Here is a 144,179-nt window from a genome sequence, read left to right on the forward strand (position 1 = left end):
TTGGTTTTATTCATGACAGGACAGGTAGTTACAGGTTTCAAGCCCCCCCCCCCCAAACTTTGGTTTTATTCATGACAGGACAGGTAGTTACAGGTTTTGAGCTCCCCACACATTTTGGTTACATTCACGACAGGACAGGTAGTTACAGGTTTGAGCCCCCCCCCCCCCCCCCCCCCAACACACACACACACACACACACACACACACACACACTTTAGTTCAATTTATGACAGAACAGGTAGTTACAGGTTTTGAGCCCCCCCTTCCCCCACATTTGATTCCATTCATGCCCCCCTGGAGTATGCAGAACAGAACTATGGATTATCTGAGTGTTACATAGAACTGTCATTGTGTTTTAATAGCACAAGCCCAATACTGTCCATTCTTTCTCATTTTATGTACATGTGCTTTGACTATTTAACCTTTGGGAATCCATTTGTGTTTGTGGTGGGGGAATGTGTAGCGCGTGATCTAATGTCTAGACCAGCTGTCAGCCACCATTTTAGTGAGCTGTTCTTCCCATCAAACCTCATATTGAAGCAAAGGAAAATATGACACTTGTAAAATCTGTGCTCCCTGAGGGGTTTCTGGCATGGCTATGTTGGATGCAATAGGAAAAGAGTAGATAATGATTTCAAGGTACTTCCTTGGTTATTTCTGTGGCAACCTTTCTGTTTTATTCTTTTTGTAATTTTGATTGTTGCAGGGGACACCTTTCAGATATCCTTCAATCTGCCTGATTTTTAAGCACCGTCTAATCACAGTCTCTAGTAAAAGGAGACTGTCTAGACTCTAGACTGCTTACATTGCTTTTTGTAGTGGTTTCCAAACTTTGCTGTGCCCTCTTTTTGTATATAAAAATATTTTCGAGCCACCAGACACACATACACGTCTTTAGCTTCCAAACTCCAGTGCCATTTATTTTAAATACTGCAATCTATACAAAACTGCAACTTCTTATTGAACAAAACAAAATAAAGTGACAATTCACCTTTGCAGTGGAATTATTTCAAGTGACATGCGACATGTTATGTATCCGGTTTTTTATTGTATAATAGCATTTATTGTTAATCAAGAATGTGAATTGGTATTGTCTTGCTAAAACGAGCAGGAACCACCCTGAAAAAGATGTTGTCTAGATGGCAGCATATGTTGCTCCAAAATGTTTTGTACCCCTCAGTATTAATGGTACATTAACAAGTTAACCCTGCCACTGGGATTAACACACCTCCATGCCATGAGAGATGCTGTCTTTTAAACATTACAGTGGTAACAGTCAGGGTTGTCCTTATATTTTTAAAATTGAAATTGACATTGAATTTGAAAGTTGGACTTATTAGAATGTAGGTGTCTGGACAAGCAACGTATTTGACATTGAAGTAAATCCTAATGTCAAGCTGTTGCTTCTTTGAATCAGGTTAGGGTGGCTCCAGGTAAGGAGGCATTTCATTGGGATGCCTCCATGGTTGTCCGTTCTAGGCATGTCCCACTGGATAAAGACATAGAAGTCTGGACTGACATTCTCCCTCTACTGCCAACAAAACCACAACCATGGAAAATGGATTAAGATCAGATTGTTTCCTCTTTCTCCAAAAACTATTTTACAGTCACAAGTAACCCTGTATTTACTGTCAAGAATAACTGCTGCTTAGCTTTGTGGTTGACTATGTCTTGGATATAATGGATGGAAATTTGTTAATTTTCCTCTCTTTTATCTTGAGACACAATTTCCTGCTCAAACCATGGGAATTTAATTGAATATCTTGAGTTAGGCACAGTGGTGAAGCTGGCAGAGTGGGTACCACATAGCAACTTGGGCCCTAAGATCCTATGTATAATCCTGTCGTCTGGAAACTGTCACTGACGTTTCACATGTTCTTTTCAGTATCCATGTGGGTTTCCTCTGGGTACTCTGGTTTACTTTCCACCTCCCAAAACATGCAGAACAAAGACTGATTATTCACTTCCACTGAGTGTGTTAGTATGATATCATGCTATGGACTGGCAATGTCTAGGGTGTATCTCTGCCTTACACCCAATGTTTTTTGGTGGCACTGGTCACACTGTGACCCTTACCAGAATAAATCCTTTAGAAAATGATTAAATGATTGAATATGTTGATACATCTTGATTTAAATAGACCTATTTGCATAATACTGAATGAATTAAAATAATGTATTAAAATGCTAATATGTTGCTAAAATACAAAAAAAGTAATGATTATGATTGTGCAAAGATCCCGGATTTAAATTAATTACAGTATTTACATTTTTAGGGGCAATGTCTTTTGGTCTTCATTTTACCAGGAAGCTGATGCAACACATTCGTTATCAGGAGGCTGTGGGGTGTTTTGTTGACAGAGCTGTTGGATCAGGCATAGAGAGGCATCTCAGAGATGTTTAATGTGGCTGAATTATTCAGAGCTGAGCATCTTGCCCTTGACATTCCTCTCTGGTATTACATTCTAAATACACTGAGATTTCAGCAGAATCCATTCTGGAGCTTAACCACAATATCAGGCTTTTTGACCTGCTTACCACTCACGAACCCTAACAACTAGCTGTCTGCAACCTTATCAGGATAATATGTTAAATAATGGCAGAGGAGACAGGAGCACTTGCAGTTTAAATGTTTGACTTTAACTATACTATATGGCCAAAAGTATTTGGACACCTGTCCATGAACAAGCAAAAACAAGTGGTGTTAAAATAGAGTGACCGCTATGTGATCTGAGGTGGCTTCTCACAAGACTTTGGGAATTTGTGGCCATTTAATCAGAAGAAAATTAGTATGGCTGGACCCTAGATGTTTATCAAGAAAGCCTCAATTAATGTTCCAGTTCATTCCAAAGCTGTTCACTAAGCTTTTTTCATATCTTTATAGACCTTGCTTTGTGCACAGGGGCATAGTCACTTTGGTGCTGTAAAGTTGAAAGTATATAATGTAAATAATTGATTCATTACACCTATGGTGTACATGGCTTTGTAATCCAGTTTCCGGTTTATACCCTTTAACTTTAACCATAAATTAAAAGCTGTGAAAACATAAGTGGCACTGTGCATAACCGATCAAGCTTACCATTGTCATGGGTTTTGAGACATGCAAGAAAGAGCCCCTTTCCCTAGAACCAACACCCCAAAGCTGTACTGAAATCTGCTGCTAGACACGGACAAATCAGAAGCATTCAAAGCGTATTTTTGGCATGGCAGCCTCTAAGCATGTGGCACGTGATGAGTGCATGACTGTGAACAGTGCCACCTGAGTTCCAGCAGCTTGTAATTTATAGCAGACCTACACGATCAGCCATAACATTAAAACCACCTCCTTGTTTCTACACTTAATGTCCATATCAGCTCCACTTACCATATATGAGCACTTTGTAGTTCTACAATTACTGACTGTAGTCCATCTGTTTCTCTGCATGCTTCTTTAGCCCCCTTTCATGCTGTTCTTCAATGGTCAGGACTCTCCCAGGACCACTACAGAGCAGGTATTATTTTGGGTGGTGGATCATTCTCAGCACTGCAGTGACACTGACATGGTGGTGGTGTGGTAGTGTGTGTTGTGCTGGTATGAATGGATAAGACACAGCAGGGCTGCTACTGAGAAAAGTCCACCAACCAAAAATATATCCAGCTAACAGCGTCCAGTGGCCAGCATCCTGTGACCACTGATGAAGGTCTAGAAGATGACCTATTCAAACAGCAGCAATAGATAAGCGATCGTCTCTGACTTTACATCTACAAGGTGGACCAACTAGGTAGGAGTGTCTAATAGAGTGGCCAGTGAGTGGACACGGTATTTAAAAATTCCAGCAGTGCTGCTGTGTCTTATCCACTCATACCAGCACAACACACACTAACACACCACCACCGTGTCACTGCAGTGCTGAGAATGATCCACCACCTAACTAATACCTGCTCTTTGGTGGTCCTGTGGAGGTTCTGACCATTGAAGAACATGGTGAAAGCAGGCAAAAACGTATGTAGAGAAATAGATGGACTACAGTCAGTAATTGTACTACAAAGTGCTTGTATATGGTAAGTGGAGCTAATAAAATGGACAATGAGTGTAGAAACAAGGAGGTGGTTTTAATTTTATGGCTGATCAGTGTAAAAATTGTCTGTTAATTATAACATTTGTACTTAAAATAGTGGTTTAAAATCTGTGTGGGAAATACATAAAAGCTGGGATCCAGGCTGGGCCATTATAACTGCAATCAACTCTATCTTTTGTGCCACCATGTCTGCAATTTTATGTTCCATTATGATTTTCTTTTCATACTAAGTATTAAAAAAACCCTAAACTTATAACAGTATTTTAATCCTGTCTTTAATGGCTGGAATAACATGACATGCTATGATTTCAATGTAGATACCTATGTGTCCTCTTTTAATTTACATCAGAGTCAGAGTCATTATACAAAAATTATTGCTGCTAAAGCCTTTTCAGTAGGTCATCTTTCTAAGGTTACTTACAAGGGGCTTTGAGAAACGAGGACTGTAGATCAGCTCAGGACATGGCAAAGTTAGAGCCAAAACATCTGGATCCCTCATTAGACTGGATGAAAAACCCAGAAATCTCTCCAGAAAAGACTGGAGAAAGAAGGACAGAGCCACGCCACAAATGCACTAGGTGAGATTTACATTTCTGCTTAGTCTGAACCTACTATAACCTAATTTTCTCATTGTGAGCTGGAAGTGGGTTCATATGGATTCTAAATGCTTTCTTTGTACATGAGTCTGTAAACATGTGTTTAATGACTTCATGACATATCTTTATAAACTACAGCATGCAGGCGTTAAGACAACAATGTGAGGCTTGACAATTTATACTTAAACTTGATGCTAATTGGAAGGGAAGGAAACATATGGTGCTGCCATAGCTGAGTGGATCTGTCAGTCTTCTTGCTTGGTACCCTACCCTCTAATATATGCAGTTCCAAACAGCCTCAAAAGTGTGACAAAACTTGTAAACCAGCTGTGCTGAGTGATTAGTTTTTCATGTTTGCAGCACTGCACTGACATGTTAGCAGCAATGACTGTGAGTGGTAGCAAACGAAGAACTGAGTGAAGGTCACAAAGAGTGGGCATGTGACGTTAAGCATTGTCCTCTATTTTTTGTTTGCCCTTCATTCTATTGGATGCATTCCAGCTAATAAATCTCCATTCTGTCCTTGGATATGACATGCTTGCTGAAGACCAGTCACGCAGTACTATGTTTTAGTCATTTTCAATACTACCCCATGACTTATGTAGGAGCATTTTCCACTCTTGCTGGGTAGTATACTGTATGCAAATGGAGCAGTGGAGTCACAGGCGACACTATCACGTTCTAAACCAAGCTCCGAAAGGTAGGACAAGATCCAGCAAGAAACACATGTTTGTTGTGTGTGTCTAACATCAGCACGTGCTTCAGAACATCCTCTGACAATGCTCCAAAACAAAGACTGCAATTCTTCTGCATATCAGACAATATTTCACCTCTGTATTGTGTTGCTTATGGTGCTGGAGCCCTTCCAACTCCTCTGTGTACACCGCTTTGGCCAAGCTTAATGGTGGGAGGACACTGGCCATGTTCCAGAAACAGCAGTTTGCTTTTAAGGTTGTGACACATTATGCCAGCATTGAAGAACTAATGGTTACTTCTAATCGCCCACAATGCTCTCACTTGCCTCATGTCTCATGTAGTGCTTTTTACAATAGACATTGTCTCACAGCAACTTTACAGAATCCAGGACTGAAAACCAAAACCCTCTGTCGAGCAAGCCAAGGGCAAGAATGGCAAGGAAATCTCCTTTAAAATTACAAGGAAGAAACCTTGAGAGGAACCAGACGTCTTTGAAGTTAACCTTTGGTGCATGTCTTATAGAAATATACTCGCCACATCAGAAAATGGCTGTATTCTGTATTTACAGAAAAACAAAAATGAAGATTATCCGTTATCATGGCAGCATGCTGGTGCATCAGATATTGGGAATGCCTCATAGCTTCATGGTCATGTGGAGTGCCTAAGCTCTGGTTATTGTTTGTATGAGTTTTGCAGAGTGTTGATCTGCCAACTTTTATAACATTACAGCGTGTAGATTGCTTGCTCCAAAGTTAGTGATCCAAAAGTATTGTTTTCCTGAAACGCCCGATTGTGTCCAAAATTCCATCAATTTGAGAGAGTCTTATTGTTTCACCCATTTTCTACAATGCACAATTTCCACTGGCCGCAAAACAGCCTCAGGTCATAATACTAGCACTACTATGCCTGACAGTATTCACAATGTTGTTGGCTTTAAATGCTCACCCTTTGTCCTTCAAACACATTTCTGGTCTTTGAAGCAGATTTATTCCCTCTTTTTTCCATTTGACAAAAAATCTGCTCCATTACACTTTTTATATATATTTTTGTTTATGCATTTTCTCCCCTTTTACTCCCGACTTTTAGCGCATCCAATTGTCCGATTGCGTCAAGCTTCCTCTCCACTAATGCCGGCCCCAACTCTGATTGAGGAGAACGAAGCTAACCCACGTCCCCTCCGACACACGGGTAGCAGCCGTATGCCATTTGTCACCTACACTAGATGAGATCAGCTGCGGATCAGCTCTGTGTATAGAGAGACACAACCTGACCAACGCACTCCTTCTCCGCCCCTGGGCAGGCGCCATCAACCAGCCATCAGTTTTGAGAGAGTCCCTATCAGGCTTGATGCCCCACCCCTATATGAACAACAGGCCAATCGTTGTTCATGTGGCCTCCCAGCTCTGGTGCGCTAGCGTGTGTTTTTACCGCTGCGTCACCTGAGCAGCTGCTCTGTTACGCTTTTAATTCATTTGGCCATGTGCTCAGCAACAAACGTTAGTCAAGCTTTAATAGGACAATTAATAGGACAATTTTAAGCCTGTAAGCCCATTGCAATGTAAAGCTGAGATGTGTTCCAGCAGAAATACATAGAAATTGCTTGCAGAAATGTTTAAAATGCACCTCATGCCTGCGAGTGTACCCACCTGTTCGGTTATTCTCAGAGATAAAGCATATACATGATACAAACATTATACTGTTGTTTACCTTTTGTATACCATACAAAAGGTACAATGCTAATTTCTTATGAGCCCTGTGTTATTTTGTTGTTTGTTCTTATCCTCTTAGTTACTACCTTCAAACCACAATGAGACAAGAACAGATTCAAATGTTACACCACCGCCTTACATTTAACCCACTGTTCTTGATTCATCTTACCACTAAGAGTTTGACTACACACTTTTATCTGCAGAGTACTCAATCCGTCAAAATGACCAAAATGCACTTTCCTACTATCTCCAGTAGATAAGCAGAAGCAGAGAAATCTTCCACTGGCCTCTGCTGCTGACTAAGCACACTCAATCAGTGCTGACGGGCGCTGATAAGAGCTAGCAAGTGCCAACGGTACCCACACATTAAACAATTTACAAACAACAGTTGGTCATCATGATTAAATATGTGTGATGACCAACAGTTGGCTCGTGTATCGTGACCTAAGAGTTTGTGAACCTCATTCTTTATTAGCAAGAAGTAGCGGTGCGGAAATTGGTTAGGAAAGCACCACTTTCCCAGCTGTACAGAGCCGGCCTAAAAGAGGGGTTTGTTTAACTTAACATCTGTTTTTAATACTTTACAAAGATGTTTGATTTGTCTGAGTGGCATAAATTACTATTGCATGTAGCCAACCTTGGCCTTTCTAAGTCTGGGTGTAATAGTTTAAAATGAGCCTCTAATAGCCGAGGGGCAGTTAACTGCAAGGCAAAAGGGGTGGGTGTCTCCTTATACATGGTTAGAAGGCAAATTTGAAATTTGAAGTTTGAAGCACATAATTCTCTATAATGTTACTGTATGTTGTAATATAGAAGATTTTCCCTCAATACATAAAACTGCCACAAACCATAAAAGAGCCCTGATTATTATTCCTTGTCAAAACAAACCTCACAGTTGGCAGTATTGATTTGGACAGGTTGTGTTCCCTTGACAACTGTCAAACCTCGATTAGTATGCCAGATGCTAAAGCATTTTTTCCACTTTCTTAGACATAATACTTTGCCACTGCTCCAGAGTTTAATAAAAGTGTGATTTAAACCACTCCTTTTGCCACTGTATATGGTAAGACTTATTTGTAGCTACTTAGCCATGGAAACCACATTCGAATGGTTCCCACTTGCTTCCAGTGACAGTTTGGTACCTTTTAGAAAGTGTTGCATTAAGAAAAGATGAAGCACAAACAGCCGCTCAGGTGGCACAGCGGTAAAAACACACGCTGGAACCAGAGCTGGGATCTCGAATACATCATATCGAGTCTCAGCTCTGCCTGCCGGCTGGGCTTAGCAGCCACGTGAACAGCGATTGACCTGTTGTTCAGGTAGGGGTGGGATATAAAAAAAACGGATATGGACTCTCTCACAATAATGCAATTACGACCTCTGCTGGCTGATTTATGGCGCCTGCACAGAGACGGTAAAGGAGTGCTGTCAGGGTGTGTCTCTCCGTACACAGTGCTGATCCGCATTGCACTCGTCAAAGTGTAGATGACAAAATGCATATGGCCGCTGCCCACATGTCGGAGGGGGTGTGGGTTAGCTTTGTTCCCCTCAATCAGAGCGGGGATCGGCATTGGTGGAAAGGAATGGCGCAATCGGGCAATTGGACGCGCTAAAAAGGGAGAAACTGCATAAACAATAAATATATATTATATTATAGTATACTGTATATATATATATATATATATATATATATATATAATTGTAATATATAACTGTGTGCTTAAGTATTTGTGGTTCTTTATGGTCTACCACTTTGTGTTGAGATATTGATGCTCTTTTAATTCTAATAAATTTAACAAGGCGTTTGTTGAAAAAATGCTGTTTTATGACCGTGCTGTGTTAAACATTGCTTGTCTGTGTATGAAAATTGCATGGCTATATGCTTAGTTTTTAATAATTTGTACGAAATTAGTGAGACTGAAAGAAACATACACTTTAATTAAAAAAGGTGTCAATGAATTCATACTGAATAATTGCCTGCTGGCTGCCGACTGGCATTTAAATGTACACTGTGTGCTTTGCAGCTGGTTAAAGAAGCACAGTGACCATTTTGGATGGTGAAAGTCATTCTGTTCCAACGTTTTTCTGTCTTTGTAGACTTTCACATATAAATATTCTTAATATTTCATGAGTATGTAAAATGCAGCACAATGCACAATGCTGACCTGCCTGCCCAGTATGTGTTTGTGCAAAAGTGCGAAAGAGAGAGAGAGGGAGGGAGAGAGAGAGAGAGGGAGAGATGGGCAATGCGGATGAGGAAAAAACTGTTTAAAATGCAAAGCATTTACATCTGGACCAGCTTTTTCTTGCCATCTGGTCACTTTCACTGTCGCTAAGCACCCTCACTCCTTCACACACCAAAGGAGACTACAGCTCACACATAACCAGCACATGGTTAAGTGTCTAACAACAGCACAGCAGCACCAGTGAACAGCCCTTCTGGCAATTGATAGATTCAATTGGGTTCTGGTGCTGTGGGGTTCTAAGGCTTTGAAGAAGGAACTCACCTACTAATGGAGGGGATTACTTAAGGTGCTGAAATTAATGTATGTGTAGCAAGTTGATGCAAATTATGTTCTGACTAACCTTATTATTAACTAGAGACAAAAAGTACCTTCTCTAGGTGGTCTGATCGTTGGCCAAATCATCTAAATATAAACCCTAAGAGAGATAAGAGAGATAAGATAACACTTTATTGATACCGAAGGAAATTGTTAAACGTTAAGAGGAATGCCCTGATGGATATATTAAGTGATGCACAATGCTGTTTTATTTTAAATCATACCAGCATTATACCCAATACTTATTAATACTTCTTGTCTCACAGTAACAGTGGCTAGTAAATAGTTGAGACGCTACGATGATCCTGGTTATTGCCCGATTGCATCATGCTTCCTCTCCATTAATGCGGATCCTTGCTCTGATTGAGGAGAACAAAGCGAACCCATGCAACCTCTGACATGTGGGCAGCAGCCGTATGCATCTTCTCACCTGCACTAGGCGAGTGCTAATGCGGATCAGCCCTGTGTACGGAGAGACACACCCCGGTCAAGGCACTCCTTCCCCGCCCCTGTGCAGGCGTCATCAATCAGCCAGCAGAGGTCGTAGCTGCATCAGTTACGAGGAGACCCTATCCGGCTTACTACTACCCCACCCTTATATAAACAACGGGCCAATCGTTGTTCATGTGGCTGCTCAGCCTAGCCGGATGGAAGAGCTGACATTCGATACGATGTATTCAAGATCCCAGCTCTGGTGTGCTAGTGTGTGTTTTACCGCCACGCCACCTGAGCCGCCTAAAAATAATAATAGTATGAAACTAATCCATATACATAAAGTACTGTAAATTTATACATATATAATTTATAAGCAAATAAATTAAAAATACATTATTATAGGAATATAAATAATCCAATGTGATGAATAGTGATGCACATAATAGTGACTAGCATTATTTATGAAAGTTTTGGAACTGACAGCAATGACCAAACACAACAAAACAGTAATCCCTAATCCAAGTGTTCAAAATAAAAGGTTCCAGTAAAAATGTAAAGCAGAGAATGCCAATGAGGAGAGTATTTAGCAGATGCTTTTATCCAAAACGACTTACAACTGTGACAGAATACAGAAAAGCAATTAGCAGTTAAGGGATCTTATGATCACTAGTCCAGTACCACTTCTAGTATTTAGAAAGACGAGTTTGAAATACACATCTTTCCCATAACTAAATAATATGAAAACAGTAAACTTATCTTATTAATGCAACATTTACTTACTTACTTACAGTTACTTTCATCCTTTCATACAGCGATTACTTCAGATGAATCTGACAGACACCCAGATGTATAAAGTAACAGAAAAAAATAAGATTTATTAGAACAAAACATATAGGATTAAGGCACCCATGCAACTTTAATTAAGAACAAAAACAAGAAAACTAATTCTCAGTTAGTAAATTGCAATCATTTAAAATAATTTTGTCTGAATTGGATTAGGAGTGGGCGGCACAGTGGCTAAGTGGGTAGCACTGTCGCCTCACAGCAAGAAGGTCCTGGGTTTGATCCCCAGGTGTGGCGGTCCGGGTCCTTTCTGTGCAGAGTTTGCATGTTCTCCCCGTGTCTGCGTGGGTTACCTCTGGGAACTCCGGTTTCCACCCACAGTCCAAAAACATACAGTCAGGCTAATTGGAGACACTGAATTGCCCTATAGGTGAATGGGTGTGTGTATGTGTGTTGTGTGTGTCTGCCCTGCGATGGACTGGCGCCCCATCCAGGGTGTTACTGTGTGCCTTGCGCCCATTGAAAGCTGGGATAGGCTTCAGCACCCTCCCCCCGGTGACCCTATCTGCATAAGCGGTTAAGAAAGTGAGTGAGTGAGTGAGTAAGTGAATTAGAAGTCTTGTGACCAGACCTAAACCTCTGTCTGCTAATTGGTGGACCCTATTATAAATGGTCAACAGGCACCAGTGACTTCAAACCTGTAAAATTCTAAAAAAAACAAGTTAAAACATATCATGTAATAATGTCAAAATGATGACAGTCAGCAGGGCCTTACAGCCAAAAGGCATCCCAGAGTTTATTGTGTTTAAGTTCCTAAAGACTAGGCTGCGGTTATCTGGAGCTCTGGTGATGAGGGCTGTAAGTCTTTGCCTGTGGAGAGAGCCAGAGGGTAAGTGAGTGATGGAGGCTGTGAGAAAGACAGAGAGCTTGCAGAAGGAATAAAGGAAGTGGATAGTGAAGGATAAAGCCTTTAGGGAAGATGGGGATGACGTGAGGAGTTGCCTTCTGTATTGTACTTCTTTGTGCTGGGATTCTACCAGCAAAATCACTAAAATTTATTTTCATTGACAGCCGAGGGAAGTTTTCTTCTGACTGTTGCAGGCTGGGCATCTGTAGGCTCTTTATTCATCCATGGTTTTGCATGCTAGGCCTGGCACACTCATTAGTGGCACATCCTGTAAACGTCAGACTAATGGTTTTGTTCCTCATGTGGAGGCTTTTTGACAAAAATGTGCCCGCAGTCCAGAGTGTCACAAGTGTTTAGCAGCCCAATTGGTGAGATTAGCACTGGGAGAAGTGGCAAAACAGTGTACACATCAACAATCAAAAACTGATAATCAGCTGTGATCAACTGTTCATCAACACGGTGAACAAAAAAAGCAGAGAAAGAAATACACACCACACACTTTCATATTTGTGGCACTGGGGGAGCAGGCCAGATTTAGCTGAAGTGGGTGACACATCGAGAGGGCAGATAAAAGGCATGGACGTGACACACGATGCATGCCAATGCTATAGAAGCAGCAGGCAGTGAAAAACATTGGCTGAAATTTGGGATCAGCACTGACTGGCAGCTCCTGGCTTCTGAGCTCTGTTATTGCAGCATCTGCCACTGATTCTTTACTGATGCACATACACACACCAAGCTACACACATCTTTAAAATAATGAGGTTTGATTTTTCATCTCTTTGGCAGGACGAAGTACTAATTTCCATATAATCAAGACAGGAATTTTTCTATGTGTCTGGAAAATGAACATCTGCATATAGTTTGACAGTTCAATGCTCAGTTCAGTAAAAGCACATTTCAGATTCTGTAAAAGCAGAAGCTGGGCCAACCTGCCCCTGAGCTCTGTACAGGCTCTGCTGTCATGCTGCATAATGCTGTAACTGGTAACATGTCAATGCCCTGGACACATTTGGTGTCCATATGTAACAGCTTTAAATAACAAATAAAGCAAAACAGAAAACCATGCAAGTTAGTGGAGGTTGGTATTCATTTAAGCAATAGAACACGACCGAATCACAGCCGTGATGTTATTCGCGATAACACACGACCTCAAGTGTTCTATTGCTTTTATACAACAGTTTTTACAAAATAAAGAAAGAAAATAAATCAAAGAAGCCCTGAATTTCATAAAAAATATGCTTTAATATTAACAAGACCTTCCGCCAAAAAGTAGTTCCACAACGAATATAAAGTTTAACACTACAAAGCAAACATCCCAAGTTGCAAAAACTCATTTTAGGGAGGTTAGAACAACAAGAAGAAAAAGGCAAGAACCTCCGAAGGGAAAAAAGGAAATAAAAAACCTCTCAAACACACCAAAGGATTGTGGATGATAAAAGAACTCTTAGGAGCTGCTAACTGGGCTATTAAGTTTACTGTTCGCGTCACCAACACATTAATGTTCCCTACATAGTGCACTAGATTATGTATCAGATCACGGATTTATGTTCCCTACATAGTGCACTAGATTGTGTATCAGATCACGGATTTATGTTCCCTACATAGTGCACTAGATTGTGTATCAGATCGCGGATTTATGTTCCCTACATAGTGCACTAGATTGTGTATCAGATCGCGGATTTATGTTCCCTACACGGTGAGTTGGATTGTATATCAGATAACGGATTTAAAACGAGATCGGGAAAAAGTCTGTGTCGCCTGCGTGCACGTTTGTGTGCATGAAGCTTGTCGTTACTGGCAACGCGTCAGCGGAGTAATACAGTTGTGGTGTGAAAAGGCCGTGCTGTTATCACGAATATCAGCACAGTTAGAACGCTTCTCAACCAATCAGATTGTAAGGTCGGAACTAACTTGTATAAACGTTAGTAAATATGTATATGTGTGTGTGATGCTCTGTGATAGAATGTTGTTCTATCCAGGGTGTGTTCCTGCCTTGAGCCCTGTGATTTTTTGGCTTCAGATCCTGTGTGACACTGATCAGGATTATCCATCCATCCATCCATCCATCCATCCCTCCCTCTCACTCACTTTCTTAACCGCTTATCCGATTAGGGTGGGGTGGGGGGGATGCTGGATCCCAGATTTTCAATGGGTGCAAGGCACACAGAGACACCCTGGACGGGGCGCCAGTCTATTGCAGGACAGACACACATACAGACACACATTTACCTATAGGGCAATTCAGTGTCTCCAATTAACCTGACTGCATGTTTTTGGACAGTGGGAGGAAACCGGAGCTCCCGGAGGAAACCCACGCAGACACGGGGAGAACATGCAAACTCCGCACAGAAAGGACCCAGACCACCCCACCTGGGGATCGAACCCAGGACCTTCTTGCTGTGAGGCGACAGTGCTACCCACCGAGCCACCGTGCCGCCCATCCATCCATCCGTCTATCTAATTTAATTCAAATACAAATCCACGGAGTTACCCAGCCAAAAAGATGTAACCTGTTTAAATCATGCTTTTGAGTTTGGGTTCATTCATTTTATAGTTTTCATTAATTGCTTGATCAGAGTTGCCGTGTCTCTACACAGAAACCCTAGATGCAAGGCAGAAATACACTCTGGACATGGTGACAATTCATCACAGTATGACTAACTCACCCATTCACTCATTTACTCATATCTGGGGACAATATAGACAATATATTCTATTCTGACACACACTGAAGAGATGATATCAGTTCATTGTTATGCAGAGTCATGTGTAATATGAGCTTTTAACTGGTATGCTATAGATACCAGTTTATGGTGGTACATACAGTAGACCCTTGACTTACAAATTTAATTTGTTCCGAAGGGCTGTTCTAACCTATTTTTCCCATAAGAAATCATGTAAATAGAATTAATCCGTGCCAGACCTCCCAAACTACCCCCTTACCTAATCTTTTTAATGTCTTAAATGGTCTTTTTTGTTATAAATACAAGTATATATTCCCTTAATCTTAAATTATAGAATAGACATTCCTGTAATAAACAATAATAAACAATACACAGTAGTACTGTACTGTACATAAAAAACACACATCACATTTCAGTACAGTATGTGTGCTGTACCATACATCATAATACATTTCCTTCTTTTTATATAAAATGTATCTACCAGAAACAACAACTCTCATATTTCTCTATTATTTCCTTCTTTGTTTTAATAGTGTTGTATTTTGTAGGTGTAATTGCACGAAAGAATAACTTCCTTCTTCTCTCTCACTCACTGTCCCCTCTTTCTGATACACAGTGACAGCTACTGGCAGGAGTAATTATACAACAACAGATAGTGATTTTTTAATTTCTCACCACTGCACTTTCTCTGCACCTTCTTTGGGGACATTTTAATATTGAATTTTACGAAATATAAAGAAAACACCGGAAAATTTCTGTTCATAATCCGAAATTTGTTCGTACATTAAGTTGAAAAAGATCGCTCGTAACCCGAAATGTTCATATGGTAAACCGTTCGTAACTCAAGGGTCTACTGTATTATTAAACTCAATAATTAGATTAGAATAGTGTGTAGATATGTATACTGGTTGTATATCATAACACTGTGTAAGGAAAGAGAGGCTTTAGAAATTGCTACTAAAAAGGGATGTGTATGTCACTGTCTGAAGTAAATGTCCATGTCTCTTTCAGAAGCTTGCATCTGTACGCAACAATATCACATCAGCTTTATTATAGGGCTGCTTTCTTCACAATGAATGTGAATATTGGTGCAGTTCAGTGCTGCCATGCTTACTGATGCAGGCATTGTCCCTAGCTGACTGGTTTTGTAAGACCTTAGTGAATATTGAACGCACATCACAGCTCTCTGCAGACACTTCCACTTTCATGTCTTGGTTTAGAGAATGTATCCAGAGGACTACCCCTCATTGTTCTACTGCTGCAGATATTCTGCAGTGCATTCCCAAAGAGGATAAACACTGAGGCTAGATTTTATGATCGACCAGCGCCTCTGGCACATTTGAGTTATGGATGTTCATTTAAGGTCATAAAATAAAAAGTGAAAAGGCTGCATACTGTAGACTTTTCTCTTATTTACAACTGTGTTCAGTACATCCAAATCTTCTTTGGGCCATTCTTGTAGGATGGTATTGGTGTGTTTAATGACTTATGGGAGTTGGGCTTAAATTAATCTTGGCGTAGCGTTTCTCATTCTCCACTGCATGAGGTTTCTCTTCATGGGGAGACATGAGTTTAATGGTGCCTTTCTAAAGGCATTATTAGGTGCAATTTGCTCTCAGCAGTGAGTGATATTGTGGTCATGACCCCTTTTCCAGTGAAAAGGATGTTCCTCTTAGCCTGCTGGTCTTTTTAAAGCCCCATTCATTCCGTATAGCCTGGCCTGTCCTGAAACAGAAGACAAATGTTCGGTTGGTGGTGAGCAAGCAGGGAAAGCAAACACATGGGAAACTGGATACTAAGATCACAAATCTGAAACGGAACATTTCAAAAACTCTGTTTGACTGGATTTAAAAGTTTGCCATCAAACAAAAATACACGTTAGTTGTACCTTTTGCTTAAGATAATGGAAATATTTTGATTCTGCCAAGTCTGACAGATAAAAGACCTGGAATTTGGCATGGACATGTATCTGCACATCAGGTAGCTCAGCATACATACTGTTAAATAAAAGAAATCAAAGAAAGCTTAAACTGCAGATTCAAATGTAAGATTTAGACATACATGTGCCCTGGAACATAATACAATTTTAATTTGAAATTCCTTAATTCTTTAATTCTTAAGTCTTAATAATTATGCTTCCTCCACAATGCTTCACAGCTAGGAATTATATTGTCAGTGTATAAACAGCATGTATTTATTTGAAAAAGATGTTCATTGTTTCTTCATATAGTCCTTCCTTATTTTCTCAAGATCTACAGTCGAGGTATCTGAAATCTTCTGCTCCCGGAGCTCCGGTTTCCTCCCACAGTCCCAAGACATGCAAGTGAAGTGAATTGGAGATACAAAATTGTCCATGACTGTGTTTGACATTAAAGACTTGAACTGATGAATCTTGTGTAATGCGTAACTACCTGTCCTAAAGGGCGGCACGGTGGCTAAGTGGGTAGCACTATCGCCTCAAAGCAAGAAGGTCCTTGGTTCGATCCCCAGGTGGAGGGGTCTGGGTCCTTTCTGTGTGGAGTTTGCATGTTCTCCCTGTGTCCGTGTGGGTTTTCTCTGGGTGCTCTGGTTTCCTCCCACAGTCCAGAGACATGCAAATGAGGTGAATTGGATATACTAAATTGTCCATGACTGTGTTTGATATAACCTTGTGAACCAATGAACCTTGTGTAATGAGTAACTACCGTTTCTGTCATGAATGTAACCAAAGTGTAAAACATGACGTTAAAATCATAATAAACAAACAAACCTGTCCTAAATCATGTTACAAATCCTAATAAAATAAATAAAAATAAATATATGCCTTAAAAGAAGATGGTATGATATGTTAGAAATGCACAGGTGTCAAATAAATTGTACTGTACATTTGTGTCCATAAAATGTTGCTTTGGGAGATGCTGATCCAATGACTATAACAAAATCATTTGTCAGAGTAATAAGGGTTGCAATTACTTCTATCAGCAAAACATAATTGATTTACATTGAGCATGTCAGTTTGAGGGCATGTCGTCAAGCTGTGTCTGTAAAGATTAAAATCTGTTTTGTGTTCTCACATGAAAGAAAAAATATATAAAATAAGCTTTAAATGAGAAAAAATATTTAATGTGTTTGTAGTGTAAAACAGGGACATGAACAGTGACACAGTAACCAGAGCTAATTTAGCATGCAGAGTGCATTTTAAACAAAGCAAGTCAGTATCTAGCAGTCTATTGCAAGATCAGAATAGCAAGTAACAGAAATGCAGCTGCTATTTCAATGCTACTCAGAATAGCAGTCATTTTTATAGCATGGTTAGCATTGCTGAGGGAAGACTAGCACAATGCAGGCTTTTTCTACATAGCGCTGATGTGCGTGAGATTCGCAGCAACAGTTTATTGTTATTTATTATTATAAGTGTTAATGGGTTCATCTAAGAGTGATTAGCTGCCTGTGCAGAATAGCCTAAAATAGGTAAATTCTGTTTACCAACATTAGCAAGGCCTATAATAAATTATATAAACATGTGCTTTTGCTTTAATATTTTTTTACACATTATCATTAAAATCATTAGTATTTTTAAAATACAATTTTATATAAGGTTCTAAAACAGTAGTGTTGATAAATGCCAAATTATTGAATTTACTGCATCAAGAACCGTCACTCAACAATAGCTGATACTGTATATAAGCAAATTAGTATCTAGCAGTCTATTGCAAGATCAGAATAGCAAGTAACAGAAATGCAGCTGCTATTTCAATGCTACTCAGAATAGCAGTCATTTTTATAGCATGGTTAGCATTGCTGAGGGAAGACTAGCACAATGCAGGCTTTTTCTACATAGCGCTGATGTGCGTGAGATTCACGGCAACAATTTTTTATTATTTTTTATTATAAGTGTTAATGGGTTTATCATTAACATTCCAAGCATCGACCATTGTACTGAGCTTCTTCCAGTGATCCTTTCTTGGAAAAGAAACAAAAAGCAAATAAAATCTTTTTAACCGATCATTTTATGAGAAGCATTTGGGATCAAGCTGGACTTTTGCATGTGTGTCGTATTTAGATCTCTGTCCTGTTTTTTTCTGTGCTTCTTTCTCATGGTGTGGGCTTCACATTGAAAGACAGCGACTTGATTTTTGAGCATGATGCTATTTAAATCATTCAGACATATCAAAAGTGTTCATGAATAATGAAGCCAACACAGGTTGTGGAGTAAATATTTCATGGTATGTGAAAGTGAACAGCTCTTGCTTGAAGGGAGTTACAGTCTGAACAGTGAGAGATTGTGACAGCATAAGAGGAGCAAAATCACGGGAAGATGTCCTTATCCATAGCAGAGGTAATGGTAAAGCACACAACTCTGTACCATTTCCTTCTGTTCTATTCTTTTTTTGTATTTTATGTTTATGCACCCCCCCCCACACTCGATTTTCCCAATCTAGGCGTATCCAATTACCCAATTGTAATTTGCTTCTACTGCTGCAGAGTCAGGTTCATGTTGGGATCTACAGGGGTTGGACAAAATAACTGAAACACCTGTCATTTTAGTGTGGGAGGTTTCATGGCTAAATTGGACCAGTCTGGTGGCCAATCTTCATTAATTGCACATTGCACCAGTAAGAGCAGAGTGTGAAGGTTCAATTAGCAGGGTAAGAGCACAGTTTTGCTCAAAATATTGCAATGCACACAACATTATGGGTGACATACCAGAGTTCAAAAGAGGACAAATTGTTGGTGCACGTCTTGCTGGCGCATCTGTGACCAAGAAAGCAAGTCTTTGTGATGTATCAAGAGCCACGGTATCCAGGGTAATGTCAGCATACCACCAAGAAGGACAAACCACATCCAACAGGATTAACTGTGGACGCAAGAGGAAGCTGTCTGAAAGGGATGTTCGGGTGCTAACCCGGATTGTATCCAAAAAACATAAAACCACGGCTGCCCAAATCACGGCAGAATTAAATGTGCACCTCAACTCTCCTGTTTCCACCAGAACTGTCCGTCGGGAGCTCCACAGGGTCAATATACACGGCCGGGCTGCTATAGCCAAACCTTTGGTCACTCGTGCCAATGCCAAACGTCGGTTTCAATGGTGCAAGGAGCGCAAATCTTGGGCTGTGGACAATGTGAAACATGTATTGTTCTCTGATGAGTCCACCTTTACTGTTTTCCCCACATCCGGGAGAGTTACGGTGTGGAGAAGCCCCAAAGAAGCGTACCACCCAGACTGTTGCATGCCCAGAGTGAAGCATGGGGGTGGATCAGTGATGGTTTGGGCTGCCATATCATGGCATTCCCTTGGCCCAATACTTGTGCTAGATGGGCGCGTCACTGCCAAGGACTACCGAACCATTCTGGAGGACCATGTGCATCCAATGGCGGTGCCGTGTATCAGGATGACAATGCACCAATACACACAGCAAGACTGGTGAAAGATTGGTTTGATGAACATGAAAGTGAAGTTGAACATCTCCCATGGCCTGCACAGTCACCAGATCTAAATATTATTGAGCCACTTTGGGGTGTTTTGGAGAAGCGAGTCAGGAAACGTTTTCCTCCACCAGCATCACGTAGTGACCTGGCCACTATCCTGCAAGAAGAATGGCTTAAAATCCCTCTGACCACTGTGCAGGACTTGTATATGTCATTTCCAAGACGAATTGACGCTGTATTGGCCGCAAAAGGAGGCCCTACACCATACTAATAAATTATTGTGGTCTAAAACCAGGTGTTTCAGTTATTTTGTCCAACCCCTGTACTTCGCACAAGGAGAGTCACACACCGATCTCTATTATCCCACACCTCCTTGTTTCTACACTGTCAATTTTATCAGCTCCACTTACCTTATAGAAGCACTTTGTAGTTCTACAATTACTGACTGTAGTCCATCTGTTTCTCTACATACCTATTTAGCCTGCTTTACCCTGTTCTTCAATGGTCAGGACCACCACAGGACCACCACACAGCAGGTATTATTTAGGTGGTGGATCAGCACTGCAGTGACACTGACATGGTGGTGGTGTGTTAGTGTGTGTTGTGCTGGTATGAGTGGATCAGACACATCAGCGCTGCTGGAGTTTTTAAATACCGTGTCCACTCACTGTCCACTCTATTACACACTCCTACCTAGTTGGTCCACTTTGTAGATGTAAAGTCAGAGACGATAGCTCATCTATTGCTGCTGTGTGAGTTGTTCATCTTCTAGACCTTCATCAGTGGTCACAGGACGTTGCCCACGGTGCGCTGTTGGCTGGATATTTTTGGTTGGTGGACTATTCTCAGTCCTGCAGTGACAGTGAGGTGTTTAAAAACTCCATCAGCACTGCTGTGTCTGATCCACTCATACCAGCACCACACACTCTAACACACCACCACCATGTCATTGTCACTGCAGTGCTGAGAATGACCCACCACCCAAATAATACCTGCTCTGTAGTGGTCCTGGGAGAGTTCTGATTATTGAAGGACAGCATGAAAGGGGGTTAACAAAGCATGCAGAGAAACAGATGGACTACAGTCAGTTATTGTAGAACTACAAAGTGCTTCTGTATGGTAAGTGGAGCTGATAAAATGAACAGTGAGTGTAGAAACAAGGAGGTGGTTTTAATGTTATGGCTGATCAGTGTATATACATAGATATATACATACACACCTGGGTGTGTACCTGTGTGTTACCAAAGATGAATAAGTTATTTATAATACAGTGCTGCAGTCGTATGTTTTTAATGCATACGTTCAGTATATATTTTAAATATTTCCTGAACCCAAACTTGCTTTGGCAGAAATCGGTTTTCTAGCGTAAACATCTCCTCATTAAGTCTGCACCCTTAATGACATGTAGTGATATGATTGACTTAATTAAAGGGAAATTGTGTTACGCTCTTAAGTTGATTTTTCGTGTGACAGATTTGAATAATGATTATTACTGCAGTGGGATTCAGTGGCAGATAGGAGCATGTTTTGCATACTGATGACAGTCTTGCTTTCTCAGCTCTTTAGGCGAGACTATAGTGCCTTTTACACAACCAGGATCTATGACCCAATCCCATATTAGGCTGCATAATGGCAGTCTCACTGGGGCATTGATTTCCTGGATGATATAATGTATGCGGATGGAGCCAAGGTGCTCTGAGACGGTATCGGAGAAAGGAGCAAGTGGAGGGCAAGCTGCAGCTGCTAGTCAGGAGCGAGCACTGGGGGATGGGGTCGGGTCAATTCAAACAGACACTTACACATCATCCCATCAGGCTGCAAGATGAGCTGCAAGATGACATGTGTCAGATTGATGGTCTAAACCCAGATGGAAGTTATTTATTTAGGGTAAACCAAAAGAAGAACTGGCTCTGAAGAGCCACGTTTCTAAGAGTTATTAGCTGCATGTGCAGAATAGCCTAAAATAAGTAACCAATAATAGCAAGGCCTATAATATATAATATAAACATGTGCTTTAGCTTTAATATTTTTACACATTATCATTAAAATCATTAGTGTTTTTAAAATACTATTTTTTATAAGGTTCTAAAACAGCAGTGTTGATAAATGCCAAATTATTGAATTTACTTAATGGCACTGAATCAAGAACCACCATTCATTAACATCTGGTATAACCACATGGGCACAGGATTACTTTGGCAAACCTTTGACAAGCACTACAATGTACAGTTATATTCTGAAATGGATCTTTTTTGAAAGAAATGTGTCAGTTTCTTTTGGTAATTTATTTGTTGTGAGAAGGAATGACAAAATTACAAAGTGGTAAATGCTTTACCATCCCAATTTATTTGGAATGTGTTGCAGGCCTGAAATGCAGGAATGGACATACATTAACAAATTAAATTGACGTTGACTGGACAAAACATGACATAATTTGGGTTCACACTGTCTGCAATAAAATAAAAGTCCAAGTAAATGTATTTGTATTAACTTCTATTTATTTGCATTTTCCATACTGTCCCAACTTTTTCTGATTTGGGGTTGTAATATTTTTCTGTGATTTTCCAAACTAATGTAGCTGCATTTGTGTCTGTCACAGACTCTAACCTGTGCTGGGATGAACCTGTAAATTCTGCTTACTATCTTGGCCAGCTACCCAGGAAGAGCAGGGGCTCTGGTGACAGCAGTGGCAAACAGAAGCAGAGATACATCAGCGTCGCCATGGCCAGTGGTAATGAATCCCTTACCTACTCTTTCAGTTACTCCCCAATCTGTCAATGCATTGAAATTATGCACGCTGACTCAGCACAGTGCTAATGTAGTGCCAAAGCCTTTCATTATTTATTAGCTCCATTATTAGTCTCTTTAGCATTGCAGGGATATTTTATACTCTATGAAACATGGATGAAACATTGTATTGTTTAAAAAATTTTTACAATGTTTCATCAATACAAACAATACAATGTTTCATCCACTTTTTTACTTAAACACATATGTGTCAGGTTTTCTTTTAGGTTTCCATTGGAAACGAGAAATTTTTAAACAATACAATGTTTCATCCATGTTTCATAGAGTCTAGAATATCCCTGCAATGCTAAAGAGACTAATAATGGAGCTAATGATCTGGGTGATCTGTGTTAGCAGAGTGCTGTCAGTTGTCTTGAGTCAAGCTGTTCACCTCTAAGAGCTAATTGAGAAGGTATCTAGTATTTACAAAGCTATGTCTTTTTTAACCATCCTGTTCTCTGTGTTTGCCCTTTTCAGCAGCGGATGGAATTGGGGGTTTAGGTACAGAACAGACTCACCTCAATGTGCCGGTGGCAGACCCAGGTGCTTGGGCGACAGCCATGAACAACTTGGGCATTGTTCCAATGAGCCTAACCGGGCAGCAGCTAGTGTCAGGTACAGCCATTTTTTTTCATATCCATACCATCACCCTATTTAATCGTGAGAACACAGGTTGAGTTTAATGAAAAATGTCTTTGATTGACTTGGAAGTGCGATTAAGATCATTGTCTTGCCAGAAAGTCCAATTATCACCAAGGTTTAATTTTGCCTAACCTCAAAAATGTCTTGGTATTTGTAAATCCATGATTCCAGTGACATGGTCGATATTGCCAGTTCCTGCAGCACAAAAACATCCCCACGTCATCACTGACCCCCTTCCATGCTTCTATTCTTTTAGACATAGGCCTCGCCTTTCTTGTGCTTGACAAACTGTTAAGTTACTGGTCTGCAACACAAATATCCAGAAACATTTAACACATTTAAACTTCATAAGTTCTGCTTGCACAATGTATTTATACCAGTTTAATTCCACTGAAACTATTTTAATTTGGGATATAGTGTGGTGTGACCACATAGGCCTGTAATCTGAATCAAATTCAGCCCATGATGACCTTGATAATTGGCTAGTAATCTAAATTAGGTGTTTAAATAAGAAAGTATCCCGAACATAGTTCTGAGGCCCACCAGGATTGGAGTCTGGCATCTTAGATCTAACTCTTTTACCAGACACAGTCATTTCCACACTCGTTTCCCACATTGGAGATTCAAATATTCCCTGCAGCAAGCCACACAAGCATCAGCCACCCTAGCCAAATATGTGACCTTAAGAAGTAATGCTAGACATTGGATTTTATGTCAAACTGTGTTCCAGTCTGTTGAGTTTAATTTTTTTATTGAAGACCTAGTTGTTGCAGCTCTGGAAAAGGCTGCTGCCCTGGAGAGCTCTGGAGGCACACACTGCTTCATTGTCTCAGGCCTGCTAAAGCTCTCACTGGGTTCAGTTAAACATTCGGAAAGGTGTTGGTGTCTTGACAGCAGTTTTTCTTTTTTTGGCACCTACTGTGGAAACCATAACTGATGAGCGAATGGGTGGTTAACCGCTAAAGCAATCACTATAAAACATTCCAAACTTTCTTTAATCAAGATGAATCCATGATAGCTAAATGATTACTTGGGACACTCCTTGAAGCGGCGGTTCAACTGGGATATGTGTATATGTTATAGGGGTCGGTTACGTTAGACCTCATTGTTGCCAAATATTACACTGTTTTTCCAACTGCTACGTGGACATTAAGAGGCGAATCAATATTTAAAGTCAGTTTAACTTTTTTATGACTTTTCCATTAGATTTTAACTGTATTTGGTCATCTATCGGGCCAGTGATAGCTCAGTGGTTAAGGTACTGGACTAGTAAACAGAAGGTTGTCGGTTCAAGCCCCACCACCACCAAGTTGCCACTGTTGGGTCCCTGAGCAAGGCCCTTAACCCTCAATTGCTCATTGTGTAAGTCGCTTTGGATAAAAGCGTCTGCTAAATGCTTTTTAAATGAGTTTTTTCCATTTGCCCTCTTTGACTTTATCCTTCACTTCATCATGGTCCACATTGTGTTGGGTCCAGCAGGTTCCAGAAACTTGCTTACATCTAAGGGCAATGAGGAATAGCCAAAGTAAAAGGAAACCATATTACCTGTAGAAATATGGACAACTCCTCACAGACAGTGAATGGAAGTAAGGATCAAATCCAGGACCCCAGGAGCCATGAGGCTGTGTGGTACCCAATGTGTCAAATGATTCAGATTTACATTTTTGGCATTTAGCAGACACTTTTATCCAAATCGACTTACAATTATCATTGAGTACAATTCGAGCAATTAAGGGTTGAGAGCCCTGCTCAGGGGCCCAACAGTGGCTACTGTGTGGTGGTGGGGCTTGAACCAGATTACCGGTCAAGTGCCTTAACCGCTGAGCTACCACTAAAACATCAATATGTTATTTTATTCTACACTTACCCCAATCCATTTAATTGTAATAACTTTAACATATTGTGCTTAACAAATAAACCTCTGCATTTATAAAACCACTAATTATTATAAAACATTTCCTGTCTTCTGTCCTGGTTGTTATTTGCATTATGTCAATATTGCCTTATTCCACTTATTTAAAAAAACAGCATTTTGATCCACATTAAAAACTGTCTTGATTTGAAAGAAACAGAAACAGAAGAAATAAAAAAGTGGGTGCTAATTTGTGCCAAAAAGCTACTGTATGCTAAAAATGCTTAATTATTCCAAAGTGGACTTTCAGGGGGGGCTGCCATGTGGTCCATGCTTATTGTCAGGGGACAGCAAAAACCCAATCCATACACCCGCACCCCTTTCCAAGCCTCCCCATTAAGTGGACAGGGCAGGTAGCTATTGAATGATGGGGAGCTCTATAATTACATTTCTTCACATAACATGTTTAGTGCTTTAACTGCGTTTACCGTGGTGTCTTATACAAATGAAGCTTTTGCTGACTTCGTAGCACATTGGAATTGCTATTATGCATGGGGGATTTAAGCAAATTAAAATGAGATTAAAATGCATGAGCAGATACCAAGGATCATGCATATTTATGGAAAGGATATTATTTGAAAAGGCTTACATTTAAATTATATTTGAGGATTTTGCTACTGGGTGCTTTTCATTAAAGTGACTAAGATTAGCTTCTGGTGACCAGTACATATAATAAAGCAGAAAAAAAAGAAAAGTGATTCTAGCAATTTACAAGAAATTTTTTAGAGCTCAGTTGGATTTCTGTTCACATAAACATGTGCAGTTTGTCTGTGGGTACTTTATGAGTCATAAGACTGCAGCGTATTCCTGAGCAAATAAGGTTGAGTGTTGTCAGCTTATTTGTCCGAGTTTATAGTGTTGCGAATATTAAAATGAAGACTTTCCACAAGATTTTGGAATGGGTCAGAGGGAATTTGTACCCATTTTGTTACAAAAATGTGTGTGGTCAGGCAGTCTCACACAACCAGTTGGGATCTGTGCAGGCTGCTTCCTTCACACCAAGTTTGTCAAAGCTTTTTAAACCTTGCTTTGTAAACAGGATCACATTCAGGTTGAAACCATGTAATTTATTTAATAGAATTTATTTTTACACCTGTTAGCAGTGGGTGTGGCTGAAAAATGTCAATAATTAGGATTGGTGTTCACATACTTTTGTCCACACACACACATACACACACACACAAACACACACACACACATATAAATGTATGGCCAAAAGTATGTGGACACTTATCCTAATTATTGACATCAAGTTTTTCAGCCACACCCACTGCTATATTATATATGCTATTATATATGCTATTATATTATATTATATGTATGCTATTTTAAATTTACACACACATATATATATATATATATACATATATATATATATATATATATATATATATATATATATATACAGTATATATATATATACAGTGTATCACAAAAGTGAGTACACCCCTCACATTTCTGCAGATATTTAAGTATATCTTTTCATGGGACAACACTGACAAAATGACACTTTGACACAATGAAAAGTAGTCTGTGTGCAGCTTATATAACAGTGTAAATTTATTCTTCCCTCAAAATAACTCAATATACAGCCATTAATGTCTAAACCACCAGCAACAAAAGTGAGTACACCCCTTAGTGAAAGTTCCTGAAGTGTCAATATTTTGTGTGGCCACCATTATTTCCCAGAACTGCCTTAACTCTCCTGGGCATGGAGTTTACCAGAGCTTCACAGGTTGCCACTGGAATGCTTTTCCACTCCTCCATGACGACATCACGGAGCTGGCGGATATTCGAGACTTTGCGCTCTTCCACCTTCCGCTTAAGGATGCCCCAAAGATGTTCTATTGGGTTTAGGTCTGGAGACATGCTTGGCCAGTCCATCACCTTTACCCTCAGCCTCTTCAATAAAGCAGTGGTCGTCTTAGAGGTGTGTTTGGGGTCATTATCATGCTGGAACACTGCCCTGCGACCCAGTTTCCGGAGGGAGGGGATCATGCTCTGCTTCAGTATTTCACAGTACATATTGGAGTTCATGTGTCCCTCAATGAAATGTAACTCCCCAACACCTGCTGCACTCATGCAGCCCCAGACCATGGCATTCCCACCACCATGCTTGACTGTAGGCATGACACACTTATCTTTGTACTCCTCACCTGATTGCCGCCACACATGCTTGAGACCATCTGAACCAAACAAATTAATCTTGGTCTCATCAGACCATAGGACATGGTTCCAGTAATCCATGTCCTTTGTTGACATGTCTTCAGCAAACTGTTTGCGGGCTTTCTTGTGTAGAGACTTCAGAAAAGGCTTCCTTCTGGGGTGACAGCCATGCAGACCAATTTGATGTAGTGTGCGGCGTATGGTCTGAGCACTGACAGGCTGACCCCCCACCTTTTCAATCTCTGCAGCAATGCTGACAGCACTCCTGCACCTATCTATCAAAGACAGCAGTTAGATGTGACGCTGAGCACGTGCACTCAGCTTCTTTGGACGACCAACGCGAGGTCTGTTCTGAGTGGACCCTGCTCTTTTAAAACGCTGGATGATCTTGGCCACTGTGCTGCAGCTCAGTTTCAGGGTGTTGGCAATCTTCTTGTAGCCTTGGCCATCTTCATGTAGCGCAACAATTCGTCTTTTAAGATCCTCAGAGAGTTCTTTGCCATGAGGTGCCATGTTGGAACTTTCAGTGACCAGTATGAGAGAGTGTGAGAGCTGTACTATTAAATTGAACACACCTGCTCCCTATGCACACCTGAGACCTAGTAACACTAACAAATCACATGACATTTTGGAGGAAAAATGACAAGCAGTGCTCAATTTGGACATTTAGGGGTGTAGTCTCTTAGGGGTGTACTCACTTTTGTTGCCGGTGGTTTAGACATTAATGGCTGTATATTGAGTTATTTTGAGGGAAGAATAAATTTACACTGTTATATAAGCTGCACACAGACTACTTTTTATTGTGTCAAAGTGTCATTTTGTCAGTGTTGTCCCATGAAAAGATATACTTAAATATCTGCAGAAATGTGAGGGGTGTACTCACTTTTGTGATACACTGTATATATACTGTATATATATATATTAATTCTAATACTGTGCACACAATCAACTCTTATACATCATTTTCCCACTATTATTTATTTATCTTGAAATAGCAACTAAATACTTAGTAGTTACATTTAAATGAACTAAGCTTAAGGTCTAAGTCATACCTAAAGGTCACAATTTAATCCTTTGATAGTGGTGTGCAATTCTGTATGCATATACAGTGTATCACAGAAGTGAGTACACCCCTCACATTTCTGCAGATATTTAAGTATATCTTTTCATGGGACAACACTGACAAAATGACACTTTGACACAATGAAAGGTAGTCTGTGTGCAGCTTATATAAAAGTGTAAATTTATTCTTCCCTCAAAATAACTCGATATACAGCCATTAATGTCTAAACCACCGGCAACAAAAGTGAGTACACCCCTTAGTGAAAGTTCCTGAAGTGTCAATATTTTGTGTGGCCACCATTATTTCCCAGAACTGCCTTAACTCTCCTGGGCATGGAGTTTACCAGAGCTTCACTGGTTGCCACTGGAATGCTTTTCCACTCCTCCATGACGACATCACGGAGCTGGCGGATATTCGAGACTTTGCGCTCCTCCACCTTCCGCTTGAGGATGCACCAAAGATGTTCTATTGGGTTTAGGTCTGGAGACATGCTTGGCCAGTCCATCACCTTTACCCTCAGCCTCTTCAATAAAGCAGTGGTCGTCTAAGAGGTGTGTTTGGGGTCATTATCATGCTGGAACACTGCCCTGCGACCCAGTTTCCGGAGGGAGGGGATCATGCTCTGCTTCAGTATTTCACAGTACATATTGGAGTTCATGTGTCCCTCAATGAAATGTAACTCCCCAACACCTGCTGCACTCATGCAGCCCCAGACCATGGCATTCCCACCACCATGCTTGATTGTAGGCATGACACACTTATCTTTGTACTCCTCACCTGATTGCCGCCACACATGCTTGAGACCATCTGAACCAAACAAATTAATCTTGGTCTCATCAGACCATAGGACATGGTTCCAGTAATCCATGTCCTTAGTTGACATGTCTTCAGCAAACTGTTTGCGGGCTTTCTTGTGTAGAGACTTCAGAAGAGGCTTCCTTCTGGGGTGACAGCCATGCAGACCAATTTGATGTAGTGTGCGGCGTATGGTCTGAGCACTGACAGGCTGACCCCCCACCTTTTCAATCACTGCAGCAATGCTGACAGCACTCCTGCGCCTATCTTTCAAAGACAGCAGTTGGATGTGACGCTGAGCACGTGCACTCAGCTTCTTTGGACGACCAACGCGAGGTGTGTTCTGAGTGGACCCTGCTCTTTTAAAACGCTGGATGATCTTGGCCACTGTGCTGCAGCTCAGTTTCAGGGTGTTGGCAATCTTCTTGTAGCCTTGGCCATCTTCATGTAGCGCAACAATTCGTCTTTTAAGATCCTCAGAGAGTTCTTTGCCATGAGGTGCCATGTTGGAACTTTCAGTGACCAGTATGAGAGAGTGTGAGAGCTGTACTACTAAATTGAACACACCTGCTCCCTATGCACACCTGAGACCTAGTAACACTAACGAGTCACATGACTTTTTGGAGGGAAAATGACAAGCAGTGCTCAATTTGGACATTTAGGGGTGTAGTCTCTTAGGGGTGTACTCACTTTTGTTGCCGGTGGTTTAGACATTAATGGCTGTATATTGAGTTATTTTGAGGGAAGAATAAATTTACACTGTTATATAAGCTGCACACAGACTACTTTTCATTGTGTCAAAGTGTCATTTTGTCAGTGTTGTCCCATGAAAAGATATACTTAAATATCTGCAGAAATGTGAGGGGTGTACTCACTTTTGTGATACACTGTATGTGTGGCTGAACTTAAAGTGTTAACTGCTTAGTTTACATAATTGCAGCAAAACAAGTAACGTAATTGGAACTAACATATTTCAAAGTGATCAGTGCTCCTGACACCAAATAAACACGTATGGGGTGTAGCCCCATAAGTTCTTCGGGAAGTGCAAAAACAACAAAAAACCCAACATCTTCTTCATGAAAAAAACATGCAAAACTTCACCTAGACAATGACCAGAATTGAGGTTGAATTTAGGCTCCTGCAAATCTTATTGCTGTGCGGCACTGGAGCGGTAAGAAGTAAGAAGGTCCTGGGTTTGATTCCCATGTAGAGCAGTCTGGGTCCTTTCTTTGTGAAGTTTGTGTGTTTACTTTGATTGTCTATGTGGGTTTCCTCTGGGTGATCTGGTTTTCTTCCAAAGTCAGAGACATGAGGTCAGGTTAATTAAAGCTGCTTAAATTACCATAAGTGTAAATGTGTGTATGTGAATGTGTGTGTGTGTTTGATATTTTCTGTTTTTCACACAATAATTCAGACCCATTGCAACCCTGAATAGGATGAAGCAAGTGGTAAAACAGACACTGAATGAATGAATGAATAAATGAATGAATGAATGAATGAATGAATGAATGAGCGGCTCTAATGTACCAGCTGTGCCACTGTGCTGGCTCAGTTACTTAACTGGCCTCTGAGGAGTTGAGGTATTCCCATGCATGACAAAGACAATAGGGCTTTGACACTATACAGCATTTTCTTCTAATAAAAAATGACCAAAAATGGTCATGTATATATTATTGACAATCTATACCAGCCTTACGATGTATACTGAAATAACACCTCCATATGTACCCACAGACCCTGTTGTTGTCATGATTATGGAAGTACTTGTTTGTATAATGTGAATATTTATGGGCAGTGGTAGCTCAGTGGTTAAGATACTAAACTAGTAATCATATGGTTGCCGGTTCAAGCCTTACCACTACCACTGTTGGGCCCCTAAGCAAGGTCCTTGCTCAAACTGCATTCAGTTATAAGTCGCTTTGGATAAAAGCGTCTGCTGAAAATGTAAATGTTATAGTGTGTACTATTACTTTTGATCTATGTAACTTGCTACTGAAGCCCTAATTTCCTTTGGGATTAATAAAGTATCTATCTATCCATCCATCCATCCATCCATCCATCCATCCATCCATCCATTGGCCTTATCAATAATTTCCCTCGGGATAAATAAAGTGTCTGTCTGTCTGTCTGTCTGTCTGTCTGTCTGTCTGTCTATTTTGGCATTATTGTGCAGAGAAAAAAATACAGGCATTTAAACTGCAGTTTTATCTGGATGTTTGCACACATGGATGTTCTCTGCTTTGGTGGCAGCAGATTATTTGGTTGCTATTGGAATTTACTCATGACTTGCTCCAGATAATTATGTATTGCACAGATTTAATATTGCTAAAGCTCTTCTAAATATCACAGTTGAACAAGGTTTTTTTTAATAAAATTAATATGTTGTTGGCAAAAATGTCTGATAGTGGTATTTTTGGAGTCCTCTGATTGATGACATCCTACCTTTCAGATAATTACAGACAGCTGTTTCCTGTGGCGAAGATTAAAAGCTTGGCTCTAATATCAGTGGAAAAAGAAAAAAAATGGCATAACAAACCATTCCTTCATGCTTCTGGCAGCAAATGAGTAACCTTGGGCTACGGGAACGCATAGTTCTCGAATCCTTGGATGAAAAGATGATATAAAAAATAAATAAGAGCTATTTCTTCTGTGTGTGAGAAAGGGAGTTATTAGAATTTATGAATGCGCTGAAGCTCACATTTCATTATTACTAGCATATCAGGTCTAGCATCCAACATTTAATAATGTAATAAATGATTTGTAATGTTGTTAGCTGTACCCATGGTCTGCAAGACTGGCTTTTAAAGAGAGTGACATTAGCCTTAAATTCTTAACAAAATCAATGAAATTGTGCATACATTTATTATAAGAAAATCACATTTAAATCATTAATTCTGACGTAGTGATATATAGCAGGTTTCCAACCTATTCTTTAAAATAATAATAATAACAATAATGATTCTGGGTTCACTGGATGCAGTATATTTTTTCCATTAGAGTTGTTCTACTGATAATAAGGACACAAATTTTTTTTAATACATTTTGTTTATGCATTTTCTCCCCTTTTCATCCCGACTTTTTAGCGTGTCCAATTGGCCGATTGCGTCAAGCTTCCACTAATGCCGACCCCCGCTCTGATTTGACGAGATTGAAACTAATCCACGCCCCCTTCGACATGTGGGCAGCAGGCGTATGCATTTTGTCACCCACATTAGGCAAGTGCATATATGTGAATCAGCCTTGTGTACGGAGAGACACACCCTGATCCGCACTCTTTCCCCACCTCTGTGCAGGCGCCATCAATCAGCCAGCAGAGGTCGTAGTGCACCAGTTACGAGGAGTCCTTATCCGACTTTATGCAATCTTTATGAACAACCTCTTTATGAACAACAGGCCAATCGTTGTTCATGTGGCCGCTCAGCCCAGCCGGATGGCAGAGCTGAAATTCAATACGATGTATTCGAAATCCCAGCTCTGGTGCGCTGACGTTTGTTTTTACCGCTGCGTCACCGGAGCGGCAACACTACATTTAATATGTACAATTTTAAGATCACTGCCTGGTAAAAAGTTCTTTGATAGAAGATTAAAACTGATTTTTTACTGTCTTAAAGTCTTCTTTAACACACACATACAATAAAAAGTCAGATAATTCTGCTTCCTTGTGAATACAATATTTATTGTATAAATTGCCATAAATAAGCTGATTTCTTTTTGCTTATTGGCTAAAGCTGCTGCTGCCAGTGTTAGTCACATGTTGTGTTTTTACGGGACTGTTCCAGCCCAAGTACGTTTTTGCTGTTTATGATATACAGTATATATATAGCATTTACATCTTAGATTTACACATCTGTATGAAGTATGATTTAGTGTACTGGAAATGCAATGGAAAAGTAACTATTCTTTTCTTTTTTTTTTTTGCTGGTTGCGGTATTGTGCTTGTTTTACCAGCTTGATCATCCTATTAATGTGGCATACTTACCATTCTTATACTGGTTTAAATATCTTGTTCTTAAAAGTTATGTTTTACTATATATTTGTCCTTTAGATTCCATCTGCATTCGGGCCTTTGACCCTAACCTGGGCATTATTGCACCCATCAACCCCATGATGGCAGGGATCAGTCTGGTGCCTCCACCACCTGTGCAGCCTGAGCTACCTGTAATCAAAGAGATCATCCACTGCAAGAGCTGTACACTCTTCCCCCAGAACCCCAGTAAGAAGTCCTACTGTTCTGTGCCTCAACAAATGCAAAACATTTCAATCAACAAAAAGAGTAAAGTTTGTGTTTGATTCTCTGTGTGTATCCCGCAGATCTGCCACCTCCGTCCACCAGAGAGCGGCCTCCTGGCTGTAAAACAGTGTTTGTTGGTGGACTCCCGGAGAATGCAAGTGAAGAGATTATCCGAGAGGTGTTTGACCAGTGTGGTGAAATCATTGCTATCCGCAAGAGCAAGAAAAACTTCTGCCACATTCGATTTTGTGAGGAGTTCATGGTGGACAAGACCATTTATCTGTCTGGTGGGTTGATTTGTACAGCTAGGTCTGCTGCATGTGCTGGGCAGATGCATATGAAGAGTATCTGTAAAAAATGTAAAGAATTCACTTAAGGCGTATACACTCATCTGCCACTTTATTGGTTGCACATATACTGTACAGACATTCATTGGCCATTTTATGATCTGTCGCTCTTCCTTTTCTTTGTACATTTTGTCAAACCCCCCATACCCCATTCAATGTAAATATAAATATTTGTGAATATGCATTTTAGAAATGGCTTCATTCCCTTCTACCATCACATAATAACAGGCCAGTTAACTAGGTGATACTGCATCACATCAGACTTTCAGCTTTATTTAATAGTAGCCAAATGTCATAAAGTACATTTACAGCATTTGATAAACAATCAGCTTGGTTCAAAATCACAACAGCCATAATATCAGCTGCAACCCAGTCTGCATAATTCTGTACTCTATAGAACATAAAAAAAAGTATATAAGATTAGGTCTATACCAGTAAAGTCGTTGATATTCTTATAACTATAGCGGTATAGTGGTTCTCAACCAGAGGGCTGGGGCCAACTACAGGGCCTCAGTGAGCCTAGAGGAAGGGATCTCATGCATTTGATCGAGGGGAGTAAAAATCATGTGATGGGACGGGAGACCTCCTGTGATGTCATATAAATCTACTTTAAACTGCCTATAGCTTACAGTGGATCTTTGGAAAAGGACAAATATTTGATTCGCCCACCTCAAAAGTGCAAAAGTCAATGAACTGCAACTACAAATGATTCCGATTCAGTTGTAGAAGTAGATCCATTTACATTTTCGGCATTAAGCAGATGCTTTTATCCAGCGACCTACAGTACCGTGACAGTATTTTGTCTAAGCAATTGAGGGTTAAGGGCCTCGCTCAGGGGCCCAACAGTGACAACCTGGCAGTGGTGGGGCTTGAACCAACAATCGTTGGATTACTAGTCCAGTACCTTAACCGCTAAGCTACAACTGCCTACAGTTAACTGCAGATCCCAATGAAACAGACCAAGTTGAGGAAGCTTATACCACCAGTTTATCATAAGTAAACCCACTACATCGACCAAAATCAGAAAATACCAAGGTAATTACCTTCATCAAGGATTTATCGAAATTTCCATGAGAAAAAACGCAAAACCTTTTGTAATCCTCGCTGAAAGTGTAAGAATGAGATCATAACTTGTGTCAAGGGGGTCCCGGATACAGGGGAGGTCTAAGAGAATAAAGGTTAAGACCCGCTGCACTGTAGCACACGATATGTTGTATGTGATACAGCTTTTGTTTACATCATCCAAGTAAGCAGGCTGGCAATCAATGTTATTGATTCTCTTAGTGTATCTGTATAATGACTTTTGAGTTACATTCATTTTGTATTGTGATATAAGTAAAGACTGATGTGTGTTTCTTCAGGTTATCGGATGCGCATCGGTTCCAGCACTGATAAGAAGGATTCAGGTCGCATCCATGTGGACTTTGCACAGGCGAGGGATGACTTGTATGAGTGGGAATGCAAACAGAGGTTACTGGCACGAGAAGAACGGCACCGTCGCAAAATCCATGAAGATCGTTTATTACCTCCCTCGCCCCCTCCCATAATGCACTACTCAGAGCATGAGGCAGGCCTGCTGGCTGAAAAATTAAAAGGTATTTTTTTTTTCTGAATGCATAGTCTTGTTTACCATGGCTCCCTTTCATTAGAACATTTATCATCATTACTGTTACAGAGGAAAACAGCAGATGCTCCAGAGTGATTTGTGAAGTTCAGTGCAGTCTGCTTGGTCATGTCTAGTGTTCCCTTTGTATTCTAGACCTTTCTTCTGCTCTCAGATGATCCACAGGGTGATAATGTAATGATGGATAGTGTCCCTCAGTGCTCCATAGTCCAGTCCTATATATTTTCTGCATCTGCAATCTTAACCATTCCAGCTGTTATTTGTAATTTAAAACCCTGTGTTTAGTTAGCATCAGATGTGTACAGTATGAACTGGAAGACATTATACTACTAGTCTAAACACTGCTGGAAACATGAGCAAAGAGGAAATTCCAAAAGTCTGTATATAAAAGTGATATGTTGACAGTTACTAATTCATGAACAGTTGTGTTTAAAGTAAACTCTATTCTAAAATAAAAATGTACACATACACCGATCAGCCATAACATTAAAACCACCCCCTTAATTCTACACTCACTGTCCATTTTATCAGCTCCACTTACCATATAGAAGCACTTTGTAATAATAATAATAATAATAATACATTTTATTTATATAGCGCTTTTCAAGATACTCAAAGACGCTTTACATAAGACAAATAATCAAAACAAATACGTACATACACCATACAAATCATAGTACAAAATCAAAATAGTACATCAACATCAAGAATAATTAAGATAAAAACAAAGAGAGCAGCATAAGACAGTTCATTAAAAATTAGCTAAATTATGAGAGAGAACAACAAATATAGAACAATTTCTTAAAATTAGACAGAAACAGGACAGATTTACATGCAATCAGGAAACTGAAAACTTTACAAGTTTTAGGATCTAGGACTTCACATTTCTGTCGTGATCTAAGTATAAAAACTATTAAAAAGAATAGCAAAAATAAAAGCATTTATTTTGTGTTGTTACAAGTTAAATGCCACTCTGAATAGATGAGTTTTGAGAAGTGACTTGAATTTGGACAGGTCAGGACAATCTCGTAGGTGTTTGGGGAGAGCATTCCATAAAGATGGAGCAGCTATGGAAAAGGCCCTGTCACCCCAGGTCCGGTGCTTGGTCCTAGAGGGTATGGACAGTAGGTTAGCCTCAGAAGAGCGAAGGCTACGGGAGGGAATGTGCTGATGGAGCAGGTCGGTGAGGTAGGATGGGGCCTGATTATGGAGAGCTTTGTGAGTGAATAGAAGAATTTTGAATTGAATGCGTTGAGCAACGGGAAGCCAATGAAGTTTTTGTAGAACAGGTGTAATATGATCACGGGAGCGAGTATGAGTAAGGAGGCGAGCAGCTGAATTCTGGATATACTGAAGTTTTTTTAGTATTTTGTTAGATGTACCATAAAGGATGCTATTGCAATAATCAATTCTGGATGTAATAAAAGCATGAATCAAGGTTTCGGCGGCAGAAAAGGAGAGTGATGGACGTAGACGTGCTATGTTTTTTAGATGAAAGAAAGCAGTTTTGGTGATGTGATTTACATGGCGGTCAAAAGAGAGGTTGCTATCAAAAATTACACCAAGATTTCGGATGTTAGAAGACGGAGACAAAGTGTCATTATCAATGGTAATTTGAAAATTTTTTGTGGTTTTTGCCAGGGTTGTAGGACCTACGATGATCATATCTGATTTTTCACAGTTTAATTTGAGGAAATTAGCTTTCATCCACAATTTCATTTCAGTGATGCAATTTGTCAGAGTGGAGTGAAGTTCAGTATTAATGGATTTGGAGGAGATGTAAAGCTGAATATCATCAGCATAGCAGTGGAAATGTAAACCATGCCGACGTATGATGTCACCAAGGGGGAGCATATAAAGAATAAACAAAAGGGGACCTAACACTGAGCCTTGGGGAACGCCTTGGGACAGTGGAGCAATGGCAGAACTACAATTGTTGATATTAACAAACTGTTGTCTGTTTATGAGATATGACCTTAACCACAAAAGGGCAGTACCAGTGATGTTGACAGAGGATTCAAGGCGGGACAGAAGAATGGAGTGATTAATGGTGTCAAAAGCTGCAGTAAGATCAAGGAGGACGAGAATATTAATTTGTCCAGAGTCTGAGGAAAGAAGAAGGTCATTTGTGACTTTGAGGAGGGCTGACTCAGTGCTGTGCTGGGGGCGGAAACCAGACTGAAATGATTCAAATAGATTATTGGAATTTAGGTGATCTTTGAGCTGTGAGGCAACAACACGTTCCAGTATTTTCGACAGAAATGGAAGATTGGAAATGGGCCGAAAGTTACTCATAATGTTAGAGTCAAGTCCAGGTTTTTTAAGTATGGGAGTAACAGCAGCCAATTTGAGTGATTGAGGGACTGAGCCAGAACTAAGAGAGGAATTGATTATCTCTGTGATAAGTGATGAGATAACTGGAAAACAACCCTTAACAAGTTTGGATGGAGCAGGATCCAAAACACAAGTGGAGCTTCGCATCCCTGTTAAGATCTCAGATAGGTCCAAAAGAGACACAGGTGAGAACTGAGACAGAGGCTGAGTAATAAATTGAGATGAGATAGGCGGAGAAACAGAGATGACAGGGGAAACTGTCAGAAAATTGTGGATATTCTCAACTTTTGTTTGAAAAAATGAGAGGTAAGAGTTACACTTGTCAACTGTAAAGGAATTGGTAGTATTGTCAACTGGTTTGAGAAGTTTATTTATTGTGGAAAAGAGAGTCTTAGGATTTGTTGATCCAGCATGTATGAGTTCGGAATAGTAAGTGGATCGGGCTGCCGTAAGAGCGTCTTTGTAATGTTGAAGATAATCAGAATAAATCTGATAATGTACTGTTAGACCGGTTTTCTTATAAAGTCTTTCAAGCTGGCGTTTACGGGATTTCATTTGGTGAAGCTCAATTGTGTACCATGGTGCGGAATGACTAAATGAAACAAATTTGGTTCTCAAAGGAGCCAGCTCATCAAGACATGAGGCGAGTATGTCATTATAGTAATCGACAAGGTCAGATGAATTACTAGACAGTACAGGACAGACAGACATCTTTTTAACAAGAGAATCTGAGAAAGCAGAGGGAGAGATATATTGAAGATTCCTGAAGGATATTTTACGTTTAGCTCTAGTGATGGGCCTAGTGACCTCAATGTCCATGATGATTGTCAAATGATCAGAGACAGTAAGGTCATGGCTGGACGGCTGATGAACTAGGACACCAGTAGAGCAGACAAGGTCAAGAGTATGACCTTTTTTATGAGTTGGAAAATGTATATGTTGTGTGAAATTAAAACACTGTAACAATTCCAAAAATTCCCTGGCAAATTTACAGTTGTTGTCATCAATATGGATGTTAAAATCACCCATAAGCAGTACAGAGGATGAGAGGGCACTAAGCTGGGTTAAAAAATCTGAAAAATCAGAGAGAAAGGAAGCGTTTGGCTTTGGCGGACGATAAACTACAGCAGTGACCAGAGGAGTAGGCCCTGACAACTTGAAAGCCAGGTGTTCAAAAGAAAGAGCAGCAGGAAAAGACAAAGTGGTTATTTTAATATCATCCCTATAGACTGCAGCAACACCACCACCTCGCCCTTCCATACGAGGTTCATCAATATACGAGTATCCCATTGGCGTGGTCTGATTTAACGTAAAATAATCCAAGGGTTTATGCCAAGTTTCAGTGAGACAGAAAAAGTCTAGTTCACTGTCAGATATAAATTCACTGAGTACAGTACTTTTTGTGTTGAGTGAACGAACATTAAGCAATGCCATTTTCAAGTGGTATTGTTGTGTAGTTGGCTGTGAGGAACGAGGAAGAGAACGGAGATTTGCTAAGTCCACTCCGCGTTTCCCATCCCACTCCGTGGACAGCGTTGTCATGGAGACTACACCGCTACTGGTGTGCAAGGCAGCAGCGCTCTGATGACGTGTTTGCGGAGCGACAGTGCGCACGGCTGACCAGAAGGATGGAATAGCGTTACCGTTTCGAAGATAAACAAGCTTTCTCCGGGAGCCCCTGTGAATATAACGAGGCCGGCGAAGGAGTCCAAGCTGTTTGATGACTGAAATACACGATGGAGTAGTGCAGTTGTTGAACTTCCTCAGCTGGTCAACGGAATAGTTCAACATCGTGCCGATCCCAGGAAAACTCATCCACCGTTCACCACCGGCCGCAGACGCGATGTACAGTAGAAAGAACAAAAAGTATCAAAAGCACAAATAAAAGTATCAAAAGTAACATAAAAGAAATAGATCCACAAGGTGTGTAAAAAGATGAAAACGAAAAACGATAAAAATACAATAAAATACGGTAAAATACTTGTAGTTCTACAATTACTGACTGTAGTCCATCTGTTTCTCTGCATGCTTTGTTAGCCCCCTTTTATGCTGTTTTTCAATGGTCAGAACTCTCCTAGGACCACTACAGAGTAGCTATTAATTGGGTGGTGGATCATTCTCAGCACTGCAGTGACACTGACATGGTGGTGGTGTGTTAGTGTGTGTTGTGCTGGTATGAGTGTATCAGACACAGCAGCACTCCTGTAGTTTTTAAACACCTCACTGTCCCTGCTGGACTGAGAATAGTCCACCAACCAAAAATATATCCTGCCAACAGAGCCCTGTGGGCAGCGTCCTGTGACCACCGATGAAGGTCTAGAAAATGACCAACTCACACAGCAGCAATAGATGAGCGATCGTATCTGACTTTAAATCTACAAGGTGGACCAACTAGGTAGGAGTGTTTAATAGAGTGGACAGTGAGTGGACATAGTATTTAAAAACTCCAGCAGCGCTGCTGTGTCTGATCCACTCATACCAGCACAACACACACTAACACACCACCACCATGTCAGTGTCACTGCAGTGCTGAGAATCATCCACCACCTAAATAATACCTGTTCTCTGGTGGTCCTGACCATTGAAGAACAGCATGAAAGGGGGCTAAAAAGCATGCAAAGTAACAGATGGACTACAGTCAATAATTGTAGAACTACAAAGTGCTTCTATATGGTAAGTGGAGCTGATAAAATGGACAGTGAGGGTAGAAACAAGGAGGTGGTTTTAATGTTATGGCTGATCAGTGTATGTAGAATGACTTCTAATAAACATATTAAACATTTCCTGAGCTGGATTATATGGACATAAATGAGCGAAAATTAGCATTTTATTATTTACAGCAGAACAGCTATGCATATCTTGTGTGTAGTGTTGAGTTTTTTTTTTCTTAAAATACAGATGTGCCTCCATAATTTGTTATTGACAGCTTTAACTTAGATGCTTTTACTTTGCCTGAAATCCTTTTAATGGATAATGGATAATGATTGGCTTGTCTGAGGTTGGGAGTACCGGAGGGGATTCCTCATGACTGCTGCAATTATGACCTCTGCTGGGGTATTGATGGTGCCTGCACAATGAGACGGGGGATAATGGAGATCAGTGTGTGACTCTCCGTGCACGATACAGATCTCCATATGAACCCGCCTTGTGCAGGAGAAAAAGAGGTGGTTGGTTACTGGACACTTGTGCAGTAAAGAAGGTCAGCAGTAGTAAAGGAAGCGAAATGCAATCAGGTACTTGGAAATGACTAGATTGGGAGGAAAATTGGGACAAATGTATTAAAAAATAAGCGGCAGGCTATTGTTTATTCAAGACTCAAAACCATGCAAAAACCAGAAGCTTTATGTTACTTAGCTGTAGTACTAATGTTATTTTGTTTACTCTTTTACACTGTATATATCAAACCAACAGTGGATATAAGCAACTGCCTTCCCATGCCTCTGAAATATTTCAGCTGTTTCATTTAGATGATGGTGAGTCGACTGCAACCCCCACCTCATCAGCAATCTTGGCACACAGTCAAGCATTTTCTGTTCTCTCTTTTCTGTGGTGTTGGTTCCTTGCACCGTGCGCTCGTGTATGTTAACTGAGCCCAAAAAGCAGCAGACAGACTATCTTAGATACAGCTCAGTATTCTTTTTGGCACAGGAACACTCCACTTTGAAATTAAACAGTCTGGTTTGCTCAGTTGTGCAGCTTCATCTCATTTTGTGCTACAGTAATATTAACAGGAAATAAAAAATCAGGCTTCTGTTTCAATGTGAACGGCAAGCAGGAGGGTTGAGACCTTTGTGTTTAAGATGCTACACTATTAAACACCAGGGTGCACCTCTGCACTAGGCTGTTTATGGTAAAAAAAAGCCACTTCACCATACAAACACAATAGTACAAGCTCTTTTCCAGTGTAACTTACATGAACTCTGTCTGATCATTATCAGATTTTGGTAGTTTCTGGGTTATTTTGGAATTCATCCCAAACCGTGTTTTTACCTAAGTTATATGTTAAAAACCCCAAAAACATAAATGATAGTGTACCAGGTTGACATACACTGATCAGCCATAACATTAAAACCACCTCCTTGTTTCTACACTCACTGTCCATTTTATCAGCTCCACTTACCATATAGAAGCACTTTGTAGTTCTACAATCACTGACTGTAGTCCATCTATTTCTCTACATACCTTTTTAGCCTGCTTTCACCCTGTCTTCAATGGTCAGGACCCCCACCGGACCACCACAGAGCAGGTGTTATTTAGATGGTGGATGATTCTCAGCACTGCACGGACAATGACATGGTGGTGGTGTGTTAGTGTGTGTTGTGCTGGTATGAGTGGATCAGACACAGCAGCGCTACTGGAGTTTTTAAATACCGTGTCCACTCACTGTCCACTCTATTAGACACTCCTACCTAGTTGGTCCACCTTGTAGATGTAAAGTCAGAGACTTGTAGATGTAAAGTCAGAGACGCTCATCTATTGCTGCTGTTTGAGTTGTTCATCTTCTAGACCTTCATCAGTGGTCACGCTGCCCACTGGGCACTGTTGGCTTGATGTTTTTGGTTGGTAGACTATTATCAGTCCAGCAGTGACAGTGAGGTGTTTAACTCCATCATGGCTGCTGTGTCTTATCCACTCATACCAGCACAACACACACTAACACACCACCACCATGTCAGTGTCACTGCAGTGCTGAGAATGACCCACCACCCAAATAACGCCTACTCTGTAGTGGTCCTGGGAGAGTCCTGACCATTGAAGAACAGCATGAAAGAGGGCTAACAAAGCATGCAGAGAAACAGATAGACTACAGTCAGTAATTGTAGAACTACAAAGTGCTTCTATATGGTAAGTGGAGCTGATAAAATGGACAATGTGTGTAGAAACAAAGGTGGTTTTAATGTTATGGCTGTTCGGTGTATGTTGTATAATAGTATTCAGCTTTGCATGCAGAATGGCAGAATTGGCATCATCACATGGGAAGTGGTGTCTCAGCGGATAGGATACTGAGCTATTAACTGACTAAGCGCCACTAAGCACCACCTCTGAATCTTTAATCGAATGGATTAATTTCATTATATTTTTCTCAGTGTGTGATTCTGTGTGAATAAACGTAAATATGAACACATTGATTGAATTATTGCAGTTATCTAATTACATATCCCAGAACAAACCCAGTGGATTTGGTGTCTTTTGACTAGCTGTGTAATCTGCTGAAGGTGTTTTATTATTTAATTATTATTATTTTGGTGAATAAATTAAACAATTACATTAATTACTCCTTCCGCCTTATTTCTTTTTACAAAGCAGGTGCTACAATAATTAATTTATATATATATATATATACAGTATATACAGTGTATCACAAAAGTGAGTACACCCCTCACATTTCTGCAGATATTTAAGTATATCTTTTCATGGGACAACACTGACAAAATGACACTTTGACACAATGAAAAGTAGTCTGTGTGCAGCTTATATAACAGTGTAAATTTATTCTTCCCTCAAAATTTACTCAATATACAGCCATTAATGTCTAAACCACCGGCAACAAAAGTGAGTACACCCCTAAGAGACTACACCCCTAAATGTCCAAATTGAGCACTGCTTGTCATTTTCCCTCCAAAATGTCATGTGACTCGTTAGTGTTACTAGGTCTCAGGTGTGCATAGGGAGCAGGTGTGTTCAATTTAGTAGTACAGCTCTCACACTCTCTCATACTGGTCACTGAAAGTTCCAACATGGCACCTCATGGCAAAGAACTCTCTGAGGATCTTAAAAGACGAATTGTTGCGCTACATGAAGATGGCCAAGGCTACAAGAAGATTGCCAACACCCTGAAACTGAGCTGCAGCACAGTGGCCAAGATCATCCAGCGTTTTAAAAGAGCAGGGTCCACTCAGAACAGACCTCGCATTGGTCGTCCAAAGAAGCTGAGTGCACGTGCTCAGCGTCACATCCAACTGCTGTCTTTGAAAGATAGGCGCAGGAGTGCTGTCAGCATTGCTGCAGAGATTGAAAAGGTGGGGGGTCAGCCTGTCAGTGCTCAGACCATACGCCGCACACTACATCAAATTGGTCTGCATGGCTGTCACCCCAGAAGGAAGCCTCTTCTGAAGTCTCTAAACAAGAAAGCCCGCAAACAGTTTGCTGAAGACATGTCAACAAAGGACATGGATTACTGGAACCATGTCCTATGGTCTGATGAGACCAAGATTAATTTGTTTGGTTCAGATGGTCTCAAGCATGTGTGGCGGCAATCAGGTGAGGAGTACAAAGATAAGTGTGTCATGCCTACAGTCAAGCATGGTGGTGGGAATACCATGGTCTGGGGCTGCATGAGTGCAGCAGGTGTTGGGGAGTTACATTTCATTGAGGGACACATGAACTCCAATATGTACTGTGAAATACTGAAGCAGAGCATGATCCCATCCCTCCGGAAACTGGGTCGCAGGGCAGTGTTCCAGCATGATAATGACCCCAAACACACCTCTAAGACGACCACTGCTTTATTGAAGAGGCTGAAGGTAAAAGTGATGGACTGGCCAAGCATGTCTCCAGACCTAAACCCAATAGAACATCTTTGGGGCATCCTCAAGCGGAAGGTGGAGGAGCGCAAAGTCTCGAATATCCGCCAGCTCCGTGATGTCGTCATGGAGGAGTGGAAAAGCCTTCCAGTGGCAACCTGTGAAGCTCTGGTAAACTCCATGCCCAGGAGAGTTAAGGCAGTTCTGGGAAATAATGGTGGCCACACAAAATATTGACACTTCAGGAACTTTCACTAAGGGGTGTACTCACTTTTGTTGCCGGTGGTTTAGACATTAATGGCTGTATATTGAGTTATTTTGAGGGAAGAATAAATTTACACTGTTATATAAGCTGCACACAGACTACTTTTCATTGTGTCAAAGTGTCATTTTGTCAGTGTTGTCCCATGAAAAGATATACTTAAATATCTGCAGAAATGTGAGGGGTGTACTCACTTTTGTGATACACTGTATATATACATATTATTTCATTTTTTTTGTTTATGCATTTTCTCCCCTTTTTCTCGACTTTTTAGTACGTCCAACTGCCCGATTGCGTCACGCTTTCTCTCCACTAATGCCGACCCCCGCTCTGATTTGAGGAGAACTAAGCTAACTCACGCCCCCTCCGACATGTGGACAGCAGCTGTATGCATTTTTTCACCCACACTAGATGAGTGCATATTTCAGTATCAGCCCTGTGTACGGAGAGACACACCCTGATCCACAATCTTTCCCCGCCTCTGTGCAGGCGCCAGCAGAGGTCGTGTATCAGTTACGAGGAGTCCCTATCCAGCTTAATACCCCCCTCCTATATGAACAATAACGTTGTTCATGTGGCCGCTCAGCCCAGCCGGATGGCAGAGCTGAGATTCTATACGATGTGTCCGAAATCCCAGCTCTGGTGCGCTAGTGTGTGTTTTTACCGCTGTGCCACCTGAGCGGCCCCTACACTAAGTCATTTTGATTGTGTTGTTTCTGAATAGCTGGTAACTTGGAAACTCCTACAGATTTACAGAAGGGGGATGGTAAAGGGTTTTAAAGAAGAGTGTGGAGATTTTCACATTTCAGTCCCGTCACAGCTGTAATAATGAGTGGCAGATGTGCAGTCTCATTAAACTAGAAGAATTATTTTTACTTCTTTCAGATGGGATGCCTGCCATGGGAATATGGGAATTTGGTTTGTTCTAGGCAAGGCAAGGCAAGTTTATTTGTATAGCACCTTTCATACACAGTGGCAATTCAAAGTGCTTTACATAAGGAAAAATTAAAAGCATTAAAACATTCCTGAGATCTAGAACCTCAGAAAGACTTCTTGCAAACATTTAGTTACAATTAAGACAACATGAAATTCAAACAAGAGAGATAAAAATTAAGAACATGAAAAATGTAAAGAAAATATTGTAAAATATACCCTACAATTTGGGAAATACGAAATTAAAACAAGAGAGATAAGCAATTAAAACATGAAAACTAAAAGAAAATATAGTAAAATATACACTACAATTTAGAATGTTCACTACTCTATAAAAATAATTATTAAGAGCATGAAAAACTAAAAGAAATAGGGTAATAGCAAAAATTTCGAGCTCAATCATAAGCACAAGAAAAAAGAAACGTTTTTAACCTGGATTTAAACATTTCTACATTTGCGGAACATCTAATATCTCCTGGCAGTCTGTTCCAGTTATATGCAGCCCAACAGCTAAATGCTGCTTCACCATGTTTAGTTTGGACTCTGAGCTCAACTAGCTGAACTGAGTCCATGGATCTAAGAGATCTACTAGGTTTATATTCTCTAAACATATCTGAGATGTATTCTGGGCCGAACCCATTCAGTGATTTATAGACCAGTAGCAGCACTTTAAATTCTATTCTGTAACTAACCGGAAGCCAGTGTAGAGATTTTAGAACTGGAGTGATGTGCTCAGTTCTCTTCGTCTTAGTTAAAACTCTAGCAGCAGCGTTCTGAATGAGCTGTAACTGTTTAATGGTCTTTTTGGGAAGTCCAGTTAAGAGACCATTACAATAGTCCACCCTACTGGAGATAAAAGCATGGAGCAGCTTCTCTAGGTCTTGTTGGCACACTAGACCCTTGATTTTGGCTATATTTCTAAGATGGTAGAAGGCTGTTTTGGTGATGGTTTTAATATGGCTGGTGAATGTAAGATCTGAGTCTATTAGAACGCCAAGATTTCGGACTTGGTCTTTGGTTTTTAGAGCCCGGGAACTGAGGTGCTCACTGACACTAGACCTCTTTTCTTTGCTGCCAAACACCACAATCTCTGTTTTGTCCTTATTTAACTGTAAAAAATTCTGGCTCATCCAGTTATTGATGTCCTCCAGACACTGACACAGTGAATCTATTGGGCTGTAATCATCTGGTGAGAGAGCCAGATATATCTGTGTGTCATCTGCATAACTATGGTAATCAATGTTGTTAGCCTGTAGCATTTGGCCTAATGGCAGCATATAAAGGTTGAACAGAAGTGGTCCGAGAACTGATCCCTGGGAGATTCCACATGTCATAGCCACCCTGTCAGATTCACAGCTGCCAATAGTGACGAAGTAACTCCGGTCTTCTAAATAAGACCTGAACCAATTAAGGACTGTTCCGGAAAGTCCAACACAGTTTTCCAACCTATCCAGCAGTATTCTATGATCTACAGTGTCAAAGGCAGCACTAAGATCCAGTAAAACCAGAACTGATATTTTACCCGATATTCTAATCAGCTGAAGGGGCAGGGTGTGGCCCAAATAGCATTTTCTGCTTTCACTTAGACAGCTGCTCAAGAAGTCAACAGTCTCACAGGGTTTCCTTACAAAAAAGCTTAAAAATCAGGCCCCTTATATAATATTTATGTTTTGCTTCTAGAATTAAAATTGCAGATATTTTGGGAGCAATACATCCTGTTTGAAGTAAGGAATATGTTTCTGCTTATGTATAATAAATGCTGATTTATAATGAAATTAATACCACTAAATGGTAAACACTTTTTATAATTCTGTATATAATAAATGCAGATTTATACTGAAATTAATATGACCAAGTGGTAAACACTTTATACAGTGAGTTGTTAGAATAATTCCCTGTGCTAAGGCAGTAATGTAAGGGTAATGCACAGGATCTCATTATTGAAGTGGTCTGGCCTGACCTTTACTGAACCGCGTGCTGACAGATTTCAATTATACTTGCAATGTTGGTAATGCATTTTTAAGCAGTTCACAAGAGGCCACACTGAATGCTTCTGCCTGAGCCGTATTACTCAGAATAATAGTTAAGGTTAAGATGTCTAGGTGAGCTGTGCTGCTTACTTACTTATAGGCTTTGACCTAGCTTTGAATGTAAATGTTTCATCACAGTCAAATAAGATTGTAAAAATATGCATAGTAGTGGTAGCTCAGTGGTCAGTTTTTGGTTTGCATGCACAGTGAGACCAACATGACCATGACCATATTTTGGCCATGCCTAGTATCTTTAAATTGAGTGAATTAAATAAAAGTTATACCTTATGTGTAGAGCTTGTTTTAAATCTATGACTAACAAATTTGTTCTAATGTATGGCTTCGGAGAAAAGCAAGTGCAGGTGATTGTCAGTCAGAAGAGATCACATGAAACTGTGCCTTCATGCCTCATCTGCAGGCCAAACTAGGCAGCGCAGAGGGACATGAGGAACAGGTGATTGTCAATCAAGAGGGATCGATAGATCACATGCAGTTGAGCCTCTGTGTCTCATCTGCAGGCCAAATTGAGCAGCACAGAGGGACTCGAGGCACAGGTGATGGTCAGTTAAGAGAGATTGACAGATCACATTAAAACTGTGCCTTCATGCCTCATCTGCAGGCCAAACTAGGCAGCGCAGAGGGACACGAGGCACAGGTGATTGTCAATTAAGAGAGATTGACAGATCACACGTAACTGTGCCTCTGTGTCTCATCTGCAGGCCAAACTAGGCAGTGCAGAGGGACACGAGGCACAGGTAATGGTCAATTAAGAGAGATTGACAGATCACATGCAACTGTGCCTCTGTGTCTCCTCTGGCACAGGTGATTGTCAATCAGGAGAGATTGACAGATCACATACAACTGCGCCACCATGCATCATCTGCAGGCCAAACTAGGCGGTGCAGAGGGACACGGGGCACAGCTGATTGTCAATTAAGAGAGATTGACAGATCACATGCAACAGTGCCTCCATGCCTCATCTGCAGGCATTGACAGATGCCGCTCAGGTGGCGCAGCGGTAAAATACGCTAGCACACCAGAGCTGGGTTTTCGAATACATTGTGTCAAAACTCAGCTCTGCCACCCGGCTGGGCTGGGCGGCTGCATGAACAACGATTGGCTGTTGTTCATAGGGTTTGGGCCAAGCCGGATCATGGGTCCTCTTAACTGTTGCAAGTACGACCCCTGCTGGCTGATTGATGGGGCCTGCACAGGGCTGAGGAATAATTCTGATCAGGGTGTGGCTCTCCGTGCACAGTGCTGATTTATATATATGAACTTGACTCGTGCAGGTGAAAAATGCAGTCTGTACTGAGCATGTGTCAGAGGGGGCGTGTGTCAGTTGAGAAGCGTCCTCAGTCAGCAGTGGAGGGTTGAATCAGTGGAGGATGCAATCAGGGTACACGACTAGATTAGGGGAGAAAATTGGGGGAAATTGCGCCTCCATGCCCCAACTGTCAGCCAAAATAGGCCACACAAAGGGTACTCAACCCTCATCATGTATGAGCTCGAAACATATGTTACAAAATTGTATATTGACTGTCCAAGAAACTGTTTCTAGATGACTATCATTATGTTCAAATCAAGTTTGCATTGTTTAGGCAGCTTGAGAGGTGAGTTGAAATTGCTGTTTGAGGAACAGCAGGGACTAATACATCAGTATAACCATTACAAACAGCATGTCTAAACTGATTACCTTTATTATGTTAACATTTTTTACCTTTTTTCCACAGATGACAGCAAGTTCACTGATGTCATAGCAGTGCTGTCTACATGGATAGAAAGAGGCGAGGTGAACCGGCGGACAGCCAATCATTTTTATTCCATGATCCAGTCAACCAACAGCCACGTGCGGTGCCTGATGAACGAAAAGGCCCAACATGAGGATGAAATGGAGCAAGCCAAAGAGCACTTCAAGAACTCGCTGCTTGTCATCCTCACCCAATGTAAGACACGCAGGATTTTTATACACACGCTGCTTACCTAAAGATGCTAATGTAGTGTTGCCATGACAACAGTCATTCTTTGTTCAGTCTAAGATTATATGGGATTCTACAGGAAGCGTGCACAGTCTTTGATCTGATCGGGGGTCCTTTCATGATCTAAAAATGGCTGGGTTTTCAAGAAGGGCCACTGTAAATGGCTTCATCTAGCACACATCAAACTGTAATAACACACAGACTACTGTAGCTTTTAGGTGGGGGCAACACCTTTTCTGCCTCTTTGTGCAGAGCCTTATTTAGGTCAGTCATTCAGAGGAGCTAGATGAAGTATAAGAAATGTCAGATCTAGCCTCCCATATTAGGGAACCAGTACTCACAGAATGGCCCAGGGTAAGTACAGTCTCAGTAAAAGAAGCCTGTCTTAGATGGAACTGTTCAACCTAATCTACAGGTAGGCCAAGTTCAGATTTACCTGATGAGAAATATCATACATACACATTTATTAAGTGTGCAGTTATCTTTTGAATAGACATTGTGTAATTTATATCTTGATGAGAAAATAGAATATCTTTCTGCAGTCAGTTTTTAGTTTGATTAATTCACTTTTAATATATCATGTCCTCTGTACAACTCCCAATTTGGCTAGTATGTATAATAATCATATTTTAATTTTTTAACTTTGTGTATTTGGCTTACCACTGCTTTGGCAGGGCACAATTGGCTTAACCTTGCTCCAAGAATGTACATAATTTAAAACATGCTGGGATTTGATGCCAAGAGCTGCATTTTTCTTGAGTGACCCCTTAGCACCCTGGCCAACCATGACCTGCCACAGATGAACAAATGCCCATGCCATGTGATATAAGAACAAGTAACAAGGCCAGGCCTATTGATCACCAGTCTCATAAGCCCAAACTTCTTGCTATGAGAGTTCTCAAAAGCATATACTGTAGCTGTATGTTACATGTGTAATAAACACGTTACATAAACACTGTTAATAATGAGGATTATTACAGTCAAAGTCAAGATGATGTTACAAAAAGCTCCAGCTTTATAAAAATACAAACACCAGGATTTGCAATTAAGCTAAGTGGTGTGCTGTTACCCACAACAAAGAATTATTTGCTTGTATTATGAACACAACTGTAGGACCAATTTTCCAAGAGAAAACTAGTGGGCGTGGCCTGCAGTCACATTAGGCAAAATTCATTATTATCTTTTAAAAATGCATTCTCAGAGGGCGCCCAGGTGGCACAGCAGGATATTCCGCTAGCACACCAACACCATGTTTCTGAACCTTTCGGTTTGAAATTCGGTGTTGCCACCGGTCGGCTGGGCGCCATCTGGTGGGCATAATTGGCAGGGCCTGCAGCAGATACTAATTGGCCACCGTATCTGCAGGGTGGGGGCCGGACTATGTGTTGGTGGGTGGGTGGGTCTTCATACGCTGTGTAAGGACCCTGATTGGCGGAAGAGACGCCTGTGCAGAAAGCAGGGGCGAGAAGAAGAGGGCTGTACACGTGTCGGAAGAGGCGTGTACAGCGACATGCTCTCTTTGGATGCAAACTGGTATCTCTCAGCAGCGGAAGACAAAATTTAGTGCGCTAAATCGGGAGGAAAATGGGGAGAAAATGCATTAAAAAAATGCATTCTCAGTTATGTATTCTCATCTTCAGATCATATATGGCTCCAAGCTCCATATATGGACTTGCTAAATATGCCAATATCAATCTACCTACAAACAGACTATTTATCAAGCTTATTATCATTAACAATAGGTGGTGTAGTAAAAATGTTTTTCACATGACAGTGTGACAAAAATGCCACCAGTTATCATTACAACAGGCGGCTTAGTAAAAGTCTTTTTCACATGCCGGTGTACAATTAAAGGCTTATGTACAGTTGACTGGGTAAAGGATTTTGTTTTAATGAAACCCAAATATATGTGCATGGATCTGTTATTAAAAACATTTACTACCAGTCAAAAGTTTAAATAACACCTGATAATAGACAATTCAATTTTACCTGAAGAGAAAAAGCATGTGTATGTAAGTACACTTCATTAATGATGAAATGATAAAAGCAGAAAGTGAATGAAGATGGGTTAAACAATGGTTAAAAGAGTTTGAAGAGTTAAAAGAGTATTTTAACAATACAAATTAAGAGTTTTAATTTGTGTAACACTTTCTGGATCACTGCATAATTTAATGTGTTGTATTAAAATTGAGGCATTTTTCTTAACCAATATTCTAAAAGCAAGAATATACAAAAACAAAACTTTGGACTGGTAGTGTACATTATATATTAAATATTACAGCTATTTGGTTTGTAAGCTTGTTTTGATAAACAGTTAAAAGTCAGATCAAAAGGCAACATTTTACAAGAGGTGGAATTTTACTGAGTATCTAGCACCCACAATCCAAAATTCATGATTTACATAAACTCATAAATTGGCGTTTTATTCCAAAATTAATTGTTAATGGCGCCACCTGTCAACATCATCACAAAAAAAACAGAAGTTGGATATTTCACCCATTGTATTATGTTGCCTTCCTCAGTCCTGAAGGATCTGTATCAACAGGTCATAAAATGTAAGTACAATAGAGCAGGCACTATCAGTAACCTCACTAGGAAGGATGATGGGAGGTTTCTGATGTGTGGCTCTAGCTGGCATATGGCTGTACGTAAATGGCTTGTCTTGTCTGACTTCCCTGTCCACTAAAGTTGAGCAGATAATGGCCGTATTCATCGCTGCCACCCGTCAAAAGGCATGGGACCATTTCTCAAAAGCACAGCGCAAGAACATAGACATTTGGCGAAAACAGTGTGAGGTTGGTATGTCTCCTATCTTCTTGTCATGCCGACTCCTCAGACTGCATTGCAGCTATAGCTGCTAATGTGAATTTTGGGACTTGTGGCTGCTACAGGTTTTTGGAGTCTCACAGATAAACCATTGCAGATTTTGTATTCCGATTTTTCACTATAAAGAACAACAGCTTTCTCTGCTAAAAACTTTAGAACCTCCCATGTTACCATGTTAACAAATAATTCTAGAGTTACAATTATTATAATAATTGACAGCTTAATTTTTGATTACCTACCAAACTCTAATAAAGAGACGTTATTGGTATAATAGCTTTGACAGTAGTAGATTTTACATTTGTAACTTTTTACATTTAATTTTATTAGCTTAATTGTAAAATTTCATTTTAATGGTTATTTTCTATAACTCTAAAATGATATTTTATATACATTGAGTAATCTGTGTTTTTTCTGTGAGGCCCCAACAATTCCCTTCATCTGAAATATGTAAACTATGGCTCTGATTTACCAAAGATTTAAGTTTATAAATGTGCCAACAGCCTCTTTTCGACTGTTAGTTAATAATCTACAATAATCAAATTTTAATAATTAACGAATAATAGTTAGATAGTACCCTAAAGAACATATTTTGGAGCGTTTTGCAGTTGAAGTTGATCTGTAAAAACATTGGAAATCTTTTCTTTCTTCTTTTGTCAGTTAAATAAAGATTCAGTATTACAAAACGTCCCAACTTTTTCAGAAATGGGGTTTGTAGATGGAACTTTCAACATTTTCAGAGCAAAGTAAAAAAGACGTTGTTTGGTTAATTCTGTTTGTTAAAGCTATAAGGTAAACTCATCTGTAACAGCTGACACTTGATTTGAATTGAGAGTGGAGCTACAGCGCTCTTTCTTTCTCACAGAATTGAGATTTGCCCACCCTCAGTGTGCATGTGCCACTTCAGGGTACAAATGTGAAGACAAACATGCTACAGTTCTAACCTGAACAGATACATTTTTAATGCTTTTATATTATTAAACTAATAAATGGCGGTACTGGTACTACTGGTAAATTTAAAAACATTTCCAAAAAAAAATCAGACTTAGTACACTCAGTACAAAAACTATATATTTAATGATTAAACTGTTTAACATGTTGTTTTTTGTACTGTATATATACACGCTGATTCTAACTTAGTGTAACACTTCAGCTGCTTAACAGTCTTGGTAAATCAGAGCCTTTTAATATTCATACAGTTCTGTAAGCCCAGTCATTGAAAGGAAACTTAACATATACATGCACAGAACAAGTCAAGGTAAGATGCTGGACACTTTATCAAGGTGACTTTGGTGCAGTGATTGTCCAAAATAGATTTTGATGCCACCATTGTGAAATCTTGGAACTTGGTACACCTGTCTGACACATAAATGTATTCATTCATTGTCCTTTTTATCACCGCTTCATCCTATTCAGAGTCGCAGTGGGTCAGATTCACTGGGCAAAAGGCAAGAAACACCCCAGACAGGTTGCCAGTGTATCACAGGGCAAACTCCCACACACACATATACCACGGGGAATTTTGTATCTCCAATTAACCTGACTGCATGTCTTTGGACTGTAGGAAGAAATCAGAGCACCCGCAGACACAGGGAGAACATGCAAACTCCACACAGAAAGGACCCCGATTGCTCCACCTGGGAATCAAACCCAGGACCTTCTTGCTGTGAGGACCTTCTTGCTGTGCTACCAACCGAGCCACCATGCCACCCTTGGTGCATACGTTCATTGTTCGGTGTTGGGTGTGAAGGAACATAGGTAGCTTGCATAAAGCCCTGACCTCACACTGCAGAACACTGTAAGAGGAAATCAAGTGTGAGCCAAACTTTTCTGTCCAGCTTCAGTGCCTAACCTTACAGATGCTCCTACCTCATTGGCACAAATCCCTACCAACAAACTTCAAAATGTTGTGGAAAGTGGGCTGTGACATCCACAAAGTGGTGGCCAACACTATACTTATGCCCATGGTTTAAGAATGGGATGTACAGCAAGCTCATGTGTCCCAGTACGTTTGTCCATATAGTGTATTAGATATAGCCTAATGATCTGTATCAAAGCTTTAGGCTTATCATCATGGGACTATACCAAACGGCTTTGTTTTTGCACATCTCTAATGCTCTAACGCTAAAGCAGACAGTTCACTGCAGCATCACTGAAGATATTTATTGACTCTGAGCTGCAAGATTTCACACCAGTGGCATTAAACTACTTCACCGCTGATCCCTATAATGACTATCAGTGGATCAGTAAGCCAGCACGTTTGTGTCATTTTTACATAGCCTTTTCAGTCCCAGACAAATGGAGCATCCAACCTTGTATCAACTTAGCTGTAGAATGGCAGAGCCTCAGAGTGCACAGCAGGCTGTACTGAAATAAATCAGTCAGCAACTGTCACTTCACCACAAAGCTGTATTAAAAGCTTGTTTTGAGCTTAAAGATGCCATATTTACTCTACTAGTTTACATTGTACAGACAATATAGACTGTACCATTGGTAAACTTCATGTTGTTGAACTTCTGTTGCCACTAATGATGTGTGCATGTCTCTTGCTTCTCTATTCTGTTTTTGTTTGTGGGTGTGTGTGATTGGGTGATTTGTTGTATTTGTGATTATGGGATTTTTAGGAGCTGAGAAATGCTCACAGTGAGGAGATTATGGGAATTCGAAGAGAAGAAGAGATGGAGATGTCAGATGATGATTTGGAGGAAAACCCCTGTAAGAAAGTTCGAATGGATAACACAGGTAAAACTACAAGTGTTTACCCAATGATTGGGGATTGCTTGTTTTAATTACCAGCAGTGATGTGGCTGAGGGTACATAACAATGTAATTGACTCTGATCTCTGGGTGAAAGATATTACATTCCTATCTACCCATCAATCTAAGAAACATTTGCCAGCTTGAGGCACCTTTTAGATCATGTGTCTTGGCAGAAGCATGTTAGCTGTTTTTATCATGTAATTCATGTTTACTTACCACTTCATCCTGATAAGGGTCATGATAGATCCAGACACCTGAAAATTACCTTGACAGTGTGCAAATCAATTACTGGACACGAGACACATACCCATTGGTCTCTCAATCACTTAGGGCTATAGACTGATTACCATAACTGATCAAGATAAAACCATCTTTATGTTGTCTTACAAGAACAATTATTATTTAAGCAAGATGAGTCTGTTTAGTATGTTTTCTTTGTGTGTGTCAATCCCAAATGTATGAATTAGATAAATTGTGTTGTACCACCTTGTAGTAATATTTGGCATTTACTAATACAAGCAGTGCCAACATTAACATCAGATGTTGCTTGGCCGGCCACCCTCCTCATTCTCAGTGTATGTCTAATTGTTGAACGATTAGAAAGAACAAGTTTTAAGATTAGGTAAAGGCATTCCTAGCATATAGTAAACAAAACAACTAAAATAAAATAATAATATTTAAAAAGTTTTGTTTTTTTTACAGTAAAATGCCACAGCAATGTTTTCAAAAAGACCCTGCTGTTAATCTAAGGAGTATGTGATAATAGTAGTCTTTATGCTTTGGGCTTTTAAACATATATGTTGAACTCTAGATACACATTCCTTAAAAAGCAACTGTTTTCCACCATGTTCTACTGATTTACTTATGACCAATGCCAACCACTGGCTGAGTTGCTTTTTATTGCTATGCATCTGCCTACCTGGGCTTGCACTTGCTTCCTTTAAGACAAGTGAAGCAACTTTTTAAATGTCTCTCTCTTACTATATCTGCAGCCCTGGCTACACACTCATATGGCCTGCGAGAAGAGAATGACAGTCTGCGCTGGCAGTTGGATGCCTACAGAAATGAGGTAGAACTGTTGAAAAAGGATCAAGAAAGGGTGCAACATCCTGAAGATGAGCATGGTCATGATCAACAGCTCAGCTTACTCCAGCAGAGCATGCACAGCATGCAGCAGGTAGCATATTCTTACACGACTACAGAACATCTAATGCTTGTATAATTATAGCAGTGCTGACAGCTCTGGAGGATCTGCCCTGAAGAGCATGCCATCGGTTCTTTAGTTAGTCTTTATAAAGCATGAAAAGACATACACTGCCTACACAGCCATGTTATCTACTCCTACTTACTTTTAACATTCTCACCACTCATCTTTATTTTTGATTTGATCTAAAACTGTTTTCAAAGCCTTTAGATTTAGCATTTTAAAGAAGGAGTTAAAACACTAAACATTGACTGACTTCTTTGCAGGTTTACTCTTAATAAAAAATAATAAAAAAACACATAAAACTTCATGAATCTTACAAAAATATCTGCCACTACATTAGAACCACCTATCTAATATGGTCTGATTCCATTTATTAAGACAAGGGCACACATGGACTTGGTATTTAATAAACTGCAGTGATAAGTGCACTTTCAGTTCTCTATCAGATGCAGCAGATATGTGGTTTGTATTTTTTACAGCTAACAGTCAACCCCAAAATAGTTTCCATTAAAAAATTTGTATTCTTGCTGGTGATCTTTCTTTTTTGCATTCTTAAACTACAAAAAATTCACTGCCTGTTTGTTCTTAACAAGACCATGGCCTCTGTCTTTACAGCAACTGCTTAGGCTCCAGAATGAGTTGAAGCGGAAGGAGCTGGAGTTGGAGCAAGCCAGAGACGAGCAGCACTACTTGGAGGGAGAGATCTCTAGACTTAGAGAAAAGGTGAGATTAACACAAACATTGGCATTTAGAGAGATGTAACACATATATGTTTCAGCTCTTAAGTTTTTAGCTTTTACCATAATTATTCAGTAGGATTTAGCACAGGACTCACACCATTGTTTTCTTCTTATCCATTCTTGGCTCTAAGCACAGCTTTCTAACACTGGGCTAAATTTACTATTTCAGAATAAATCTAAGGTCTTCTGACTTCATTGTGATTCAAGGCACCCAGTGACTAAGGCAGTAAAGCTACCTTAAAACAGCAGTGAAACTCCAGCTGTAGGCTTGGGGTTCTTTATCTTAAAAGTCTTTTTTCTTTCTGTAATTTAGACTTGGTCTGACCTACCAAGAAGCTCTAATTTAGTTTCATCTCTCCAAAGCACGTTCTCAGAAGGACTGGTTTGTCCATTCTGGCTTTTTGTGTCAGCAGGGGTCCACCTGGGCCTTCTACCTCATAGTCTTTTTTTATTCAGACACAAACTGATGGTTTGATTTGAAACTGTTGTACCTTGAGCTTGAGGGTCCACTTGGGTGTGTTCTTTCATTCATTCTGACAATCAGACAATCTGTCTGTTCAATACTGGTATATTTTTTCCTACGACCCCATTTAGAGGTGGCTACAGTCTCATGGGCATTAAACTTTTTAATATGAATAATATTGGCATATGTGGTTACAGGAGTCTCAAGCTCATTAGAGATGTTCTTGTAACCTTTACATTCAGCATGTTTGGCTATTACCTTTCTTATCTTCTCAGAGCAGTCTCTGCCTTTCCTTCTGTTCACCATATTTAATGTGATAGTCACAGTAGCACCAAACAGCAAAATGAGTAATTTGCTTTTTTTCAACTGGTCGGTTGACTGATTATAAGATGAAAACAGTTGTAAGACTAATTAAATCTGAATAGTCTAATTAAATTATTACCCCAATGTAATTATTTCTTCCATGTTTTAAAGAATACCAAAAACTTTGCCAGAATACTTTGTAGAATAGACAAAAAACCCTTAGTTTTTTCGCATGTGCACTCCTAGTGTAGTTTAATGCAGTGTTTCCTTTAGGTCCAGGGGTGTTGGCAGATCTGACGACAATTTAAGTCATTTAAATTGAATCATTCCATAACATTGTATTCGTTTTCATAGTTGATAATAGTGGATTGGACTTATCTAAAAAGTCGCACTTTTACATTGAAATGATACGGTATAGATCAATTTTAAAATCCTAATACAGTAACTACACAATCAACAGAATCTGAAAGGTACTGCAGCAAAAAAGTCTCACATTAAAGTGTTTATTATAATAGAAAGTCTTTTATTGTAATACATGCTGCTAGGTGGTGATCAACCTAATATAACTAACCTGTGTAGCTGGGTTTGTGTTTATGATTTAGTAACTTCAAGTCAAACTCCTTGTTGTTTTTTATTATTTGGTTCACCCTCTATGTATTTAATATAATATTTCTGAAAAATAATAGATAAAATCTATATTTTTATTTTGCTTTTAGCTTTTAAACAGCACAGACTCTGTGGAGGGGACAAACCTCACCAATGACCATTCAGAAAAGGTAAATAAAAGGTTTATTTGTTAGTGGGGTACTGTATCCTGGACTGGACTAGCCGATTGAACATATGTTACTAAATATGAGAATGTAAAACAGACACTGTGTTTTGAGCATCTTTTAATTTGACTGGGAAAGCATGTGACCAAACACAGGGTAAAGGAACGTCTTAACATAAATTAGCTCTTCAAACAGCTATATTATTAGTTTGACCAATTCACTGTAACCTAATATTCAGGGATTTTGGGGACATTTTAATTAAAACTGAGTGGCCTTTGAGTGGACACACACATTAGCCTCCTAGTGGATATAATACACCACTAAACAGTTCCTAGAGATTCATTCTTTAAACTTTTCAAAATAAGAAATACCGATTTGTTAAAACACAATTACGTTATTGTTTATTTTATTGTTAGTCTCTTATTCTGCCTTATTTGTAAATTAAACTTCATCATAAGCATCTATGTATTGGATAAAACTGCAGTTGCAGGCCTCCTTATAGGAGGACTGTTGTAAAAATATGTTGTTTGTTTGAAATGGTTTTATGCCTGGTAGGCGTGTAGCATATTTTCTGGATAATATTGTGAATGTCTAGCTCATTTAGCAGTCTGTAGGAAGTGGAGACTTTACAGAGCTTGTGTAATGTAGCTTACACAGAGGTGGTCTGCAGATCAATGTTGTCTGCGGTACATTGATTTTGAGGTGCATATATTGACACATTTAAAGGGAATATTGATTGGCAAGCCTATCAAAGACTAAGTAAAGTCAATTTATCTGAATCAATGTAAAAAAATAAAATTAATATAGGTACCATTTATACTGCAAACAGCATCTAAATAGAAGCTGTATGTATGCATTGCTGTGACCTCATTTCTTTAAATCCTTTAAGTTTGAGCAGTCTGCAAAGTGAAGTGAGGGAAACATGGATAAACATTTATATCTCTGAGTGAAGCCTAATGCTTTGTATGTTTAGTATCAATTTTCAGCACGTATGTGGCTTTGGCTTATTGATTTCTTTTTAATGGTTCCATGCCATCATTAAGTGTGCATGTGTTCATGTTACAGGCAGTGAATGGAACTGCAGCACTCTATCACCTTCAAGAAAAGAGCAATGAGGGGATGATGCGAGGTCCTCTGAGATCAGAGAAAGAAGCTCTGTTACTTGGTAATGACAAGCAACTATATTGTTCTGCTTTGTAGGCTGGATCATTAAAAAATATAAACAACATTAGATATTCATAGAATACAAGATTATTCTAGAACACAGACTATTGCAGAAAGCACAATGCAGAAAATCATCTCAGATTACACAACATGTACCTGTATCTTTCATTGGGTTTCAATCCTGTCAGCCAGAAATAGAAATCTGAGTCTATAGTGGGCACAGGTTCCTCCAAAACCTCACAGCTAAAGATGGGAAATGTGGCCTCATCTAATGAATATTAATTTCCGTATTAATTAATTCCCAGCCAAAAGCCCTCTTCTTTGTCCATGTAATCAGCAATAAACTAATGATGCCAGTTCTAAGTTCTTTTTTTTGCATAGCAGCTGCTAAGTCTGTGGTAAATCTTTATTGACTGTGGACAGACACAGTTACGTATTTAGGATTTCACTCTGCTGTCTCTAGTAAGTTGAAACAGAAACAGCAGTTGACTATAAATGTGTGAGGTCTATTATAAAGAGAGAAGTAAAGAAAAATAGTGGGAGTTATTGCTAGGGGTTAAAGCTTCTATCTCTCTGTTATGTTTTTTTTCCCTGAGAGGTATTGAGCTGGGGTTTGATGGAGCTGTGTTTTTGTTGCTTCACTGATTTGACATAAATATATTAACACAAATCTTTTTTTTATACATACACATATACACTGATCAGCCATAACATTAAAACCACCTCCTTGTTTCTAAACTCACTGTCTATTTTATCAGCTCCACTTACCATATAGAAGCACTTTGTAGTTTTACAATTACTGACTGTAGTCCATCTGTTTCTCTACATACCCTGTTCTTCAATGGTCAGGACCCCCACAGGACCACCAGAGAGCAGGTATTATTTAGGTGGTGGATCCTTCTAAGCACTGCAGTGACACTGACATGGTGGTGGTGTGTTAGTGTGTGTTGTGCTGGTATGAGTGGATCAGACACAGCAGCGCTGCTGGAGTTTTTAAATACCGTGTCCACTCACTGTCCACTCTATTAGACACTCTCAAACCGATGGACTACTGTCAGTGATTGTAGAACAACAAAGTGCTTCTATATGGTAAGTGGAGCTGATAAAATGCACAGTGAGTGTAGAAACAAGAAGGTGGTTTTAATATTATGTGCATACTCAGATAAATCTTATGTCTGTAAATGCATTCTATTGCACTGCTAAGCAAAACATACTGCACATACAAAACACACAACCAGCAGAACAGAGACAGAGTAGAAAATACATTAGCACACTAGGGAATTCATTTTGGAGAGGGCATCTTTAATAATTTATCAATTTGGATCGGCTTTGCCTAAATGTTAGCATTGCAAATATTCCTTTCATATCATTAGCATCTATTTATACTGTGATGATTTTTTATTCATATGAGAGTAACAGACTGTAACAGCATGGAGGTGAGAGAGTTGCAGACCTTCAGCTAAATCTTTCAGCTCCTCTATACAGCGTCTTATTTCAAAACCTAGCCCACCCCCTCCACTCACGAGTGAGTGTCTGTGAAAGTAGGGCTTGTGAAGGGAATTGAATTAGGTTCCTCTGTAATTGGCAGTGTTCCGCCATATAAATCAAGGAAATAAATATTGGCCTGGGACCCTCCAGGCAATGCACTATATTCTCTGCCTCTGCTTCACTATGTTACTTCTAGACAACCTCTCCAAAGTAATCAACATAAATGGGGGAGGGATGGCTGGTGTTACTGCTTCTAGCAGGAGTTTTATGATTGTACAGGCTGCTTCCATTACCAGGCCTGTCATCTTTTTTGCAAATGTGGCAAAAGCGATATTAAGTCACAAGCCCTCTGTGCTCTGTTACTCCACAGGAGTTATTTCAACCTTCCTTCATGTCCACCCATTTGGGGCCAACATTGAGTATCTGTGGTCGTACATTCAGAGGCTTGATGCAAAGGTGAGTAAGGAAAACATTTATTTTGTTTTAAGGTTTTCTTGTGCAGGTTAAAACCTATACATTTGTGTATATATAATTTTGTTTTGATTTAATTTTATAAAAAGGTTAAAACCTTACTTCCACCGGGAGGGTATTGTGATCCTACAGCCAATCAATGTTTCCTTTACTAGGTGACCCACACTGCATTCAACCATTTTACTGTACCTGAAGTTTAATATTTTTGAATAGATACTTTCAGTCTGAACATCATAAAGGTCACAGAAAAATGCCTATTAGCGAAAAGTTGTCTATTGGCGGCAGCAGAATATTCCACTAGAGCACCAGCACTGAGATTCTGAACACCTCGGTTTGAATCTTGGCTCTGCCACCGGTCGGCTGGGCGCCATCTAGCGGGCACAATTGGCAGTGCCTGCAGCAGACACGTTTCTGCTAGGGTGGGATGACCGGACTATGTGGGTGGGCTCTTTAAACGCTGTGTAAGGACCCTGATTAGCAGGTAGAGAGGTGCCTGTGCAGAATGCATGGGTGAAAAAGGGTTCCACGAAGGGCTGTGCACGGGTCGGCGGAGGAGTGAGCAGCAATATACCCACCTCGACTGCAATCAGGGATCCACAGCAGCGGAAGACGAATTGACTATGCTAAATTGGGAAAAAATAGGAGGAAATGCATAAATAAAACAGAAAAAAAAAAAAACATGTATGTTGCATCATGAAGACGAGAATCAGATGATGGCAACCATGACTGTTGAGCAGCTAAAGTCTTGTATCAAGCAAAACTTGGCTGGCAAAACAATTACAATCTTCACTAACTTTTTTGAGTGTGTTGCAGGCATCAAATTTGTTTATATATTTGTTTACATTAAATACATAATTTGCTTTCAGTATGTAGATATGTTAAATGTTGTAGCATAGGGCAGTTGTAGCCCAGTGGTTAAGGTACTAGACTAGTAATCACAAAGTCGCTGGTTCAAACCCCACCACTGTCAGGTTGCCACTGTTGGGCCCTTGAGCAAGGCTCTTAACCCTCAATTGCTTAAACAATATACTGTCACAGTACTGGATAAAAGCGTCTGCTAATTGCTGAAAATGTAAATGTAAATACCTTATCCTTCCTTCTCAGATCTCAGCCAGTGAGCTGGAGCGGCTGATGTTGCGACTGCCCAACATGTTCAAGCAGGAGTTTAGTGGTGTGGGTGCCACTCTGGAGAAGCGCTGGAAGTTCTCTGGCTTCGAGGCCCTCAGCTCAATGCAATCAAAGCTGAAAGCTGACACTAAGGTTGCTGAATCTGCAAATACTATGCCTTTGTAATGAATTCAGCTACAACAGGACTGGCCGGAGCTTCACTGGAACAAGGTTATCCATGCTGTAGTTGTTTGCTCTGCCATACAGCTGATTTGGATTAGAGACTTTGATGATGGCAAAGAAACAGAGTCAGGAAACATGAAAATACTTGATTAACTGAAATGACATCTGGTTCTATTGTCACTTTTTTGACTTTCTAAAGGACCACTAGAGATGTATAGGAGCACAGAAATGTGGTATATCAAGACGTTACAGTGACATTGTAGCATTGTGGCTCTCAGCATCATCAGATCCAGTATCTGGGGACGTTTACTGTAATGAACATCTACTTTAGCTGAGCCTCAGTTTGCTGACATGATTACAGACCTGAGATCACCATCCGTAACCGTTACAGTGTTTATAATGTTAGTTTCTTATCCAGCTTGCCATTGTGAACCCTATGGAGTTGCATTATGACCCAAAGTGTGGATCTTTAATTATCATAAAAATAGACAAACACATTTGTGAATTATACTTTTAATGTTTTACATGTTCAAACACAGCCCAGCAGATACGAGGACCCCTAGATTTAAACATTGTTGGAACCTCCATTAACAGTAATGGCATTTCATGCAGCTGCAGACTCAAAGAAAACAAAACTAACAAAATTAAGGAAACAAATTGATCATTTAGTTTGTTCTTATTTTAACAGCCAAATTATTATTATTTATATTTTATTTTCTATTTTTCCAACCTTTTCCAACAATTTTCTCCCCTAATCTAGTCGTGTCCAGTTACCCTGATTGCATCCTCCACTGATTCAACCCTCCACTGCTGACTGAGGATGCTTCTCAACAGACACACGCCCCCTCCGACACGCGCTCAGTACAGACTGCATTTTTCACCTGCACGAGTCAAGTTCATATATACCAGGGGTATTCAACTAAAATTTAAAGAGGTCCAGTTAGAGAAAATTTCTTGAAGCAAAGGTCCGGAATGTTTAACTATATATATATACTGTATATACACGGGGAGAACATGCAAACTCCACACAGAGAGGACCCGGGCCGCCCCACCTTATCAAACCTTTCTCTTATCAAATTAAGAGAAAATAAAAATAAATTGTGCTCCCGTGGGAAGTAAGAACAGAAATGAGTCTCTCCATCACGGATTAAATGCTGTATTTTTGCTGTACACGTTTCTTTTTTGGAGAGCGCTATTTGTCTCCTGTCTCACTCGTCTTTTTCTCAACTTTCTCCTGCACAGTCGTCTGTATCTCTCCCTTCGTTTTTTCTACGTTCGCTATCTTTCTTTTTCTTTCCACCGTCTTTCCACATGTAACTCGCCTCTAACTCTCTCATCTGTCTGCACTGTAGAGTCGCAGTGTTTACCGGCTGGAATGCACAGACTTGATTGGCTGAGTGGTGTCACGTGATTGGTCTGTGCGTTTTCTCATCCGCTAAACCGCTACCGTAAAGACTACAAAAGCTGCGCCGGTTAAAATAGAAGCGCTCTGTCAGGTTTCAAATAATAACTTTCTGTTTTGGCTGTAGGTCCGGGTCCGTATGGGACAGCTTCTGGGTCCGGATCCGGACGGCGGTCCGCCTGTTAGTGACCTCTGATATATGTATACCGATCAGCACTGTGCACGGAGAGCCACACCCTGATCAGCATTATTCCTCAGCTTTGTGCAGGCGCCATCAATCAGCCAGCAGGGATCGTAATTGCACCAGTTATAAGGGCCCATGATCCGGCTTGCCCTTAACCCTGTGAACAACAGCCAATTGTTGTTCATGCAGCCGCCCAGCCCAGCGGGGTGGCAGAGCTGAGTTTTGATACGATGTATTTGAAAACCCAGCTCTGGTGTGCTAGTGTATTTTACCATTGCGCCACCTGATTCACTCATGGGTTTGCGGTCATAATTTTGCATAATTCATCTTCTATTAAGCTTTAAAGGATGAACAGCTAACTTTACATTCTCCTATTAAAAACTTGATACAATTTTAAATTCCTTGCTTTCTTAATGTTTGCAAGCTTTCCATACATGGTGCTGTCTTCACCATTCTTCACAGTTGAGATTGGATTTTTGAGTGCAAGGCCTTTATTCTATTATACACAAAATAAGAATTGCCATACTGTTAATAGGAAATGGACATGCAGCATTTTTGTCTTCTTGGAGTCCCTTTATTAACATCAGACTTTACATACTTATTCAGCCTTGACTGTGAATGACTACAAATATAAATGTTTGTCAGTAATTACAACTTGGGATAAAGACTGGACAACATTTTATGAATAACTAACACAGAAATTCAAGTAATTCCAAATAGTTCTCAAACATTTTCTTGCAATTGTAGTTAACATGCTGCAATCAATAGTGACCTCAGAGAAAATGTTGTGTTTGTTCATAAGTGACAGGAAATGTTGCTGTTTTAAGTTGTGCCGGCAATGTGCATTCTGTTTGTGACACAAAGCACCCTTGTTTTCTTCTCATGTAAATTATGCCTTTCTTAACCTCTATTAAAATGTTTTTTATTCAACGTCTAATGCTATTAACGTTCTTAGATACAAGCTGTGTATCCTTTACTTATTAATTTAGGCCTGATTTATTTTATATACTAATTATAGACTAATCAATACACATGCTAGATAGAACTGATGTGTTGCACAGGCTTCCTCATCACTCTGTGAAAGAATTGACAGAAAACATGAATGATTATATGGCATTTACCTTTCCATATTCACATAAGGGTGGCACAGTGGCTTGGTGGGTAGCACTGTTGCCTTACAGCAAGAAGGTCCTGGGTTTGATCCCCAGGTGGAGAAATCCAGGTCCTTTCTGTGTGGAGTTTGCATGCTCTACCAATGTCTGCAGTCCAAAGGCCATGCAGTCAGGTTAATTGGAGATACTAAAGTCCCCCTAGGCGTGTGTGTGTCTGTGTGTGTGCCCTGTGATGAACTGGTGACCTGTCCGGGGTGTTTCCCGCCGTTCGCCCAGTGAATTGTATCCACCTTAATAGGATAAAGCAGTGGTAAAACAGACAATGAATGAATGAATATTTCCACAAACCAGTTTCTTCTCAACATGGTTTATTCCATAATAAGGATTAAATCAGTGGTCCCCAACCACAGGGCCACAGACCGGTACCGGTCCGTGGGTCACTTATTCCCGGGACGCACTGAAAGAATAAATAATTAGTGTTTGCTGAAAACTGCTCTATTTCCAACATCCTATCTTTGTGAAGTGGGATTTTCTGCAGTAACGGCAACCAAAACAAAGTTCTGGAGTATACTGTACATAAGGAACACACTTCGGGTGTTATTGTCTCCTATCACCCCTAGGTGGGAGCGTCTCATTGCAGCATTTTATTATGCTCGCCATATAATTTTATTTTCAATTCTCCCTCCCCTGCTGAGCCGTGAAATTATATCATATATAAAACCAGTCCGTGGTGCAAAAAAGGTTGGGAACCACTGGATTAAATTACATTTAGAATGAACTTGTGAGGAAAGAACATGGTAATTGTTACAAGTGGGTGTCTAGCCTAACAAGTACTGCAAAGCTTATTTTATTGGCTAAGGAAATACCCTGAAATGGCTTACATCAGATTAAAAGTGACGAAAAAAAGAAGACATTGCTTCATTTCCTTACCAAAACGTGACAAGAACAAGCTGTTTCTATGTCTTTGTAAAGTTAATTAGGTAGACTGATATTATACTGAATCTTTAGGATAGAGTAACGATCAGATTTCTTTTATATCTCAGATGGGAAACTAGGTTAAGCACTAATGAGTGTAGGAACTAAAATGATGAAAGCACTTCTGGTCCACTTTTACAGCTAGTTGTTGGTTTGCTTATTTGTTTTGGTGTTTTCATTTCATGCAGATTAGCTTCAGATGAGAAGCCACTTCTGGAACATTGTCCTAAAAATGTCCCAATACAGCTTTGAATTTATTATTCACTCAGTTACTGCAAGCTGTCCGGACCATGTGGCAGCAAAACAGCTACAAACCAGAACGCCTCTTCTACCACGATTCAAAGATGGAATGAGATTTTGGTGTGCAACCCCCCATTACGGCATTGTTCATTACGGCCATCTGTTCAGAGAACACTGTCCCAGAAATGTCGTAAATTATACAGTAGGACTGAGGACTAAAGACAGAAATAACTGTTTTGTTTGACATGAAATTCACACATAAAACAGATTTTCCCCCCTTACTTTCTTCAGCATTGCATATTGTTTAGCAAGATACACAAGCAATGGAGAGTTTTGATGGGTTGACATGAATAACGGTTCTCCTGTACTCCCGAGCCAATGTGGTTATCACAGTAGCATCATGCTTCCTCATGCAATGCCATCTGAGGGTTCGGACCACTCCACCTGGGAATCGAACCCCGGACCTTCTAGCTGTGAGGCGACAGTGCTACCCACCAAGCCACCGGTGATAAGGTAGATGGTGAATCAAAGAAATTAATTAAAGGAATCAGTTCTTTTTGAGCTGATTGACAATTCTCTTTCAAAGTTTGGCACAAAGTGGTGAGCCACAATCCACCAAGACTAAGGCTGTGTCCGAAATTGCATATTTCCTTACCAAACAGTACGCGAAAGCAGTATGTGAGAGCGGTTAGTATGTCCGAATACGTAGTATACATTAAACAGTAAGCGGAAAGTCCCCGGATGACCTACTTCCTGGGCAGCCATTTTTCAGTATGCAAAACAATGCACACTTACGGTCCGATAATCTATCCCATAATTCAACTGGAGCTGCAAAGGCGTTCGTAGCGAAGAAGAAAGATGGCGGAAAGAGGAGAGTAAGACAAACATTAAAAATCTTATGATTAAGTACAAGCCTGAATAACATTACGTGTAGCTTTGTGGAGAATGACTAAATTAATTTTGTCCGATTTTAAAATGGTTATAACTGTGGTGATGAGACGTCATGCATCACGTGACATTGGTACGATGGTGGACGTAGTACGTACGAGATTGCTTCCATACTGCACACTTGCGTACTGAAAGAGCTTAATGCTTTACTGGCCGAGCAGTGCACACTGCCTCAAATTTAGTATGTACTGTTTAAGTATGCGATTTCGAACGCAGCCTAAACTTTTGGTGGATGATGCTTTTTTTTTTTTTTACCAAATCACGATTCTGCCTATTGTGCAATGTTTCAAAATAGTGTAATATTCTATAAACGTTCACCTTCTTTTTGCCCTTTGCCTGTCTGTTGGAGGCATTCAATAAAAAATGTGTTTATATTTACAATATATGAATTAGTCATTCATTTTAAGTTATTTTTTTGAACTTTTGATAGGAAAGGATCTTAAGATAAAGGTTCAACAAAATTAACAAACTGGTTTTATTTCATTTCACAAAAGATCTTCTGGAATTATTGTTAAGAAACACAGTAGAGACCAAATTAGGTACCTTTCTGTAATTAACCATAAATCCATTTTAAACATTTAGAATTAATCTGTAGCTTTTTTATCTAAAAATGTTTAACATTCCATCTTGTGCAGTCTGAGTAATATGTTTAATTCACAATGAATTGTACAAATCATTTTTTTAAACATCTCTTGCATCTAAAAAATGGTGCATGTAATTTGTTGGCAGCATTGTATACAGAAATATAGCATGCCTCAGCTTTTCTATCTGGCTGAGAAATAAAAATAGCATTTCTTGGCACAAAATTCTGAATTGCCAGAGTAGCACTTATACATGCAGCTTCTTGCTTCCTTCCTTTTTGACACATTAGCTTCATTTTAACTTTAAAAATAGAAAATAAAATGACACACAGTAGTTGTTTTATTCATGCAGTACACCTTTATGCATTATGCACAAACATATTTTCACTGTTTATTTGGTGCTTCATGTATGCATACAGGGTGTTAATGTGCTGCACATCCATGAACTGACAGATAATGATGCTCCTAACACAGCACACTGTTTACAAAGCTCTCACTGAGCCCAATTTCTATTTTCTTTTAGCCAGACCTCATTCCACTGTCCCATAATATCCCAGCTGTGCCTTGCAGTCACTGTTGAGCCCTTGAGCATGGCCACAAAACCTAACCCTATTAATAATTTTCTTTTTGACTTGCATTCAACTGAAAACAATATAAAAACAACTATTTAATGTTTCAACTTATATGGGCAGTGGTAGCTCAGCTGTTAAGATACAAGACTAGTAATTGGAAGATCGCTGATTTAAGCCCCACATCTGCCAGGTTGCCATTGTTGGGCCCTTGAGCAAGGCCCTTAACCCTCAATTGCTTGCAGTGTATACGGTCACAAATGTAAGTTGCTTTGGATAAAATTGTCTGCTAAATGTTGAAATAAACTTTATTGGACCCCCACAGGACCACCACAGAGTAGGTATTATTTAGGTGGTGGATCATTCCCAGCACTGACATGGTGGTGGTGTTAGTGTGTGTTGTGCTGGTATGAGTGGATCAGACACAGCAGCTGATGGAGTTTTTAAACTCTGTGTCCACTCACTGTCCACTCTATTAGACACTCCTACCTAGTTGGTCCACCTTGTAGATGTAAAGTCAGAGACGATCGCTCATCTATTGCTGCTGTTTGAGTTGGTCATCTTCTAGACCTTCATCAGTGGTCACAGGACGCTGCTCACAGGGCACTGTTGGCTGGATATTTTTGATTGGTGGACTATTCTCAGTCCAGCAGTGAGAGTGAGGTGTTTAAAAACTCCATCAGCGCTGCTGTGTCTTATCCACTCATATCAGCACAACACACACTAACACACCACCACCATGTCAGTGTCACTGCAGTGCTGAGAATGATTCACCACCCAAGTAATACCTACTCTGTAGTGGTCCTGTGGGGGTCCTGACCACTGAATAACAGGGTGAAAGCAGGCTAAAAAAGTATGTAGAGAAACAGATGGACTACATTCAGTAATTGTATAACTACAAAGTGCTTCTATATGGTAAGTAGAGCTGATAAAATGGACAGTGAGTGTAGAAACAAGGAGGTGGTCATAATGTTATGCCTCATTGGTGTATTTTCATTTCACATTTTATAACTACAATATGCTTGTTTGCATTCAAAGAATGCAAAAATATTAGTGAAAAGCATTTAGACACTGTAGTTTAATACTTTTCTTGCAACTGTATAACAATATTAATGTAGTAGTACATGGGTTTTGGATATTGTCATTGTGGAGAGAAAAAATTTCACTAAACATGTTTCCCACAGAGGAATACATTTTAAATGTATTCTGCTGCATAGCCTTTGCTTGAAGATTTGTAGAAACACATTTCTGCTCTTAAAATAGGATTTTTTGGTCCTTTCGAGTGGGCCAACTGGGAGCTGAGTGTTTAAATGAGTTGTTCTTAGGTCGTCTATAAATAAAACTGGGTAGGAGTGGGAATCCAAGCCGCATGAGCTGTGTAGATCTCTCCTAATGAAGCAACGGTAGCTAGTTAATTAGCTTCGGCTTCTGTGCTTTGTTTATGCCAAAAAGAAAAGAAAAAACAATGTTGAGGTAATTTATATCCTTCCCAATGCTGTGCAATTATTTGGATGATATGCTGTTGAACTGGGTTTGAAAGTCAAATCAATCAAGATACAGGTGAGGTTGTCCTGCAGTTCACTGCAGTGATATTAGAATCAAATGTTTGCACTGTTGCTGTAGTAGGAAATGAAGTACATCACAGCCACGTCCTAATCTTTATATATAAATCACAGTTCAAGCATGACTCCTTTGTTAAAATCTTAACAGGCTCCATGCCGAGAGTTGCAAATATACACAACTGTGCACGGTCCTCCAGCTAAGCTACACTATTGTTAGAGCACTTAGTTTTCCATGTGTTTTGTGATTACAGATTTTTTCTTACAAACTCATCTAATGAAAAAAAATACTGCAGAAAATGTAGAAATGTCAGAAATGACATATTACCTCATTGTGTTACTGAACCTTACATTAAGGTTACACTGTTGGTCATCTATGAGGTGCTATCTGCCAGTAAAACAGTGATAGCATGTCTTCAACTCATCTCCTTATTTTAATACCCTATACCTAGTTTTTTTCTTTTTGGGGCACAAACAAAAACCATCTATATGTCAACTTTTGAATTCAGTATTACTACCTGTGCATGTGTCAAGCCATTGTATTTTACTTACAAAGGTAAGCCAGTTTAGGATTGTGGTCTTGGATTACACATTTCAGTAAAAGTACATTGAAACTTAAATAAGTTGTGTTTTATCATCTTTAGATTCCTACAAGCATTTTTTGGGCCAAATTAGAAAAAGTCTCAGAAGTTTTGAGATTTAGAAATGATACCTCTAAAATCTATCATCACATCTATAACAAACAAAAGCTTTCAGAGAAATCCATTTTTATGGATTTGCTGTTTTGTTAAATAACTCTCGATTTGCTGTTTTGTTAAAGCACTATATTATGATTATTACCGCCTTTATTTTACCACCTGAATTTAATTCATACTTATAGAAATACATTAACTTTAAAGAAAAAATTTAGATTTGAATATATACAGGGATTGGACAAAATAACTGAAACACCTGTCATTTTAGTGGTTGGTTTCATGGCTAAATTGGACCAGTCTGGTGGCCAATCTTCATTAATTGCACATTGCACCAGTAAGAGCAGAGTGTGAAGGTTCAATTAGCAGGGTAAGAGCACAGTTTTGCTCAAAATATTGCAATGCACACAACATTATGGGTGACATACCAGAGTTCAAAAGAGGACAAATTGTTGGTGCACGTCTTGCTGGCGCATCTGTGACCAAGACAGCAAGTCTTTGTGATGTATCAAGAGCCACGGTATCCAGGGTAATGTCAGCATACCACCAAGAAGGACAAACCACATCCAACAGGATTAACTGTGGACGCAAGATGAAGCTGTCTGAAAGGGATGTTCGGGTGCTAACCCGGATTGTATCCAAAAAACATAAAACCACGGCTGCCCAAATCACGGCAGAATTAAATGTGCACCTCAACACTCCTGTTTCCACCAGAACTGTCCGTCGGGAGCTCCACAGGGTCGATATACACGGCCGGGCTGCTATAGCCAAACCTTTGGTCACTCGTGCCAATGCCAAACGTCGGTTTCAATGGTGCAAGGAGCGCAAATCTTGGGCTGTGGACAATGTGAAACATGTATTGTTCTCTGATGAGTCCACCTTTACTGTTTTCCCCACATCCGGGAGAGTTACGGTGTGGAGAAGCCCCAAAGAAGCGTACCACCCAGACTGTTGCATGCCCAGAGTGAAGCATGGGGGTGGATCAGTGATGGTTTGGGCTGCCATATCATGGCATTCCCTTGGCCCAATACTTGTGCTAGATGGGCGCGTCACTGCCAAGGACTACCGAACCATTCTGGAGGACCATGTGCATCCAATGGCGGTGCCGTGTATCAGGATGACAATGCACCAATACACACAGCAAGACTGGTGAAAGATTGGTTTGATGAACATGAAAGTGAAGTTGAACATCTCCCATGGCCTGCACAGTCACCAGATCTAAATATTATTGAGCCACTTTGGGGTGTTTTGGAGAAGCGAGTCAGGAAACGTTTTCCTCCACCAGCATCACGTAGTGACCTGGCCACTATCCTGCAAGAAGAATGGCTTAAAATCCCTCTGACCACTGTGCAGGACTTGTATATGTCATTTCCAAGACGAACTGACGCTGTATTGGCCGCAAAAGGAGGCCCTACACCATACTAATAAATTATTGTGGTCTAAAACCAGGTGTTTCAGTTATTTTGTCCAACCCCTGTACATTTTTGATGACTTACGAATTTAATTGGTTCCAAAGGGCTGTTCTTAATTCAAAATGTTCGTTAGTTAAACCTATATTTCCCATAAGAAATCATGTAAATAGAATTAACCCATGCCAGACCTTTCTTACCTAACCTTTCTAATGTCTTAAATGGTCTTTTTTGTTATAAATACAAATGTATTTTCCCTTAAATCTTAAATAATAGAATAGACAGTCCTGTAATAAACGATAATAAACAACAATACACAGTAGTACTGTACTGTACATAAAAACACACATCACATTTCAGTACAGTACGTGTGCTGTACCATACACCATAATAAATTTCGTCCTTTTTTCATAAAATGTATCTACCAGAAACAACAATAACTCTCATATGTCTCTATTATTTCTTTCTTTATTTTAATAGTGTTGTATTTTGTAGGCGCAAATGCACGAAAAAATTTTTTTTACTCAGCGACTTCCTTTTTCTCTCACTCAGTCCCCTCTGTCTGATGCACAGTGACACCTACTGGCAGGAGTAATTATACAACACAACAACGCTTTCTCTGCAGCGTCTTTTTGGCCATTTTAATATAAAATTTTTACGAAATATAAAGAAAACACCGAAAAAAAAACACCGCTGTCCGAATGTTCGCTCACTGTGTATATATACAGGGGTTGGACAAAATAACTGAAACACCTGGTTTTAGACCACAATAATTTATTAGTATGGTGTAGGGCCTCCTTTTGCGGCCAATACAGCGTCAATTCGTCTTGGAAATGACATATACAAGTCCTGCACAGTGGTCAGAGGGATTTTAAGCCATTCTTCTTGCAGGATAGTGGCCAGGTCACTACGTGATGCTGGTGGAGGAAAACGTTTCCTGACTCGCTTCTCCAAAACACCCCAAAGTGGCTCAATAATATTTAGATCTGGTGACTGTGCAGGCCATGGGAGATGTTCAACTTCACTTTCATGTTCATCAAACCAATCTTTCACCAGTCTTGCTGTGTGTATTGGTGCATTGTCATCCTGATACACGGCACCGCCATTGGATGCACATGGTCCTCCAGAATGGTTCGGTAGTCCTTGGCAGTGACGCGCCCATCTAGCACAAGTATTGGGCCAAGGGAATGCCATGATATGGCAGCCCAAACCATCACTGATCCACCCCCATGCTTCACTCTGGGCATGCAACAGTCTGGGTGGTACGCTTCTTTGGGGCTTCTCCACACCATAACTCTCCCGGATGTGGGGAAAACAGTAAAGGTGGACTCATCAGAGAACAATACATGTTTCACATTGTCCACAGCCCAAGATTTGCGCTCCTTGCACCATTAAAACCGACGTTTGGCATTGGCACGAGTGACCAAAGGTTTGGCTATAGCAGCCCGGCCGTGTATATCGACCCTGTGGAGCTCCCGACGGACAGTTTTGGTGGAAACAGGAGAGTTGAGGTGCACATTTAATTCTGCCGTGATTTGGGCAGCCGTGGTTTTATGTTTTTTGGATACAATCCGGGTTAGCACCCGAACATCCCTTTCAGACAGCTTCCTCTTGCGTCCACAGTTAATCCTGTTGGATGTGGTTTGTCCTTCTTGGTGGTATGCTGACATTACCCTGGATACCGTGGCTCTTGATACATCACAAAGACTTGCTGTCTTGGTCACAGATGCGCCAGCAAGACATGCACCAACAATTTGTCCTCTTTTGAACTCTGGTATGTCACCCATAATGTTGTGTGCATTGCAATATTTTGAGCAAAACTGTGCTCTTACCCTGCTAATTGAACCTTCACACTCTGCTCTTACTGGTGCAATGTGCAATTAATGAAGATTGGCCACCAGACTGGTCCAATTTAGCCATGAAACCTACCACACTAAAATGACAGGTGTTTCAGTTATTTTGTCCAACCCCTGTATATATATATATATATATATATATATATATATATATATATATATATATATATATATATATATATATATATATATATACAGTGTATCACAAAAGTGAGTACACCCCTCACATTTCTGCAGATATTTAAGTATATCTTTTCATGGGACAACACTGACAAAATGACACTTTGACACAATGAAAAGTAGTCTGTGTGCAGCTTATATAACAGTGTAAATTTATTCTTCCCTCAAAATAACTCAATATACAGCCATTAATGTCTAAACCACCGGCAACAAAAGTGAGTACACCCCTAAGAGACTACACCCCTAAATGTCCAAATTGAGCACTGCTTGTCATTTTCCCTCCAAAATGTCATGTGATTTGTTAGTGTTACTAGGTCTCAGGTGTGCATAGGGAGCAGGTGTGTTCAATTTAGTAGTACAGCTCTCACACTCTCTCATACTGGTCACTGAAAGTTCCAACATGGCACCTCATGGCAAAGAACTCTCTGAGGATCTTAAAAGACGAATTGTTGCGCTACATGATGATGGCCAAGGCTACAAGAAGATTGCCAACACCCTGAAACTGAGCTGCAGCACAGTGGCCAAGATCATCCAGCGTTTTAAAAGAGCAGGGTCCACTCAGAACAGACCTCGCGTTGGTCGTCCAAAGAAGCCGAGTGCACGTGCTCAGCGTCACATCCAACTGCTGTCTTTGAAAGATAGGCGCAGGAGTGCTGTCAGCATTGCTGCAGAGATTGAAAAGGTGGGGGGTCAGCCTGTCAGTGCTCGGACCATACGCCGCACACTACATCAAATTGGTCTGCATGGCTGTCACCCCAGAAGGAAGCCTCTTCTGAAGTCTCTACACAAGAAAGCCCGCAAACAGTTTGCTGAAGACATGTCAACAAAGGACATGGATTACTGGAACCATGTCCTATGGTCTGATGAGACCAATATTAATTTGTTTGGTTCAGATGGTCTCAAGCATGTGTGGTGGCAATCAGGTGAGGAGTACAAAGATAAGTGTGTCATGCCTACAGTCAAGCATGGTGGTGGGAATGCCATGGTCTGGGGCTGCATGGGTGCAGCAGGTGTTGGGGAGTTACATTTCATTGAGGGACACATGAACTCCAATATGTACTGTGAAATACTGAAGCAGAGCATGATCCCCTCCCTCCGGAAACTGGGTCGCAGTGCAGTGTTCCAGCATGATAATGACCCCAAACACACCTCTAAGACGACCACTGCTTTATTGAAGAGGCTGAGGGTAAAGGTGATGGACTGGCCAAGCATGTCTCCAGACCTAAACCCAATAGAACATCTTTGGGGCATCCTCAAGCGGAAGGTGGAGGAGCGCAAAGTCTCGAATATCCGCCAGCTCCGTGATGTCGTCATGGAGGAGTGGAAAAGCATTCCAGTGGCAACCTGTGAAGCTCTGGTAAACTCCATGCCCAGGAGAGTTAAGGCAGTTCTGGGAAATAATGGTGGCCACACAAAATATTGACACTTCAGGAACTTTCACTAAGGGGTGTACTCACTTTTGTTGCCGGTGGTTTAGACATTAATGGCTGTATATTGAGTTATTTTGAGGGAAGAATAAATTTACACTGTTATATAAGCTGCACACAGACTACTTTTCATTGTGTCAAAGTGTCATTTTGTCAGTGTTGTCCCATGAAAAGCTATACTTAAATATCTGCAGAAATGTGAGGGGTGCACTCACTTTTGTGATACACTGTATATATATATATATATAGAGAGAGAGAGAGAGAGAGAGAGAGAGAGAGAGAGAGAGAGAGAGAGCGGTCGGAGTCAACTTGTCCGTAACATCATGTGTTTCGAGAATTTCGGTTCGTAATCTGAAATTTGTTCGTACGTTAAGTTGAAAAAGATCGTTCGTAACCCAAAATGTTCGTATGGTAAATCGTTCGTAACTCAAGGGTCTACTGTATATTTACGGCTTTGCTTAAAATAATTTTGTAAATTTTAGGAAAAGAGCTATACTTAAAGTTTGAACAATGTATTTATTTAAGTATATAGGAAATATACTGCATATGGCTAAGGCAAAAAAAAAAAATGCCTCTTGCCTAATAATTTCAGGTTGAAAAATTCATTAAACAAAGCACAAAACTTAGGACAGCACATTTTGTAAAACATAATTCTATAAATTATTAAGTAATTCAACATACTGTACATATCATTCCTATAGAAAAGTAATGACGCCTCAGACAACCAGTTTATAACTTTTAAAAAGTCAGTGTACTTCACTGAAAACAGCCAAGCTTGATTTATGCCAGTCCTGTAAAATATAAATCACAATTATTTAGAACCCTGCTATTAAAGTCAGTAAAGAGATATACTGTATGTTTTTTTATTTAGCTAATAAAAACATTCCTGAACAATAAGGAAAATAGATCATCACTATAGGCAAAGCAAAAAAATAATGACATGAAAAATGAAGTGTTGAAGGATGCAGCCCATGTGTTTTATGGACTTCAACCATGTGCCACTACAAAGAGTTTTATGATGTGTTAAGGCTTGTGTAGAAGAACCTAACTTAATATAACATGGCAGGAACAAATCCTTGTTCTCTGTATCCTTTTTCTTGAATTTTACAGTACTTAATGCTCCAGGACATTCATTTGATTTAATTTCTGCTCAGGGTTGTGATGGGGCCAATCCATCACAGGTCATCACACATGGAATAATTTAATAATTTACTCACAGCAGGGGCAATTTAGAGTAGACAATACTTCTGCATGTCAGTGACCTGAGGCGAGGATCAAACCCAGGTGCCCCTGGGGCTGTGCCACCTGATGTCGTTTTTTCTTTTAAATGGGGCCAGTTATTTTTATTGAGTACCACTGGTGCTATGAAAAACATTTTAGGTGATGAGGCAGAGGACTTGCAATGCAATCTGAAAAAAAACATATAAATTTAAAATGTATTCAACAACTAAAATTGAAACATAAATTTAAATAATTAATAAACACAGTCCTTGTACTTGACTATACTTGACTATGCATTAATCATGCCAAGGAAATAGATGCCAAGAAAAATGTCAGCTATGATAAATCAGACACAGCTGTTGAGAACAGAGAGAATGATACTGTATACAGTGTATCACAAAAGTGAGTACACCCCGCACATTTCTGCAAATATTTTATTATATCTTTTCATGGGACAACACTATAGAACTAAAACTTGGATATAACTTAGAGTAGTCAGTGTACAACTTGTATAGCAGTGTAGATTTACTGTCTTCTGAAAATAACTCAACACACAGCCATTAATGTCTAAATGGCTGGCAACATAAGTGAGTACACCCCACAGTGAACATGTCCAAATTGTGCCCAAAGTGTCAATATTTTGTGTGACCACCATTATTATCCAGCACTGCCTTAACCCTCCTGGGCATGGAATTCACCAGAGCTGCACAGGTTGCTACTGGAATCCTCTTCCACTCCTCCATGATGACATCACGGAGCTGGTGGATGTTAGACACCTTGAACTCCTCCACCTTCCACTTGAGGATGCGCCACAGGTGCTCAATTGGGTTTAGTCCATCACCTTTACCTTCAGCTTCCTCAGCAAGGCAGTTGTCATCTTAGAGGTTGTGTTTGGGGTCGTTATCGTGTTGGAAAACTGCCATGAGGCCCAGTTTTCGAAGGGAGGGGATCATGCTCTGTTTCCGAATGTCACAGTACATGTTGGAATTCATGTTTCCCTCAATGAACTGCAGCTCCCCAGTGCCAGCAACACTCATGCAGCCCAAGACTATGATGCTACCACCACCATGCTTGACTGTAGGCAAGATACAGTTGTCTTGGTACTTCTCACCAGGGCGCCGCCACACATGCTGGACACCATCTGAGCCAAACAAGTTTATCTTGGTCTCGTCAGACCACAGGGCATTCCAGTAATCCATGTTCTTGGACTGCTTGTCTTCAGCAAACTGTTTGCGGGCTTTCTTGTGCGTCAGCTTCCTTCTGGGATGACGACCATGCAGACCGAGTTGATGCAGTGTGCGGCGTATGGTCTGAGCACTGACAGGCTGACCTCCCACGTCTTCAACCTCTGCAGTAATGCTGGCAGCACTCATGTGTCTATCTTTTAAAGCCAACCTCTGGATATGACGCCGAACACGTGGACTCAACTTCTTTGGTCGACCCTGGCGAAGCCTGTTCCGAGTGGAACCTGTCCTGGAAAACCGCTGTATGACCTTGGCCACCATGCTGTAGCTCAGTTTCAGGGTGTTAGCAATCTTCTTATAGCCCAGGCCATCTTTGTGGAGAGCAACAATTCTATTTCTCACATCCTCAGAGAGTTCTTTGCCATGAGGTGCCATGTTGTATATCCAGTGGCCAGTATGAGAGAATTGTACCCAAAACACCAAATTTAACAGCCCTGCTCCCCATTTACACCTGGGACCTTGACACATGACACCAGGGAGGGACAACGACACATTTGGGCACAATTTGGACATGTTCACTGTGGGGTGTACTCACTTATGTTGCCAGCCATTTAGACATTAATGGCTGTGTGTTGAGTTATTTTCAGAAGACAGTAAATCTACACTGCTATACAAGTTGTACACTGACTACTCTAAGTTATATCCAAGTTTCATGTCTATAGTGTTGTCCCATGAAAAGATATAATGAAATATTTGCAGAAATGTGAGGGGTGTACTCACTTTTGTGATACACTGTATTGGTGCCTATGACATTTCAGATTGGAATTTACTGGAATGGAAGACCAACCAAGATCATAGTGCAGGCTTGCCTCTATTACTGACATAAGTAAGAAGTACTTACTGCACTGTGTGTAAGTGTGGGTTTATGTGGCATGCATGTTTCTATAATAGGACTTATAGGTGGTAGGTGTAATGTTTGGTTTAATTAGAGGTGGACCACTGCTCTACAACATTATTCTTATTTTGAAGTGATCTACCCTGATAAACCTACAACAGCACAAGCTTTAAGGACATATTTGATAAGATAATGTAATATGTACATTTGGGGTTGGTATCAGGGACGCATGCAAAATATCTGAAGTTGCAGTGGTGTTAAAGCATTGCAACAGCAGGCATGTTCAGAAACTCCCTGCTGAGTTCCAAACGAGAACACAAGCTGAAAATAGCTGCAGTCTCAGGAGGTCCAGAGTGACTGATACCAGCAGGGCAGTCTCAGTGCAACACAGCTTTAGTCAGGACGAGAGCAAAACACTCAACTCTGATACACTTACTGTACACATGCAAGTAATCAATATCAACGACAGCAGCCAAGCAGAGCTGAGACGAGAGGAAAGCTGACATAATCCACGTTATTAGTGCCAGACTCAGAGCCAGGCCCAACACGGATCACATTCATTTTAGCCAGTGTATAAATGGGAGGGTTGTAAATGGATCAGTGAAATAGAGGCCATTCGAAACTTCCGAATGGTAATGGATTAAAAAAATTGGTAACAGGTATCTTACACCCACATATAGTCTTTATGACTACAGACATTAACCTCACAGATCAGACCATCTGATAATGTAAGAAGCCTTGGTGTTGTCCTGGATAACCAGCTGACCACCTCTTCTCGTGTAGCCAACATGACAAGATCATGCTTCTCTCCATGGAAGCTACTCAGATTCTTGTGCAGTCACTTGCAATCTCACAGTTGGACGACTGCAACTCCCTCTTGGCAGGAGCTCCCATGTCCACTATTAAACCCTTTCAGCTCATTCAAAATGCAGCTGCCCGTCTGGTTTTTAACCAACCTAAACACTGCCACATCACCCCATTGCTGCGTTCTCTTCACTGGCTTTCTGTAGTTGCACGCATTCAGTTTAAAACACTGATGCTTGCCTACAAAGCCAAAAATGGACCAGCCCCAAGCTACCTTCATGGTCTAATAAAACCCGGCTCTGTACCACACAACCTCCAAGCCACTAGTCTCGCTTAAGCTGACATGTACTTACTTATTTACTAATGCTCATTCATTTCTTGCAAATAGAACACTTTGGTTCTAACAGGGTTTCAGCTGATTTGTGTTCTTGAAGTGCTGTCTACTTAAACTAGAGTAAGGTAATGTCTACTATGGAAGCTCTTCTGTAGGTCGCTCTGGATAAATCTTCTAAGTCAGTCATCTAAGACGTCCTGCAACTGTAAATATACCAGAAAATCACTTTCTCGATAAATCACAACACAATAAAAACATTCACCATTAATGTGTTTGAAAAGTGTGGTTTAAATAGCATCCCTTATCTAGTCTGATGATCTAAGCATACATGCTAAACTTTTGGAAAGTTTGCTTCAGATGCAGACTTTGCAGTACAAACTGCCCTTAATCTATAGTGAAATAAATGTCACATGAACAAACCCAAAATAAATAGATAAAAATATGGAAAAACAAACATATAGACATCCATATTAAAATGTTATGCAGTAAATAAGGGTACGTGGCAATTATTAAATGCATTACAAATGTTGCCATGGAAACTAAATTGACCTCTTATTAGGGCTTTTATTCAGTTGCAGCCCTGTAGCAGTGCAGTCTTGATTATATTATGTTAAGCACCTCGGTGAACGTCACAGAACGCAATTCAGATCATGAGCTCAAAATGTATAAATCCAGAGTCAGTTTTAGACTGGGACTGTGTTAAGACTACTGCACCATAGATTACTTGGGGTACGGCATTGATGGCTCAGCGGTTAAGGTTCTGGGCTAATAATTGAAAAGTCACTGGTTCTTAGCCTATTACCACCAGGATGCTACAATAAAATAGCCTGGATTGTGTTCTGTCACAATTTTAAATCGCTTTGGGTAAAAGTGTCTCATAAATGGCAAAAATGTAAATGTGTTACTTCTTTATAAAGGAATTTCCTGCAATGACATTCAAGAAATCAAGTTTTTTAATAATCATCCAACATTATTTCAAAGGTTTCAGATATAATTCATCACATTATTTTATGTAGAATTCCGTATGACCATATTATTCTTTTAAGTGGTTTAGTATATCTGCATACACAGTCACATAAAATCACACCAACTGACATTTTGGACTTTGCATTCATTTTATTTCAATGCACTAACAAGGTTGTATTTACATAACAGTGTAACTCTAGCACAATATAATACATGTCATGTATTTATTACATTAATTTAATGAAAAACAGTGAACAAAAGTAAATGTCATATCATGGATTCAAATACCTCTTCTTCTTCCTCTGCCTTTGTCCCGTTTGGTTACAGGGTCGGCTCTCGGCGGATCATGATCCGCATTGATTTGGCACAATTTTTACGCCGGATGCCCTTCCTGTCACAACCCTCCCTATTTTATCCGGGCTTGGGACCGGCACTACAATGCACTGGTTTGTGCATCTAGCGGCTAGGTATCTATAGGACAATTCAGTGTTTCCAGTAAGCTTGGTGGCATGTTTTTGGACTGTGGGAGGAAACCGCAGCACCCGGAGGAAACCCACGCGGACAAGGGGAGAACATGCAAACTCCGCACAGAAAAAACCCGGACTTCCCCACCTGAGGATCAAACCCAGGACCTTCTTGCTGTGAGGCGACAGTGCTACACACTAAGCCACCATGCATGGATTCAAATACCAATGGGACATAATATTAATTCTTGCATTAATCTGGTTAAATTTAGTGATTGCTGAAACAATATTCAAATGATGCTGGTCCCTACAGATGATAACTTTGCTAAGTACACTGTTTGGTTTAAAATAAATCTTTCTTCATACTCTTAATAATAAGATTATACTAACTTTTATTGGAATTGTTAATTAAGTAGTATAAAATACCTCTTTAGAAGCTCTTAGCAACTAAACATACAGTTCATAACATTTAAGTTCTTCTTTCAGACATGAATAGACATTAAAACAGTCACAGATTTTATCCCAGTTAAAACACACTGAAAACACTCTCAATGTATCATAAATAATATTGATAAATAATGTCGGTAAAGATAAAAGCTCCTTATCTTCAGATGAAAGACCTGGTTGTGCAGTCTGATTCAGAATCACTGATTCAGTAACAGAACACTGATGCAGGCTACAGTCAGGTTTGTAGGGAGAATGACAGCATGATCAGGACATGGTCATTCAGTGAGCGCTTAAGAGGTGAAGAGCCGAGGGCAAACAGGAAATGGCTGATGAATGATGGTTTGAAATCTGCAGACAGTTAGAGGTCAGCGCCGAGGGCCAGACTCAAACAGATCTTTTGCTTCATTGATTTTTGCTGCCAAATATGGAGATCCACCTGCAGGAGAGACAACAATCACCCATCACTGTTTGTTTTTCTGTTTTTATTTCTTTGAGTAGATCTGCAAATATTAGGGATGTAACGATGCACCACAAGATCGATTCACGTGTAACGATTCTAATCGGTTTACATGTATGTTTGTTTGTTTATTAGGATTTTAACGTCGTTTTACACTTTTTTTACATTCATGACAGGAAACGGTAGTTACTTGTACAAGGTTCATCAGTTCACAAGGTTATATCAAACACAGTCATGGACAATTTAGTATCTCCAGTTCACCTCACTTGCATGTCTTTGGACTGTGAGAGGAAACCGGAGCACCCGGAGTAAAACCACGCAGCCACGGGGAGAACATGCAAACTCCACCCAGAAAGGACCTGGACCACCCCGCCTGGGGATTGAACCCAGGACCTTCTTGCTGTGAGGTGACAGTGCTACCCACTTAGCCACCGTGCTGCCCCGGTTTATTCACCTCGCCTGGTTGACGGCACTACAGGGTTTGCCAGGTTCTGAATTTTCCAGCCAAATTTATTTATGTGAGAATACTTTATTTGTATTATTTATTTATTTATTTCATGTGGGATTTGCTTTAAATTTCATTTCAGTTTTTTTTTTTACACAAAAAGGAAAATGTGCAGCATTGTTTTGCGTAGTTTGTACCTACCTCAGATTTAAAATTTATTTATTATTTAGATAAATAAAAGATAAGCACAAATACAGTATTTTATTTTTTAAAGAGAAATAATGAAAGAAAACTGTCATAATTTGTCTTCAATTTCATTTAGTCATTATCTTATCGTGAACCCAGTATCGTGAATCTCATCGCATTGTGGGCAGAGTGTATCATTACATCCCTAGCAAATATGATACATTTAGATACAACATTTAAAATACTAAAATTCAATCATATGCAATTCCTGAGCTACAAAATGTGGGTGTGGATTTTATGGACTAAGCGTTTACAGCCTGATCACAGTTTACATGATTTAAATATGTCCCTTAATTATACATAAATAACAGGTAAAAGTATGTGGACACCCCTTCTAATTATGAAGTTTATTGCTAACAAAAATAAAATCTACCCAGGTGCATCAAAACAACAAAAACAAAGCAAGGTTCATAAAGACACAGTTCGATGAGTTTGGTATAGAAAAACTCCACTGAACATGTCTGGGCTGAATCTGAACTTTGACTGTAGGCCAGGCCCTCTTGTCAAACATCAGTGCCTGTCTTCACAAATGCTCTTTTGACTGACTGGGTTGCAATTCAATGCAATGCATCTACAGAATCCTACTCACTGTTACCCCTTTTCCACCAAAAAAACCATGGTTCTTGAACCGGTTCTGTTCGGGTTTCTCTGAACCTTGGTGTTCTGTAGAGAACCGAAACATGCGCGTTTTTACCAGTTTTTGAGAACCAAGCAGCGTCATCAGCGGTGGGTGTTACTTACTAAGAGTTAAGAGAAGTAATAACATGGTGGAGTGTGTGGATTATGTGCGAGCATTTATGCTGCTGTTACAGATGTTTGTTTTTATGTAATAAGCAGCGATCTAACTATCGGTGATAAGAAGACGTGACGTGTTTGTCTCAGTTGTTGTTTTCTTTAGTTTATTGACGTGAGAGGTTTTTTGCGCTTTTTTACGATTTACACGTGTGGTGTTTATGCAGCTCGGGGAGTTGAAAAAGCTTCACGCTTTATTTTTCACGTTAAGCGTGTTTCGTTCTGTCCGGGTCACTTTTATCTCGTAATATCACACAATTCACCTTTTTAAAGGCGCTTTAAAAATATAAGCGGCAAACTGGTTCAAAATGTAATCAGGTGAAGTTTAAAAGATAAAAATGCAGCATTAAGCTCCATACGAGACCCCAGCGGACGGCATTGTTGCTAACGCGCTATGCTGTACAACATGACACGCCCACTGACGGACGTCACGGTTCGGGCTGAAAAACCAAGTATTCTGTGGTGCCAGATTGGCCCGCTAGTTCACTGTCTGGAACCTCTTTTTTCCGGTGGAAACACGCGGAACCGGTTCAAAATCAAGTTCTGGAACCAGAAGGGGTATGTAAGAGTATGGCATTGCGAGCAGCTGAGTTATTTTATCTGGAAAGTAACATTTTATGGACAGTGACTATGTGCAGCATTAAATTAACATTCATGCGCAGGGACGTAAATGTAATAAACTACAACTCTGAAACTCAAATTAGAGGTTCTCTAAAAATGTTGATTTAATTTAGAACTTCTGATGCTTTATCAAATCAGAATTAAAATGTTTTTTTTTTTACCTATGTGTGATACTTTTGATTAACCTACATGTTAACATATGTAAATTTACATTTGTGGCATTTAGGAGACGCTTTTATCCAAAGCGACTTACAATTACGACTGAATACAATTTAGGGCGGCACGGTGGCTCAGTGGGTAGCACTGTTGCCTCACAGCAAGATTCAGAAGAAGGTCCTGGGTTCGATCCCCAGGTGGGGCGGTCTGGATTCTTTCTGTGTGGTGTTCGCATGTTCTCCCCAGGTCTGCGTGGGTTTTCTCCGGGAGCTCCGGCTTCCTCCCACAATCCAAAGACATGCAAATGAGGTGAATTGGAGGTACAAAATTGTGAACTTGTGAACTGATTAATCTTGTGTAACGAGTAACTACCGTTTCTGTCATGAATGTAACCAAAGTGTAAAAATGACGTTAATATCCTAATAAATACAATTTGAGCTATTGAGGATTAAGGCCCTTGCTCAGACCTTGCTTGGCGGTAGTGAGGCTTAACTGGCAACCTTCAGATTACAAGTCCAGTACCTTAACCATTGAGCTACCACTGCTCAGTGGTAAATAAACACCTGCAGTCAGCCTGCTCCCACCAAGTAGTGTGTCATGCACAGTGGCGGTTATAAATTGGCGAACAAGCAGGAGAGTGAGCAGGTATCAGGGAGCACGGCCACTACCGGCTTCTAATCTGTCTGCATGCCATAGAGGAGCGGCAAATGCAATGCAGCCTGCAGTGACAGACTTAATTACACAGGGCTACGGCGAATGCACAAACCCACATAAACAAACACACACAAACACACACAAGACTTCTTCAATATTATATATAGTGAAACCTTTTACAGTCTTAAAGGAAAACAGAAGAGATTCTCAAAGCCTGGTTATGAGGAGACACCTTCAGACACCTTAATATTTTATGAGAGGTTCTTTATACCCAACACAGCCATTCAAGCCATGTTCAAACATCCACCGGGCTCAATAAGAGCAAGGTAATGACACCGATTCATTTATTTTAATTACTCCGGCCATACGGGTTTGTCTTCATTGCAGCACAAAGTAAACATTACAGCACCGTCATTATGATTGTTTGACATTAATACCAATATTTATCTTAAAATCATCAGCTGCCTAAAAACCCAATCACTCCTAATGTCATAGTCTGAGCAGAGCCACATGAGCATAGTAAAATATAGAAAATCCATCCATCCATCTAATCCAGGTAACGCAGTAATTTCCTCTTTAAACACCAGGGTCGGCTGATTAAGACACCGAATGCGATCACTCTTTATGGTGATTTACGAGGCCGGCGGTGTCCCCCGAGACAGAAAATGTGGAGACTCCAGCTGTCAAAATTTAAGGCGGAAGATCTGGTTTATGTTTAGAACTGGGGAAATGTTATTTTCTGTGACAGGATGAGATGCATGCTCACCTACTCCCTCTGCATAACAAGAAGGCGGTACTTAAGCGTCTTTGAGTATCTTGAAAAGCGCTATATAAATAAAATGTATTATTATTATTATTACTACAGGCATATTTGAGCTATGGCTTTAATAAGCAATATGTCTCTGTAGAATGGGCAAGATAGGAACAGAGCAATGTGCACTCTCTCTTTCTCCGCAAGGACATCTTCCTGTGTTTAAAGGCTTAATCTTTTAGCCACAGATAGGCATCACAGAACACGTCAATCATTTCACACATAGAAACGCTGGCCTGGAGAAGCAATGCCCTGCCAGGCGCATAGGCACACACACACAGGTCTCAGGTTGGTGAAAAATGCAGGCAGAAATAGAAAAAGCCAGAGAGATGTGTGAGAGACCATTAACCTTGAGTAAGGAAACAAATCACTAGCCTGCTGTGATTCTAGCAGTAGCCATTGTTCTCTTCTGTATTCTGTTTGCAGCTGATTGGGCTGGACAGATCTTCTAAATGACCAAGAAAAAAGGCACAGAAAAGTCACAGAGCTGATGCTGTATCATATGCAGGATTAAGATAAACATATCCAGGTCAGCATATTTACAGCATTAACATCAGCAACTATTTATCATTAATTTTTACTGACAGCTTTATTCCGGTCAGGATTGTAGTGTGGTTTCAGCACCATTCAGAACCAATAGAAACAAAGAATGAATACATCCATCACAGGATGGCACCAACTTATATCCTTCAGCTTACACCCAGGGGCATATAAGAGAAGCCAATAGACCATTTTCTTTAATTCTAAGAGGTGGGTGATTTATTAGGATTTTTAATGTCATGTTTTACACACTTTGATTACAGTCATGACAGGACAGGTAATTACTGATTAAACACAGACATGGACGATTTTGTCTCTCCAATTTACTTCACTTGAATGTCTTTGGACTGTGTGAGGAAACCCACACGGACATGAGAATTAATTTTTTTATTTGGATTTTAACGTCATGTTTTACACACTTTGGTTACATTCATGACAAAAACAATAGTTACTCATTACACAAGATTAATTAGTTCACAAGTATATTGTCAAACAGTCATGGACAATTTTGTATCTCCAATTCACCTCACTTGCACGTCTTTGGACTGTAGGAGGAAACCGGAGCTCGCGGAGGAAACCCACGCAGACACGAGGGGAACATGCAAACTCCATACAGAAAGAACGCAGACCGCCTTACCTGGGGATCGAAGCTGGGACCTTGGTGCTGTGAGGTGACAGTGCTACCCACTGAGCCACCGTGCCTCCCCACAGACCACGAGAAAAACATGTAAACTCAACACAGAAAGAAAAAGTGGGTAAAAACCAAAGTGTGTGAGTGCTAACCCATGCCGACACATAAAGAACATACAGTATAGGTTGACACATCACCATTATTATTTTGAAGTGGTTTAGCCACACCCACTGCTAAAAGGTATTTAACATACTGAACATTGCATCTTTAATTGCAACCTTTTTAACTATGAACGTGCATGTATCTATCAGCCATAACATTAAAACCACCTCCTTGTTTCTACACTCACTGTCCATTTCATCAGCTCCACTTACCATACAGAAGCACTTTGTAGTTTTACAATTACTTACTGTGGTCCATCTGTTTCTCTGCATGCTTTGTTAGCCCCCTTTCATGCTGTTCTTCAATGGTCAGGACTCTCCCAGGACCACTACAGAGCAGGTATTATTTGGGTAGTGGGTCATTCTCAGTGCTGCAGTGACACTGACATGGTGGTGGTGTGTTAGTGTGTGTTGTGCTGGTATGAGTGGATATAACACAGCAGTGCTGATGGAGTTCTTAAACACCTCACTGTCACTACAAAAATATCCACCCAACCGTGCCCTGTGGGCAGCATCCTGTGACCACTGATGAAGGTCTAGAAGATGACCAACTCAAACAGCAGCAATAGATGAGCGATCGTCTCTGACTTTACATCTACAAGGTGGACCCACCAGATAGGAGTGTCTAATAGAGTGGACAGTGAGTGGACATAGTATTTAAAAACTCCAGCAGCACTGCTGTGTCTGATCCACTCATACCAGCCCAACACACACTAACACACCACCACCATGTCAGTGTCACTGCAGTGCTGAGAATGATCCACCACCTAAATAATACCTGCTCTGTGGTGGTCCTGGGAGAGTCCTGACCATTGAAGAACGTGGTGAAAGCAGGCTAAAAAGGTATGTAGAGAAACAGATGTACTACAGTCAGTAATTTTAGAACTACAAAGTGCTCCTATATGGTAAGTGGAGCTGATAAAATAAACAGTGAGTGTAGAAACAAGGAGGTGGTTTTAATGTTATGGCTGATCAGTGTAAAATGGATAGAAAAACTTTATTAAACTATAATGTGTTCATTTTATCATCATTTACCACTGACCAATAATAACACGATAAATGAATAAAGTTTGAACAACTGTGCTTTGTTAATAAAATACTGTACAATAAGTGTAACTGACCTTTATCTGGATGATTCAGGACCATGATCCTTCTGTGAGCTTCTCGCACCTTTGTCTTGGTACTGGTTGGACTAGAAGGGAGTAAAACAATATGTAAGTGGTAGTACAGCGCCATCTAATGGACATATCTCATAGTGCAACATACTGACCCGGCATTCACAGAATATAGCATTTATAAAAATAGAAAAAAATTTATCTGGAGACAAATAATCGCCATTATTAACACGTCCTTTGGATAAATATAACATAAAGATGCGTATAGGGAGAACGGGGCTGGTTGTAATCTGAAAGAGGATTAGAAATGAGGAGTTTTCTGTTTATTACACTAATTAGTTTAGCAATTGTTTTTGCTTCAGTTGAGGCATGAAAAGCATCAACAACACGGGCTATAGTTTTGTTAATTGAATAACGCTAGCGACATTAGCGAGTCTAAATTTATATAAATATGAGCTCTACGTTTATTTTGGTTTATTATTAAAGCCAGCATGTAAACCATAACTTGTATGGGTCATTCTATAATTTGGGGTACATTTCACATCACCAAAAAAGTACAAAAACAATGTTCTCTCTCAATAGAACAATCAGTGGTTTAAGTTAATATATTTTAGTGTAACATATCCACTATTTGCAAAGCTTAAACATTAATTTTTTTTATTTTATTTTAAAGGGACAGTAGATGTAGACTACTAGGTAACTTAGTTGACAGGTAACATAGTTGACAATTTCCCTATTTTGACCCATAACTTCAGTGGTAGACCTTGCCTGGCTGACCACATGTCATTTCTTGAACAGAATAATGTCTAATTTGAACATACATTTTAATTAAAATTATAAAAAAATTGTAACCATGACAATGTATGTAACATAGTTGACGGTCAATTACTATACTCATTGACAATGTTCTATTATAGATAAAATATTTTAAAAAATAAGAGGACATTCACCACAGTTTGTTCAATATACCCTCCACAGAGAACAATGATATCATGTAATGCTGGTCACATAGTTTTAGAACAAACCATTTTTGAGTTGCTGAGTGGAGTTCTGTTAGTAACATAGGTGACAGAACTTTTGTGGACATTAATAAATAAAGATATTTAAATTATTTAAAAGAGAAACTCAATTTAAAAAATATTATTTTTCTTTAGTATTTAAACTTTTGAAATAAATAAAAAAATAGATGTTGTTGCCCTTAATGATTTTATTCATTATTCTGAAACCAAGGCACCCTCAACTTAAAAAACAGACACAGCAAAAACTGTTCATTTAGGAAGATCATGACAAATTTCAAGCTAAATGAAGCATAGGATGCACATAATGTTTTTGTGATATTACAACATGTTTTCCATTAATAGGTAAAATATGACATTTTAAAAGAAAATAGTTAGAATAAATATAATTATTATCATTGGTTATGGAATGTACCCCAAATTATAGAATGACTCGTATACTAGTCCGTGCCGTTAAGCAAACTCCACTCAAATAAAAGCTAAGCACTTAGCCTACTGTAGTTCTTATTTACTAGCCTACATCCATGGTTGTCAATATTGTTGTCTTATTATTCTGTACATACATTCTGTACAAGCTATTTAAAATATTACAAATAGTAAAATAGTACGCTTAGTTAATCAACAGTACTATCAGACATGAGCCTCAGCCCACCTAGCTGAAAAAAAAGCTGATTATAAATGGTTCATTTATCAATTATCTCCACTCATACTACTTTATTTTAAGTTGTCTTCTATCAAACAATAAAGCACCTCTGTGCTTCATTACAGTTCCACATAACTCCTGTTCTTTTCTAGAAATCCTGACGTTTCTAAAGTTCAAGCAATCCCACCACAGCTTTAAAATACATATTTTCCTATGGGCCAATAAAGCTGTGACTCAAAAGTCTGTGCCATAATGTTGTGAGAAAATTCACAGGGCTGGTTTGATGATGTATTTCATTAAATGCTTTCACTGTGAAAATTTTGTCGAGCTGGTCCAAGAAAAATGACAGTTGTTGGCAATGCTCGACGCTGATTTGCGTCATCCAGGCCGCCCTGCAGCTGCACTGGAGGGCCCTCAGTAAGAAGATGTAATCCCTTTTTTATTAAAACTAATACAGCAACTGTTGTAAGGTTTTTATGCCTCTTATTAGGATAACGATTCTTGTGTGGATAGTTGTGATACTTAGGATATGGATGGATGGATATTTAGATTTAATCTCAAATTTTAGTTACAAGGTGACACCCCATGTGATGATAAACCAGAGAAACACTGGGCACAAGGCAGGAATACCCTGGAAACAGAGCCAATCCAAACCCCCTTCCCTCAGACATGGCAAATCATGTGTGTAGAAGCTTTAATCTGCATTCATGGTGGGCTATAGTAATAGACCAATGCGCCATCCAAACGCCTTCTGTTTAATGCACAACGCAAATTATATAATGTTTTTTTTCTGTAGGTTTTTATTATACAAACTGTCCTGTTGATAAATCAAGTAATAGATTAAAATGCAATGTATTAATTACATTTCCACTTAGACAAAATGCACATTGATAACCTAATATCTTCTCATTCCGGTAAAATAACTTGGCATACAAAAGGCATACAAATGATGTGGGTTTTTGGGGCAAACATGAAACAAATGAACAAGAGGTACAGCAAATACTTCGGAAAATTAGCAAATAGCTAAAACTAATATGTGGTTACGTGTTACCAGGATACAACCAAATACAAAAAACTTTAAACTACAAGGTATAAACAGGGTCAAAATAACTCATAAAACGCTGCTTAACACCGTGTCTGGCTGGAGCCCTTTTTCCTTCAAGGTTAAATGTGTAAATGAGTCATGGCTGAAAACGTAGTTTATTAAGATTGGAAAAGACACATCATTAGACCCAACACCCACTCACGACCCGAGAGTATTAAAGGAGATCAGCGTGTCTGCATGAAAGGGCTGTGGCCATTAATTAACAGGCACAGGGAACTTTCCAGGATGAGATGTGATCATCAGGCCAGACTGCCTCACAGTATAAGGACTGAGGGCTCATATGGGCTATGGAACACCAGATGGCTGTTTATGGTGGGGCAGCTGGGATCTCGTAAATCAGACCATTTCAAACTGAGCAGGACCATAAAATACAAAGTCTAATATCAAGATGATACAAAAACAGAAAAGAACTAAGCGAACCAAGCCTAAAGCTATGAGAAAGGGTGACAGAGGAGCAAAGTATGGAACATTAATAAAAAGTCCAAACCTGGTTCTGTCATAATATTTGGATTCGGCCATGTAGAGCCTGAACAGTCATGTTCTGGTACATTTTTTTCACCACAGACAATTAGATTTTAAACACCGTGTTCAATCCTGACAAGACATACTTAGCATGAGCTGTGAAAGTGGTAATGTTATATGCTCCTCAAGCAGCCATCAATCAGCCTGGTCTGAAGTAGGGATGTTAATGATTACCACATTACCTAATGCACAGCAAATAATTAGTCATTCAGCCACTGTTGTCAGTTAAAAAGGTAACTGTGCAGTATCTGACATAAGCAACATATGAAGCAGGTGTTGCGTCAAATACCTACTTGCCTACCAAAGTCGGCTTTGATAGCTTGTAAATGGTGTCACCAAATCACAGGCACATAGGTATGCATGATGGTAAATGTAAATATAGGTATTGCCCATTTTCCTATATTAGTAGGGCTGGGCGATATATCGAGATTTTATAAAATATCGATATATATTCATTCGCGATATAATAATAATAATAATAATACATTTTATTTATATAGCGCTTTTCAAGATACTCAAAGACGCTTTACATAAGACAAATAATCAAAACAAATACGTACATACACCATACAAATCATAGTAAGATAAGATAAGACAATATCGTCTATATCGATATAGATTATGAGTTCCAATTAGATCCAACAGTTCGTCTTTCTCTTCTCCCAGTTTAGTCTCTGCGCATGTTCACCTGCCCCGCCCCTCTCCCTCACTGAACACAACTCGCCCCTCCCCACCGCCAATTCTTTCTGCCCTCAGAACACATTTCTGTAAGTAAAACTCCCATGATAGCATGGAGACGGTGGAGGAGCTGCTTAGTAAAAAGAATAATAATGGCTTAATTATTTGGAGATGGTTCGGATTCAAAGTGTCAGATGAACAGCAGAATAATGTATTCTGTAGAGAATGCCGAAAACAAGTCCAGACAAAAGGTTCCAGCTTCGTGTACCTTTGGTCATTCGTTTTTCACTTCAAATCCCAAAGTTGAAAAACAAGAAAACGAGTCGTTATTCGTTTCAAACACCAATACTGGAAAACGGAAATACATACAAGCGCATGCACGCGCTGACATGCATGTATTTACTTCATATTTAAACAGTGTAAATCAAGCACAAGTGTTATAAACAATAATAATAACGTAACGGTGCATCTCCTGTTGTTCTGACTCTTGTGTTTGTATATGTGATGTGCATGTATAGATATTTGCTATATCTGTAAAAAAACATTATGGGGAGTGATTTCTGTACTGGATGTTGTATGTGGTCGTGTTAGTTTATACTGGATGATTGCCCGACGTCCGAGACTCATTTATTTATTTATCTTCTATTATAGTATTTCTTGTTCTTGGCCAATAAACAACCAAAAATTAATGTTAGGGGGAACGTTCGTGAAGGAACGTTGGGGGAACGTTCGGGGGGGAAGGGGGGCGTTGGGGGAACGTTCGTGAAGGAATGTTGAGGGAACGTTCGTGAGGTTCCCTCCGTTCGTGGGGAACGTTGGGGAAACATTCTTGGGGGAAACGTTCGTGAAGGAACGTTGGGGAAACATTCGTGGGGAAACGTTCAGGGGGAACATTCGTGGATTGTGGATTCGTGGAATTCACCCAACCATTCCCTTAACAATCCACCCAAACGTTCCCTCAACAATCCACACAATTGTTCCCTCAACAATTCACCCAAACGTTCCCTCAACAATTCACCCAAACGTTCCCTCAACAATTCACCCAAATGTTCCCTCAACAATTCACCCAACCATTCCAAAAATTAATGTTAGGGGGAACGTTCGTGAAGGAATGTTGAGGGAACGTTCGTGAGGTTCCCTCCGTTCGTGGGGAACGTTGGGGAAACATTCTTGGGGGAAACGTTCGTGAAGGAACGTTGGGGAAACATTCGTGGGGAAACGTTGGGGGAACGTTCAGGGGGAACATTCGTGGGGGAAATGTTGGGGGAACGTTCGTGAATGAACGTTGAGGGAACGTTCGTGGGGAAACGTTGGGGGAACGTTCGTGGGGAACGTTGGGGGAACGTTCGTGGGGAACGTTGGGGGAACGTTCGTGGGCGAACGTTGGGGGAACGTTCGGGGGGGGACGTTGGGGGGAACGTTCGTGAAGGAACGTTGGGGGAACGTTCGGGGGGGACGTTGGGGGAACGTTCGGGGGGGAACTTGGGGGAACGTTGGGGGAACGTTGGTGAAGGAACGTTGGGGGAACGTTCGGGGGGGGACGTTGGGGGAACGTTTGGGGGGGAACTTGGGGGAACGTTGGGGGAACGTTCGTGTGGAAACGTTGGGGGAACGTTTGTGAAGGAACGTTGAGGGAACGTTCGTGAAGGAACGTTGAGGGAACGTTTGTGAAGGAACGTTGAGGGAACGTTCGTGGGGAAACGTTGAGGGAACGTTTGTGAAGGAACGTTGGGGGAACGTTTGTGAAGGAACGTTGGGGAAACGTTCGTGAAGGAACGTTGAGGGAACGTTTGTGTGGAAACGTTGGGGGAACGTTCATGAAGGAACGTTGAGGGAATGTTCGTGGGGGAACGTTCAGGGGGAACGTTCGTGGGGGAACGTTGAGGGAACGTTCGGGGGTAACGTTCGGGGGTAACGTGCGGGGGAATGTTGAGGGAACGTTCGGGGGAACGTTAGGGGGGAACATTGAAGGAACGTGAGGGGGGAACGTTGAGGGAACGTTTGGGTAGATTGTTAAGGGAATGGTTGGGTGGATCGTTGAGAAAACGTTTGGGTTTTCAACAATTCACCCAACCATTCCCTTAACAATCCACCCAAACGTTCCCTCAACAATCCACACAATTGTTCCCTCAACAATTCACCCAAACGTTCCCTCAACAATTCCCCACGAACGTTCCCTCAACGTTCATTCACGAACGTTCCCCCAACATTTCCCCCACGAATGTTCCCCCTGAACGTTCCCCCAACGTTTCCCCACGAATGTTTCCCCAACGTTCCTTCACGAACGTTTCCCCCAAGAATGTTTCCCCAACGTTCCCCACGAACGGAGGGAACCTCACGAACGTTCCCTCAACATTCCTTCACGAACGTTCCCCCAACGCCCCCCCCGAACGTTCCCCCAACGTTCCTTCACGAACGGGGCAACGTTCGTGGGGAACGTTGGGGGAACGTTTGTGAAGGAACGTTGAGGGAACGTTCGTGGGCGAACGTTGGGGGAACGTTCGGGGGGGAATGTTGGGGGGAACGTTCGTGAAGGAACGTTGGGGGAACGTTCGGGGGGGACGTTGGGGGAACGTTCGGGGGGGAACTTGGGGGAACGTTGGGGGAACGTTCGGGGGGGGACGTTGGGGGAACGTTCGGGGGGGGACGTTGGGGGAACGTTCGCGGGGGAACGTTGGGGGAACGTTCGTGAAGGAACGTTGGGGGAACGTTCGTGTGGAAACGTTGGGGGAACGTTTGTGAAGGAACGTTGAGGGAACGTTCGTGAAGGAACGTTCGTGGGGAAACGTTGAGGGAACGTTTGTAAAGGAACGTTGGGGGAACGTTTGTGAAGGAACGTTGGGGAAACGTTCGTGAAGGAACGTTGAGGGAACGTTCGTGAAGGAACGTTGAGGGAACGTTCGTGAAGGAACGTTGAGGGAACGTTCGTGGGGGAACGTTGAGGGAACGTTCGGGGGTAACGTTGAGGGAACGTTTGGGTAGATTGTTAAGGGAATGGTTGGGTGGATCGTTGAGAAAACGTTTGGGTTTTCAACAATTCACCCAACCATTCCCTTAACAATCCACCCAAACGTTCCCTCAACAATCCACACAATTGTTCCCTCAACAATTCACCCAAACGTTCCCTCAACAATTCACCCAAACGTTCCCTCAACAATTCACCCAAATGTTCCCTCAACAATTCACCCAACCATTCCCAACAATCTAGCCAAAAATTCCCTGAAAAAACGTTTACATTACACGACAGGAGATATCTTAGAAACAACTTTCTTTTTCTTAGAATAGCTCTTTTTTTTTTTTTAAGTAAAAATAGTTGCATGAATTTTAATAAAAGTGCCTGTAAAAAATTTGGAACATGTAGCTTTGTCTCAGAAGTGTCTTTTTGTTATTACCTTATGGGATAAAAAAATATCGAGATTCAGCGAAAAAATATCGAGACATTATTTTTTATCCATATCGCCCAGCCCTATATATTAGAGTGTTGGTTCCACAATACTTTGGGGTCATATAGACTTAAACTAAGTAAAAAAACTGCCTAAGGTCTAAACAGTAGTCTGAAAAAAAATACAGCCATTAAAATTTCAAAAAACAAGAGAGTCTAGCCCCTTAACAAAAACATATAAAAACCATACGTATTCTACCAGGACAAATGTGGTTGACTGAGCTGAAGGCCCACAGCCAAGCAATACTGATCACAGCATGGTTTTGTACTGTCAAAATACAACTGAATCACAGCTGGTGTGAAACTCTGATGACACCACCTCACTCCCGCTGCACTGGAGAAATTCCGGGTGGTCCCTGACCGAGCAGATTACAAAGTTGAAGACGAGATTGTGGTCTACAGTCCTCACCCCCACGAGGATCAAAGCTAAGACATGAAACCAAAAAGATAGCCTTTGAGGAGGACCACAGGTCCTGCTGGGAAAACGGGTGATTCAATACACTCGTTTGTTGCGAAAGGGTTTGGCTTTGTGCATATAGATGAATGCACAAAGGAAGCATTCAAAATTGAACTGATGTGAGAGACACCTTCTTCTAGCAGAGAGAAAAACACATATATCTCATCCTTACCTGATCCCTAGAATGAGACTGGCTTCCCGCTTAGTCATCTTCTGCTCAAAACCACCTTTGTAATATGTCGAAAATGCCTGGGGAAACAAATTATAATATATCCATGCTTAGAGAGCAGCAGATCCTATACAACACGCATGCCAAACACTAACACTTAGGTACCTAGTTGTCGAGGATGCGATCACATTATTGCTGTACTCCAGTAGTCCTGTATGTCCTAAACATAGTCATAATGACTATTTTTGTATATATACAGCCTGCCTGGGCACCCAAGAGACACAACTGGCCATGTCTAAGTTAAGTCATTCATTGCTGCTGTCTGGTGAAGATACGGCGTCAGCGGTGAAGGATTCACGTAGGGCATAGCATGACTTTCCCTGTGCAGTATAGTTCTCAGTAAGAATCTACTACAGACTGGCACCTGGTGACTGCACATGATTTGGAAGGGGCCGTAACTCTCCCTAGTCATTGTAAGATTGGTGCAAGGGGCAAAAAAATAAAATGAAAAACAACTCAATTGGAAGAAATGGGGGGAAATGCCAATGTAAAACACTATCTACTCAACAGCCCAGAGTCTATCTCGGATGAGCTAGAGCCAATTAAGTGGGCCACATTTTTGGATGGCGTTTATATTTGGAAATGGTTTTCCGAAGACTTGAATATTTTCATTAAGGAAGCATGTTGGTTTTTAAGAGTGTCTTTTGAGAGATCAGAGGTTACTGGTAGATTTTTGTGAATGATCGATCTTACTTATACACAGCTGAGCCTTCTCTTAATACTTTCTACCTGTTCTTATTTTGATGGGTGGTTTTACCAGTTAGAAGCAATCTACATCTGCTTCATTCCATTTTGTTAACCGGAGTTCCACAGGGTTTAATATTTGGTCTTCTTTTCTTTTCCATATACTCCCACTGTTTTGGTGAAATGATAGTCTCCAATGGGTTTACCTACCATTCCTAGCAAGCAAGACTAAATTGATATACAGACAAATGATAAGTGCTCACTTAACACAGAGGCTACTGTGTTTAAAGCTTTAATGTGAGAGCATTTAAGAGATGGTACTTCAAGGTTTTGGCTTTATCGTAAGTAAAACCTGGTCTAAAAAGTTTAATATCTGCTGCTCTAAATAATGTACAACAAAGGTCATGTCCACTCTAAAACAAACTGGCACGCACTTTGGGCATCTTTCCACCCTAACTCTGCTTTTTTAGCCACAAATCCTTGAAAAAAACAGGTTTAGATATTGCATTAACAAACACTCATTACACTTACTTATAATATGCTTGGTGGAAACACACCTCATAAAAAGTTTCAGAAGAAAACATCAGTCATTTCTTGAGGTGTAGGATGCATGATTTTTTTTTTTTAATTTTGCTTGGCTGAAGACAGCCCCGATGGGAGTGACCATGTTTATTCTTCTATGTGCTTTCCAGGTTTTTATTTTGAAAATGTTCTCATGCAGTTTATCATGAAACACTTTAATGGTTTCAGTGAGTTCTTAAGCTTTCAACAAACCAATGAAGGAAGGAAAAACATTCTGATCGCAGACATTCATCAGTAGCCCACTCACAGCAAGAAGGGTGGACTCACAAGTCAAAAACATTCATAATAAAAAAGTATCTATTTGACTGATGCTGTAGAACAAAAGAAATTCAGGTTTAGGTGTTCAGATGTAGCCTAGTTGTTAAGGTACTGGACCAGTAATCAAGAGGTCAAAAGGTCACTGGTTCAAGTCCATCCACTGCTAGGTTGTCACTGCTGGGTACTTGAGTAAGGCCCGTAACCCTCAATTGCTTAGACTGTATACTGTCACAGTACTGTAAGTCGCTTTGGATAAAGGCATCTGCTAATTGCCGAAAATGTATATGTTCACTCGTGAGTAAGATGAAGGCTGTGAATACACAATGACAATGCAACACCAATTAAAATAACTAATGCATAGGTTGTAAATGCAATGTTACAGGGATGAAACTCCACAAGTGGAATGATTGCTGGCCCATAATTTACAGTATTATTATTTAATATGAAGGAAAATACAGTATGACTAAACAGGTCATGCATACAAACCTGTAAAATACAATTGACACTCATCATATTAGTCTCTAAGTGCATACTGGTGTACTAAACAGTACAGAAAATGTAGTACACTATTTATGGTGCCAGTAAAATGCTAATAATGTTAAGTATGGAGCATGATTTTAGGATGCAGCCTTTTATTTCTTACTAACCAAAATAAGAATACAGCTAACTGCTTTTTTGTTCATTCAGTAGCTGGTATAAATGAGTTTTCTTTTGCAACATTATATGTTCTGCAATGTATTCATAGTAATCAAACATGAAAAAATACTCAATGAATACTTGCTGGGATTCACAATTTCAGTCGTTTGACTTTTGCTTCTCACGTGTTATTTGCCTATCTATGCCTTTTATTTTGGCATAAATGCTGAAAGGCTTTTAAATGCTGCTGGCTACATGTCTACTCAAACGTCAAACTCAAACTATTTAACATTTATTTAAGAGGATGAAGAGAATGTTACGTGTGCATTTTCTTACTGTCTCAAAGCTACACATTATTCAAATTATTTTCTTTATTATAACAGCTTTTTATAGTAGGTAAACTTTAATGAGCTCATAATGAGTGTATCAAACCCACATGTGTCACTTGAGGATGTGATTTAATGGTAAGGTTAAGACTGAAGGGAATTTGACCTTTGCTTAAAACAAAAGAGGGAAGAAAGAAAAAAAAGTATTAAATCATTTTGTCTACTTACTGAGGAGGGGAACTTCTTGGCAGTTTGTGTAATAACTTGCTCAAGCGGTTTCCATAAGTGGAAAGCATATCGACCTAAAAATAAATGCAAAAAAAAAAAAATTAATTAATATCATGTGGTAAAAAATGTCCCATTTAACTACTAAGAAATGTAAGTTAAGAGATTTATACAGTTTGTTTAAAGGTGGAGCCCAATACAAAAACACATCTCACTTTCCTTTCTGTTTTTAATGGCCACAGTGCTGGTAAACTGCCATAATCATTTTCTCTCCAGAAATTAATCAGCACATACTGAACGTGTTGACATACCACCTCTACTCAGGACAAAGAGGTCAAAAATGTGGTTTCTGTTGCATTTTCCAGAAGATTTGTGTGAAGATTAAATCTCATCTGAGGCAAAATTATAGTATGTCAGATTTAATTTATAGGAAAATCCAAAAAGGACAAAAGTTCCCCCACCACTATTCTTTACTCATTTAAACGTACGCTGCTCTGGGTTGTAACAAAATGCAGTTTCCACAGGTCACAGGGATGTTGTTATGTATTCTGGATGGCATAAAGGGTTTTCCATATCTGCTTACATTCATTTGGTTTAAAATAGAGTTTTCCACAGGAAAAAACTTTTTTTGCAATAATTTAAGCTGCTAAAATTTTGCTGACTGATGCAAAGGCTTTCTTATTCAGTGGCAACATTTTGCTGCAAACATGTAAGTCGGTTGATAATTTTATTGACAACAAAATTTTTCTTTTAATTCATACTGACATTTACATTTACCTCATTAAGTATTTGATTATATACCCAAAAAAGCTGGTTTTGATGTGTCAAGATTTGACTTGCTATGCTTTGAATAAACCAAACTGATCTTGATTTTATTTACTTGGCTGATGGAGCAAGGTGGTTAAAAGTATGTTTACAGCCTGACTGTTTTAACCACACCCATTACTAACAGGTGTCTAAAACCACTTAAGTCTTATGAGGAAGGTCGGGAGGTCACAAGCAAATGTATGAGTGTGTAGAGGCTTATGTTTAAGAAGTCCAGTCTAGGTGAATCCAATCTGCCATTAGTAGTGCTAGTTTTATTGGTCATGTATTATATAAATGTTTTCAGTCTTATAGTATTAAGGAATTTGATTATTTTTTTCTGTCCAGTACTAGTGCATTCTGTAAAAACTGCCTGTCTGTGGTCACCACACTAGGTACAGAATTCCCAACTCTCCTGAAAATTAGCATCACCATAATATTCTCAGAAAAATGGTCCAAGAGCTTTTGTTTATGATTTTGGTTGAACACCTAAGTTTTATTTATTGCTACACCATACTAAATATTCTAGATATTTATGTGCTTACAAAAACTGACTGCTAAATTTGAGACAAGACGGCAAAACATCTACAGGCCTGAACAGCTCTGATCTGAATCCCACAGTATTTTTAGGGTGAATTACACATACCCTGAGCCGATTTTATTGTCCACATTGTTGCTTAACCTCAATAACACTTTTGTAAGTGTTGTAAGGGAATGTATGTAGTTATGTTCCAAAATGTAAAAGAAAGCCTTCTCAGAATAGTGGTGCTATTAATTCAGTAAATGAAGACCACCCTAGGCTAATAAACATGATGATCAACAAGTACATATATGGGATAGAAACTATAAATTTATTAATCAATTCTAATTACTTCTTACCTCACACAGTTACACAATTCTTAACGTCTTTAACAAGTCTATGAAACTCTTGTAACATAAACCTGTCAAAAGTTATTAATTCTAATGAAACAAATTTGGGAATTATACAGTATGAATAACTGGGGAATATTTTATGACCTGTTTAAAATCATGCTGTAAGTGGGCAGAGTTACTTTACTTTCCACGTCAAGGTAGTCCATAAGCCAAAGCTTTTCCCTTAACAGACCACACACTGCTTGGCAAGAGCTTTTTGGCAAAAAGAGGACCACTCACTATACTGGAAGAGGAATTAGGTTGCTTCCTCAAAACAACCACAAAAGTAGCTCTAGAATGACTTCATATATTCATGGGTGGATATCAATCTGATTAACAACCATTAACTACTACATGATGGTAGAGAGTTGGGCAGATACACCTGCCAGAAAGGGGAAATAAAGCCTCTTATGACAAAGTCGGAATAAATTATTCAGCCACATTCAGCCTTTTAAATGCTGCTGTAATTCATTTTATGGTAAAAGCTCTTAATTGGTATTTGTACTAGAAAAACTAATCTGACCCATGGAGCAGTAAGAACCCATTTTGAGAACTTATAGTTTCTAGCATACAATTAACAGTAAATTAAGTCTGGAGTTTTGAGTTTTTTTCCCAAAAGAGTTGGTTGCCGTCTAGGAAACTAGTAGATTTATTAAAATCCAGGTTTAAAATACTTTTTCTTGTTAAAACATTACTATTTTTTAATTACATTTGGAGTGTTTTATGTAAACATTTGTCCACTAGAGTCCACACAGTACCAAAGCATGCAAAAACACTCCTGATACTATGGCCAGGCAAAAATCTGACTTACAGGTCACAATGCACATTGTTTTTCAGTGACTTCAAAGATTTAATATACATACAGTATATATATATATATATATATATATATATATATATATATATATATATATATATATATATATATATATATATATATACAGTGGGGCCAAAAAGTATTTAGTCAGCCACTGATTGTGCAGGTTCTCCTACTTAGAAAGATGAGAGAGGTCTGTAATTTTCATCATAGGTACACTTCAACTATGAGAGACAAAATGAGAAAAAAAAAATCCAGGAAATCACATTGTAGGATTTTTAAAGAATTTATTTGTAAATTATGGTGGAAAATAAGTATTTGGTCAATAACAAAAGTTCAACTCAATACTTTGTAACATAACCTTTGTTGGCAATGACAGAGGTCAAACGTTTCCTGTAAGTCTTCACCAGGTTTGCACACACTGTAGCTGGTATTTTGGCCCATTCCTCCATGCAGATCTCCTCGAGTGCAGTGATGTTTTGGGGATGTCGCTGGGCAACACGGACTCCATAAATTTTCTATGGGGTTGAGGTCTGGAGACGGGCTAGGCCACTCCAGGACCTTTAAATGCTTTTTACGGAGCCACTCCTTCGTTGCCCGAGCGGTGTGTTTGGGATCATTGTCATGCTGGAAGACCCAGCCACGTTCCATCTTCAATGCTCTCACTGATGGAAGGAGGTTTTGGCTAAAAATCTCACGATACATGGCCCCGTTCATTCTTCCCTTAACACGGATCAGTCGTCCTGTCCCCTTTGCAGAAAAACAGCCCCAAAGAGAACTTGCACAATCAGTGGCTGACTAAATACTTTTTGACCCCACTGTATGTATATATATATATATATATATATATATATATATATATATATATATATATATATATATATATATATATATATATATATATATATATATATATATATATATATATATATATATATATATATATATATATATATATATACACACACACACACACACACACACATATATATATATATATATAGTTATATGAACTTTTTGCTTACCTGCAAAGCCTGCAGCAGCAACACCAAGTCCGACTGCAATTAGTGTGCCACCCTGAAAGTGAGACACACCAATACAAATGAGGAACCAAATCATAATGACCACACATAATGCTGTGTTCAGAGCACGTTCAGTAAGGCATTAGGAATTACACCATTCTCTGCAAAGCAATAACACTGATATGGTAGTGGAGTGGTAGCGTGTAAAGCTAATATTAGTGTCAGATTCAGACTCAGATTCAGGTTAGTTCAGATTATTAAAACAGTAATGCTGATATAGAAAAAAAATCTATTATTTTCAAGAAATAAAGTGATTTACAATTGTGACAATACAATAGTGACAACTATTGGGGGGGTTATTTATTTATTTATTTATTAGGATTTTAACGTAATGTCTTACACACTTTGGTTACATTCATGACAGGACAGGTAATTAGTTCAAGTCTTTAATGTTTAACACAGTCATGGACAATTTTGTATCTCCAATTCACCTCACTTGCATGTATTTGGACTGTGGGGTGGTGAGGAGTTAAGCTTAATCACTAAGCCATCACCACCACAACCTATCTATCAATCACGCAACCAAACTAACAAATAACTTAAAGGTCTACAAAAAATTAACATGAAAAATGTCTATAGCCTTTATGCAGCTATTATCTGGTCACTTTCCCAGCGGAGAATGGCGACAATGCAAAAAGATCATAAATAAAAGAAAACCTAAATAAATAAGCAGAGAAACAATGAATACCCACCATGTTCTGAAAAAAATTAAGCAATACAGAGAAAAAAGATCTGTGTGACTTATTATTGAATTATTCAGCCTGCTTTAATGTAGCTAGTGTTATAATAACTGGTAAATAGAGTGGAATTTAAATCTAGATCTCAGGACACTGAGGGCCGAAACAAACAGACTCAAAAACAGTTTCTATGCCAGAGCCTTAATTGCACTTAATAATGCATAATGAAGATGATCAATGCACGGGTTTTATAAGTGCTTTAGTGTCCCTTTTTATAAGTGTTTTAGTGTCTTTTTTTTAGTGTTTTAACCCCTTGCACCTTAAGAATTGCACTTTTTCAATTTCGTTGTACTGGTACAATGACAACAAAGACATTCTATTCATTCTATTCTAGATCTAAGGGGGAAAAACAAGTTTAAAATGTTCATGTTTATTGACAGTAATTATCAAGCATTACAACAATACACAATTCAACTGTCCTATTACAAAATATTTCAAAATATTCTCACTGATTACCTGATTAACATAAACAGTACTGTTCTAATGGGGGTGGACAGTGGCTACCGTCACAATGTATAATATGTATAAAACGTTTTGTAATTTATGTTATGGCCCAATCTAAATCCAATAGAATCGTATATGATTTTAGAAGAGCTTTACACTACTGCCCAAACACCAATTGAGAAAATGCTCTATAGAGGAATGGTGTTGCATTTGTTCTTTCCAAATCCAAAGACTTGTACAATATGTTAAAAGAATGAATTTAACATCTGACTAAGGCACTTAATGTTAGCCGGTAAGTGCAAACACAAAGTTGTAAATGGTATAAAGGTGCACAACTCCTACTACAGCACCAAGTTGTTTATTTTCCTTGGTAAAAGCATAAGATGCTATAGATGTAGAGATGGAGTCTCACAAATCCATGTTTTTACTTTGGATCACTATGGAGTGGGAGACATTAATGTAAAGCAACTAGGAATGCAAACCAGACAGGTTTCCTTGGTTTTATTATACATTTGCTTAGAAAACACTGTTATAAAACGTGTGTTTCATTGTTATATTTAGATATGAACTTGTCTGCTATAGTAAGAGCTTTTAAGTATCCACATGGGCACCTTTAACACTGTTCTAATCCAGACCTGAGTGAATCTACATTTACATTGTCAGCATGTAGCAGACGTTTTTATCCAAAGCGAATTACAGTATAAGCAATTGAGGGTTAAGGGCCTTGATCAAGGGCCCAACAGTGGCAACCTGACAGTAGTGGGGTTTAAACCATAACCTTCTCCTTACTAGTCCAGTACCTTAGCCACTAGGCTACAACTGCCCTGCTGGTTAAAGGTCAAAGTATGATGACGTTAGATAATAAATAGTTAAATAAGTTGGATCAACGGTTGATACATGACTGAATTATTAAAACGCAGGTGTGTTCACGTTATTTACCTGGAGCTATATAAGGTGTTTGTGAACTGGGTGGCACACACAGCACTAAAACTGACACACAGCACTCGTGTTAAATAACACCGAGTTAAGTTTACTCACAAAGCGCTTGTCGATGTCGCTGGACTGTTTAGATCTGGGACTATATTCAGCATATCTCAGAAGGTCACCGTCCATAGTTACGTTACCACCGGCGTTCGCCATGTTTCTCACACACGCTGACTGAAAATCTACGGGTCGCCTGTAAGGACATACCACACGCGCGATGTCGAAAAACACAGAAAGCGCTCGCGAGCACTACAGCATTGTTTTAAATCGATAAAATCACGTTTACCAAGTTTTATTATTGTTTTAATAATAAAAAATAAAAAATAAAATAAAAAAGTATACTTTTGCATATTCTGTTAACAATGTTGCTCTGATAAAAATTATCCTGTAAAACCATTGATATGTATTAGTACATTTTTTAAATGTCTGTTTTTCTGTATTTTTGCTTTAACGCGACGGTGTATTAGGGCCACTTTAAAGAATTTTTTTTTCAAGTTTCAATTTTGAGAATAAAGTCGAATACGTTTCGATTTCGAGATTAAAAGTCAAAATATTATGAGAATTAAGTGGAAATAATTACGAGATTAAAGTAGCAATAATTACAAGATTAAAGTCAAAATATTACAAGATTAAAGTCAAAATAATTACGAGATTAAAGTCAAAATAATTACGAGATTAAAGTGGAAATAATTACGAGGTTAAAGTCAAAATATTACGAAATTAAAGTGGAAATAATTACGAGATTAAAGTGGAAATAATTACGAGATTAAAGTGGAAATAATTACGAGATTAAAGTGGAAATAATTACGAGGTTAAAGTCAAAATATTACAAGATTAAAGTGGAAATAATTACGAGATTAAAGTCAAAATAATTAGGAGATTAAAGTGGAAATAATTAGGAGATTAAAGTGGAAATAATTACAAGATTAAAGTCAAAATAATTACGAGATTAAAGTCAAAATAATTACAAGATTAAAGTTGAAATATTATGGCCATAGTAACCTCCTTGTGTTAAAATAAGGGATGTTCATGATTTGTTATACTTTTGTATCGGTTTCACAAATAAAGAAATCCCAATCTCCTGTAACATCAGCACCAGTTTTTTATTAGTATAAGGACGCTGAAACGGCTTTGCAATAAACTAAGTTTATTTAGAAAATACAATACAATACAAACAGTCACCCAAAAATAATCGCGGGTTATTGGATAACCACAGTAACACTCATTATAGGCTGCCCTCGGCGCTTGCGTGCCGATCCAGGTACTGAAACCCGTGCTTCTCTGAACTGACAAGTCTACAATGGCTGCTCACTCTCTAGCCATAATATTTCGACTTTATTCTCATAATCATTTCGTTTTTTAATCTTGAAATCATTTCGACTTTATTCTCATAATATTTCGACTTTATTCTCATAATATTTAGACTTTATTCTCATAATATTTCGACTTTATTCTCATAATCATTTCGTCTTTAATCTTGAAATAATTTCGACTTTATTCTCATAATATTTCGACTTTCGACTTTATTCTCATAATATTTCGACTTTATTCTCATAACATTTCCACTTTATTCTCAAAATATTTCGACTTTATTCTAAAAATATTTCAACTTTATTCTCATAATATTTCGACTTTAATCTCGAAATCGAAACTTATACGACTTTATTCTCGAAATCAAAATTTAAATATATTTTTTTTACAGTGGCCCTAATACGCCGTCGTACCACCATACTTGAAAAACCTTGACTTTTTATTTTTTTAAGTAAATCAGAATAGTCACCACTTAAACACTAAACCAATTACTGTGTTGGGTTGGATGTGTGTGAACAGGTGTATATATAGCCATGGCAAATATGTTTTAGGCTAAGATTTCCTGCCACAGTAGAATTTATAATGCCATTAATCCATACACAAGACAGGGATTCCTGAAAAGACAATTGCTTGGCAGTTGCATCATCAAAGATCACAAGCAGAACTGAAATAATAAACTAGCAACAACATTACTAAATATTTAAACAGGAATTAAGCTTTCCTAATCAACAAACCACAATTACATCATCAATAGATTAGTATAGTACACACATCATTATTGGACAGCTATAACAGAAATAAGCTGTAAGTAACATAATCCTACTTGACGTCCACTGGATTGAAAGCATCAGAAAGGAATTACTTGATGGACTTGCAGCCAAAATGAAGAAAATCCCCCACATAAAGACAAATAATTATATGAGTCAATTGAAATGAAATACACCAAATATAGTGTATAATTATCCATTTTCCATGTCAATTGTGCATGGCTAAAGTGTCTATTTCTGTTACAGTTGATGTTTGGCAATGCACTACTTTTGTGCAACCGTTCCAAGCAGCCGTTTTCTGTGTACATTAGATTTAAAATTTTACAACCCTAAAATTACAGAAACATTGCATTTTCTGTGTCTTACCCACCAATCTGCTTATGGTCTGTAAAGCAATATGCTCAGTGCACTCAAAAAGTATTCAGACACCATGATTTTTTTGCATACTTTGTGTTAAAGATCTGATTTTAAATTGAAATAATTTAATAATATAAACAATATTAATATTTTATTGAATTATAACTATATTATTATATTATTAAAGATGTAATTACCAATACTCATTCTTACCTGTGATTACCAAATGAAAATACTTACAAATTTACAAGAATATGCTGTAAAACTGTGATTAGGTGCATCCTGTTTTCTTTTATTATTCATGAGGTGAGTCCAGCTGGAGTCTACCTGTGTCATTTTAAATTGATTGAAAATAGTTTGGATAAGCACACACCCTGGCCCACAACTTACACTGCATTGTGAGAACAAAAGCCAAGCCATGAATTTTAAGGAAGTGTCTGTGGTTCTCCACAATAGAACTGTGGCAAGCCATATATTAGGGCAAGGATATGAAAAAAAATATCTTAGGCTTTGAGTGTTCCCAGGACCACAGTGACCTCAATAAATTTGAAATGGAAAAAGTTTGGCACAAGCATGCCAAATTGGCCATCCGAGAAAAAAGTGCCTTGCAATTAGAGATAAGAAAGAACCTAACAATCACTTTAGTTTCCAAAGTCCTGTGCAGAAATGGGAGATCTTGTTGGTCAGACAACCATTTCTGCAGCAATCCATAAATTAGACCCAGTGGCAAAAACAGAAGCCACTGTTCTGAGTTTGCTTAATGGCATGTAAATGTTTCTGGTAGCATGAAACAAAAATGCTGGTCTTATAAGAATACAATTCTGTGAGTAGAACAGCAAGCATATATGACTAGCAAAAAACTAGGCACATTACCTGACTGATACCATTTCTACGATTAAAAATATCAATTGCAGCATCATGCTACGGAATGCTTCTCACTGGTAGAAACATGGGGACTGATTGAGAGACAGAGAAATTCAACCAATTACAGGATTATCCTTTAAAAAAAAACTCCTCCAGAGTGCAAACAAACTTAGACTAACTGAACAGCTCACTGTCAATAGGACAATGACTCGAAGCATACAGTCCAAACAACATTGGAGTGGCTTTGGTGCAAGTCTAAAAATGTCCTTGAGTTGCCTAGTCAAAGCCCTGACCTAAACCCCATCAAACATCTGTGGAGAGATCTGAAGGAGGCAGTTCACAGATGATTGCCTTTCAATCATCCACTGACAGAGCTTGGGTGGATCTAACATGAAGAATGCAATCAATCTCCCAAATCCAGGTGTGCAAAGCTTGAGACTTATTCAAGAAGACCTTTGCTGTAATTGCTGCCAAAGGGGCTTCTAGAGAGTATTGAATAAGGGTCTGAATACTTTTTTTCAACAAGATATTTCAGTTTTCTAAATAATGCTTTCACTTTGTCCTTACAGGTGATAAAGTGTAGAATAATATGTAAACATGGCAATCACATCCATTTAAGATCAACACATCGCACCAAAGTTCTGAATACTTTATGAATCCACTATATGTCCTCTTACTGATACACATTTTTATTTATTTATTTATTTTATTAAAACCAAAGTTGTGCTTAATAACTTTTTTGGTCTTTCACCATACATTACCTGACTTAGTGTAGGTCTTTTTGTGTTCAAAGCTTTTTTTCTCCAGGATGCAACCTTAATTTGTTCCTCAGATAAATAGGAAAAAATCAAATAACGTGCCATTAAATACAGCCATTTAAAAAAAAAAAAAAAATTTTTAAATAAAAGACCTTTTCTTTATTGATTTATAACACTATTGATAGCAGTTACTTGGTACAAAAAATAAAATAAAAAAATGTTATTATTAAAAAGTTTTTTTTTGTTAAACCAGTCATAACACCACGTGTTACTGGGAAAAATTTAAAACATCATGCGTAATTTGCAATAGAAAGTGGGGGTTCCAAGGGAATAAGTGCTATTCATCTGCTCCCCACAAGTTTTACTATTTCTGCAACTAGTGACATAATAAACATACATGAAACTGAGTTTTTCATGACAAATAAAGCAGGAGGCATTGTAAAAGGTGTTTAAAAAAAACTTTTGTTTTACACACTTTGGTTACACTGGTTACACAAGATTCATCAGTTTTTCCCAAGTCTTTAATGTCAAACCCAGTCATGTACAATTCTGTATCTCCAATTCACCTCCCTTGCATGTCTTTGAACTGTGGGAGGTAACCGGAGCTCCCAGAGGAACTTAACTGCTTTAAATTGGTCATTGGTGTAAATAAATGAGTATATGTGCAGTGTGTGTTGCCCTGCAATGGAGCTGACTAGGATAAAGCAATTTTGCGAAAAGTAAGACAGTGTTCCACACAGAATTAAATTGTTTAAACAGCTGACACTATTAGATAACAAAGCTTGTTATATTATTGATATTTGACATTAGTGTGAAGTACAACTTAATTTTCAAAATAGTATAGTTTATTTAATTAAATAGTAGTCATCTTATCCTTTTGAAAGGATTTAGAAAATGTGAGGACCTGCAGGAAACCTGTATGGACATGGTACACATAAAACTTTAATATGATCTCTGAACTCAGGTCAGCAGCTCTGTGCTGAGCCACAGTGCTTCCATGCATGCAATGATAAACATTAGGACACGCCTTCTGACAGGACAGGGTTTTCTTGTTTTTTTAAGGCTCACATCACAAAGCCATTAGTAAGAACTAGCTAAGAGGTCTGATTTATTTTTGTAAATCTTAAACTAAGACTAAAGTATGAATCCAAATAATTATGCTGATCCGCAGGGCCAAGGAAAATGTAATCAAACTAACAACGGAATGCAGGTGGAACCGGATTTGAACCAAAACACACCAGATCCTAATCCTAGAACTCCAACACAGTAAGTCTGAAGAATAAAAAAGAATATATGGAACATTTGAATAATGAACTATTATAATTGTAATAATAATAATTAATAATAAAAGCCAAACGAATTGTTTGTGGAATGCTGTTTCGCTAGTTACAATATCATTTCATAACAGATTTAACAGGTTATACTTTTATTCGGTGTAAGCCTAATAGTAAACTATATATTATTATCATAATTGACTTTAAATTATCAATATGAACGAAATAAAACTATAAACGTTCGCTTAAGTTTTTGTTTCGATTCTGCCTGAAAACCCCGTGGAAACGAAACCGGGTAAACAAACTACACGCATGCGCAGACCGTTCTGTGCTAGCCGTTTTAGCGACAGTGCCCCCCTTCGACTTTTAAAACAAGTGGACTTAAATATTTATTTAAAGTTTTATAAAAAGAAAATCGATTTCTATCGATTTTATTTTCTAATCCTAGCATATACATGTCACAGCAAAATAGAGATTTATAAGATCAGACGTTTTTCTATGATTTATAGCTGTGCCCACAGTAGTCTCAGATTCCTGTTTTAATCTGACTACTAAAATTAGTTGTGATCTTCCACTACTGCAGTCTGTCCAGCAACTGAAATGCCTTTCAGCTCACATCAATCTAGGTCTGAATACTAGCTGCGGTATCAGCCGGCTGGGCATCTACACAGTACGTGATTAGCTATTTGTCTCGAATGGGAGGATGGCCGAATCCCTGCAATGAACTGGTGTCCTATCCAGCATACTCCTATGTTTTCTGATAAAATCATACCTGCAAATGAAATAAAAATAAATCAGATTGCTCCTGTTTCCTCCCACAAGTCCAAAAACATGTAGTCAAACCAATTGGAGCTACTAAGTGTGGACTGGTGATCTGTCCAGGGTGTTTCCAATGAATTAAACCCATACAACGTGTGCATATAATGCTCAAGGATGTCTTGCAAAATCAGGTGTAATAGACAGTTTTCACAGCAGTCATTTTGACATGAAATAGTAGGACAAATACAGGTGTTAGCAATGACATGAATTATGGTTCCATTTCATTTAGGTTTAACAGAGCCAGGTTCTGCTATTGCTGAAGTGTATTGGACGGTCACACTAAATACCTCCCACTTTAGCCTGTAGAAGCTGTTTTACATTTACAGGTTAACATTTACAAAAGAGTGAGGCAAAAGCATATTAAAAAAACCAGACTATTGCCGACTAGGCATAACATAATGACCACCTCCTTAATTCTACACTCACTGTCTATTTTATCAGCTGCACTTAACATATAGAAGCACTTTGTAGTTCTACAATTATTGACTGTAGTCCATCTGTTTCTCTACATACGTTTTTAACCTGCTTTCACCCTGTTCTTCAATGGTCAGGACCCCCACAGGACCACCACAGAGTAGGTAGTATTTGGGTGGTGGATCATTCTCAGAACTGCAGTGACAATGACATGGAGGTGGTGTGTTAGTGTGTGTTGTGCTGGTATGAGTGGATCAGACACAGCAGCACTGCTGGAGTTTTTAAACATCTCACTGTCACTGCTGGACTGAGAAAAGTCCACCAACCAAAAATATCCAGTCAACAGCGCCCTGTGAGCAGCCTCCTGTGACCACTGATGAAGGTCTAGAAGATGACCAACTCAAACAGCAGCAATAGATGAGCGATCGTCTCTGACTTTACATCTACAAGGTGGACCAACTAGGTAAGAGTGTCTAATAGAGTGGACAGTGAGTGGACACAGTATTTATAAACTCCAGCAGCGCTACTGTGTCTGATCCACTCATACCAGCACAACACACACTAACACACCACCACCATGTCATTGTCACTGCAGTGCTGAGAATGATCCACCTAATCATGCTAACAAAGCATGCAGAGAAGCAGATGGACTACAGTAATTGTAAAAGTACAAAGTGCTTCTATATGGTAAGTGGAGCTTATAAAATGGACAGTGTGTGTAGAAACAAGGATGTGGTCATATTGTTATGTCTGATCAGTGTATAAAACAGTAAAACCAGGCAGAGGTGCAAAAGAGCAAGTTTAGATATTCTATGAATATAAGCAAGGCAGTTCCATACACAACAAATTACAAAGTAAACAAAGCTTAGAACACTTTGTTAAAACATAAAAATCTTAAAATCATTCTAATTACATCCTGGTAGTTTCCAGTTCAGTAAACCTGTTCTCTCAAAAGCATGTTAAAAATGTATTTAGAACAAACACAAAAGAACCCAGATTAAAATCTAAAAAAACTAATGTTCATGCTTGCTGTAAAAAATGAAACTTCCTGATTCCAGCATTAGAAAGAGTCTCAGCAAAAATGCAATTCACAATTGCCAAAAAAAAATGTGGGTCCTGTTAAACCAGGCATAAAGTTTCCACCGCATTTCACATGTACCTAATATCAAAAGTCACACGATAGTGGTAGTGTGAAGGTATGGGAATGCTCTGCTGCTTTAGAGCCTGAGGGACATGGCCATATTTAAAGAAAATCATCAGATATTTCAGTCATCAGTTTTAAAATGAATATCAGGTGCAACTGGGCTAACAAGGCAACCATATAAACACAAGAGCAAGTGCGTCTCCAGTCAAAGTCCTTTAAGATGCTGTAGCAGGACCTTAAACAGGCATTTTATGCGTGACTGAAATAATATTGACATTCAAATTGTGACTAAATTAAAGCAATTTTACAAGTTTAAAATGAAAAATCCTCTTTATGCATGTTTCAAAATGTTTTTCGTTTTGCATTTTTCCAGATTTTTCTCCCAATTTAGTTGTATCAAATTATCCAATTGCATTACGCTTTTTCTCTACTGATGCTGATCCCCACTGCTGATTAAGGAGAGCAAGACTATCACACGCCCCCTCCGACACGTGTGCAGTAGCCGACTGCATTTTTTCACCTGCACGAGGCAAGCTCATATGCGGATCAGCTTTGTGTATGGAGAGCCACACCCTGTCCACATTATCTCTCGACCCTGTGCAGGCACCATCAACCAGCCAGCAGAGGTCGTAATTGCATCAGTTATGAGGTCCCTCTCTGCCTTCCCACCCCGTATGAACAACAAGCCAATCGTCGTTCATATAGCCGCCCAGCCCAGCCGGATGGCAGAGCTGAGTTTTGAACCGATGAGTTTGAAATGTCAGCTCTGGTGTGCTGGTGTGTTTCACCGCTGCACCACCTGAGCGGCTCCAATGTTCTTTTATCTAATTGCCATTTACACTCGCAAAACATCTTGCACATTTACTGATTACTCTTTCCACAAATTGTGGTAAATGTGATCCTCTAAAGTGATCAGTTAGAAGTTTCAAACTAAATTTTTTGTTGTTCAATATGGTAATGAAATTATTACATGCCTAAATATACTGTATGCGTATTGAACAAACCTACTGTTCGAAGTCTGTAATGAAACATAAAATAGGCAAAATTTTCTATTTGTTATTTGTCAATATAAGAAATTGAGGCATGTGTAGCACAAACTAAGAATACGTTTTGTAATGTATTGTTTATAAAGAAAAAAAGTAGGGAGGATGCAGTAAAACATATATTAGTAATGGCAGTGAATCAGAAGAAATACAGATGTGCTCTTTAGGGTGCAGACTGTGATTTTTTTTGCCATCAGATTCTTTCTGGGTGGACTCATTTGGGTCATAGCTGTCTATGGTGGGGTTTGAAGGGGAGTTCCAGAGGCTTGTGGAAATATATTTGGACTTTGTTTACCATAAAATTACTCATGCCCCACCTTTGTTTGGGACATTCTTGGAAAATTAGCTGAAAATTTTGTTCAGTTCAGGGCATGGATGAAGTTTATGAGTAAAATGAACCTGCTGTGTTTAATTATGTTTATGCCCACTCAGCTCGGAGGGATACACCATGATACCACCGAATGAATCAAAACGGAGCGAAATGCAAAGGAGTAAGTCATGATGGAAGCTTGTTATTGCATTTTCCATCCCTTTGTTATTCACATACTGTGTTTTTTCCCCATAATTGTTCCCAGCAGGTGCAGCCTGACCATATGCTCTATTTGTCCATTAATGTGTAGCGGGAAAACTTAAGGCTTTGTTAAATAAAATCTTATTTTCTAATAGATTTTGCTCGACGTTTGGACAAACTCTGTGTTACCACTACATTAAATAAATCAGTACTATTGAAAGCATACTACATGCTGACTTGTTTATTTTTTTGGAATAATCTAACGTAAGTCTTAAGTTTTAAAAGGTTAGGAGCTATTCCATTTATACCCTGTCATATTAAGATAGACCCAGTCTGGAAAAAAACTAATAATATGTTGCTGCAAAACACTTTAGTAATGTAACTTTTCTTACCCCTTAAAAATCTATACATTTATACATGTTTCTATAGAATTGATAGGGGAAACAAGACAAAAAGGAAATATTTCCTTAAATAACATTTATGCAATGTTTCAAAGGTTAGTTTTAATATTTAACTTGTGACAGGGTAGACAATTGAAGAGATGGAACCCTTGAAATGGACTGAAATTGGGGTTTTGCCCTTTTGTGATTAGCATCAACAGTGAATAGTGAAGTCAAGTCAATTTTATTTGTATGGCGCTTTTTACAATGAACATTGTCTCAAAGCAACTTTACAGAATCCAGGACCTACAGACCAAAAACCCCTGTTGAGCAAGCCTAGGGCAACAATGGCAAGGAAAAACTCCCTTAAAATTACAGAAAGAAACTTTGAGAGACACCAGACTCAGCAGGGACCCATCCTCCTTGGGTGGCCTGGAGGATAATTTGAATAAATTGGATTTATTAAATTAAACTAAAAGTTAAAACTAGCAAAAAATAATTGGAGTTCTAAAGTCTGTAGTGAGTTCTTGACATTTTTGGTGCAAACAAGCCAGGTTACCATCACATCTAGCAGGAGCAGCATTGTTGGCACAGCAGTCTCGAAGTGCAGTCTTTAACCTCGGGGTAAAACAACCGAAGATGTAGTTAAAATGTAAAATCATTAAGAGTAAAATGTCAGTTTAGCATGCTGTTATGTATAATTATTATTATCATTGTTATTAAGAACAGCATTTAACTATTTTGAATTACTTTACACTTGAAAGACATCTCATCATAAAGAATAAAAAAATAACAAATTGAAGTACATACCAGCTTTTAAAAGTGACATTAAATTACTTTATTTTACTTACTCTGCTCAAAGTAAAAATACTTAAAATTAAAAATGTTATGAAGTAAAAAATGATGTGACAGGGTTGAAAGCAATTAATCCTCTAGAAGTATCATAATATTGAGAAACAGATCTACAACTGAGCAATGTAAATATGTGATTTAACTTAAAATAACCCAAATTTGTAATGGAACATCTAAACAGTGTTAAATTTAAATATGTGCAGAAGAAAATAGTTATACCTTTTTTAATCTTACATTAGTTAAAACTGTGGGTGATAAGACAACAAATCAGTAAAATCTTACAGCATCTAATCTTTTACAGTGGCACAGACAGAGGAGGATAACTGGCAGAAATATAAGGAGGAACACAAGCCTGGTCCCATAAATCTGGCCCCTGAGAGGCTAGGTAATACACACGTGTGTATGACAAATGAGCTTATATCAGATACCACACATAGACCCAAAATCAATGTAAACAATGTCTTAGACTTTGCTAATTGTTCCCTCTTTTATGTGTAGGTGGTAATTTAGAAATGTCAAAGGCCCGAGAAAGACAGCAGATGGAGGCAAACCAATCAAAACTTCAAAAGAAGGTTTTTAGTGTTTTCTACAAACACTATGAATGTACAGTGTTGTTCTGTTTCTGTATTTAATTACTATGTTTTGATGTTTTTGTAGCTCAAGAAAGAGGATATGGATAAAAAAAAGAGAGAGGCAGAGGAAGAGGAAAATCAGATGATGAAAGCCATTCAGAGAGAAAAGGTGTACCATGAGAAACTCTTATTTTATTTGCAATTAATTTGATGTTTATAAATTTTATAACAAATGGCAGATTGAACACAACTGTATGGAAAAATGTTTATGCAAGACAATCCTAATGCAGGCGTAAACAACTGCATTATTGCATATTGTGTAAAAGCAGTACTTCAGCACTATGAGTCTAAATTAAGATTTCCATGTGGGTTTCCTCCAGGAGCTCCGGTTTTTACTCCCACAAGTCCAAAGACATGCAGTCAGACCAACTGGAGCTACTAAATATTGTCCCTAGTGTGTGTGTGTGTGTGTGTTTAGCAAATTTCCTGCACTTCACCCAATATATCAGACCCACCATGACCCTGACCAGGATAAAACAGTGGTAAAATAAGACAGTGAATGAATGAATGTTTGGTAATTAAGGGTAAAATGTTGGCATTGTGGGTAGCACTGCCATCTTACAGTGTGTAATGGACTGGGTTTGATTCCCCGGCCGGGTGGACTGGGTCCTTTCTGTGTAGAGTTTGCATGTTTTTTTCCTGTGACTGTGTGGGTCCAAAGACGTGCAGTTAGGCCAATTGGATTGACAAAAACAGCCATAAGTTTGAGTGTATGTGTCCTGTGATGGGCTGGCGATAAGTACAGGAAGTACAGGGTGTTTCCTACCTTTCACCCAAGGAATCAGACCCACTTTGACCCTGATCAGTTTTCTTGATCTTTCTTTTATTGTAATTATTTATTTATTTCTTAGTTTTTTTTTATTTCTGCTGTATTTATGACAACCCTGGTTTGTTTTTATTGTTGTAGTAGTAGTAGTCCATTGATTATCAATGACAACGATGTACTGTAGTCATTTATTATTAGTTTTTGTCATGTGAATCCGTAGATGACTGCGAAGGCCAAAGTCTGATGCACATGGTCTATTACAGTGTGGACAATGAGGCCTATGTCTTACATCCATAGAATAGCACTGAGATACAGACGGCTTTGTAAACCACTACCTTATGCCTAGTTCACACTACACGATTTTTGCCCTGATTTTAGCTTGGCAACTGATCAGCGCTAGATTTGCCGGCTCGGGAGCAACTCGGCGTTTGCTTGGTGATCGAATCTCGGTTCTCAATCTCTATGTGTGAACTACTCAACAACTCGATCTGAGCGGCTCGCCGAGCACTCGCCGAGCGCTCGGTGACCGAAGCAAAATTTCTAGCATGTCAGATATCTGAATCTGAGTTGCCCGACTGGCAATGAGTGCTATGTCGAACAGCCAGTGAGAACGCAAGATACGGTGTGAGGGGAAACGCAGGGGAGGAGTTGTAAAAAGGTGGGACAGGGGCATAATATAGTTTATATCAGAATACATCGGTACACACACACAAGTTTTACAGTATTTCTGGCCTTATCGTTCTCTACAAAACATAACACCAACGTTGCATTGCAAAAAATATTTATTTACCTCCAACTCACTACAGAACAATCCATTCTGTTTGCGTAGCCAAATCCACTCAGATTCATTTATTTTTTCTCTTTGATTTTACGCTGCACATCAGCGCACAAACTTTGATCGCGCGCTACTTGTTGACGTGCATTTTTGGACGTGGTATCATTAAACCTCTCGTCACTTCTTGCGTTTGTTTTCGTGACAAAATTTAGTTTGGGAGACCGGAGAAGCTCGCCTGTGATTCCAGTTGGTGATAGATTGTGTAGTGTGAACCCCACTATCGCCGATCAGTCGTGTAGTGTGAAATACACAACGATTCGAAAGACTCCCGATTACAAGAGATCCAGTTGTGTGGTGTGAACTGTACAGCGACCTGACGACTTGGAAAGTCGTGTAGTGTGAACTTGGCATTAGTAGATAAAGTAAGGTTGCGGTTTAGAAAGACTAAATGAGACAATCAATCTAGATGTCATTGCTGGGACCGGTCAGAAATAAGTCATTAAGTGCAATGTTACGGAAGCGTATTGCTGCCACACAGATAAAATAAAAAGCCGTCAGTATGTCGTTATAACGAGAAAAGGATGTCGTTATAACGAGAAAGTATGTCGTTATAACAAGAAAAGATGTCATTATAACGAGAAAAGATGTCGTTATAACGAGAAAGGATGTCGTTAAAACGAGAAAAAGATGTCGTTATAACGAGAAAAGGATGTCGTTAAAACGAGAAAAGGATGTTGTTATAACGAGAAAAGTGTATTACCTTAAATGCTGCATTGCTGATGGAAGCGTATCTGCTGATGGAGAGACAGTTTGCACACATGCATGATGCTGTAGCTTGTGTAACCTGCAGCTTGCCGTGCCGATCAAGATTCTCCTTTAGGAGCAACAATGTCTAAACTTTAGACAAGTTTAATATTCAACATTTGTCTGGCATTCGGCATTCCGATCTAAATAAGTGCTTCAAAAACACATAAGACCTTCTTATTTTATGATTTCTTACACAAATGAAAAAAGTCTACAAAAACTACAAAAACAATTTTATGTTAATTTTAAGATTACGTCTATTTATCTAAAGAAAGGTTATAATGAAACCGTTTATCAAGCTCCCACTTCATCTAACGAGTTAGGAATAAATAAATCCATTTAAATCTTGTATGATTTGATGAATTAATGTCAAACAATGTTTACACAAACACATCAATGTTTCTCACCTACTACACACACCCTATTTTTTGAAATAACATAGTATTTATTTTACATTACATTTAAATAAAGATCAATAAATCTGTAATAGATTTATATTTCAAATATACAATTTATATTTCCAAAAATACAAATCATACAAGATTTAAATGGATTTATTAGTCTGGATAAGTGCAGAGTAAATGTCTCCTACGTTTCTCAGTTAGTTTTATGACGGTCCCTAACTCGTTAGACGAAGTGGGAGCTTGATAAACGGTTTCATTATAACCTTTCTTTAGATAAATAGACGTAATCTTAAAATTAACATAAAATTGTTTTTGTAGACTATTTTCATTTGTGTAAGAAATCATAAAATAAGAAGGTCTTATGTGTTTTTGAAGCACTTGTTTAGATCGGAATGCCGAATGCCAGACAAATGTTGAATATTAAACTTGTCTAAAGTTTAGACATTATTGCTTCTAAAGGAGAATCTTGATCGGCACGACAAGCTGCAGGTTACACAAGCTGCAGGTTACACAAAAGGATGTCATAACGACATCCTTTTCTCGTTATAACGACATACTGACGGCTTTTTATTTTATCTGTGTGGCAGCAATACGCTTCCGTACAATGTAAATAAATACCATAAAAATAAAGATTTTTGTTTTCAATTACACAATAAGCCACAAACTTGTGGCAGCATTTTGTTAGACTCTAACACAGCTCTGCTTTGGTCACTGCTTGGCTCTCTTATTGTAATTCATTTATTCTGGTTCATTTGTTGAATTAATTTAATTTAATTTCCTTATCACAGGTATATCCTCATAAAAATACATAACTAATACTGCCCATCTCTTTGCTATGCTATAAAATATATTATTAAAACTTCTTTAGAGCTCATTAACTGTATTGGATACAAAACAGTTACGCAATAATAAATGTATGTACTGCTTTGCAGTCTGAGCGACAGGAAATGAGGAGAAAAGAAGAGGAGGAGCGGAGGAACAACCCCTCTCTACAAGAACTCCGAATGTATGTTCACATATTTGATTTGACATTCCCCATGGGTTTAAGAATGCCATGCTCAGTCATTAGCAGGAAGCTATTTATGCTGTCTTGTTGGATCTAATCCAAAAATAACAAATCTTAGAACACTGTTTCAGAGAATCACTACAGTCATTTTCCATTACAGTGTCTCCCGCAGACGCAGTAGCACTTAAGCAGGAACAGCAAATTTAGAACTGTTTGTTTAAGCGGTATGTGACCCAGTCTATTAGAAAAACAAAAGAAGAGGTCCATATTATGAGAGGCCCACAAGCATCACTTACTGCTCATGAGAATTTTCCAAGCAGCCAAAATACAAACCTACAAGACTGCAGCTGTTAAATGATTATGTACCGTTACCTCACTTTGGTTACATTCATGACAGGAACGGTAGTTACTTGCTACACAAGATTCATCAGTTCAAGTTTTATTGTCAAACACAGTCATGGACAATTTTAGTTGCATGTCGTTGGACTGTGGGAGGAAACCGGAGCTCCCGGAGGAAACCCACGTAGACACGGGGAGAACATGCAAACTCCACAAAGAAAGGACCTGGACCGCCCCACCTGGAGATCAAACCCAGAATCTTCTTTTTTTAATGCATTTTCTCCCCATTTTCCTCCCGATTTAGCGCACTCAATTTTGTCTTCCACTGCTGAGAGATACCAGATTGCATCCGAGGAGAGCACGTCGCTGTACACACCTCTTCCGACACGTGCACAGCCCTCCTCTTCTCGCCCCTGCATTCTGCACAGGCGTCTCTTCCGCCAATCAGGGTCCTTACACAGCGTATGAAGACCCACCCACCCACACATAGTCCGGCCCCCACCCTGCAGATACGATGGCCAATTAATATGTGCTGCAGGCACTGCCAATTATGCCTGCTAGATGGCGCCCAGCCGACCGGAGGCAACACAGAGTCTCGAACCGAGGAGTTCAGAAACTCGGTGCTAGTGTGCAAGCGGAATATCCCGCTGCGCCACCTGAGCGCTAACCAAGGATCTTCTTGCTGTGAAGCGACAGTGCTACCCACCGAGCCACCGTGTCGCCCTCTGTTACTCTAAAAAAAAGAATTTCTGTAAATGTCATTGTTCACATGGTACCTGCAATTAAAATAAAAGGATTTTAAGATAGCTCATTATTATCTGTCTCTAATTGTTATGGTACACATATTAATGCATATAGGGTAAAGTAGGAATTAAAACAACAACAATCATAACAATAATAATAATAAATGACCCCAGAGGCTTGAGTCCAGATCAAGCCAAAACAATCACAACCCTTACCAAGATGAAGCCGTGAAAATAAACGAATAAAAGAATTAACTAACAGATTAACAATAGATTATTTAATACATTTGTAATTGTTATTGCTGGTTTGTTTACTGTGGTAACTTTACTTCCTTTAGGAAGAGAGTAGAACATTTACAAAAGCAGCAGCAGTCCACTTCAGTTCCTATGCCAGCAAGCAGCTCCACACCAGCGTCATCAGGGGTAAGACGACAGCCAAAGAATGCAATGTGTGCACTCTAGGCCCTGGTTCAACTCTTCACTGCATAACTGTGGCACTGAGGTTACAGCCCTAGGCTCTGTAGTAATTCACACCAATTGATTCAACTTTGATGCATGTTTTCAAAATAAACAAACCTCTTTCAGGGGCTTTCATCCAGTTAGTGCATTCATCTGCAGGCGAGAGTCAGCCTGTCGGTGGGCTCAGCCCTCTCCCCCAATTATCTCCTCTTTAGCCACACACTCGAGAGGACTATCTGACTCTATCATTGAGTTCCCCGAAATACAAATACACAGACTTCTCTTCATGGCCAGCCAGTGCAAGGATGCAAGCACTGCTTCTGCTCGGTGAGGAGAACAGAGTTTAGGGGACTTCCCAGAGTTCACAGAATACAGAAGGATGTGTGAGAGTGCAGGAAAAGGGCAGACTGCTGCGGAATAACCTGTATTGTTCTAGTAAAAGTACCTGGACAGCAGCCAGAGTCTCAGCAAAATGACACAGACAGTCTGGGATGATGTGATTGGAGGTGTAGGTAAAGTGCATTGTAGATGCATGGATGTCATTTTTGCTAAAACGTATTACAGAAGATGTTGGAACTAAGTTTAAGTATTAAAAAATCAACCTTTTGTATTTAGTCCAAATATATATTTAAAAAGGCTGTATACAGTAAGCACTTTATAATTTTAGGAGGATAATTAAAATTAAAAAAGAAAAAAATATTTAAAAAAAACAATTTCTTGAAATGTTGGGACATTTTGTACAATGCAATAAAAGCAACAGTCTGTGATTTTTGTAATAAAATTTTCTCCCATTTTCTCCCGATTAAGCATAGTCAATTTGTCTTCTGCTGCTGGGTTGCATTTGAGGAAGGTATAATTCCTGCTCATGCTTCCTTCGACCCATGCGCAGTTCTTAGCGGACCCTTCCTTTTACACCCATGCACTCTGCACAGGCGCCTCTATCTGCTAATCAGGGTCCTTGCACAGCATTAGAAGACCCCACCCACATAGTCCGGTCATCCCGCCCTAGCAGACACGGTAGCCAAGTCTGCTATAGGCACTGCCAATTATGCACGCAATTATGACCGGTGGCAACGCCGAGTTTCGAACCAAGGAGTTCAGAATCTCTGTGCTGGTGTGCTAGCTCAATATCCCGCTGCACCACCTGGGCGACGATTTTTTTATACTCTTAAACATTACAAGTAAAAGTACAAAGAAATGTACAATCTTTTGACTGACCAACTTGATTGTATTTTGTAAATACGAATTAATTTTGAATTTGATAACCACAATACACTCAAAAAAGTTGTGAAAATTTAAAAGAGAATCCACTGAAGGCTTAGTCTTTTACCATCTACCATACAAAATATTCAGTGAATCCAGAGAAAGCTCAGGAAAAGGTGAAAGGCATACATCAGTTCTATGCAGAAATGATGTTCAGTTCTCCGGGCCCTAAGCTCATATCAGATGGACCAAAAGACAGTGGAAACCTGCGCTGTGGTCAAATTTTTAAGAAAAACAGATGTCAAGTATGTGCCAAATATGAAAATGAGCATCCAGACTGTTATCAGTAAAAGTTGCAAAAGCCAACATCAGTCATGTTATGAATGTGCATCATAGCATATAGTACCAGATGTGGAGATTAATATTGGAGTTTTTGAGAGACATATGATGCCATCAAGGCAGTGTCTTTTCCTGTAAAGTCCCTGGTTATATCAGCAAGACAATGCCAGGCTTCATTCTGCACATGCTAAAACAGCAAGGCTTTAGAGACACAAAATGTGCATATCTGACTGGCCTGTCTGCAGTCCAGATCTGTCTCGTATTAAAAATGTATGGTGCATCATGAGGAGGAGAATCAGATGAACTTTTGAGCAGTTAAAGTGTTGTATGAAGCAAGAATGGGCAAAATTCCACTTTCCACAATCATTCCCAAACGATTAAAAAGTGTAAAAAAATAGGAAAAACAGTGGTAAACATGCCTCTGTCCCAACCGTTTGTAAGTGTGATTCAGGCATCATATTCTAAAATTGTTTATATTGACTAAATACAATGGTCAATGAAAACACTGGAAATATTTGTACTAAAGCTTCAAAAGAATTAACAAATAACAAATTATTCCTTTTATTGCATTTTACACGTCAAAACTTTTCCAAAAATAGGGTTTGTATAAAATACCTAAACAAAATATCGGTGTAGTGTACTTTTTTTGTCACAGAACAGCTATTTTCCACAGAACTGACTGACAGTTGTTAACATTTTTGCCCGTGGATTGGAGGTTGGATGTTGGACGGCTTGGCAACACTTAAAAAGAAGCCGATTTCAAACTTTGCATATCTTAGAGAAAGCAGATGTTGGCCCTTTCCTTTCAAGGATGATAGCTATCATGCAATAACAGAGTCTGAGCAAGTGGGTGGCAGTTGGTAAACTAAATTAAAAGGAAAACAGACCGTATAAATAGACAAATCTGAATAAAGAATACATTTATTTTGGTTAATCTGTCATCTCATAATGCTTCCATTGTAAATTTTCCATCACTTCAGGACATTTGCAACACACAAAAACATCTTTATAATCCATGTCCTTCCAATATATTTGCATTAATCACACGTGCACCTATATTTTATAAACAGTAGTTTATAAATTGCCATGTTTGTAAAGTTAAACTTTACTTACTTATTTATTAGGATTTTAATGTCATGTTTTACACACTTTGGTTACATTCATGACAGAAACGGTAGTTACTGGTTACACAAGATTCATTAGTTTACAAGTTTAATGTCAAACACAGTCATGGACAATTTTGTATCTCCAATTCACCTCACTTGCATGTCTTTGGACTGTGGGAGGAAACCGGAGCACCCGGAGGAAACCCACACTGACACAGGGAGAACATCCACACAGAAAGGACCCAGACCACCCCACCTGTGGATCGAACCTAGGACCCTCTTGCTGTGAGGTGACAGTGCTACCCACTGAGCCGCCCAAACCTTGGGATAAATCTGACTATTTGATTAATCTGAGGTCATGGGGGGGTGTGGATGGTCACATGACGTTGAAATCCTAATAAATAAATATCCAAAGGTTTTACTTTCACCCCATTCTATTCTTTTCTATTCTATTCTGTTCTATTCTATTCTATTCTATTTTATTCTAAGCATATGCCTCAGCCGGATATGAATGATTCTGCAGTAGACAGGGGTGACCATGAGAAACTTGAGCCTGGCTGTTTTACTGTGCAAGCCTTTTAAATATGGCATCTGACGGCATTGTTGGTATCTGACAGGTCCTGTGGTGAGGAAGGAACTGTTTCGTGTGGCCTACTGTCTTGTTGTGCCAGCTGTTCTTCTCTGGGCATTCATATCTTCCATGTCTATGGTGGAAAACCCTGCTATTAGACATATCACTTATTAAAAGAGCATGGATAAGTTCTGTACAGGCATACTGCATAAGTAATACGTTCTCAGTTCCCATCCATTTTCTAGGAAAGTGAACCTTCTTGACTGTGTTTCAAAGTGTATTGATTTAAGAGTTGGGATGGCCTCCAAGTAAAGTAAGAAAATGCTCCAATACAAATGTCTTAAGCCAGCTGATCAAAGTGTTTGTGGAAACACAAGGTCTTGATGTGGTTTTTTGGCCACTGAGAAGACAAGACACATTAATCTCCTCTATATCCTCTGTTTGTGCAAATTATCATTCGAGTTTACTTCCCAGGGTGCCAGGCCCAGGTCGTCCCACCTATTTCCCCTTGCTTTTAAGCCAGTTCAAACAGAGCAGCAATTGCCCAGTGTCCCCACGCCATCTGACCAAACATACAAAAGAGTTCTTCATCTTTTAAGTTCTCGAGCCTCACCCCTCTTCACAGTGCCTCATTGTGCAGAGCTGTAAAAAGCTAATGATTTATATCACAAAACACCATGTATGCCTTTTTTTTAAAGGCTCTGTCATAGTTTATTATCTTCAGTAGCATGACTAAATCTGAGATGTTCTTTTACAGGCTCAAGGGCAAGCATAGAGCGAGGCAAGGAAGGCAGAAATATTGGTGGAACAGCAGCAAAAGAGCAATGACCAGAGGGGCAATTATTTATTGCTGACCCTTGTGTTGTCTTATGGGACCAAAATGACCCACCACTATGTTTAAGAGCAGAGAAAACCTCCTAAATGACCTTTTTTCAACTTGAAACGTGATGACTTTTCCTAAAGTGACCCCAGATATTTATAAAGATTATGGTGAATGATAGGATTGTCTCTTCAAGCAAAATAGATTTGGGGTTTAAAAATTCATTTAAGCATGATTATTTAGGGATTAAGTGATGGCGGGTAATCTTTATGAAAAGGGGAGTGTACAGAATGTTAAGACACAAAGGTTATAACTCTGGGTCACACCCTAAGATAAAGTTCAATACTAGCATGTCTTCTTAGCTTATTTATGTAGTGATGATCCTCATCCAAGTTATGATAATGAAAAAAAATTGTGAAAACAAACATTTTTTACCTCTTTTACAATCCAGTATAAAGAACATTTTAACTGAAAAGTTTTCTATGTCTGCTGACTGGGTGTTAGGTTTTATTAAGGTGGTATTTTAGACCTTTCTGCATAGCCCTCTTTAGGTCATGCTAAGGTACCTTTATTGGGGTAATAACTGGATGTTTTTTTCTATATTTTACCATTTTGAGTGTGTTGCAGTCATCAAATTCTACATTCTATCATGAATCTGATCAGTGTAAACATAGGAAATCTTTTCTTTTGACTTTTTTTCTCGATCAAATAAAGAATCAAGCACAGTAACAAATGACAGATTCTTCTTTTTACTGCATTATACATCGTGGTCATTTCCAAATCCAGATTGTGAATATGCTGCCACTCTCAGTCAGATCAAGGAGAGCTGGATCACCACACGAGTCCACCGATACGTATCAAAGCTGTAACCGCTTCTTATCACCTGGCAGTGTTGGGTTCCCACACAAAGCCGTATCATGTACAAAGAGCAACGTTAAGCTCCATGTGACTCCCCGACACTTGTGCAGATACCCAGACCAGTCCCAGAGATAAAGTGCAACTGAAAGAGACCCAGTCCAACCTTCCCTCCCTCATGCACGGGAGGTTTGTGTGGTCATCCAGGCAGGTTGCTGGCTCTGCTAAGATTCAAGCTTGCAAGTTTAAACACTCCACAGTGCTGCACTCCCACATTAGATTTGGAACTTTGTTTTTCTACAATATGTTTTAGATTATTATCTTTTTATCATTTAACTTTGATAAATCATCAGGCAATGGACTGGTACCCTGACATTCTCTGAATAAATTTATACAATTATAAATGTATTGTCACCCAAGGTTTACAAGACCTTTAGACCCTAAAGAAACCATGATGCTTTCTCTACCTTGCTTTACATTTGGGATGAGATTTCGCTGTTATTGTTTGTTCACAGAATGCATATTGGAGAGCATATTTTATTTTTTATTAATGAGGATCAATTTACTGTGGTGTTGTTTCATAAACATTATCTTAAGTTCATTTCATTTGCTTAAGCATGGCTCATTGTGTTCTTAGTGTGATCTTTTTAGAATGTCCAGTATGACCATTTGTAGTACGTGTTGTATTGTGAATTGATCAAGGCTCTCAGCTTAAAATATGATTTGACAGTATTCTCCAGCTAATTCATACATGATCACACCCTGATCCTAGTTCACTTGAACAGATCTTTCAAGAAAAGATTTTTGAAGGGCAAACCACCATGACAAACCACACTGTGAATCTCATCTTACTTATTACTTGATGTTTGGAGGGGTGAATACGTTTTAATATACAGCATCTGATGTAGCCATGCACACAAAGATGCATGTGTGTTATTTGCTTTGGAATAACGTTTTACTCTGTTAGTATGGGTTGGTTGAAGATTAGACCACATTCTAAGTATTTAAAAAATAATTGTTACAAAAACAGTGTAGTCCATAGGGTTTAAAAACACTGCTTTAAGGTTTTATGGTGTTTAGGCTGTATTTATTAGCAATATAAATCAATTGAAGTCCCAAACAGCACTGGAAAAAAGGATTTGCTTCCTTACCAACTTCTACTATTTTTGCTTATTAGTTGCATGATTACTGCCAGATCTGTTGAATCTAAACATCACTTAAATACAACCCCAAGTCAGAAAAAGTTGGGACAATATGGAAAATGTAAAAAAAAAAAAACAACACCTGTTTGAAATCACATCATTATTTAATTTTACCTCTTTACTATTTCCTATATTCCCTGTCCCAACTTTTTTGGATTGTGTTGCAGGCCTGAAATATATAAATGGATGTATTATATCAAATGAAATTAAACTGACCAGACAAACATGAAATATATTGGGTTCTTACTGTCAGCAATGAAATAAAAGTCAAAGTTAATGTACAAATACTGTCCCAATTGTTTTGTGATTTGGGGTTGTAGAACTTGTGAAGCAGACCAGAACGGCTCAAAAAGATGCACATGATACCATGAAAGAGATTTAAATACAGGCACAAAACAAAGTTATTTTAAAGCTACCAGTCTGCAAAAGATTACAAAGCCATCACTAAGCCTCTGGGACTCCTGCAAACTAGAGTAAGAACCACTATTAAATAGTGGGTAATTTTCCCAAGAGTAACCGGCCTATGAAAATTTTACCTAAAACACATTGAAGATGAACATCTAAAGAACTTCAGGCTTCAACTGGTTCATTTAAGGTCAATATACATGATTCTACAATAAGAAAGACACTGGGCAGAAATGACATCCATACAAGAGCTGCAAGACACAAACCACTGCTGACCACAAAGAATACAAAAGCTAATTTTGCATTTGCCAAAAAACATCTTGACGACCCCCAAGCGTTTTGGGATCATTTATTGTGGACTTATGAGTCACTGGTGGAACATTTCGGAAGACATTGGTCAGTAACATTGGGTGTAAGGCTAAACATTGCATTCCACCATTAAAACATCATACCAGCGCATGACCAAAACATGGTGGTTGTAATGTGATGCTCTGCGGCTGCTTTGCTTTCACAGGACCTGGACGACCTGTCATAATTCATGGAACCACATATTCTGCTCTCTATCAGAAAATCTTAAAGAAAATGTCTACCTGTCAGTTTGTGACCTAAAGCTTAGACGCAGTTGGGTTATGCAGCAGAACAATGATCTTAGACACACAAGCAAGTCCATCTCTGAATGACTAAAAAGTTAAATATTAAGATTTTGTAGTGCCTGAGTCAAAGTCCTGACTTGAAGCCTATTTGTATGCTGTGGCACGACCTTAAATGGACAGTTCATACTTGAAAACCCTCCAATGTAGCCAAATTAAACAATTCTGCAAAAAAGTGGGCCAAATTCCTCTAGAGCGATGTAAAAGACTCATCGCAAGTTAATGTTAATTGCAACTGTTCCTGCCAGGTTGGCACAACCAGTAATTAGGGTTTCCGTTTTCCATTTTCAGCATTTAGCAGATTTTTTATCCAAAGCGACTTACAGTAGTGTGACAGTGTACGGTCTTAGCAATTGAGGGTTAAGGGCTTTGCTCAAGGGCCCAACAGTGGCAACCTGGCAGTGCTGGGGCTTGAGCCAGTGACCTTTTGATTATTAGTCCAGTACCCTAACCGCTAGGTTACAACTGCCCTACAAAAATTGACTACATTTACATTTTCAGCATTTATCAGACGCTTTTATCAAAAGCGACTTTTAGTACTGAGACAGTATACAGTACAGTCTAAGCAATTGAGGGTTAAGGGCCTTGCTCAAGGGCCCAACAGTGGCAACCTAGCAGTAGTGGGGCTTGAACCAGCAACCTTTTGATTACTAGTCCAGTACTTTAACCACTAGGCTACAACTGCCCTACAAAAATCTACTACATTTAGCAGACGTTTTTATCGAAAACGACTTTTAGTACTGAGACAGTATACAGTCTAAGCTGATAATACAGATTTATGGGCCAGACATAAGGATTGTTTAGACTTAGGCGTTAGGGTAAGGGGGTAATTACAATTTCACATGGGTTACATACATTTTTAATAAATGGAGGGTCCATTAGTTGGAACATCCGAAACATATAAATCTAAGCGATTGAGGGTTAAGGGCCTTGATTAAGGGCCCAACAGTGGCAACCTAGCAGTGGTGGGGCTTGAACCAGCAATCTTTTAATTACTAGTTCAGTACTTCAACCGCTAGGCTACAACTGCCCTAGTACTTTTAGTACTGAGACAGTATACAGTCTAAGCAAATGAGGATTAAGGGCTTTGCTCAAGGGCCCAACAGTGGCAATTTGGCAGTGCTGAGGCTTGAACTAGCGACCCTTTGATTATTAGTCCAGTACAACTGCCCTGGTAATACAGATTTATGGACCAGACATAAGGATTGTTTAGTCTTAGGCGTTTAGGTTAGGGGGTAATTACTTTTTCAAATGGGTTATGTATTTTCAATAAATTGAATGATAAATAAAAAGCTATACTTATGTCAACTTGTGTTCTTTATCTTACTTTAAAATTAGTTTGGAAGATCTGAAACATATAAATGTGACAAATAAGAAAAAACTGAAGAAATTGGGTGAGGGGCAAATACTTTTTCACAGCACTTGTAGTCTGCATGATCATCATGTACTTTTGTATATACAATGTAATAACACTGTTGTGAAAAGTGAAAGTAACTGATAACTGTGGTCTAATACAAATTTTCTGGTTAAAATCGACAAGTTTATTAAGAATAAAGAATTATCTAATTTATTCATTTAGGGTGAGCACTTGGAAGGAAAACGACTAGAGATGGAGGACAGGAAGAGACCAATGGAAACTAAACATCAGCGGTGAGGACACCTAATTCTGAAAGAACTTTACAAACCCATAAAAATCAAGCCAAGGAAATGTAAACTGTTTCAAACCAAAAAAATCTGAAGAATCGGTCAGTCTGAAGGCTTGCCATGAAGAGTTGATGTATAATTTTTTTTTTCCAGTGCGAACTCCTTCCTAGACAGGCTGGAGGCGAACGGATCAGGTAGAACGTCTGACTTGCACCCCTACTCATTGGAGAGTGGTAATGTTTGGCAGAGGGAGGAACCACAGGACCCTGCCTCGTCCCATGTGACCTTCCCATCACAGCCCCACGCTGACAGCGCAATGGAGATGGAGGGTAATACAGATTTATGTGCCAGACATAAGGATTGTTTAGTCTTAGGCGTTTCAAAGTATTCCTGTGATTTTTTCCATTGCACTGTCATCTCGTATCAAAATACTATTTGTTTTGTATAATTGATGTTGGTCAGAAATCAGGCTTCCATCCCCAATGGTAATTTTGTCAGGCATTTTTAGGCAGTGTAGCATATTTTGTAAATAACTGTAAGCCTCTAAATCCTCTGTGTGAGACAGAAAAGTGGTACATCCAGACACTCCTCTAATGCATGTGATAGAAATTAAGGCTACAGCTAATCAGGTTCTCTCACGGAGAGAGGCCAAGTAACTGACAGGAAAAATTAAGTTTGACATTGTTTTGAATTGCATCCAAAATGCATGCTGGAGAAAATACTGACATGTCTTGTTTGACAGCAAACTGATTACTATGATGTTTTAGTGTTTAAATAGAAGTCGACTCTGGAAAAACCGGCTAGCCACTTTATATCTACTTTAACTGCTCTGTCCTTACTTGTACACATATTTTAGACTTTAGACATGCTACACTTAAATGAATTTTATAAATGTTTAACACAGTCTTCAGTAACTACAACCAAACATGTTACACATCTACTGTATAAAAAGACTGTTAAACATGTATGAGCCGGAAAAAATTAGACCTTACTTTTTTTTTTAAATTCTTTAATTCACATATCTACACCCAATTAACAACATTTATTAGCTATAAAAAGCATTGATAATTAGTTCTTTGTGAGATTTAAAAGCAACCTGAAAAACCAGAATTCCAAAGAGGCTAAACAGTAAGTTCCTGAACTGCTGGTGCATCGCTCACCAAAACTGCAAAATGTTTAGTTGTCTCAGTAGTAATGGCAAAGGATGGAAAACATAAAAAAACATGAACATCAGCAAAGAGAAACAGTAGTCTCAAGAAGACAGAATGTCCATGACAAATACACTATGTAGCCAAAAGTATTTGGACACCCGATCATGTGCTTGTCGGACATTCCATTTTCCCCCCTTTTTCTCCCGATTTTTTTTACCCAATTGTGTTATGCTTCCTCTCTACTGGTGCTGATCCCCGTCCCGATTGAGGAGAGCGAACTGACACACGCCCCCTCCTACACGTGAGCAGTAGCTGACTGCATCTTTTCACCTGCACTATGCAAGTTCATATGCGGACCAGCCTTGTGCACAAAGAGCCACACCCTGATCAGCATTATTCTTCTACTCTGTGCAGACGCCATCAATCAGCCAGCAGAGGTCGTAATTGCATGAGTTATGAGGTCCCCATCCGGCTCCCTCCCTGGATGAACAACAGCCAAACGTTATTCATGTAGCCACCCAGCCCAGCCGGATGGCAGAGCTGAGATTCAATACGATGTATTCGAAATCCCAGCTCTGGTGTGCTAGCGTATTTTACTGCTGCACCACCTGAGCGGGGAAATCCCATTTCAAAAACAAATGGTATTAAAATAGTGTGACTTCTATGTGACCTTTTCAGCTATAACAACAACCACTTTTCTGAGCAGGATTCTCACAAGAATCACAAGAATTATGTCTGTGGGGATTTTGTGCCTATTTGTATATCTTGGCCAAAAAATCCCTAGGTTCATTTCAGGGCAGTTTGGAGTTTCTTTAAACCAAGCTTTTCTTTGAGTCTTTATAGACCTTGCTTTGTGCACAGGGGTATAGTCATGTTGGTGCAGGGAAGGGCCTTCCCTAAAGTGTTGCTGCAAAGTTTTTTGATGTATTACACCTTTTAGCAATTCTTGTGGTTGAAATACACGAATTCAAGAATTAGAAGTGGTGTCCAAATACTTTTCTCCATATGGTATATATGTTTTGTTTGCATCATAAAAGAATTGTAAAGGACACTTTTAAAAACAAGTCTTAACAAAACACTAATGTAAAGTCTGACATTTTCAAAGCTGGCCAACCGTCTGATGTTGACTAAAATACGGTCAATAATTGCTTTGCTCTTTTTCCAAATGATGTTTCTATATATCAGGATAGTAATGTCATTATTTCTGCTGCCAAAATTATTTAGACAAACATTAAGAGTGCTGCAGAGGTAAATTAGTCTAGCCCACTATCACTGGGATCAAGGGTTCGAATCCCCAGCAATGTTATCGGCCGGTCGGACGTCTACATACAGATATGATTGGCTATGTCTGAGGGGAGGGGATGTCCGAGGCCCTGTGATGGATTGGCATCTTGTCTGGGGTGTGCTACTGCACTGCATCCAGTGATGCTGGGGAAACCAGACCATGGTAGCTCAGCAGTTGTCGGTTCCAGCCTCACCACGACCAAGTCACAATGAAACTTGCAATTCAGTCACAATTGTAAGTCGCTTTGAATTAAGGTATCTGCTAAATGCTACAAATGTAAAAAAAAATGTCACCATGACCCTGACCAGGATAAAACATTGGTAATACATGAAAATGAAATGTAATGAATGAAAACCAAGATAAAAAAAACATGGCATACCCAATTAACAGATTGGAAACTAATTAAAACCTTAGGGGATGTTAAAAAGGGCAGACTGTGAAACAAGTTTTTACTAGTTACCTACTGTATCCTTCATCATTCAAATAAGGTCATTTTGGAGGTAAAGGATGTCCTGCTTTTTATTATACACTTAATATGACCAGGTTGTTAAAGGATTTCATTAGTTTGTCCATCCTTTGTATGGAGTGCTATTCCCAAATATTGTTTAACAAGGTGAAAGTTCACTGGGAAAACCAGACTCACCATGACCCTGACCAGGATAAAGCATTGGTAAAACATGAAAATGAAATGAATGAAAACCAAGATGAATAACCATGGCATTGCCAATTACCACAAAAAAAACATAAAAAAACTTCAATGAATATTAAAAAAGGCAGACTGGGAGACAGGTTTTTACCAGTTATCTACTGTATCCTTCATTATTCAAGTAAGGACATTTTGGAGGTAAAGGATGTCCTGCTCCTTATAATATACTTAATATGACCAGGTTGTTAAATGATTCCATTATTTTGTCCATTCTCTGACTGTCCTGTCATTCCTAAATATTGTTTAACAAGGTGAAAATTCACTGGGAAATCCTTGCATTTGATTCGTGAAACCCTTTCCACTGTCAACTTTTTCATTTTCTTGTCAAGTGGGTGGCTGAAGTGGATTTTTCCATGAGGTTGCACTGTTTATGGAGCTTGTGACACATAGGGCAGGATTAATGTGCTCCAACTGTTGTTTGTCTCACAGATTTTAAATCATAGTGATAGAATACATTACAGTGGTTGATGAGGTTAAAAAAAACACTAAACTTTCACTTATTTGCTAAGAGGAAATTTATAATCCAAGAACCACCATGAAGCAATCTCATATACATTAGAAGTTGCTGCATCATGAGTTACAATGTCTACAGTCAAGCTTCCTTCCAAGCAAAGCTTTTAAGTGCTGATATTAGAGCAAAAGCTTCTTTCTTGTCACACAGTCACCCATGTTCCAGCAGAGATTTCCCCTTATTGCTCTAAAGGATCCTGCTGGATATCTGGTGCTTCAAAAGTGTGGGTATTACATGGAGACTGTATACGTAATGTGCATGAGTTCCAGGTTCCCGGTTCCATGTTTGTTAGAGTTCTTTAGAGAATAACACTTCCATCTATCTTGATTAGTACAGTAATTATGCCTGGAGAATGTCACCGCCTGCCTAACTCAGTTTTCTGCCCAGACACCTAAATCCAATTACTCTTGGACTAACAATATAGATGGGGCATGTTTGGCCCATTAACATGTGGTTAGAGGTTCAAGATGAGACTGTTTGTGGAATAGCCTGGCATGGGTACTGTGGTGAGAATAAGTCCTCCCACCATGTCTGTCATGTTGCATGAACTAGATGAACCAGCAAGGAGGTTTAGTCAAGCAACAGTCAGGGGTGGATGAGGGGGGTGGAAAGTGGAGTTTTTTTGCACCACTGTGCCAAATATATTGTTTACATTCTTCCTATGTTTTCAGTGTCACTGCATGAGAACAACATTGTTCTGTTTTTAGGTATGGCTGAATGGTTTAGGTATGGCTGAATGTATCTAAATTGTTTTTTGTTTGTTTTTTTCTGTAGGAGCTGATAGTGAATGGATTGTCATGAAGCTTATGAGTGATTTTCCATACTACGAGCGAGAAATGCTTGAAGACATTGTCTCTCAGTGTAATAACAATTTCCAGAAAGCGTATGATCTGCTGCATTATTAAAGTACACCTGAACATTACAAATAGCATCTATAGTAACTGTCAAAAATGAGACATCTGTACCTTTGCCCATAACTGGCAATTTTCCTGAAATAATTAATTAAAAAAAGTGATTATTATACTGCCCACCACACCTTAAGCATGGAGCTACAATACCTTGTGAAATTATACTTTTATTATATTTTAACAATACATGAAAACTTTACCTGTAAACAATAAAAAGTCAAATTCATTGAGGTACAGCTACAGAAGTCCCTTTTTTGAATCACGGTGTATATAATAACATATTGTTCAGACAAAATATGAACAAAAAATAGCATATGCATGCTTTACATATTTATTCTATTTAAAAAAAAAACAGGATCTAATAATATACACACATACAAAATGTAAAAACCTTCCACCCCTATTAGTGGTCTGACTAGCTTGAATTTAAAAATATATATGTATATAATTACAATATTTTTCACAGTGTAAGAAACTGTATGAGCTTAAACCTTGCTGTGAATCAATACAACCATATTATAATTTAAACACTATATAGCCAAAAGCATGTGGACAACCAAAGGTATGTGATTATGAGCTTTTTGGACATCCAAATCCAAAGCCCACCTGCAGTCAACAAGATTTTGAAATGTGTCTGTAAGAATTTTTAGTTAAAAGAGCACCTTTAAGGTCTGAGAAGGTCTGGCTTGCAATAAATAATCCAATACATTTTAAAGAAGATCAGGACAAGCAGGTCAATGGGTTTATTTTACACAAAACCCTCTGAACGCTTGATGCATGAGAGCAGTCATACAGTAAGAGGAAAGACTTTTTCTCAACTATTCACACTAAATTGGAAGCATATGATGTACTCTAATTTATAGAATCAACTCTTATTACACCTGTTGTTAATAGATTCTTACATATAAGACATGTTCACATGTTTAGCTATTTAGTATACATGATACATAAAAAACAATATCAGAATATAATGGGAGTGTCAGAAATGCTGCTAAAAGGATTGCAAAATACTTACATACTCAGAATTGTATGTCAGAATAGTGCACTAGCATTGGTGGTGTTGAAGAAGGTGCTATCACCACTGGTTTATATTTGAACAGACTAATCCCCCAAAAATGCAGATCGATTTCTATCAAAAATCTTTACAAACTAGGAAATACAGTGCAATATACAAAATGTAAATTTAAAGGCAAGGAGAACACAAAAAAACATAGAATAAAATGTAAATAAATGGTGTAAATTGAATATTTGTTTACTGAAGCAAAAAAATTATGTAACACCAACTGCATATCACCCATGGGATTTTAAATAATTGTCCCTGGTTGTGCCAACTTTAGCATCAGCAATTTTATTTGGAGAACTGCCATACTGGAGGGATGCCAAGCATGACATCTTAATAGGGTTCAAGTCAGGACTGTGTATAGGCCACTATAATACTTCATTTGTGTTTCACTGAAACAATTCTGAGGTGGTCTAGCTTTTGTTCTTTGGATTGTTTTCTTTTTTTTGCAAAACCCAATTGTGCCCTAACATCAGATTACAGCATGATGACTGGACACTTTTCTTTATGATTTTCTGGTAGAGAGCAGCATGCTCTCATGCTTTATGCTTTTCTTTTAATTATGGCAAGTTGTCCAGGCCCTAAAATAGCAAACATTCCCACACCATGATATTTTTGTTATCAAATGCAATGGTTACTAATCAGTCCACAGAATATTATCCCAATAGGCTTGAGATCAAAGTAAAATGAGTCCTTCTGTGCTTTATGGTTTGCCTCGAAACCTAGATACGATTTAGTGTCTTTCTAATAATAGAATCATAAGTGTTGGCTTATCTGAGGTGACCCAGGTCTACAGTTCCACAGATGATCCTTCAGATCTTGCTTTTTGTGGGACATTCTGAAAGTCATTATTGCATTCTTGGAAATTTGGTAGATCTTCCACTTCTGAAATGATTCTATTATATACCCCTTTTAAATGATTTCTTATCTTTTCCTGATTATCTAGGACCTTTTTGCTTACTCGAAAGATTCTACTTAGGTGATACTTTAATTAAACAGGGGTCACAGTAATCACGGGTCTAATCTAAAACCCAATTTTTTATTGAGTAAATAAGGGTTTTCCCAGTTGGTGTTTGGTAACTTTTTCCTCTTCCATTAATAAAATAATTTGTGTTTACTGTTTTTGTCATGTTTACTGCTAGCATTTTATTAATAGAATCAATCAATCTGAAAGAACAAAATATGACAAACATGAAAAATATTATGGAAGAAATTAGGAAGGGGAAAATATGTTATATAACATTGTAAAGCTACATTATATTTGTTCTTATTGCTGTGTATTTGTTGTGTGTATTATATTGGTACGACCTTGGAAAACCACAGTTTGAAAATATTTTAAAATGTAAATAGCTGCTGTCTTAAAATGATACATTATACAGCTACTGGAAATGTGCTAGTGTGTATGTAATATATTCATTTAGCTTACCAGGAAACTGTCATAAAGGAAAAAATAAAATAAAAAAAATAAAATAAAATCAGAATCAGACATAAGAATTCACCCAGTTTACCTTTATGCTCATTTATGCTAACTGCTAATGTTTACATGACATATACTCTATGTCACTCTATAAAATGCTGAAGTACTGCATTATGACATTACGTTATCTATGCAATATTATGAGTACATACTTGTGGTCATACTTGTCATACTTGGTCATACATACCAGGTCATAATTGTGTCCTACCGATACAATACATCTTTCTGCTAAATAATCTGTACGTGTCTGGCATATTATTCTGCTGAGAAAGATACCACTTGTGTTTTTATAAGATTTTTTAAATAATGGGCGCCAGTGGGCTGAGGTAACTGAACTAACTTCCTCATTTGGTTTGAACTGAAGACAGTTCCTAAGGGCATATCAGGGTTTGCACTTACAGTCCAAGCACTAATATCTAATTTTGCTGCTGTAATAGACAAAAACGGTGTTAGACCACGATACAGATTACTGGCCGCAAGGGTGTTAGGTTGGATCCATTTGTACCTCATATGAACTCACCAATTATTTTGTACAATTCTGCATATGTAATCATGAAAAATGGAAAAACAGCGACTTTATCATGCAACAAAAGAAACGGGAGGGGAGCAGTGCAGGTGTGTGTGGACGTGCATTGCCAAAAGTTAATAGAAGCCCTTACATCCTGCTTTACTCAGCTTCCAAAAGCTTCAAAGATAATGGAAAAGGAGTGCAGATGCCTTTTTACCCTGCACAAAAGAAAAAGTTTTACCTTTTTGATCCTTGATAATTTGTTCCCCATAAAGTTGACACTGATTCAAGAATAATTGTAAATAAGCCAGGGTTTCTGTTGTCTTAAACCTCCATACATCAATTCTATGCAGAAACATTGTCAAGTTCTCTGGTCCCAAGCTCCCCTCAGACCATAAGTCAGTGGAAACGTGTGCTGAGTTCACATGAGACCAAATGATACTTTTATTCAAAGCAACTTGCAGAGCAAATGTCATAAAACTTGCAACTGAATACAATCAGAGCAACTGAAGGATAAGTGCCTTGCACAGGAACCCAAAAGTAGCAGCTTAGCAGTGGTAGGGCTTGAACCAGAGACCTTCTGATCACTAGTGCAGTATCTTAACCACTAAACTATCACTGCCAACGTCTGTCATGGAATGGTTTGAATCAGTGCCACAGCAGGAGTAAATTGCATAATTGTTAAGGTACCATTAAAGCAGAGACATAGTATATTAGGATTTTAAAGAGACATAGGCTGCCATCAAAGCAACATATTTTCCTAGCAAGTCCACTGTTACTTTATCAAGTCAATCCCAGGTCTTTGTACATCAACGTGGCTTTTTAGACAGAGTGCATGTGTTTGACTGGCCTGCCTGCAGTTCAGATCTGTCTCCTATTTAAAATGCATCATGAAGAGAAGAATCAGACAACAGCGACCAATGTTTGTTTGTGCCATGGTGTTCATGTGTATACATTGGGATGACATATTCCACATGACTGTGTTCAATGGGGTCAAAAATACAATTTACATTTGCATGTTGGGTAACTTTGTTTATTAAAGAAACAGATTTTTTGTTGTTACAAAATGTGCTTTTTAAAGTTAGTGGACGATTTTATCCAAAGCGAATTATAGTTGTGACCGATACAATGCAAGCAGCTGAGGGTTAATGGCTTTGCTCAAGAACCCAACAGTGAGAACTTAGTGGTGGTGGGGCTTGAACCAGTGACCTTCTGATCACTGCCCTTTATGACTGTTTAATGATCTAAACTAATTATGTGAACCAATATGGATTAACAGAAGCAATTAGAAAGGGGGTAGTTACTTTTATACAGCTTTTTTCTATCACCAAACATTTTCACAGGAGCTTCATCAATTTAGGTAAGACGTGCTCTTGGTCTTGTTTGGACTTAGACTGGACTTAGACAACTTGAACTCGAACTTTCAACTCAATCATGGTTATTTGTAGCCTTAACAAAGGCTGTCTTGACTACAGCTCTAGTTCAGCAGAGGATGGGCTGAATTGGTACCCATTATGTTAATGTATCTTCAATTATATAGGCCATGTACCACATGTACCAGAACTCAACATGTACCTATTACAATACAACAAAATACAAACATTCAGTGAGATGTTAACATTAGTCCTCGTTATTTTTATTTATGTTTGCTAATTTGTCAATACTGATTACCTGAATCCTGGTTTTATGAACAAGAACCTTTAGCCCAGAGATTCACAGGAACTTCATAAATTTAGGTAAGACATGCTCTTGACCTTGTTTGGATTTGGTCTGTATTTGGATTTGCTCAGATTGACTTAGACTCGACCAACTCAATCATGGTTATTTGTAGACTTAACAAAGGCAGTTTTGACTACAGCCCTAATTCAGCAGAGGATGGGCTGAATTGGTACCCATTATGTTAATGTATCTTCAATTATATAGGCCATTTCCTGTTGTAGCCCTGCTGTCTTTTGATCTGTATATGCGCATGCATGTGCACTAAAAAGAGTGCATATTTCATAGGGGGTTTCCAATGCATTTCTAACCTACATAAATACAATGCATCTATTTTTAAGAACTTTATAAGACACATTAGATACACAATAAAATTATTTTATGAGTTGCTGTTCTAGGTCAAACAATCACCAGATTCACTGAAAGATAACCTACATTGCTTTCCTTACACCACACAACTCCTATAACTCACATTCTCCGCTCTTTAGAAATATCCAGGACCCTGATTACCTCAGCTGCAGTTAGGGGGATTTCCTGTGGTTCCTCCCTGAATTAGGTCACAGTATTACCCAAGAATTCTGGGGGAAAACTAATAACAATGACAGAAACTACTAAACTAGGGAATACACCCTGCAGATCAAACATCAAAATCTACTGAAAAATACTTAATTGCTGTTTAAAATGAAAGATCCAACTCTAAATTATGAATAACACTTGCAGTATTTCCAAACACTGAAGGACCTGAACGTGAACTGGAAAAGCATGCCATTGGCAGTGCTGTAACATGCACAAATCTCCACACCAACCACAACTGAGTCATTCCGCTTCCTGGGGAAAAAATTGGATCTATGAAAGAGAGGCCATACAGGCACGCCTCAGCTGCTGATGAACTGTGCTGACAGTCTTGCTGATTTCTTTCTTGCAGTCGTACTCTCTCTCACACATACACCCACTATGCATAAACAAATGAACTAAGGATGAAACAAGCACATGTACCAGAACTCAACAGGTTCTTATTACAATACAACAAAATACATTAAATATAATAAAATATTATCATTATTTTTCGTGCCGGTTCCTCAACAAACCTGGTTTTCAACCAACCTAAACGCTGCCACATCCCCACTGCTGCATTCTCTTCACTGGCTTCCTGTGCTGCCCACATTCAGTGTAAAGCACTGATACTTGCCTACAAAGCCAAAAATGAACCAGCCCCAAACTACCTTAGAGAACTCATCACACCCCGCTCTGTACCACGCAACCTCCTAGCCACTAGGCTTTTTTTAATGCATTTTCTCCCCATTTTCCTCCTGATTTAGCGCACTCAATTTTGTCTTCTGCTGCTGAGAGATACCAGATTGCATCCAAGGAGAGCATGTCGCTGTACACGCCTCTTTCGACATGTGTACAGCCCTCCTCTTCTCGTCCCTGCATTCTGCACAGGCGTCTCTTCCGCCAATTAGGGTCCCTACACAGCGCATGAAGACCCACCCACCCGCACATAGTCTGGTCCCCACCCTGCAGATATGGTGGCCAATTAGTATCTGCTGCAGGCACTGCCAATTATGCCCACCAGATAGTGCCTAGTCGACCAGTGGCAACACTGAGTTTCGAGCCAAGAAGTTCAGAAACTCGGTGCTGGTGTGCTAGCAGAATACTAGCAGGTGCTAGCACCTCTTTACTAAATACTTAAGCTGAGAACTAACATGCACTTACCAAAGCAAGGCAAAAAACAATAAATTGTTCTAACAGGGTTTCAGCAGATTTTTGTCCTTGGACTGTTGTCTACTTTAACTAGAGTAGAGAAATGTTTACTGTGGAAGCACTTCTTTAAAATCGCTCTGGACAAGAACGTCTGCTAAATGCTGAAAATGTAAATGTTAATATTGTTTACCTGGATCCTGGTTTTATGAACAGGTACCTCTAGCGCAGATTTTCTCAACGTTGCAAATTCCCAAGCTTTCCTTGTTTAAAACGCACCTTAGCCAGCTTATCGGCTAATTATTAAGCCCTCCATGAGTTTATGAGTGTTGAGAGAAAAGAAAATGTAACTGCATACAGGCACTGAGGGACTGGAGTTATGAAACTTAACTCAAACCTATACTAAACTATTGACGACAGTAACAGCTCTATTGGGAAGGCCCAGGACTACTGAAGAAATGTGGATGCTACTGATCCACCTACTTGAATTTTGTTTGAAAGCCCTCTTTTATAAAAGAAGCCCACCATACCTTTATGACAACCAGAGTTTAAACTTAAAGATGTATTGCAAAATTTATAGCAAATAGAAAGCATTAATACAGAACAACAGAAAACATAAACAACAGACACTGTTAGATGTCTAACAAAGAAAAACACTTAACCAGTTACCTTAAACAAGCTTTAAACCTGTCATTCCCATCAGTGTTTAGGGGTGGGCAGGTTGAAAAAACAACAGTTTGCTAAGGACTACACTTCAAAGCTATCCCTGTGCCCTTTTATGGTTACTGGCAACACCAGTGGAAAACACTTTATGGGCTCAGCTCAGCAGTGAGTACATTCGCTAACTCTCCCTTGTCATCACTCTTTTATATTTCCAACTTTTGATTTCTTCAGTTGCCACATATTCTTTCTTCTCATATTGCTTATGGTTTCTGTGCCAGCTTCTCAAGCATCTTTACCTTTTTTGAGTTTCTCTCCTTTTTTTCTCTGGTTACCTTTTAGGTTGTAATTTGCTGGTGGACTGAGTAGCTGGTTCTGTTTCACAATATTATTCTTGTTGTTTTTTCTTGAGTCTTTCCATTGCTCTTCATGATATGTCTTCTCTCTCTGCCATGCCTTTACCTTGTATTAGCGCTTTACAACTGCTGTTGTAGCCTTGCGTCAGGGAGCTTCTTTGTTTGTTTTCTTTGATTGCTTTGTTACTTATTTCCAAAGTTCCTGTTCATAGTTTTCTCCAGTTATCATTTCTTTTATCTTGTTATTATGATTGTCTTTTTTGTTTTCTGGTCAAGTTTCCTACCCTTCTGTTCACCTAAATATCTTCTCAGCTATGGGGTAATGCCTGGTGCTTCAATTTGTGACACTTAAGCCACCTGTTACAGAAGCATATTAACATAGTAGTTTAATTCTAGGCTTGGTGTGGCAATTGCACACCATTGCACAATGATGGTCAGCCATCTAATGTCCGTATTTCCCCAAACAATTTGAAAAGGTGAACTCATTGGACAACACACTTTTCCACTATGTATTAGTCTATGTCAGATGAGCTTAAGCCCTGAGTCGGAAGAGTTCCTGATATGTTGATATATGGTTAAAAGTAATTTACTACATACAGTAATGAACTACGTTTGTTCACATGCAAAGATTTTCCGAAGTATTCCAGAGCTCATGTGGATTCATTAATTCCAGTGTCATGCTGATTTTCTATGCAGTGCCATCAAAAGGCCTTCATGCACAGAGATTTCTCTGGATTCTTGGAAACTTTTAATAGTATTGTGGATTATTATGGATTTCTTTTGACATAGAGGGCTTGTGCTTGACTGGCCTTCCCTGCAGTCCAATTTATCTGCTATTAAAAATGTATGGTGCATAAAGAAGAGAAGAATCAGACAACACCACAGGCTGTTAAGCAGCTGAAATCTTGTAACAGCTAAAATTCTGTCCCTATTTCCCAATGATTTCCCAAAAGTTCCTAAAAAGGTAATTATTAGGAAAGATTATGTAACACAGTGGTAAACATGCCACTTTTGGGGAGTGTGTTGCAGACATCAATTTCTAAATGTGTTTATATTTACAAGATATGTTTAATATGGTCAATATTGGAAATCATTGTACTTTTGTCAGTTAAAGATTCAAGAGAATAAAAAAACAGCTTCTTATATTTATTGCATTTTATAAAATGTTCAAACTTCTCCAGAAATGGGGTTTGTAAAACGTTAATGCTGTCATGGTGGTGTAAGGTCAAAAGTAGTACACTGGCTAAAAATCTGTCATCAGCCTAACCAGCCATGAGAGCATCTGAGGTTATGAATATAGTGGTAGTACAGT

At 39.2% G+C, this 144,179-nt stretch overlaps 3 protein-coding genes across 5 annotated transcripts; 2 read left to right on the forward strand and 1 right to left on the reverse strand.

Annotated features, from left to right (window-relative positions):
- The first annotated feature begins 22,523 nt into the window (after positions 1-22,523).
- Positions 22,524-62,953, forward strand: enox1 (ecto-NOX disulfide-thiol exchanger 1). The gene is made up of 14 exons (XM_063006684.1): positions 22,524-22,574; positions 23,108-23,245; positions 33,254-33,421; positions 33,520-33,726; positions 35,148-35,381; positions 49,227-49,439; positions 52,161-52,267; positions 54,920-55,037; positions 56,047-56,231; positions 56,877-56,984; positions 58,484-58,543; positions 59,603-59,702; positions 61,560-61,645; positions 62,765-62,953. Exons 1-14 carry the CDS (start codon positions 22,565-22,567, stop codon positions 62,951-62,953), a joined length of 1,923 nt encoding a protein of 640 aa, XP_062862754.1. The 5' UTR covers positions 22,524-22,564.
- An 18,551-nt stretch (positions 62,954-81,504) lies between these two features.
- dnajc15 (DnaJ (Hsp40) homolog, subfamily C, member 15) lies at positions 81,505-105,792 on the reverse strand. The gene is made up of 6 exons (XM_063006474.1): positions 105,666-105,792; positions 103,390-103,441; positions 99,835-99,908; positions 97,064-97,140; positions 89,035-89,105; positions 81,505-82,835 (listed from the first exon to the last, which is right to left on the reverse strand). Exons 1-6 carry the CDS (start codon positions 105,765-105,767, stop codon positions 82,765-82,767), a joined length of 447 nt encoding a protein of 148 aa, XP_062862544.1. The 5' UTR covers positions 105,768-105,792; the 3' UTR covers positions 81,505-82,764.
- Positions 105,793-110,680: 4,888 nt separating this feature from the next.
- epsti1 (epithelial stromal interaction 1) lies at positions 110,681-135,615 on the forward strand. Of its 3 annotated transcripts, none has more exons than XM_063006390.1 (11): positions 110,681-110,769; positions 110,840-110,934; positions 114,795-114,853; positions 116,407-116,490; positions 116,604-116,677; positions 116,763-116,846; positions 120,419-120,492; positions 121,913-121,997; positions 130,764-130,834; positions 130,982-131,157; positions 135,256-135,615. In XM_063006390.1, the coding sequence occupies exons 2-11, from the start codon at positions 110,873-110,875 to the stop codon at positions 135,384-135,386; spliced, it is 900 nt and encodes a 299-aa protein (XP_062862460.1). In that variant the 5' UTR covers positions 110,681-110,769; positions 110,840-110,872; the 3' UTR covers positions 135,387-135,615. The 3 variants fall into 3 exon arrangements, with proteins under 3 accessions (XP_062862460.1, XP_062862459.1, XP_062862461.1); XM_063006391.1 differs by having other exon boundaries at positions 110,737-110,751; XM_063006389.1 differs by having other exon boundaries at positions 110,702-110,934.
- Positions 135,616-144,179: the final 8,564 nt, after the last annotated feature.

This window comes from Trichomycterus rosablanca, chromosome 12 (assembly GCF_030014385.1).
Source record: "Trichomycterus rosablanca isolate fTriRos1 chromosome 12, fTriRos1.hap1, whole genome shotgun sequence".
Taxonomy (NCBI): Eukaryota; Metazoa; Chordata; class Actinopteri; order Siluriformes; family Trichomycteridae; genus Trichomycterus; species Trichomycterus rosablanca.

Bases quoted from the DNA above. Each gene is read 5' to 3' on its own strand.
- enox1 (XM_063006684.1), top strand. The intron at 49,440-52,160 runs GTAAGACACGCA...TGTCCACTAAAG, and splicing joins GCTTGTCATCCTCACCCAAT to TTGAGCAGATAATGGCCGTA. The intron at 61,646-62,764 runs GTGAGTAAGGAA...CTTCCTTCTCAG, and splicing joins TTCAGAGGCTTGATGCAAAG to ATCTCAGCCAGTGAGCTGGA.
- dnajc15 (XM_063006474.1), bottom strand. From the start codon at position 105,767: ATGGCGAACGCCGGTGGTAACGTAACTATGGACGGTGACCTTCTGAGA. The intron at 99,909-103,389 runs GTAAGCAAAAAG...ATTTATTTTTAG, and splicing joins TGCTGCTGCAGGCTTTGCAG to GTCGATATGCTTTCCACTTA. The intron at 89,106-97,063 runs GTAAGGATGAGA...ACTCCCTTCTAG, and splicing joins AGTCTCATTCTAGGGATCAG to TCCAACCAGTACCAAGACAA.
- epsti1 (XM_063006389.1), top strand. From the start codon at position 110,810: ATGAATCCAAATAATTATGCTGATCCGCAGGGCCAAGGAAAATGTAAT. The intron at 116,678-116,762 runs GTTTTTAGTGTT...ATGTTTTTGTAG, and splicing joins AATCAAAACTTCAAAAGAAG to CTCAAGAAAGAGGATATGGA. The intron at 131,158-135,255 runs GTAATACAGATT...TTTTTTCTGTAG, and splicing joins CAGCGCAATGGAGATGGAGG to GAGCTGATAGTGAATGGATT.